We start from the raw sequence: 144,179 nt of genomic DNA, 5'->3' as shown, positions 1-144,179 counted from the left end.
AATTATGACAGCATGCACAAGAGCTATTCAAGCTCAAGTTTGAGAACATTCCAGCATGGAAATGTGAGGGGTACACATTTCAAAACTAACTAAGGAGATATTTGCATTTGAGAGCTTCTGGAAGAAAGAGAGGTTCAGACCCTACTCCTGATAATAATTGACAAATATAGTTAACCTGGCTCAGACAAGAAAAAAAAAAGAAGAAAAATGCACACAATTAGGCAAGTAGGGAAGTGAGGGTGGAGGTAATAGATATGGGAGAAATTGGGTTGTATGAATATGATCAAAATGCTTTTTAATGAAATTACCAAAGTATTCATGAAATATTATTAGAAATATTGACTTTTAGGCCAAAATATAGGGTTAGGCTCACAAATCCCTGCTTTCCTTATACCCTGACTTTTAATCAATACATAGGATTCTTGAAAGTTTCTATGTCCTAGTCATCAAAGATTTACTATCAGATGGCTTCCATCAGGGCTCAGGGCCCTAGAATTCATCATAATGTGAGAAATAAAATAATAGAAATGAAAATATCAATATGATATGTGAGATACTTTGTATTTAGTTAAACCAGACAAACTGCTTTGTCATCAAAAAGCCTATTTTGATCATTTTAAAAACAGATAGCATTGTTCTGGTTTTCCATCCATATGTACTTTTTCTTAGCTCTTTTTACTAATAAGTTAGCATCAAGAGCACATTCAATACATGAAAGTTAAATTGCTACTCAAAGAGTCTTTATTGTCATCTTAGTGAATTCTGAGAAAAATCATTAGCTAGCTTATCTTTGAGAAGAAGGGCTTCAAAATGTAACTCAGGGAACCCTGTTAATTGTCAAAGTAAATTCATTTTATCACAATAATAAGTTACCTGAGTCTTGAAGAGAAAGCCGTGAAATGCATGGAAGTACTGAGAAGAGAAGGGGCCTTTGTTTTTGCTTCATGCATTTCTTTGTCATTGACCCCTTCCCCAATAATTACTGTCATGGATAGAAAATTCCAACCCATGGCCACAACCCTTCTGTGGGGTCCTTGCAATTTTCACAGCTGGCAGAAAAACAGTGCAGGTGACATAAAAAAGGAAACTTGGTTAGACCTGAGGTAGTCAGCAGGTGCTGGCTTAAACTTCTAGAATATGATACCAAGGGATTTTTTTTTTTGCATATTTAAAAACAGTAAAGCTTTGGAACAAAAGTTTTCTCATGAAAATTGTCACCAAAAAAAAAAAAAAAAAAAAAGCTCTAGGTGGGGCTACATCAAAACTGCTTTACAAAGTACATCTCTTTAAGAAAACAACCTGTGGCCTTTTCCAAAAGATTAGGTTGTACTGACAGAAAAAAAGAGCTCAAGATAAAGGTCTAGGAAAGGCTTGTAATTAGTATAATAATGGGTCCTATTTCGTAGAAACAGTGCTCAGGATTAGGGCTTGGGGAGAAATGGTTTGTAATCAGAATGGGTTCTACTGACTGAAAAATAATGCTCAATATTTTGCATGATTCTGGTGAAACCTAGCTCTTTGGACTAGTGAAAGATTACCAGGTTATCAAACAACATCCACTCTAGCATTCCAGCTGAACAGATGTTAATTTCTTCCTTTGAAGAAAAAAAATCCTGCATGTTTAACAATTCTGCATTCTCTAGTCCTTAACCTGTGATCACATGGGTCTCTCATACCCTTCTTCACAGCATAGTTCTAAAACAATTTTCCTCTTGTTTCAAAGGACATTGCCCTTTGAAAATTGTAAATCTCAAGACCAATGTGTTAGTTATTTGGCTGCGTTGTGTTCTTACCCTGCAAGAAAATGTCATGAAACAAGACAGAATCCTCTAATAAGAGTTTTATTAGAGATAAAGAAACAGAGAGTGTGCAGGCCTGTGGGAGAGACACGTGTGTGGAGAAGAAGGAACCGGGAACATGGGGCTCATTTTTTAAAGGCTGGGCGTGGCCAGGTCACATCACTACTCCACGCATGTGGGGTAGATCACATGGCCACGTTGCATGTTTATGTCACCATGAAACATCACGGATCCTGGTCACAGGAGACGCCTTGACCCGGAAATGGCTATCTTGACCTGGAACTGGCTAGGCAGAAGTGTCCAGGTCCACAGGGCATCCTGGTTACGGGGCATCCTGGTTACGAGAGATGCCCTGACCCGGAAATGGCTATCCCGACCTGGAACTGGCTAGGTGGAAGTGTCTGTCTGGCATATGCGGCCATGGGGGCATGTTGTGAACCCTTCACAATGCACATCTTATTGCTTGAACTCTACCTCACCATTTCTCTAAACAGACTCCAAAGATTGAACTGGTTTCTTTTCCATCCACAAAACAGGTATTGCAGACACCAGTAGCCTAATGGTAAACTACCTGATGACGTTGTCTTTCAAACTGCTAACCAGGTTCTCTAATCATTTTGGACCAAATTGTGGACTTAGCTATGTTTTTGAACTGTTGACTCTTTAAAACAGTAAAAATTGACTCACTTTTATTATTTCATGAACAACTTACTTTTCAGAGAATTATTGAGTGTTGATCATACTCCAGTCACTATAATCATTCCATAATCATTTCATTTATTAAGCAATCTCATCCTTATGATTCATCAAACATCAAAAACATCTTTACCAGAAATGTGAGTTTAGGTCACTTAAAATTTATGAACCTAAATTAGTTCCAAAATGTTACTTTTATGACCCATAGAACACTTTTAATAACCAGAAAAATTCATTGTCCCTCACTGAAATTTGTTCCCATGTGAATGTTTGTGTGTGTGTGTATGTGTGTATGTGTGTGTATGTGTGCGCGCACGCGCACTTACTTCCATGTGCATGTAGAGGGCAAGGATTCATCACAATCTGCAACTTGTGTATTTAATTTGGAGTATATGTCACAGTGTGCAAATAAGAAAGGAAAGTATGATGTTCAGGCTGAACCAGACCTTAGTGCTCTTTTAATTCAACACTCTCTTTATGAAGGTAATGGTGCATACAGCAACAAATTATCTTGTCTCAAGCCACATGGGTTTACATGGGCAGAGCCAGGATTACAATTCAGTCATCGTGTCTCCAAGCCAAGAGTAATAGCTACAATTCATCCAGCTGCACATCAGACTCTATACTAGTAATTTTTCTTTGTTAATTAGTGTCAATAACATTTCAAAACAGTAACAATTTCCAAACTGAAGATGCAAAACATTTAATCCCATTTGCTTTTCAAACATATCTTTCCCATCATTACTCTTGAGAAATAGGGGAAAATAAAAACTCCCAAGCCCTGTGTTTGTTTATTTTTCTGACTCAGCACACTCATCTGCATTATTATAGGAGGTGAGAGCTTGCCTTACACTCTAACCTGTGTGTGTGGCTGGTATAGTCAGTCTTCTATTGAGTATGTCCTTCCAAATATGACTAACCTGAGGGAAATGTGAGTCTGGATAAAATCATCTGCTGTCTTCTAACAAAATTGACTTTAATCACTTCCAGTCTAGATGGTAGTGCTATGTGTCATTTAAACTAGAAGAACTTCAGGAGGTCAAGTTATTTCTTGAAGATTAGTTAGTAGGTAGTGTTGAGAGAAGTATCAAACCTGACACAGAACTCAACTGCCATCCTGTTTTACGATGCCTCTTAATACCTAAGCACAAGGTGGGGGATATGTTTTGGTCTCTGATGTGCTCACCTTACAAACATTAGAACCTCAGTACCATGCCCAGAGCTAATATGAACATGATTTTTAAGTGTGCTTCCTTAGCCACCATTATATTGGGAAAAGCCTGCCTCACATAACCTTGCACGGCACAGGCATGCCCAGAGACACCTTTCCTAAGAGATTCTAGGTCCTATAAAGTTGTCAATTACTATAAACCACTATATTAATTGAGGAATAACACCTGGGTTTGACCTCTGGCTTCCACATATATGTGAGAACACTAGTATTTATACCCCTCCACCCACATACACATGCATCAGCACATGTATAAAAAAACACAAACACAAAAATTCACGTTACTCTGGATCCTCTGGTAGGTTCTGATAAGGGTTTCTCCAAGCCATTGTTTGTTGTTTGCAGTAATAGAGACTGGAATAATCAAAATCAATTCATATATTTTCTATATTTTTTAAAAAGACCCACTGGAACCCTGGTCCACTCAATATGAGAATCTAATTTCATTCATTTACACATCTTAATTATTTCCACTAATCAAAGAATTAGAAAGATAACACATAATTAAGGGGTATACTGTTCAGCTCTGGAATACACAGTGTGATTTGACTTGTAAGTTCTTTATGCTGTTTATTCTGTAGGTCAGGAATATGATAAATTAATTCACTTTGATCAAGTTCCACCCCCACAGATTTGGTTGTCATGTGCCAGGCATTAAGCTTAATGCAAAGACCAGGAAAACTACATACAAGGAAACATAACTTCTACCCTGGTTAGGCAGTGTGCTAAGGGAAAAGATAACCAGGACCAATTTGGTGTACTTTTCAAATGTGAGTGACAGAATTTGTTCGGCATTCTGTATGCAGAGAAGAGTTTTAAGTATTGACATAGTAGACATTGTGATGCACTGTGGATAGGAGGCAGAAGTGTAAAAAGCAACTGTTCCCTGCCATTTCCACTGAACACCTACTTTTCTGTTAATATCTCTGTAAGGACTAAGGTAGAAAAGACAGTTCAGTAAGGAAAGCTTTGCTGCACAAACATGAGGCCCTGAATGCAGAACATCAGCACCCATGTGATAGCCAGGTTTGGTGACACTCACTTGTAACTAGATTGGTAGGTCAAACTAGAGAGGTGGGGATTCTTAGAACTCTGGCCACTTAGTCTACCAAAAATGGCAAGTTTTAGGTACAATGAGAGACATTCTCAAAAAACAAGATGAAGACAGATAGGGGAAGTCACATGACACTATTCTGTCCTGTACACATAGCAACATATTTGAATAACTGGATTCCTCCCAAGTATATAAACTCATATAACACACACTGAGTTTGTGTGTGTGCGTGCATGTGCTTGTCTTCATAATCTCTAACCATACTAAAGGTATAAAATTGGGAATTAGATGGAACAAATTGTAATGCTCTTTCTAAGCTTTCTGACTATGGACACACCTACTATAATATCTCTCCTGTTTATATTTTCAGATTTATACAACAAAGCTGATAATACTACCTCAGGGATTTTGCGGTGTTCAAATATGTAGACTAAAGGTGTCACTTTTTTTTTAAGATAGAGTAACTAAGATTGGAATTTACATTCTTGTCTAAAACACAAAAAATATGAATGTGTGTTTGTGTGTGTACATTTGTGTGTGTACATTCATGTGCGTGAAATGGTATTCATATATGTCTGTGTGTGTGTGTGTGTGTGTGTGTGTGTGTGTGTGTGAGAGAGAGAGAGAGAGAGAGAGAGAGAGAGAGAGAGATTTAAGACAATAGATATATTAAGAAAGAGGACTGGTTTTGGAGAAATGAAGCTTCTCTCATTGGAGCAATTTAGTACTGACTGATGAGAATTTCTAGCCCATTCAGAGCTGAGATGGAGTTCAGAGTCTAGGGGCCAAGGCATGTGGGGTTTCAAGGGTAGGATAGCATAGAATAAAGAGTGAATGTTAAAAGTTAGACACCGGCCTTCAGCATCCTCTGTAAGCAGATAGTCAGGGGAGAGCCATTGGTACAGACCAATCTGAGAAGCAGAGTGGAGCTTACTGATTCAAGGTGAAAAGGTGCCCACGAGGTTTACATCCTCATAACTTACAAGAAGCCCAAAACAACTCCTAATCTCTCTAGGAATCCATCCCTGTGATTCATACTAGTGGATACAATAAAAGGAGAAGTCTTGACTAAGAAGGAAGGAATAATTAACCTGATCAAATGCCCCTTTGACACTAACACCTAAATGTGACTCAAGAAGTGAAATGTTAAAATTGAGACCTGAAATGATCAAGCCATTTCTTAGTAACTTAGGCACAAAATAGGAAAAAAAAAAACCCTATAATATTTAAAGGAATGTAAAAATGAATATGAGCAAAGGTAAAATTTAGAATATTTTACTTCCATGTAAAAGGCTTATAGATCCTGGGAAATATAGCTTGTAATATGAACAAAATGAGTCCATGGAATTTGACCAAAGTTATGTTTATCAAAAAATGGTTGGAAAGTTATAATTCCTTCCCAAAGTTTCAAATGCATAAACACTTCCAGAATGGCAAGTAAACAGATCACACCATAAGGCTGAGAGGAAGAGAAATTTAAATGTTGTCATGGAGACTCCATAGTGCAAAAGAAAACAGTGATTTTGAAGATAAGCCAGTGGGAACTACTCAACAGAAAGCAACAACAAAGTTCCAGAGCCAAGTAGAGCATCCACAAGGAGGTGCAAGCTAACCCTTTCAAGGTGTGAGGAGAACATAACACAAACAAACAGATGCCACGAGAAAAGTTACTTGCAAAGCTGACACATATCCACAAAATTCAATGATAACTGGCTAGAATATCACTAGCAAAACATCATCCTCTCTATAAAATAATTACCTCACTCAGATACAAGCAGTCAGAGGGAGGTTTGCAGAAAGGATTACAAACTAGAATCCCAGCAGCTCTTACACCTGGAATAATAATAGTATAACTAACAATACCACAGAGTATTAGTAATGGGAAAGTTGGAGTTAACAGAGACTGGCATTTTCCCTGTTTCCTGAAACAAAAAAATAGCTGAGCCCATGCTGCCAAGCCTGAGGATCCCCAGGACCCATATGGTAGCATGAGAGAAGTGATTTCTGCAAGTTATCTGCTTAGCTTCACATATGCATGTGCACACACACACACACACACACACACACACACACACACACACACGATATTTTAATAAGTAAAAATAATGTAATGGCTATTTTTGAAAGGACAAGCAAGCAGCTCCCCATTACAGCGATGGAGTCATACCTCCTTGACAGTAAGATTTTCAGTTTTCTGATGCCCAGGGTGAGTTGTTATGCTGCTATGGAGGACACAATCTCTTAAAAGAATTAGAATATTAAAATTTTGAGGGAGAAAATACACCAGATCCTTGGTGCATCAAAACATAGATGGGAAAACTGCTTGGAAGCTGAGGGTAAAAATATTCACAGAATAACCAGGGAAGGCAATGCAAATGGAATGTCGAAAGGCAAGCTACTCATAGGACCTTCCACTCATATTTTCTTCACATTTATTTATTTCATTATTTTGTACATGGAGTTCATGCTGTAGAGAGGGAGAATGGTAGGGATGGAACATGGGTGCCACACGGTAGTGGTCAGAGGACAATTTGCAGGATTGATTCTCTCTTTCCATAATTTACATCCCAGCAATTGAACTAAGGTCATGAGGTTTGGTGGTAAGCACCTTTACTGATAAATCATCTCACTGGCCTTGGTGCACTTTTAAAACTGTAGTTCCATCATATTGGCAAAGATTGTGGCTGGGTCTGGTTTTGTGGTTTAATCAAAGGATCTTTCATGATCTTGTTAGCCAGTAATCAGCAAGCTAGATGTGGAGAAATGACATCCAGTTACAATCAGATGAGACCTTAGAGAAGGACACGGACAAATTCCAGGCTTTGGATAATGCTTTAGGAGAAAGGAGTCTTAAGAGTTAACATAAAGGGCTGGAGAGATGGCTCAGAGGTTAAGAGCACTGACTGCTCTTCCAGAGGTCCTGAGTTCAATTCCCAGCACCCACATGGTGGCTCACAACCATCTGTAATGGGATCTAGCACCCTCTTCTGGCCTGAAGTCATACATGCTGTATACATAATAAATAAATAAATCTTTAAAAAAAAAAGTTAACATAAAACTTCCTTATGTTAGAATTGTTTATGTTTCTTATTTAAGTATTTATTGAGGGACACGAGAGAGGGCTCTTCCATTAAGAGGTCTTTCTGCTCCCACAGATGACATGAGTTCAATTCCCAGCAGCTGTAATTCTCAGTGTCCATGCCTGCAAGTTTAAATTGACTGTAGCTCCAGTTCCAGGGGATCAGACACCCTCTTTTGGCTTCCACAGGTATCTGAACTCACATGCACATATCTTGCCCCCCCCCCAAGCACATATTGAGAACTGCTGGTAGCAAAAAGCCATGGGGGTATACAGCAGGTGACAACTAGTGTTCAAATGGCCAACCAAACAGAACCAAGGGTTCTGGTAGAGGATTATACCATCACATGAGGTGTATTGGAGTTATTACCTTTTGACTGAATTAGCTGTTTCTTCTTGTAAACTTCTTGAGCATTTACAGCTATGATATCTCCCCATTTCCATGCATTTTCATAAAATGCATATATAATCTCATGGTTACATCTCAGTCTTAGGAGAACATATATCTGTGGTCAGGAAGATGACTTTTCATTTAGCTGTATAATTTTGATATATAGAAAATACACTAGGATATTCTTCATAGCCAGGTCCATTGTCCCATGAGACTGGGGACACTTAAAGCCTGCTTTGTTCCTTTTGCTCAGACTAACACCGAAAATAATAATCTCTCATCCATCTAACAGAAATTGCACACATTTAGCTCGTTTTATCTCAGAACAAGTTCAAACTAGACTAAAGGTTTTTGTAAATAGATCATAAATTTAAAACTTCATGGTTATACACATGATCAGAATTGCAAGTGTCTACCAACAATTTGGTAGACAATAGGTTACTAACACAAAACACCACAAGAAAAGCCTGCCAATTCTTCACTTACCAAATCTGCTGATAAAAAAATAACCCATGTCTCAGAATTTGTCACAATTGGCACAGGGCCCACCACCTCTGGTCCTGAGACCTTGGAAACTTGCATTATCATGGTAATGGCTCTGCTCCTTATCTTCTATTCTAGAAATGTATTACGACCTTGAGGCTTTTGAAACTTTTCTTAGGATTGCAAAGAGTCTACTGTTAGAAATGCATGGATATAGTCAGGCAAGAGGGGAGCTAAGAATGAGGGCTGAAGAGAAGCTGTAGATTTAGAGAAGCAGTAGGACAAAGAGAGAACAGCAGAGAGATCAAAGGGAGAGTTGAGCTTACTTAGAACAATAAACTGGATGGACTGAAAGGGCATGGTGTGTGTAGATTTATTTGCAGATAAGTAGTTTCCCCAGCCAATTGTAGTGCCTTCCCTGGAATCTGGGAGAAAGTTCTTTGGGGCAGATATACAAAAAGCCTTCATTTGTGCACGTGCGTGCACGCACACACACACTAAAAAATAAAATATATATTGTTATTGAGTTATGTGGCTCTGCTTCTTCCTTGGGATAGTTGGTGTACTGGTCCATGAGGATGGAGAGAGCCAAAGCAGGGACAGCTGTGGAGATGACTTCGGTGAATCAGCTCAACTTTATTCTAGAGTATAAGGAATACTTAGGATTGGTAAACTTGGGGAAAAACTCTAATATTCATTAAGAGGCACTTTCCTATGGTAAGACTTCATATGTGGCAGCAGGGTGGTATAGCAAAGCTCCTAGTGCAAGTCTTTATTACCATAAGTGCAACGGGGGAGGCTTCCATCAGGAAACTATGCCAAAGATCACACTAGAGATAAGTCAGGCATCCAGGCCTAGGGATATGCTCCAAATAAGGGCAGGTAGAGAGCAGGAAGCCCTTGTTGGGAAAGGGGCAGGAAGGAGGGAGTCCTCCACGTTGTCAGGCTTAGAGAAAGCTGCCAGGCTCTCAAAGACTGCAACCACTGACCAGCGGGGCTTTACAACAGAGTTATATATAAAGATGTATTAATTCACAGTAATTAACATTTCCATTAAAGACAGTATTTCCCCAAAATGTAATCTCACCATCATCATTACAGTCTATAAATCCTACAAATAAAGTAATAAGTGTAGATGTAATTCTAAACAGTTTTATTAAATAAGAAACACAGAGCCAAATGCAGAGTTAAAAGCCCAGAGATCAGAGAGCTGTAGCCAAAAGCTGAGACCACCTTCTTATCACCCCATGCCACTGCCGTCCTTCCCCTGAGAAAGAGACCTACTTCCTGTGTGCCTGTCTTTTTATTGACTTTCTGTTCTGCCTTCTCATTGGTTGTAAATGCAACCACGTGACCTCCTCGTCACTGCCTGTCTATAGAGACCTCCAGGTCTCTATGGTTGGCATTGAGATTAAAGGTGTGTGTCTCCATGCTGGCTATATCCTTGAATACATAGAGATCTGCCTGGCATGTGATTGGGATTAAGGGTGTGTGCTACCACTGCCAGACTTCCGCTAAATGGCTTGCTATTAGCTCTGATCCCCAGGTAACTTTATTTATTAACATACAAATAAAATCATATTTCAGCACAAATAAAACATCACATTTCTGCTTTCTAATCTAATAAAAAGAAAAAAGTTAACTAATATAAGAAAAACTATATACAAAAAGTACAATAATTATATACAATATATACAAGCAATAAAAGCCTAAACAATGTCTAGTCCCTTTACATTTGACAAACTCAGAGAAAATAATTCCAATCTATCCCATTTCGGTAAGTCCAAAATGTACCTGATTCACTTTCTATCCTAACTTATATTACTTACAGAACTATCTTATAATGTCTTTCAAATTTATACACTTACACCTCTTTAAATAAGTTTTATTTTTAATTCTACTCATAAACACTCCTTCGTGGGTGGATGCAACCAATTCATGACAATCTTGTGACATATGTTCTTAGATCTGAAAGAGCACCATTGCTCTGTGCTGTAAAATTATACTTCCTTCCTTCATTTACAAGCCTCCCTGCTCCTTCAAGTTTAACGTGAGTATAATATGGTTATAGTTCCTATTTCGATCATGAAATATGACTCATAAAACACACAAGAAAAAAGCAGTCAACCATACACTCTCATTTTTTTCACTGTTCTGCTTTCCTTCTTTTTTTATTTTATTTTACAATACAATTCAGTTCTACATATCAGCCACAGATTGCCCCCATTCCCACCTCCTCCAGGGCAAAGCCTCACCTGAGGACTGAGATCAACCTGGTAGACTCAGTCCAGGCAGGTCCAGTCCCCTCCTCCCAGGCCGAGCCTTGCGACCCTGCATAAGCCCCAGGTTACAAACAGTCAACTCATGCAATTAGCACAGGACCGGTCCCACTGCCTGGATGCCCCCCAAACAGATCAAGCCAATCAACTGTCTCACCCATTCAGAGGGCCTGATCCAGTTGGGGGCCCCTCAGCCACTGGTTCATAGTTTATGTGTTTCTATTCGTTTGGCTATTTGTCCCTGTGCTTTATCCAACATTGGCTTCAACAATTCTCACTTATATAAACCCTCCTCTCAGAAAGACAAACATGGTATGTACTCACTCATAGGAGGATACTAGATGTGGAACAAGGATGACTGGACTGCTGCTCACATCACCAGGGAGGCTACCTGTAAAACAGGACCCCAAGAAAGACACGAGATCACCCAATGACAGAGAAATGGATGAGAGCTACATGAACAGCCTGGACATGAGTGGGGGTAATGAAGGGCAAGTGAGGGTTGAGGGAAAGAGAGCTTAGGGGAGTGGGAGATCCCAGCTGCCTTCTTTCTGGATGATCCAGGATTCTTTGCTTTTCATTCCCTTTGAGAGTAAGAAAACTTCATTAAAGGCTGGTGAGATAGTTCATCATTGTGAAGACACTTGGTGCCAAGATGGACTGAATACTTTCCATCAATTGTTAGGGCTTATGTGGTGAAAAGAGAGAAGAGAATTCCAAAAATTTTCTTCTGACCATGATTCATTTGCTTCGGTACACACACACACACACACACACACACACACACACACACACACACAAAATACAAACATAAAACTATAATTTTTGTAAGATCACTTATATGACATTATAGGACAAGACTCATATGAACAATAGCAACAACAAAATGAGTACTGTTTCATTAAAAAATGTTCCAATTATTTAAATTATTTGTATCTATTTTTATTTATTTTATTATTATTTGAGAATTTTGTACATGAGTATAGTATTTACATCTGCTCTCTACTTCTATGGAAGCATATTAATTTGTTAACAAGGAAAACTATAACTGTAACTATCTAATCTTCAACTCCCTCAGAGACCCAAGAAGGAAATAATATTAACTGAATAAGGAGGAAGTGCAAAGGAATTCTAGATTGTAGAGAGCCCATTGGCTGAACTACCTTGTTAATTGCTCTTATATTTGTTACCATTCTCTACTTACCAGATTTCTTTTTAATAATAAATATAGGAGAATTCCAAGGCTGGTTGAGTCTTCAATATGCTGAGCATTTAACTGCTCTTGTACCAGTTGTTCTAAGGCTTGTAGTTTCTCTGTAGTTAAAGGGCACTGTTGAATCTGTTATAGGTATAGCTAGAGTTTTCCTGCCTGGCCTACAGTCAGAACAAATCTCTCTCACCCACCAGTCCCACAGCTGCTCAGACCCAACCAAGTAAACACACAGAGACTTATATTGCTTACAAACTGTATGGCCGTGGCAGGCTTCTTATTATCTAGTGCTTATATCTTAAATCAACATATTTCTATTAGTCAATAAGTTGCCAAGTGGCTCGTGGCTTACTGGTACCTTACATCTTGCTTGTCATGGTGGCAGCTGGCAGTGTCTCTCTGTCTCAGCCTTCCACTTCCCAGAATTCTCTTCTCTCCTTGTCCCGCCTATACTTCCTGCCTGGCTACTGGCCAATCAGTGTTTTATTTACTAACCAATCAGAGCAACACATTTAACATACAGAACATCCCACAGCATATAGACTTGCCTGTTTACCATTTTAAAGGTAGAGCTGTTGATGTCTTTGAAAGTTCAGCAGCTGTTATGCCCTGTTCTTGTACAATCAAAATGGTCAGTGACTGCTCTTTATAATACCTTCTAACATTTGTATCAGAAATATATATTAGTTTGTTTCTGAAATCAGAGAAATGTTAACCTGAGTATTCCATAGTTGTAATAAATCATGGTCCCATAAATTCATAGCTGTATTAGCCATATATAGCTGTAATTTTCCTTTCTGTCCTTCTGGCCCTATACATTCAACCCATTTTGTACTCTATTTCACCAGAGATAATGTTCCAATCCTTAACAGCTGAATATTTACCTCTTGAAAAGGCTAATTTGTAGGCCAAGATTCTGGTGCAATTATTGTTACCCACCTGTGTCTACAAGACCTTCAATGAGAATATCATTTATTTGTACTTTTAATTTTGGTCTTTGTTTATATATAGAAGTTTGCCAAAAAATTGCTTTATGGTATCTCCTGAAGTTTTTGTTCTCTCTTCTATATCAGTTCTAACACACTGAACAGTGTGGTTTTTCACATTAGGTATTAGGTTATTGAATTGCTCTGTGAAGTGGTTTCATCTATAATGGCAGGATAGGACTGAAGTGAATTTGCCATTGGGACCTGTGAGAGGCCCCCTCAGGGTGTTTCCTAATGGCAAAGACAAAGGATTACCTTGTTTGTTGCTTGTATATCCGCATTCATTAATCCAATGTTTGCCTTTACCACACCTTTTGCATAATCCAGAAGGGAAGGGCATTCTGTTGGGTTTATTCCTTGAAAGAACATTTTTTTCTAGAAATGCCCTATTTACAGTCCCTTTTATAACCTTGTTTACCACAAATGAAATACCTGACATTATTATTTTTCTTTAAACCTCTGGAAATCACCTCTCCTATCAAAGTATCATCATAGTCATATGATTCAATATTCATTGTATCTTAGATTCATTCCTCCAAGGGTGCTGATCTTGCCTTTTAGAGCCTGATTGTATTTTTGCATTGTGCATTAGTATTTTCCAAAGCCAGAGATTTAATTATTATCTGTGTACCTTTTGAATTTGGTATCATTCTGTTTATTGCTGAAGACAGCCTTTGTAAGAAATCAATGAAGGTTTCTTTTGGGCCCTGTATAGCTTTTGTAAATGACTCAATTTTCTTTCCTATTTCTTCAATTCTGTCCCAAGTATTCAAGGTTGCCATTCAGCATAAAATTAGGGTGTCATAATCATATTAAGATTATCTTTGTTTGTCAGCATAATCATGTTCTCCAGTTCTCCAAGATGTTGATCTTGGAAAATTTCCATACCTCTAGCCCTACATCCTTGTTTAATAGTCTAAGCTTCATCTTTCCACTAGGTCCTCCATTGTAACTGTGGACTATCTTTGAGGACATCTTTAACCACATCTTTCCTGTCTTGAGGATATTTCTATTATTAGTTGACCATAAGTTTAAAATCTGCTTTACAAATGGAGAATTCATAACATATGAGACTATAGCTGCCTTTAATCTCTTCAAAGCTAACATTTGCCAGGAGTCAATCAGATTATACACAGCCTTGAACATTTGGCAGTTCCTGTAAGGTTACTGGATAAATTAAGTTTGGCTGTATGAAAGTCTTAGGCTGTTTGTCTGTAACTGCATAATGCAATACTGAGATTAGTTCAACCTTTATATTTTTCTGTCTGGGTTTGAATTTCTCTATGATTTGTTTTAACATGTTTTTCTAAAATTGTTATCTTGGCAATCATATTAACCAACATTTTAAATGATGAAACAGAAACAATCAAACAAATAAAATTTATAATTGATGTTATATCTCATCAACATTAATTATCCTCTCATTTAATTGTCCCATTCAGCCAAATGTGCTATCAAACGGAGACCAAATACTCTACATTGTAAAAATGTTTCCTTTTTTAATGTTGTATAAATTCTCTTTTCACTAATTTGTCCCTTTAAGATATCTTAATTTAAGATCTTAATATCACCAAATTTTTAGACAGTGATGGTTCAGATGTGAGGCTGACTGCTTCTCTGTAGAACAATAGGAGCCCAAGCAAGTTTTAAGGCAGCTACCTAGTGTGGTAGCAGTCCAAGATAGAGATTCAGGGAAAGCCCACAACCCACCAGGAGAGGAGAAACCAAAGAGACTCTGATCTACATGGGGTAGGGACTCCAGCTGCATGCAGCTCTTGTGTGAGCTGAGGGCTACAGGGCAACAGGAAAACTTCTTTTTCATGAGTTCATGACACAAATGTTGGGTCACCAGATATAACAAGAATCTTAAAAGGTCTTATAAAAAATTAAGCCAGATATTGGGGTAAAAGCTGAAAGATCAGAGAAACAGAAGAAGCCAGGCATGTAATTACCTCATGAATCCTCAGCCTCAAGAGAGAGACTTCCTGTTTACTCACACCTTATATACTATTTTTGTACCTTGTCATCTTCCTTCCTTCTTAGTGCTGGGATTAAAGATGTGTGCCACCATGCCTGCCTCTGTTCCCAGTGTGGCCTTGAACTCACAGAGATCCAGATGGATCTCTGCCTCCTGAATGCTAGCATTAAAGGCGTGTGCTACCACTGCCGTACTCATATTTAATATAATGGCTGGCTTTGTCCCCTGATCCCTCAGCAAGCTTTTTTCACCACAATATATCACCACAAGTTCCATGACTTAAACTCACATAATCAAGCTTGTCCTATAGTGACCATTTCAACCTAAGCCATCTAGCCAGCCATTTGAACAGGTTTTTAATATTTATTAAACATTTTTATTTCATCATTTTCACTTGCTTTGTAGTTTCTTTTCATTAATTTGATCTGTTTCAAGATAATTTTCCATTATTTCTTTGAGCATTATATAATGACTCCTTTAAAATCCGACAAAAAATTATGATATAAACTTTTGTCATTTTTAAAGTTAATGTATTTTTGTTATTTGAGAGTTCCATGTATAGAGTGTGTTTTCATCAAAACTATCTCCATTCTACTCCTTTCCAGTTTCCCCTTTATCCTCAAATACTCTTCCTTTCCAACTACAGATGATATCTTTTAAACCCACTAAGCATACTTTGTATGCATGGGCAAGGAAAAATCTACTGGGACATGAATAGCCTCTCTGGACCCACATCCCTGAAGAAAACTCTTCTCCTCCCCAAGCATTCATCAACTGTCAATAGTTTCTAAGATAGTGCGTAATTTCATCAGGCCTTTTCCCAATCCATACTGAGGTATGGCTGGCTTAATCTTGTGCATGTCTTGTGGAAGCAGACATAGTTGTGGTAAGTTTGAGAGCTGGCACATACTTCTCTGCTATAGAAATCTACTACTACCTCTTCCTCTTATACTCATTCTTCCAAGATGATTCCTGTGACTTGATGTTAGAGGTTGTGACATAGCTGTCCCATTTAGATCTAAGCACTTCAATATGTATTCCTAATGGTATATAATATGAGCATCAGCGTTGTGGGGGTAACTAAATAGATTTTTATTGGATTAAAAGTCCACTTTCAGAAAAACAAACTCATGCCTGTTACTAAAAACCAAAACCTAAGGTTGGATAGGTCATTGTTTCTAGGTATGAATCTAATATTATGCTGCAAAATATACACAGCACTAAACTGTCCCCTGCTACCCCATACAGTAGTGCATCTTTCTATTCTCATGAGAAAAGCTTCTTTTTATAGTAAAGGGTGATTAATACAGAGATCCATAACTAGTCAACATGCAGAAATTAATGAATTTATTTGTTTGACTTCTAGTTGTTTTGGTTCTTAGCATAATGAAATATTTTAATTATAAAATTTTATTTAACCATCTGTTACCTAATTATTTTTATGCATGTATATATATGTTTATGTGTGGATGTGTATGCCTGTATGTGCTTGAGTTGTGGAGGTCAGAGTTTAACATCAATTGATGTCTTTAGTCATTCTTTATCTTATTCTTTGAATAAGCATTTCTTGTAACACATGAAATGGTGCAACTCATTGGAGTTTTTTCCCATCTTTCTCAACTTCTAGGAAATCTCTCATGGACATATTCTGAGGCTAGATGATTCTAGATCCTATCACACTGCCAATCTATTCCAGATATTGAATATTATCAAACAATAGGAAAAGCCCAACACTAAACTCTGGTGACAGATAAAATTGCATTGTCCTGTTTCACTGTACCTGTGATTTGTTTTCCTTTCCATCATGTCTGTTCTATTAGAGAACCGAAATCATCAAAAGGTGAACATATGCATAACAATGGGATGATGACAGATGGTTCAACAGTTAAGAGCAGTTGCTGCTCTTGCAGAATACCCAAATTCAATTACTTGCCAACCACATGGCAGTTCACAACTATCTAATTCCAGTTTTATAAGGTCCAGTGCCCTCTTCTATCCTCCACAAGTGTTCCACATATGAGATGCACATATACATGAAGGTTAATACTCATACATGTAAAACAAATAAATATTTAAAAGAAAAATTGCCTAACAAACCCCAGAAAATCTCTCTATATGCATATCTGTTCTATCTGTGTGGGTATAGCACCCTTTTCCCCACCTTGCTCTGGTCTTGGATATATTCTTTATGTAAACAGCAATACAATCTAGTGCAAATTAGTTATTTTCATTCACATTTGTAAAATGAAGGGTCTATTATTTGATGGATTGTTCTATAAATTGAATTATTAAAATTGCCTACACAGTATTTAAAAATCATTTATTGGCTCAGTGACATCTGATTATTAAAAAATTCTAAAAGGTTGTAATCTTGCATTAAAATGTCCCTGTACAATTTTGACAATCACCCAGATATGTGAAAGTACTAAAGATCCTTCTGATTCTGTAAGTTGGTAATTTTTATGAAACATTTATTATTAATTCACTTTAGAAGAAAGAGGCACTTAATTCTCAAGGATATATATATATATGAAATGAAAGCCAAATGTGAGCACCCCTGAAACTCAGTGGAAAAGTAACACCCAGGAGGCTGTATCAGCTGTGTTTCTTATCATATGCCATGCAAGGGAGGGTGCTGCCCGCATCCCAAACAGCATCTATGTCCCACTTTTAATTCTGCTTTCCACTCTCCCACAATATGATTAATCTCTGTAGAGAATTCTCTGTGAATTTACAAAGTGTTTTCAACAAAGAATATATGGAAACTGTCATTGAATATCATATTCCAAAATCATACTACAAATGCTAAGGTAAGTATAAATGTGAGTACCTAATGGCCTAAAAAAGATTAATGTTGAAGAAAAAAAACTAGCTATATGTCAGACTTCTGGGCAGAATTTTGTTGCTACAATAAAATATCAACAGATTCTTGCTACTAAAATGGTGATGGATGTGGATATTGCAAAACTAGAGTATCTTTTTATCCCGTGGTATATGAATACAGTAAAATGACAATGGACAAATTTCCAGAAGGAATTTACAATCTGAATAGACAGTAAGTGATTATTTCAAACATACAAATTAACTAAAAATTTACAATGTAAAAGCAGATGAGTCTGGGAAAAAGAGAAATTTCATAGCAAATAAAATATGGAAGATAGGCTTGGTGTATAGATCTCTCACAGGCTATTTACACACATTCGTAGTTTTAGAAGTGGAAGTTAATACACTGGTGATACGATGGTCCATTCAGTTATATTTAAGTCATTTAGTGTTAGTTTATGACACTTGGTGTCTTGTTCACCTAAAGTCTAGCAGAGGCACTCCTGGATGCTTGCACAAGTGACTCTGGGTGTGCATGGCTGTGGCATATGTTTGGAGACCAGAGGACAACCCTTGTGCTTGTGTACATCAGGGTGGATGGTCTACTCTTTTGGGAATTGTGTCTCGGCTCCCCATCTTGTCCACACAGGACCCCAGAGATCAGAGATGTGTACTGCCACATCTGACATTCTGTGGGTTCTAAAATCTGAACCCAGATTCTCGTGCTTGCACAGCAGGCTCTTTGCCGATTAGAGGCTGTTCCCGGAGACTAAGGGCAGAGCCTCAGTTGGTCTCCTTCTGCTTGGACTTTTTGATTTTCTGAATCCGTTCCTTGCATGTCTTAAGCAGCTGTCAAGGGGCATCTCTTCTCTTGAGGCAGTAGCTCATTAAATCTGGGCTCACTCTCCATTTTGTCTCATGTTTGTTCATTGCTTTAGGGCCCTCTGGTCACTCAGTTTTACACAATGGGTGTTTTCTGAAGAAAGTGCCTTGTCCATACCTGCTAAGACATGAGGAGTAATGAAATGAGACTCCAGTTCAATATTGACTAGTCCCTGGGAAAACAAACAAAAACCCAACTAAACAAGCAAATAAACTAACAACTACCTCATTAAACCCTACGAGTGGTTTTAAAGACTGGGATGTCTCTAGGCTTCTCACTAGAGTAGGAATCCCAGTTGTTTCACCAGGCCTACCATGCTTACCTTTTGAAAGCTGCTCTCATACCACCATACCTGAGCGATGTGCCTGGAGCTGAGCTGGTTTGGTTTAACTACTTCTCCTGAGTCACTTCATCTGTAGCCAGAGGCTTTTCTCTGTCCTTCCCTGTCCTGCGCTGCTTGTGAACAATCACCCAGAGACTTAATATTAATTATAAACTGGCCTATTGCTCAGGTTTGTACTAACTGGTTCTTACAATTTAAATTAACCCATTCTGTTGATCTATGTGTTTCCACATGGCTGTGGCTGTTATCAGTCTGCTGGCATCTTGCTCCTTGCATGGCTGGATGGCACCTGCTCAGCTACACCCTTCTTCCTCCAGGTATTCAGCTTATAATCTGCCATTTTACTCAGAAATTAGTAACTGGTTTCTAATGAAAGTCTTAAGACTTTATATTTGTCAAAATTGTGGAGTTGCAAAGTTAAGGATACTAGGTTCTTAGTTAATTATCAATTAACTATTTTTATAAGGTCACCCCCCAATACATCTCCCTATGTGTGTATTACATGAATGCAATCTTAATCTTTTCAAGTCATGAATACCACATTACTTATACTTTTTTACTTAATTTACTCTTATAAATTTAGTTTTATGATTCCTTCTTTTATGTTATTTTAAAATTTTGTTAATTTTTTAATTTTATTTATGTATTTATTTTGTGTGTACATGGATGTATGTGCATGTATATGTGGGGGAATGAGTGTGTTCCACCATACACATGTGGATGTCCGAGCATTAGTTTTCCTTTTACCAGGCATGTCCAGGGGATCAAATTTTGGTCATCAGATGTTCAGGCAAGCATCTTTACTTGCTCGCCCACCTTGAACATTTTGCTAAGTATTTACCCATGTTTGTATGTGTTTGATAGTATGTGTATATGTTTCTGTATGTCTTTTTGTGTATAGGGATTTTGTGTGCACACAGATCTTGGAAGAGGGCATTGGAGGTCCTCCTCTATCACTCTCTGCCTATTCTTCTTTGTGAAGAAGATAGCTTCCTGAATACAGAACTCATTTGTGTAGATGTAACCAACCGTCTTATTAAATAAGAAACACAGAACCAATGCAAAGAAGAAAGCCAAGAGATCAGAGCTAAGAGCCTTACCCGTCTGCTGCAGCTAGCCTCTTCAGCCAAGAAAGACCTACTTCCTGAGTGTTTGTCTTTATATAGACTTTGTGTTCTGCCTTCTCATTGGTTGTAAACCCAACCACATGACTGCCAAGTGACTCAGGGAGAAGTAATTAAACCAAACCAGCTCAACTCCAGACATGACAAGGTTTGTACAGACCTCCAGATCTTCCATGGTTGGTATTGAGATTAAAGGCATGTGTATCCAATGCTGGCTGTATACTTGACCACACAGAGATCTACCTAGCTCTGCCTACCAAGTGCTGAGATTAAAGGCATGCACCATGAACACCCAGCTCTGCTATGGCTTGCTATTAGCTCTGACCCCCAGGCAACTTTATTTACTAACACACAAATAAAATCATATTTCAGTACAAATAAAAATATCACCATACTTCCCCTTTTCTATTTTAATAAAAAGAAAAAAGGAAAAAGGTTATAACTAACATAAGAAAAACTATATACAAAAGTACAATAACTATATACAATATATACAAGTAATAAATACCTAAACAATGTCTAGTCCATTTGTATTTGACAAATTCAGAGAAAATAATTCCATTATCTACCCTATTTTGGTAAGTCCAAAATGTACCTAATTCACTTTCTATCCTAACTAGTCTTCAACTATAACTAACTAATCTTCAACTATAACTAACTAATCTTCAACTATAACTAACTAATCTTCAACTCCCTCAGAGACCCAAGAAGGAAATAATATTACCTAACAAAAACAAAAACAGGAAGTGCATGCAAGCAACTTTCAAAAAATTTGTGAGTTGACAAGAAACAGCCAGCTGCCTGGACAGTCACCTGCGGTTTCTCCGCAGTGTTGGGGCATCATTTTCAGCTTATAGGCTTAGCGTATCTGACAGACTCATTTGTGAAGTAGGATGTACACAAGGCCAACAGTTCAACCTCACATTGGGTGAGAGCAGTCCATGTACCAGAAACACCTGAATTCCACTAGTGTCATGTCATGATTCAGAATTTTAAATTCTGGAAATTGTTGATGGTTTTTTAATTCAGCTGTCCTTTCTTCTTGGCTGTGCATATATGGCTTCATCTCAGCATCTCATTCTTCTCCACATCTCTCTATCAAATGCCAGTCTACTGTTGAGAGACGTGAGCTTAGTTACTCTTTAAGAATAACTGTTTCAGCTGCTGTTCCATTGCACATCAGAAGCCATCAGCCCACTGCCTGCTCAGCTGTCTTCAAAGAAAAGGGCACTGTACCTTTTCTGGATTGTGAAGGCCACTTCAGGGATGGTGCCATATTGTCCTGGCCTCAGAAGATACCTTTTGATAAAGCCATAACCATACTTGTTTGGCAAGAATCAGTAGTCCTTTGTTTTGTGTCCTGTCTGTCCTGTTTATCAACAGTTGATTAGAGGATACGTTGTTGTGCGGTGGCTAACTTTTACCACAATGAACGTTAACTCCATATGCAGTTTCTTCAATGCCCATATTTTCTCTGAAGTAGACTGGTACTGCCAGGAGCTGACATGTCTCATAGTCATAACAAAAAAAATTTCTAAATTATTAAAACATTTTAAATGCCATATTCTTTAGATCTCTGAAGGGTTTGAAAATGACCTGTCTAAAATATATCTGCTTAATTTTTAAAACATATTTAATATGACTACAAGTTCTATTGTAATGTCTAACTACTAATTTTCATTTCTTTATATTCTAATAGTTGGTAATAATAACATTCAAGGATCAGAAAATTGCATTACATTGTTAAATGAATGGTATAAATACAATTAGAAATATACATATAGCATTTTCTAACAATATCAATTTCAATATATATAATTTGTATACAATATAAAACAATCCAATCCAATGTAAAGTATTTAAAACTAGTAATTGTCTCTTTCTTTTCTCTTCTTTTTTTTAAACAAGAACCTTAAATCTAATCTCCTTTGCTTAGCCTTTTTCCTAACCCTTGACAACAACTTGTAACCAACCCCCCTAAACAATGAAAACTATCCCAGACCCAAAACCCATTAAAAAGACCAAAAAAACCACCGACCCTACACCACCTCTTTTTGAATGTGGGCATCGTATTCTTAAAATTGCTTCCTGCTGGGTATGGGCGAAGTTATCTTTATCCTAAAATAAAAATTTTAGGTTAATTGTCAAATTCTAGGAAAGGTAACTATATCCTTCATTATCCAGTCTGTGTATAATGCCAAAGTTCAGGGTTTATCTCAAGTCCTTATTCAAGTAGTCTTTGAGACTGGATCATCTCAGCAAGCCCTCTCAAAATTGCTCTGAGCACTTTGTAGTTCAAAGCTGATCTATAGATGATGTTTGTCAGCTTAGTGATATTATTATTGTCCACGTGGAATTGTTGCTTTTGTGGGCCCCCTCTTCTTCCTGGAGACTTCAGTTGATGTTAGGCCTGGCTTTGATTTCCTGCAGAAAACTGATAAGTGACTCGAGCACAAAGATATATATATGCAGCTAATTTAAGCCTTTTTTCTAGAATTAGTTAGTACTCTATATGACCATTCATATCTTAACAAAGTTTAAAATGTATCTCTCTCTCTCTCTCTCTCTCTCTCTCTCTATATATATATATATATATATATATATATATATATATATATATATCTTGTAAATTTTGATATGAAATTTATACTTTAAGAAAAGTTTAAAGAATCAGAATAGAATCAAAGAGTTAAGATTAGTAATAGAATATTCCCTTAATTAATTTGGCTTTTGTCTTGTCCCATAGCAGAAGATGGCTCTTTTCTTCTGGCATGATACAGGGAGTTTGCATTTTCCTTTTAACAACATGCTTGAGTTTAAAGAAGGAGAGAGCCATTCTCCAACTCCAAAGTGAGCTTTAAATTTTAATTGAACTGGGACTATTAGAAGACCAATAGTGTTAGATCTTTAGAGAAGAGCAGAAACAAACATTTAGGAAGACATAAATTTTTTTAGATGATATACCCCTACGCCATTTCACTCTGTTTCCTGGGATAGATGATTTGTCCCTTTTCTTCAGTTGTCTCATTTGTCTAGTGTTCTTCAGATTCCTTAACCTTCATTCTCCTAAAAGACAAAAACAAAACTCCTCTAGGCTGTAATTCAGCAATACCAATTGACCCTCTTTCACTTTCACCCCGGGAGCTTGGACTACAGGCTTGTGTGGGACACCTGGCTGGTTAAGGCATTCATTATTGCACAGTAAATGCTCTTAGCTCCTAAGATATCTCCTTAGTCTTTAATATCCATCTCAATTTCTCCTTTTCACAAGAACTGCTATAAATATTAAAGAATATTTTTGTGCTTGACAAAACTGGAAAGCTCAGCATGAGGGAGAGGATGTGTGTATGTTTAAATTTAATTTAGTTTTAAAGCATTTCATATATGGATATTATAGTTACATGATTTTCTCTTTTTTATCATTTCTCTACCACCACCCCCATTGTCATTGAAAGTACCAGGCTCATTCTCAAATTAAAAGATGTCTTTTTTTCTTTAATCATTATATATATATATATATATATATATATATGAGTAATTATATAAATAAATTGACAATTGTGCTTATCTAAATAAGCTGACAAGGGAGGAAGGGAGTATGAGAAGGAAGAGGTAGGGGTCAGAGCCCCAGTGTGGATTTCTAGCTAAACTCTCCCAGACCAAAATATAAGGCACTTGGTCTGGGTGCCCATGTGGTCCTTGGTCAAAGATCTGAGCCTTCACCTGTAAAATAATGTCAGCATTAAAAGTACCATCCCCTGGCCAGCCAACCCCAAAGGCCATTTCGAGGAACAGAAGGTGATCCATTTCTTTTTCTTGATATCCAGAGAGGCATTGTAGGTTCGGGCGAGGAAATCCTTCCAGTTATCTAAAGTCAAACTGGGGGGTGGGGGTAGTTAGTTGTTGCGCATATGGAAAAAGAAAGGTAGAGGTAAAAGACAGATTCCAAAAAAAACAAACACAAAGAGGACGAGAACAGACACGGTCCGAGCGGTAGTAGATTCAGCTACAAAACCAAAAGTACAAATTACAAATTCAAATTCAAATGGGAGTGGCTGCTGTGAACAGCCTCGCACCCCCAGGGAAGGAGAGACTCATCTCCTTCTTCAGATCACTCTGGAGAAGACAGAGTGGGGACCCAGGGACCCTTGAGCATGTCTGCCCTCCCACATAAGTCCTAGACACAAGTCCTGCACACTTCTGCAGGCACTGAATACAAATGCCAAATCAACCAGACAAAGGTCAAGGACATAACAACATAAAACATAGATCGAGCTTGTTTTTGCCTCCAACTGGCAGTGTGGGAGTCCGGGGGGCACCCCAATCTCGCTGGGGCCTCCAATGTTGGACCCCAAAGTTTAGGGTTTCAAGTGGGTGCCCCAAGAACCCAGACTCCAGTCCAGTTGATGCAATAGCAAGAGGTTTTATTAAGCTTCTATATAGAAGGGCTCCTCTGCTCCCAAGAGCAAGAGTCACATTTTACTGCAGCCACATGGGGGTTTTTAAAGGAAAAACCCACAAAAGCCATAAGATTACAATTCCCATACAATTTTGTTTCACAAGATCATGGTCTGGGTACAGAGTGATCACAGGGGGGTACAGTTACGTCAACAGGTACATTTTTCCTGAAACCTCAAGGGGGGATATCAAGGCGGGAGTGGAGTTTACACACAGATCACAGTGGTCCTTCCTGGAACACCTGCAACTATCCCAGTCAGAGTTGAGCACATCTCTTAACAGAAATCTTTTTACTTTATTATATGATTGCAGGGGAGATTGAACAATGGCTAAGTCAGGTTGCTCTTGGAACTAGATTTTTAGTTTCTTATTTCCTGGTGCTTGAAGTTTCTCTTTTCCTGAGGCTTGGGAGTGTAAGCCTGAAGGGCTAGGGTCTTTCAAAACAAAATGTAAATACGATAGAATAGGAAATAGTAGAGTTGAAAATATCACAGGAGAAAAAGGATTAAATCAACTCCAAAGTATGTGAGTGTGTGGTTGCACTATTCATAAGAGGAAAAAAAATGCCTGTGCTTTTGAGGTAGTTACTTTCTAGCATAACTGAAGGCACATCTCACACACAGATCTGTAACTTGTCTGGCCTCAACCTCCTTCCTGAATACCAATCCCCTTGCTTAAAACAGTATCAATATTACAGGCTTTTGGCCAGTGTTTTCTAGTTTTCTCAGCCTACCAAAAGATGCTTCTCTGTTCCCTCACCTGTTTTAGATAATGTTCTTCATAGCAAAACCCAGATGTCTCCAAAGTGAAGGAGAATTTGAAACATTTTATCTTAGCCCCTCAGATGTATGTGACTTTCCCTAATGTGTTAAATATGGATCGTCTTTTTCAACTGTGTTACATAATTTAAGTGAAGAATAGGCTGTAATAGGCAAGAAGGAAGTGTGATCCTAAATAGTCTTAACAACAAAAACAGTCAGATATCAAGGGTGAAAGCAGAAAGATCAGAGAAGCAGAGCAGCAGCCACTAGAATCTTCTTACCTCTACGAATCCTCAGACTGAATGGGGGTGAGATCCTATCTCCACCTGCCATATATTCCTGTCTCCACTCTCTAGTGCTGGGCTTAAAGGCATGATCCTCCCAAGTGCTGCTGGCTATGCTTCTCTTTTAGACTGGTTCTATCTTGTGTAGCCCAGGTTGGCCTTGAACTCCTGATCATCTTGTTTTCTGCACCTAAGTGCTGAGATTAAAGGCATGTGCCACCACTGCCTGACCTCTGTGGTTTACTAGTGGCTAGCTCTGTCCTCTGATCTCCAGGCAAGCTTTATTTTTCAGAACACAATGAAAATATCACACAACACAAAGAGCTCTTATTAAATACTGAACAGTGTGTAAGAAACCAGCTAAGTTGGTGTACAGGATGCCTAGATGAACAGCAGATTCACCACAGTATAGCACCTTTCCACAAACATGACTGGGTAGGTGACTGAAGATTTCTTGGAAATGGAGACACCTGAGTTTCAAGTGGGCATGTTAATACGGGACTTATCATAATAAATGGGTTTAGTAGTTGGATCAGTGTTTAAGAGCACTCACTGCTCTTGAATCTGAGGTCTGTCCACGGCACCTGTGTCAGGCAAATCACAAACAACTGTAACTCCAGTTCCAGGGGATTTGATGCCATGTTTTTCTTCATTCAGGCCCCAGATGCACTTGCATATACAAACAAGAACACACACACAAGAAGACACACACACACACACACACACACACAAGAAGACACACACACACACACACACACACACACATGTACTCAGGCACATACACATACTGAAAAATAAAATGAGTAATAAATAAAATATATGAGCCTGAGATATTATATAATAAAGAATAAATTCAAGATTTATAACTTTAAAATAGGTGACATCTTAAGAAAGAAATTCCATTGAGTTCAATTTGTGTCTCTTGGGTGTGGGTCTATTCACTGGAGCACAGCTGACTTACCAGAAATCACATCTGTAAAGGAAACTGACTTCCACTCCCAGCACAAGATTAGCTAGGCTGGGGAATGGGGCTGATCTGGGAGAAGTTGAGGGGAGGAAAGAGTGAATATAATAAAAAAAATATATTAGACAAAATTCTTCAATAATATATATTTAAATACCTCATATATTTTGTTTAAATACATTCATCTTTATATAGATAGACATTCAGGTTGACTACCTATATGGATATGTAACTGTGTGGTATACAAACAGGACATTATACTATTCTATATAACAAAGCAAGACTGTGTAATTTGTACCAACATAACTTATAGTTGGAACTTTGTGGAGGCCTTTGTACTCTAAGGAATATTTCAAGCAGAGAATGATGTTACATGATCTTACATGTGGATTAGGAACACTGAGCTCACAGAAGTTAGGGCAGCATTGTTGGTCACTAGGGGATGAGAGGCAGAAGGAAATGGGAAAGTGATCCAGAGAGAATAAGGTTCAATGCGAAACCAAACAGGCATGTGAATATGTACTCATTGACCCATAGCTACCTTCAGCTCTAAGATCAGCCATGCAAATAGCTACAAAAACAGTTTTTCCCTGTTCTCACTACAAAGAAATTATAGAGTGTTAAAAGTCTTGAATATACTTATTGGCCTGACACGATCATTTGAAACATTATATGTGAACTGAAACATTGTTTCCTATCCCATAAACTCTGTGGCAAATGACATAAAAACAAAACAAAACATATCAGTTTCAAGGGGCTCTTATTTTTATTATGTTGTGATTATTGTGCTTTGCTGTTGGTGTGGGTTTTTTGTTTTGTTTCCTTTCTGTTTTTCAGATTTTACCAGAAGAGGCAGTCAGAGCCCCATGAGGTGGAGTTACAGGTGGTAACTAGCCTTCTGCTATAGATATTGAACTCAGGTCCTCTGCAGAGCAGTTAGTGCTCTTAACTGCTGAGCCATCTCTCCAGCCCCAGATCCTATTTTTATTCTCATGACATTATATATATATATATATACATGTATGTTTGTGTGTGTGTGTATTTAAAATGAATTGTTTATCCTTGAATATTTGCAAGCATTAGAGATGTTACTCAGCTTCCCATATTGATGAACATTAAAAAAGCTAAGCAATGCTTCCTCCTGGATGAAGAGATGAAATTAATTTAAGAGGACATGGAAATACTTGCAGAAACTAAGGCAAAGTTCCGGTGGTCACTTGACCAAGCACACAGTGAAAGTGAAGCTGGGAAGTTAGACAATACAACATACTGACAATTAAGATGGTAAGAGGACCAACATGCCCATCACTGGCCTGTGATAAGACACTGTCAGAGCATTCATTAGCAATTCTTGGGAAAGGTCTATCTCATTTTCATGTTGAACACTAATATGACTCACGAGAGCTCTAGATGTCAGCCATGTGACATCAAACTGAATACAAACAGCTGAGGCCGTCCTGGGGGCTCAGTACTGAGCTTCATTAAAGAAGCCTGATTCAGTCACATTTGAGTCTGCTACTTGCTGAGTATATTGATTACAGCACAGAGGAAACCCACACAGTCTCCATGTCTTTATCGTCGCTGTCCAAGTCCCTGAGGCCCTGCACGTCAGCCTGTCTTTGTTCATCATGCTTCTCTCAGGGCCAAATGAGTGCACTTGTTCCACAAAAGGCAATAGGTTTCCATTGAAACAGAAAGTCCTCCTTCACAACCAAACATCTGGAAAACTAGCTACAGTCAATATGGCAAGAAGTGTTTCACCAGACTCTTCTTTATTTGTGTTAATCAAACTATTGAGTGGGCTCATGCTGCCCAGTGAATACTGTCTGTCTGGAGTGTATTTCTATGGGCATCTTCAAAACACTGGCAGAAAAGAAAACTAAGTGGGTTATTTCACATTCAGAATTTTCCATGCATAATCATAATAACTATTAAGAACTTAGAGGATTTTACTTTTATAAGAGCAGCAAGCTTGTTAAAAAAAATGGTCTATTAAAGCAACTCTCAAATCTGTAAACATCTCTGACTTTTTTGGAAAGGGTGACTCTCCCTCTAAAGGGGCGGCTTGGAGTGTGTGTTTCAAGGTGCAAGGTTTCAGAAAGGCAGGCCTTTAGCCACTTGTTGCAGCCATGCCAGGACAAGCACATGGAACTTCTACATGGAAGGAATCTTTGAGGACAAGAAACGTCTCAAAAAGCCTGAAATTCATCAGTTTCACAGAACTGAGAAAATGCAAACACTGGTCAAAGGGCTGGAGAATGAAAGTGATTCTTGGTCGGATGTCAACAACGAGGATTTCCAAAGTTCTACAGTAGTATATGTAGCTCCTGCTTTTCTATGTTTTCTCTATTTTAAGGTGTGAGATGATAAATTTACATTGTTTGTGTCTTCTTTTTCTTCTTACTCCTCTTCCCTTCTTCTTCTTCTCCCCCTCCTCATCCACAGAGCTCAAGGATCTTGACAGATTCACACAAAGAAGGAAGGGTGCATCCTAAGTTTATGATTTACAAATGTAATAATATGAAATGTAACAACATAGAACTGAGTTAAAAAAAAAAAAACAGAAAACCTTAGTGTCACATTGACAGCAAGAAGAAACTGAAGCAGAAAATAAGAACATGATGGAATTTTAATAACATCTTTTAGATTAAGAGAAGACCTTTGTAAGTACAGATGAGCCAAATAAGCTGGAAAAACATATGCTCTGTTTTCATTACACAGGACTGGAAGACAAAGTATGAAAGGACAGGTGTGTGTGTGTGTGTGTGTGTGTGTGTGTGTGTGTGTGTGTGTGTGTGTGTGTAAGAGGCCTGACTCCTGTGTTTCTCTTCAATTGCTCTCTTCTTTGTTCTATGAGAAAAACCCTCTCATTGGACCAGGAGCTTACATTTGGCTAGGCTGTTTGGCAGGAAGTTCCAGGGATCTGTCTATTTCTGCCTTCCCAGTACTGAGAGTAGAAGCACTCTCTATCACACCAGGCTTTTATAGTACATTTTAATGACCACACTTGGGTCTTCATGCTCAGGCATGAAGCACTTTATCAGCTGAGCCTACTCTGCACCCTCAGTTTCTTAACTAAGAAAGACTTTGCCTTAAGCTTTTGTTTTGTTTTGCTTGATTTGGTTGTTTTGGAGACAGGGTTTCTATATATAGACCTGACTATCTTGGAGCTTGCTTTGTAGAGCAGAATAACCTGGAACTCATAGAAATCCACCTGAATTTGCCTCCTGAGTTCTGGGACTAAAGGCATGTGTCACCACATCCAGCTAAGCATTTTTTATTAATAATTTATTTATTTTTATTTTTGTTTACGTTGGGTTTTTTTGCCTGAAGGTATGTCTGTGTGAGTATATCGGATTCTGTGGAACTGGGGTTACACATAGTTCTGATTTGCCATGTAGGTGCTGGGAATTGACCCTGGGTCCTCTGGCAGAGCAGTCAGTGCCCATAACTGATGAGCCATCTCTCCAGACCCTTGAACTTGTTCTTATTACAATGTGTGAATATTGAGTTCCTCACATGTCTCTAGTGTCTCTCAGTGTGGCTTTAAATTTGGAGCATAGAAGGAAACCATTGTATTACATTCTGCCAGATGTGTCCACCTCTGCACAGCATGGTTTGTTGCATTACACATGGTCATCGAAGCTTTGGGTGCATGCCCCGACTACATAGCTCCTTGAAGCTTCCATAAAAACACCCCACAGTGAATTGTACAGGCTCTGGATGGCTCAAATTTTACATTATATACATTTCCAAGTGCCCTCCAAATATGGAGAAAAATAAACTGTGATATTTAAAATATGTGGTATATCACAACAGTGATAAGCCAGATTTGACAATTTGTCTTTAAGTTAATTAAAAAGCATTTGTGAAATGCAGACAAAAACATGTTACTTAATGTAGCCACACTGGGAAAAGGCATAAAAGTATCAGTGGCCCTCTGGTCTATCTTTGGTGTCCTGGATTAAGATGTAAACTTGAATTGAATGTAAAGTTATATATGGCTAAGCAATTCTAGTCAAGGTATGGCCCTGTCTGTCCTTGTCTTGGCTCCACTCTCTCCTGCAAGGTAGCCTGAAGAGTGGTAAATCTCTTTGGACGAGATAAACACCCTACCTGTGGCTGGCCCAGGTTTCTGCCATTTTCTTCTTTAGCATGAGGCTTGGGGGAAATTCCAGTTTCTTGGGTCAGTTGTTTAAATAGGCTGATAGCTAAAGGAGGCATACACATTTCCCTCTAGAATATCTTCATTCCTCCCAGGTAAGACGGCTACAATGTCTGCTTAATATATGTTTTTGGAAATTCTGTCCATGGCATATTAATAGCCACACTAAAGAAGCTGTCAAGGAAGGCCATGCCAGTAAGAATGGGTAGGAGCCCCACCTGCCATGATCCCTCCCACTTCCTCAGTCCAAACTCAAGCCAGTGATACTACCCCTACTCCCCATCCCTACCCCCATCCTTATCCCCTGTCCCTCATCTCCAATCCCTTGATAGATACCACTTACCAAAGTTCAATCAAAATCAGATAAACAATTTAAATAGATTTAAATAGATCTATATATAATCCTTAAGGAAACAAAAACAGTCATTAGAAGTTTCCCAAACAAAAAAATTCCAGTGCCAAATGATTTAATGGAGAATTCTACCAGAATTTCAAAGAGCCAATATCAATATTTTTCAATTTTTTTCATAAAATAGAAACAGAAGGAACATTGCCAAATTTATTTTATAATGCCATAGTCATCTTGCTAGCCAAACACACAAAATGATGCAAAAATATACTTACAGACCAATTTCCCTTAATAACATTGGTATAAAAATGTTCAATAAAATACTATCAAACCAAATTTAAGAACAGATCAAAAAAGATCATCTACCATGACCAAATAGAATTCATCCCAGAGATGCAGAGTTGGTTCAACATATAAAATAATGTCAGTGCAATCCATTATAAAAAATAAACTGGAAAAAAACCCACCACATTGTCATTTCATTAGATGCTGAAAATCCATTGACAAAATTTAACACCCCTTTGTGACAAAGGTCTTGAACAGATCAGGGGTACAGGGTGATACCTAAACATAATGAAGACAATTTACAGCAAACCTATGGCAAACATCAAATTAAATGCAGAGAAACTCAGGCAATATTACTAAAATCAGGAAAAACAAAGCTCTTCACTCTATATTTATTCAATAAAGTACTTGAAGCTTAGGTAGAGCAATAAGACAAGTAAAGCAGATCAAGAGAATACAAATTGAAAAAGGAAGAAGTCAACGGAAAGTCAAAGTATCATTATTCACAGATTATATCATAGTATTCATAAGCAACCCCCCAAAACCTACCAGGGAACTTCTACAGATGATAATCACCTTTAGCAAAGTTCCTGGATACAAGATTAACTTTAAAAACAATCATTATCACTCCTATATACAAATGAGAAATGGGCTGAGAAAGAAATCAAGGAAAAAAATCTTTCACAATAGGTGCATTATAAAATTACTTGGTGTAATTATAACCAAGGAAGTTACTTGTTTGACAAACACTTTATGCTTTTGAAGAATGAAATTAAAGAAGTTATCAGAAGATAGAAAGATCTCCTATGCTCATGGATCAGTAAGATTAATATAGTAAAATGGCCACCTTAGCAAAATCAATCTATAGATTCAATGCAATTTCCATCAGAATTCTACCACAACTTATTACAGATCTTAAAAAAAAAGATCAACCTCATATGGAAAAACAAAATATTCACAATAAATTTAATAATCTTGTCTAATAAAAGAACCTTCAGAGGTATTAACATCTCTGATTTCAAGCTGTACTACAGAACATTGGTAATACAAATACATGGTATTGATATAAAAATAGATATGTTGATCAATGGAATTTAATTACTCAGATATATATCAACACACATATGGACAACTGATTTTTATGAAGAAGCCAGAATTATGCAATGGAAAAAAGAAAGCATCTTCAACAAATCATCCTGGACTAACTGAATATCCGTATGAAAAAGAATGAAAACAGATAAATTTCTACCACCTTGCATAAAACTCAAGTCCAAGGGGATCAAAGACTTCACCATAAAACCATATACACTGAACCTAATAGAAGAGAAAGTGGAGGATAGCTTGAACACAGTAGCACAGGAGTTAACTTCCTGAATAGAACACTAATACCACAGACACTTAGGTTGGCAATTAACACATGGGACCTTATAAGACTAAAGAGCTTTTGTAAGGCAAAGGATGCTGTCAATAAGACAAAATGGCAGCCAACAGAAGGGGGAAAGATTTTCACCAACTCCACATTGGAGAGGTAACTCTTTTCCAAAATACAGAAAGAACTCAAGAAACTATATATCAGGAAACCAAATAATCCATTTAAAAAATAGAGTACATATCTAAATATAGAATTCTCAACAGAAGAATCTCAAACGACTAAGAAGCATATAAAGAAATGTGGAACACCCTTAGCCATTAGGGAAATGCAAATGAAAACAACTCTGCAATCCATCTTACACTTGTCAGAATGGCTAATATCAAAAACAAAAGTGATAGCTCATGCTGGAGAGTATATGGAGAAAGGGGAACACTCCTCCACTGTTGGTGGAAGTGAAACTTGTTCAGTCACTTTGGAAATAAATGTGGCACTTTCTCAGAAAATTGGGAATTGTCCTACCTCAAGATAAAATGATACCACTCTTAGTCACATACCAAGAGGATACTCCATCATACCACAAAGTCACTTGTTCATATGTTCCTATTGGCTTTATTTGTAATTGCTTAAGCTAGAATCTCTGCTACAACCTCACTCTCCCCTATTCCAAACTCCACCCCCTCAAATAAAGTCTTCCCAACAGTGGCTCCTACCCTGGAGCTGCTCAAGACTGATCCTACAGGGTATTTAAGCTCTGGTCCATAGACCTGACATATGATTTCTCCTTCCCCCAAGATCACTCAGGAATGCTTTGCTCATTAATCCTTTTTAGTTTGACTTTATTTTGGTTTACTGAGTTGGTGGAGAAACACAACACTGGAGATCCAAAAATACTTACGATCTTGTGCCTAGCCCAGGTAGAGGTGAATCATTACCATGACCATATGGCCATGGGGAAATGTTCTCCTTCTTACCCCCTACTTCTGCCACACTGGACTGACTTTGGCTCCATAAGTCATGCATTTCCAAACTAAAAGCCTATAAGGGATCCAGGATCTCTTCTGAGTCTTTTACCCCTTTTGAGCCAAAGACTTCTGGATTACCTGCCAGGTCACTGCAGTTCCAGGTAACTCTGGGTCATTCCTGGAGCAAGAACACTCCCTGCCCTTTGTGGTTTCTTGATTTGTTAAATGTTCTGCACAGAGACTGCTGGTGGTCAAAGGTTTATAGAATCCGACATGGTTCTGAGCCTTTCATCTCCAGCTAAAGGCTTGTGCATGGGTACTTGTGGGCCAAGTTTGATCCTGAGATACCCTTGGAGTATCTTCTACAAAATTGATGTAAATTGGGGCTGTCTCACAGCATACATTGATTTGATCTCCCACATCCAGGATTAAAAGCTTTGCATTCCTTCCCCTTCCCTGTTTGTTTGCATCTCCACCCCCTTACCCTTACCCTGTTCATCTACAAGCTTCTCACATCTTTGCTTCAAGATGACCTTTTGCTAAGTCACTCTCCCAGTTTGTCCCTGCACTGACTCTGCCATCCCTGCTGTTTTCGCTTAGTGACATACTTTAGCAGGGCCTGTGGAAGAGTGCCCACTTTTCCTTTGCTCACCTGCCATTTGGTCTGGCCCTGTGAGCAGACATTCTTCTCATAGCAGGTCCATTCTCTTTGTCTGTCTCTGTTTGCTCCCCTCCCCCAAGAGCCTGGGAGACCCACAGCTTAAGCTCCAGCTGGCTGCATTCTCCATGTGGCTCTGATACTTGTAGTCTGAGGACTTCATTTTTGCTCTCATTTTCCTTGCTCCAAAAATGTATTTTATTTATATGGTTTCTTACACTGTAAATTTCTATTTCAGGATTTTTAAGCTGGTCATCTGACATGGTTTCCCATGGAAAGTTTTGTCTATCTTTCTTTTAAAAATGCACCACATATTCTGTGTGTATGGATGGATCTTTGCCTATATTTTGCTTCAGGCTCAGTTGGATGTGTAAATGTTTGGCCATTGCATGCTTATTTCTGACTGGTCTTGGTTGCCTGACTGTACATGTTCCATGTGGTCCATGTGTCAGCCATTACTACTAACAAAAATGTTAACTTAAAACTTGTAATTTCAAATTGGAACTTCTCTGGAAAACAACACATCATCTGTCACTATGTTAATTAGGTACAGGCAGCCATGTGGGCAGCCACAATTTTGACTAACATTGAAAAAGTCGGAAACAGCCGGGCGTTGGTGGCGCACGCCTTTAGTCCCAGCACTCGGGAGGCAGAGCCAGGCGGATCTCTGTGAGTTCGAGGCCAGCCTGGGCTACTAAGTGAGCTCCAGGAAAGGCGCAAAGCTACACAGAGAAACCCTGTCTCGAAAAACCAAAAAAAAAAAAAAAAAAAAAAAAAAAAAAGAAAAAGTCGGAAACAAACTAGATGCCCTTCAGCCAAGGAGTAGATAAAGAAAATGTGGCACATATACCCAATGGAGTATTACTCAGTTGTAATAAGCACTGACATCATGAAATTTGCAGGCAAATGGATAGAACTAGAAAATATCATTCTGAGGGATGTTACCTTGACTTAGAAAAACAAACATAGTATGTACTCACTCATAAGTGGATATTAGATGTAAAGCAAAGGTTAACCCAGCTACAACCCGGAGCTCCAGAGAAGCTTGGAAACAAGGAGGACCCTAAGAGGGATGCATGGATAGCCTTGGGAATGGGGAAATAGATGAGATCTACATGAGTAAACTGGGGATGAGAGGGGTCAATAGAGTGGAGGAGATGAGGGATGAGAACATGAAGGAATAGGATGGTTGATTGTGGGGAGGGACAGAGTGGGAGAATAATAAAAAGATATCTTGATAGAGGGAGACATTATGGGGTAATGGAGAAACCTAGTGCTAAGGGAATTCCTAGGAATCCATAAGGATATCCCCACATTAGACTTCTAGCAATAGTGGAGATGGTGCCTAAACTGGCTTGCAGCAGTAATCATATTGGTGAATACTCTGTTATAATACATCCTTCATCCAGTAACTGATGGAAGCAGATGCAGAGATCCACAGCCAAGCACCAGGCCTAGCTCTGAGAGTACAGTTTAAAAGAGAGAAGAGGGATAATATGAGAAAGATGGGTTAAGATCATTGATGGGGAAATTTACACAAACAACTGAACCAAGCTTGTAGGAACTCATGAACTTTTGACCAACAGCTGTGGAACCTGCATGGGACTGTACTAGGCCCTGTGCATACAGGAGACAGTTGTATAGCTTGGTCTGTTTTAGTAGCCCATGGCAGTGGAATCAAGATCTATCCCTGATGCATGACTTGGCTTTCTGCAGGCCATTACCTATGGTGGAATGCCTTGCTCAGCCTTGAAGCAGCAGGGAGGGTCTTGGTCCTGCCACAAATGAATGTACTAGGCTTTGCTGACTTCCCATGGCAGCTCTTACTCTTTTGCAGGAGGGGTTGGAGGTTGGGTCTGGGGGGAAGGCTGGAGGGGAGCAGGAGGAAGAATGAGAGAAGGATCTGTGGTTGGTGTGTAAAATGAATAAATAAATAAAAACAAAAATAAAACAAAGAAAAAAGAAAAAGAAGACTTTACCTCCATTTTAAATAAAGGTGATCACATGGAGTGGCCCCACCAAGGAGACATTAGATTTCCAATATATTTTAGATTAGGATGTATGTCTATATGATAACACCTGTCCTGTCCTAAAAACAAAGTTAATAAAAGATAAGATTTAAAACAATGCTGGTTTACTGAGATATTAAAACTGCACCACCATGCATTCATGTACATGGATTTATCTTTCTGACAGCCATATTTTGTAGCCTATGAGTAAATACCTTGATATTGATTTTAGAAACACTAAATTATTTATAATGTTAAAATTTGGTTTTTTCTTCCACAGATTATGATCATGTTCTATGTCTTAGGACCACAGCTAAACATAAGACTGAGATATTCCTATTTTATGGCAAGATGATGACCTAAACATTCTGATAAATGGTCTCTCTTTATCTAAGGTCGATTCAGGCTAACAAAGACCTATTTAAAAATATATGTCTAACCTTGCTTAAACTGACATTGGTAAGCTGTATCTAATTTGGTAAGATAAGTTAAAGAGAATGCTGTTATGTTCTATAATGTTATACTACCTTACAAAGGATCAACTTCTTTGATATGTTCAGATTTAGCATATATATATATATATATATATATATATATATATTCTCAAATTTAAGCCAAACATTTGTCTAGTTTAGATATACCTAACAGATAATGATCCCCTCATCCTCAAATGCTTCAGAGATATGAGAATAAAACATTTTAATAAAAAGGCTTCTCATGATAGAGACATGATAGCTCCTTGCTGCATCCCGTATCTCCTCCAAGGAAGATGGATGGCTATAGGAGAACTTCCACCTGGAGCTTGCTTTAAATGTAGCAAAGCCAGGCACAGAGCAGAAAACTGCTGCCAAGACCCCCTCCAGACTGGACAAGCAGGACACTGGTAATTGATTGTCTTGCTGTGCCAAGACAAGGTAGGCTGGTTAATTCCTACTCCACATGACAGTATATAAGATATTCTGGGATTGGCAGCTGAAGTCTGATAACTGCCTTTGGGACCTCTGTCCCCTACGACCATGGAGAAACCTGGGGTAGCTGTCTAGGTAGCCAGAAAGCTGTCTCACTTCCACTTACTTGAGTAAAATTTACCATTATCAGATCTGATGACGTTTGATGACTAGGGTACTGATAGTTTTACCAGTTTAACAGCTTCCCCCCAACCCCCAAGGCTACAACCACCTTGGTAGCTCATTAGTTCATTAGTTAAGGTGCACAGGCCTCATAGTACAGGATAAACAGGTTTCAGATGTAACTTCAGAGGTTTAGAGTTTTAGCACTGATAAATGCAGTATTGATAAACTGAATAGAGCACTGACTACAAACAGTTTTCAGGAGACCTTAAATTTCTGTGGATTTTACTGGCCCCATCTTTAATAATTTTAGAGATTTTTCAGCATTACTGTACTGTCTCCAGCCACATATGGTAAAATGCTTCTAAAATGCCAACACATCCCCCTCTGAAACAGATTAGCATTAAAGAGGGTATGGAAGCCAGCAGGTGTGTTCAACTCTGTTCACCCTCCTTTGCTCACTCAACCCCTTTTGTTTAGTAAATTTCCTCTGGTTGTCTTCTAAGTGTAGGTTCAAATGTATGTTTCATCCAGCTAAACCCGGGCCTGAGGAAAAAATGTTCATGCTTTCTAATCCAAAGACAAAGCCTTTGCTATGACACCAAGATATAAATCTATTCCAACTGTTTTACAGGCACCTGCAGGTTCCTGGGGAAAGACTTCTGTTACTGTATCAAGAAATCTGGCCTGGTGGGAACTGATAACAGTCTCTAGAGACTCTCTTCAATCCCACCTATCTTCAAGTCCATATTTTACAGGTCTACTCCTGACAGATGTGTGCCAAGGCCAACCCACAGGGGGACCTCCAGATCTGCCAGCCCCTGAACCAGTTCTCAGGATACCAACCAGGCAAGGACTGGCAGGCTGACTTCATTCACATGCCTACTCATAAAAAGCTCTGTTATTTCTTTACTCTTATTGATACCTTTAAGGATAGATGGAGAAGCTCCCCACCTCCAGGGAAACAGCAGATGTAATGGCTCAGGTACTCCTTGAACACATCATTCCCCAATTTGACAGGCTATCCCCCAAACTCCTGGAACATCAGTGCTGGTACCACTCCTCCAAGCTCAAGTGGGCGCCTATCCAGGATTGATGATTTGTCCAGCAATGGGACCCTCCACCCACTGGTTTTCCAAATTGTCCCAGTGAAGGGCCTAGCTGTTCTTCTAACTTGCTCATTTATCTTTGTCTGTATAACCAGGACACATTCCATTCCATTTTTAATGGCAGTCTCAACTTTTGCCATGACTAGTTCCAGTTATATTGTCAGTGTTCATAGTCTATTTTTTCTCCTAGCAACTCATGTTCTCTGTTTTCTCAAGAAACATATCCCCGAGTTCTCCAGGATGGCAGTTAACTGAATACTTTTTCACCCTTACCTCCTGCTGAGCAAGAGTCCACCTACTTCCAACTTCCCCTCCCCATGTCATCCCATGCCAGCAGGCAATAGACATACTTCCACCTGGGCCAACATATCCAACAAGGTTGGGATGCTTAAGTTGGAAGCTCAGCTCCAGTGTGAGGAGAAATCTCCCTCATTCCAAAACTCCACCTCCACTCAGAAAGCCTGCCGACTGGTGGCTTTTTCCACAGAGTTGATCAAGACCATTCCTATAGAGTATTCAAGCTCCAGCCCATAGACCTGCCACATGATATTTCTTTCCCCCAAGATCTTCCAGGAATGCTTTGCTCATTGAACCTGTACTTTTACTTCAGCTTGATTTGGCTTAATGAGTCAACAGAGAAACCTAATACTGGGGATCTAAAAATATTTATCATCAACATCCAGAACCTAGGAGCAACCTTGGTGTCCCTTGATCAAAGAATGGATAAAGAAAATGTTGTTCATTTACATAACAGAGTATTTCTCAACTGTTAAAAAAACACTGTGAAATTTGCAGGTAAATTGGTGAAACTAGAAAAAAAAAATCATCCTGAGTGAGGTAACCCAGTCTCAGAATTTAAAACATGGTATGTTTATCACTCTTAAGTGGATATTACTTGTAAAGTAAAGGATAACCATAATACAATCCACAGACCCAGAGAGGCTAAATAACAAGGAAGGTTCAAGGGGTGAAGGACACATCAATCTCCCTGAGAAAGGGAAATAAAACAGATATAGTGGGTGGATTGTGAGTGGGTGGGCATGGGGGCAGGAGAGATCAGGTGGGGAAAAGAAGAAAAGAGAGGGTACTGAGAGACAATTAGAGTTGGGGGCATTTGGAGGCAAGGTAGAAACCTAGCACAAGGGTAGCTGCCAGGAACAAAGTGGGTGACCCTAAGATGACTAGTAAAATGGGATACAAAGTCTGAATTAACCACCCCCTGTAACCATGTAAGGCTTCCAGTGGAAGGACTAGGACACCAACCCAGCCACAAAGCCTTAGACCTACAATCTGTTCTACATACAAGATGTGCTGTGATAAATGTGGCACATACATTGGGAGAATGGCCAACCTATGTCCTGTCCAGTTTGAGACCCATGCTACAAGAGGGATCCCAACACTGTCATTGTCTGTATGGCTAGGAAGCAGAGCCTAGGTAGCCAAGTCTCCAAGACAGAACCAAATACAACTTGAAAAAAAAAAGAAAGAAAAGTCAATAAAATTATTCCAAATGATATTCTGTTATACTGAGACTTATAAACAGGAGGCTAATATAATTGTCACCAAGGAGGCATCCAGCAACTGATGGAATCAGATGCAGAGATCCACAGCACAACGCTAGGCAGAGCTCAGGGCATCCTGTGGAAGAGCGATAGGAAGGACCCAGCGGTGACAAGGACACAAAAGGAAAACCAGCACAATCCACTAACCTAGGCCCATAGGGACTCACAGAAATGGAACAGACCAACAGGGAGCTAACATGGGTCTGACCTAGGCCCTTTGCATATATTTTATGGTTGTGTAGTTTGGTGAACTCCTAACAGTGAAAGCAGGGGCTGTCACTGACTCTTTTGCCTGCTTTTGGGAACCTTTTCCTCATACGAGGAAATACGAGGGATGGTGCCTAGACTTATTGTAATATGATATGCCATGTTTGGTTGATATCTCTTGGAGACCAGTCCTTTTCTGAAGAGAAATGGAGTGCTAGTATATGCCAAGGGATTGGGGGGATAGCTAGGAGGAGAGGGGCAAGGGAAACTGATGGTGATGTATTATATGAAGGAAAAATAAAAGAAATAAGTAAATGAATACTATAAACAAGTAACCTGTCTACACCTTAATATCTGTCTATGACTCCAAATTATTTGATTCAAAGTAATATTTGGAGACAAATTTTGGACTTGAGAGCAGGTAGCTAAATTAGAGCATTAGTCACCACACTTCAATCTTCTCAGTCTTACTGCATATTCCACTTTACACACATAAAATTAAAAATGGAAACCTTGTATCCCAGGAGATGATAAAGTGGGTAAAGCTCTAGGTGTTGCAAACCAAATGACCCGTGTTCCATCCCTGAATCCCATGATAGAAGGTAAGAACTTGCTTCTGAAATTTGTCTTCTGAGCACTACATGTGTCCTACTTCAGCTCACTCTACTCTTAGCCAACATAAGATTAACTTATATTCTGATTCTATGTTCATCTTTCTGCGACTCATAGAGAAAGACTTCGAGTCATCTGTGATATTTAAAATATCCTAATAGCCACATGTTTTAACAGGAAAAACAATTAAGACAAGTAAAATTAATCCCAATAATATTTAATTCAATTATCTAAATTATTTCCATATGTTATTGGAAATATTCCCATATTTTCAATATAAAATAATTAGTGCTAAATTTGCTATTTTTTTCCTTTTAAACCATCTTTAGAATTTAATTTGCACATACAGTGTACCTCAGTTTGGATCAGTTGTGTCCTCATGACTCATATACAAGAAGTGGTAAAGATATTGTACAGCCATTGGTTGTCCTGGTGCATGTCTTTGATCCTATTACTGGGGAGGCAAAGACAGGCAAATATCTGAGTTCAAGGCAAGCCTGTTTTACACAGACAGTTCCAGGCAAGCCAGAACTACATGGTGAAACCCTGTCTCAAAACAACAACAACAAAAGATACTGGACAGTAGTGCTCATAAGATGGCTCACCAGGTAAAGGCAATTGGCATGTAAACCTAAAGACCTGAATTCAATCACTAGAACCCATGTAAAAGGTGGAAGGAAAGAACTGACTGAAAAATGTTGTCCTCTAACCTTCACTCACATGCTGTGACATGTACACACACACACACACACACACACAAGAATAATAAAATTAAGAATTAAAAAAAGATATTGCACAATGTGTGGAGCCTGTACTTCCTATAATCCTCCAGCTTGAGAAGATATTGCTTCTGCCAATTACTAATTTAAGGATTTAATCCCATTTTCATATAACCTTGTTATTTAATTCATGTAGATATCTTTGGAATCCATAAAAGCAAAACTTTTTGGAAGAAACAAAATATTTTCCCATTTTTAAAAGCTATTCATATATTGGCATTTTATAGCATAGATCCATTGTTCAAAATAAAGGAATTAATTATGAAACTTTTTTCCATGTATATAGTATCTATATTTAAATTTCTATTACTCTGCATGCTAACCTCAAATACATGACCAGTGTGCCTCAGCCTCTTCAGCATATCACAACTGAGTGCTTCATTGCTTTCCATGTGTCAACTGGACACAAGCTAGAGTCATTTTGGAAGAGAATATTGATTGAGAAAATGCCCTCACCAGACTGTCTGGTGGACAATACTGTGGTGCATTTTCTAGAGTGAGATTTGATATGGGAGGGTCCAGTCTCAGTAGACAATGCTAACACTGGGCTGGTGGTCCTGGGTACAATAGGAAATCAAGTTGAGCAAGCCATGTGAAACAAGCCATAAGTAGCCCTTCCATGGCCTCTTCATCAATTTCTTTCTCAAAACTCCTGCCTTTCTTGAGTCCCTGCTGAATTCCCTAGATGAGGGAACAAAGTCTTTACTCACCACATTGGTTTTGGTCATGATGCTTTATTACAGCAATGGGAACCTTAACTAAGATAAAAATTATTATCAGAATATAGGGTACAGACTTGATCATACATTTTTGGGATGATCATGGTAGGACTTTGGAACTTCGGGCTAGAAAAGCCATTAATTGTTGAGAGCTTAGTGAGATGTTCTGTAGGAACTTGGGAGATAAGAATGTTGTTGAGAACAGGGTGTTGAAGGATTTTGTTTTAAGGTGTGCTGCATTTGTTTATGTTGTGGAACATTTGTTTTAATGCTATAAAGATGTGTTGCATTTGTTTATGTTGCATTCGTTTAACTCTGTGAAGCTTTGTTACTTCCCTGTCTAAAACACCTGATGGTCTAATAAAGAGCTGAACAGCCAATAGCAAGGCAGCAGAAAGGATAGGTGGGGTTGGAAGACAGTGACAATTAATACAAGAAGAAATCTCAGAGGAGAGAAAAAAGAAAAAGAGCAAGGAGAGGAGAATGCTAGGGTCCAGCCAGCCAGCTACACAGCCAGTCATGAAGTAAGAGTGAAAGTAAGGTATACAGAAATAAGAAAAAGAAAAAAACCTAGAGTCAAAAGGTAGATGGGATAATTTAAAGTTAAGGAAAGCTGATAAGAAATAAGCCAAGCTAAGGCCAGCATTTATAATTAAGAATGGATCTCTATGTGTGATTTATTTCAGAGCAAGGTGGTGGGCCTGAAAAAAAGAAAAAGAAAATGGTACTTCAATATGGGCCTGCAGAAAGCTGAAAAACATTTTGGTGTATCAATGTGGGCCTAAATTTCCAAGTAGGGCCTAAGAAAACTGGAAGGGGAAATGAAAGAAAGAAAGAAAGAAAGAAAGAAAGAAAGAAAGAAAGAAAGAAAGGAGGGAGGGAGGGAGGGAGGGAGGGAGGGAGGGAGGGAGGGAGGGAGGGAGGGAGGGAGGAAAGAAAGAAAAGAAAGAAAGAAAGAAAGAAAGAAAGAAAGAAAGAAAGAAAGAAAGAAAGAAAGAAAGAAAGAAAGAAAGAAAGAAAGAAAAAGAACATGGTTCCTTTAAGAGGTAATGATGTTCAGCTGGCATACCACTTGTGGCAATGCAGATACCAGCTTCTGTAGCTACGAAGGTTGAACCGACTTCATACAGTTAGCAAGGCTGAATGCAGTCATAAAACTCTGACAAGGCTATGATTTTTAAGCTTGGCTTTCCAGACCCAAGAAGCAGGCAAGCCTGCATGGAGGTCCTAGCTTCAGGGATTAGCAGTTTTTTGCTTATGCAGAAAAAAAAATGACTAAAAGATAGGTAGTAAAAGAGATCCAGATGGAAAAACCTGGCAGGTTCAAATATGTTTTACAATGTGTGCAGGCTTAAGAAAGAAAAGAAAATGGGTATAGGCAGTCACAGAAAAAAATCATTTAAAAAAATAAAGTCATTACAGACAGTAAAATTAATAAAATAGAATAAGTCACATTGAGATAGGAAATACACAGGGAGTCTGGATCCTGTATAGTATTCTGTGTATTTTGATTTTTTTTTTCTTTGATGGCTTATGGGCAAGAGACAGCTGCTGGGAGACATGGGATTTTGAGCAGGACAGCACAATTGAACCAACTTAGATACTTTAGAGCTATCCTAACTTTAAAAAATAATTCAAAAAATATATTTTTCAAATGAAAATTAAAAAATGCTTTGGGGTTTTGTTACCATAGGAGACTAGAGGTTATGAATTCCTTTCAAGAATAATATGGATCAAGTTTGTTCAGGAAAGACTTCTTGAATCTTGACATATCTATCAAGAAAGGTTACTACTTTTCTTCCTAGGACTTGGCCATTATCTCAAATTTTCTCTCTGGGACCCAAAAGACACTTCATTCACAGACAGCAGGATTCAGTTTCGGGAAAATGATGCTCACATCCCCAGTAGTTGGTGGCTGTGGGTGGTTTTGATTATTTGGTGAGATAAAGATGTTTGTTACAATTTAGGGGAATATAGGAAATTGAATAAAAAGACAACTATTAATCTCAGATATTTTGCATTGGCATGGATTTTGGTATATTATTACAATTTGAAAGTTGATTTTATTACACGGTAAGTATATTTCTACTCTTGTTTGAGGTATTGTGCTTATGTAGTTCATTTAAAAATGCAATGTATAAATAAGAAATGAAAGTTAGTAGTAAATATAATAATCAAACTTGTAGTCACATTAGATACATTTTTAAGATTAAATAGGTATATTTTAGATTAAATGGTCTTCAAATACTTCGAAGACCTATAGGATATGGCTGTTAAAATATTTTGTTAACTTAAGATTTTTCATGACATTGAGACCTATCTGCTTCTGGAAGCACCAATTTACTTCAGAGATGATGGGCATTGAAGAAACTTCTTATGGTGTTTGCTTTCATTGTGGTAAGGTTAGGCAATGGGCACAGAAAACTGCTCTTGCCTTTGACTGATGACAATGTGCTGGGCAGACTGGACATGAAGGACACACAAGAAAAAGAGTTCGTTGAACTTTGCCGAAACAAGGAAGGACAGTGCTTCAAAATTCCTACCCCACAGAATAGTGCCAGATGTTCTGCAGGACACAGAGGAAAGTGACTCACAAACTTTGCCTATGTAAGGTGGGACAGTCCTTCAAATTTCCTGCATCACTGAAAAGTCTGCCAGATACTCTAGGCCTGTAGGCTGAAGATAGATGCCCAAGATTGCAGGAACTTTGGGTTACTGTCTAGGCAGCCAAATGTCTCTGTTACATCCTTCAGGGTCTTTGATGGAATTGAAAACTAGATAGTTATAGTTGCAGTTTTCCTTAGTTATGATAGAAAGCAAATTAGGTATAAAACTTTGGATTCACTAAAGGATTGATAATGCATTATTTTCTCTTAATATGCTAACTACAAATGGACATAATATTATAAATGTAATTCTTACTTGATAACTATTTGTGACTTTTCAAGACTTTGGAGGAGTTCAGAACATAGTGAGTAAAACTCAGAAATAGGACACTGAGATTTATACAGTTGGGCTTTTCCATTTCTTTGATTTATGACTGGACCCTATTTCTTCTCTTGGAATAAGAAATTATTTAAGACTTTAGAGACTTTTTAATTTGACAGTCTTTAGATATTTTAAAGAAACTGAATTTTTTAAGTGTTTGAATGTATAAAAACTTTTCAACTTTTAAAAGTTGAAATGTACTGTGGTATTAATATTAATATGAGATCTTGGTGATGAACAAGGAAGAAAAGTTTATAGTATAACAGTTATATGCTTGTGTGCCAAGCTGACAAGGGGTCAACTGTGCTGGCTAGTTGTATGTAAAACTTGACAAGAACTACAGTCATTTTGGAATAGGGAACTTCAATTGAGAAAATTCCCACACCAACTTGGCCTGTGGGTAGGACTGTAGTACATTTACTTGATTGATAATTGATGTGGGAGGGCCACCCTCTGAGGACAGTGTCACTGCTGGGCTCCTGTTCCTGGGTTTGATAAGAAAGTAGGCTAAGCAAGTCACAGGAAGCAACCCAAGAAACAGCGTTCCTCTATGGTCTCTGCATCAATTCCTATCTCCAGGTTCCTTCCTTGAATTACTTCCCTGACTTCCTTGGATGAGAGACAAAAAGATATTCAGGAGAAATAATCCATTTTTTATCAAACTGCATTTGGTCATGATGCTTTATGACATCGATGGAAAATCTAATTAAGACAACTTCCATTGCCTTAAATTATGCTGCTCATCAGTGACTCCAAGCAATACATCTGACACATCCAGCCTTCCTTCCCTTCTTCTGTACTCCACATGCCTTAGTGTCCCTTAAGTGTAGCTAAAAAACACATTCCTCCTTATAGTTTCTTCTGAGCATAGTAGTTGTCACAGCAAATCAGTAAAACTACAGCATGATCCCCCTGTTTCAGCCTCCTGAATAATGGAAGTGCAGCCACACACCATCATATCCAATGAGTAATTTTTTTTGCTGTTTAACTTTATTTTGATATCATGATATGTATAAGATTGTGATTTTTATATTAACATTCTTGTACTACCATAATGATGTTAATTATTATTAGCTGCTTGAATTTATTCATAATTGGTTGTAGATTTTCTTGAATTCCTGCTGTATGCTGAACTCTCTAGTGAATACACTTTCAGTTCAAGTTCAAGTAACTGATTCCTATTTTCATGGACATTCAGTTCTAGAGGGAAATACTTTTTTTAAGTAATAATAGCTAAAGTGTCAGTAGCTTGTGCTATGTAGTGGATAGGGACAGGTGACTGAAATGTAGGTATTTGGTCAGGGATAGTTCAATTTTTCTGGAAATTTTCTGACAAAAATGAAGGAGGAGATGTGATGCTATTTTGGATGAAATAAATGAAGTACAGACAAAGAGAAAAGCAAAGAAAAACTCATGATACAAAAGAGTGAGGAATTGAGTGTGTAAGAATGGAAGGAAGGGGAGAAAAGAAGCCAGTGGATGCTCTCCAACACAATAGGAAGTGATGTAGAGTGCATCTATTTGGAATGTAGTACCTAAATTATGTTGTGAACTTTTATTCAAAGTGGGATAAAAATGAACAAAATGATTTGAATGATAAAAAACAGTAACACATCTGGTCTGTGTTTTATCAGAATGTGTCTTGATGATATATTAAAAATGAGCAAGTGGTTGGCATAATTGCAATTGAGAAACCAGAAAATACTGTTCATTAAAAGTCAGACACAGACAATGATCACTTGAATGAGAGAATGGGGGACATTAAGGGTATTTGACATGCCTGTCATCTCCAAATCTCAGCAGTTGGCAGGCTGAGTCAGGAGTAGAAAGGCTTTGAATGCAGATTGGCTCATATAGCAAGATCCTCTTTTGAAAACAATTTACTCCATATCTGTTAACCTTGTCCTAAGCATAAATTCAATTATAAGCTAATTTTCATGTTGGAGTTATATGAAGGGCAGGTATGGAGGAGGTACAGTAGAACATCTGTTTGGTCTTCTAAGGGAACACATTGAATAGGAATATGGGTATGATATATGGAAGTGAGGAGAAAACTAATATGTAGCTATGAATCTGAATTTGTGAGCAGGTGTATTGTTTTTAGAATCACAATATCAGTAATAAAGGACTGTGGGTAGAAGACTGCAGGGTTAACAGCTGGTTGAAACTGATAATTCATTTTCTTTTCTGTTTGCGAGGATATCACCTTCTATCATGATTAAATCTATCCAATAGCAATAAAGTTTCAAAAAGAGTACCAACTTGGTTCCTCCACATTGTCTGACTCAAGAATATTGTATCTGCACCAATAGGATCTTATTATCATATTCTGTAGGAAAACCAATAGTCTTGTCAATGCACTGTAATTGTGGGTCTATAACAACTCATGAAAATGTAACCCTTTCAAAAACTAGGTAATTTATTTGCTAACACATGATACCTAGTTGGGTTTATTTCTACCATTCTAGTGTGGCTTGATTAAAACCTTTAAAAAATATATGTATATATATATATAAATTTTATATATATATATATATAAATTTTAAGAATCTTCTGGTAGTAAGTTTTCCACATGACTTTTTTTTACTAATTAGTTAATTGCTTCATTGCATTATTATAGTTTTTTAAATTTTATAATTAATTTAATTTTACATATCAACTTTTTAAAAAGGTGTTTAGTGTTAATTATGTCTTCTTACATTCCCTTTTCTAGCCTGCCTTCCCAACTCCAACCATAATTTTTCTATTCCTGTATTATTCTTCCCTTTAGGCCTATATAATTTGTGTATTCTCTTTCCTCCCTTGAAAGCCCTGCTCCTCATAGAACTTTACTAATGTCTTGATCTCTTTCGGTATACAAAATAAAACATACATATTCAAGAATAAAGGGTATCATCTTAAAATAAGAGAAAATATGAAACATTTGTCTTTCTGGGCCTTGATTATCTCATGTGGAATGAGTGTTTCTACTCCATCTATTTACCTGAAAATTTCATTATTTATTTTTCTTATAAGCTAAATAATATGCCATGGTGTAAATGTACCATAGTTTCATCATCCATTCATCAGCTGATGTACATCTAGGCTGTTTTCATTTCCTGGCTGTGGTAAATAGGATAGCAATGAGCAGGGGAGAGCAAATATCTCTGCAGTTAGATACAATGACTTTTAAGTGAATTTAAGTGAATGCTCAGCTCGAGTGATATGGCTGAATTATATAAGAGATCTATTTCTAGCTCGTGGAGAAAACTTCATACTGAATTTGATTGTGATTGTTCCAGTTCATACTCCTACCAGCAGTGAATATGTCTTCCCCTTCCCCTACTTCAATGCTAGCATCATTTGGTTTGTTTGTTTGTTTGTTTAATATTGGCCATTTTGATGAAAATAAAAGAAATATCAAAGTATATTTAATTTGAATTTGCTTGATGACTAAATGCAAGTCCAAAATTATTTTCCTTTTTAAATTTAATCTTTTTATATTTTGTCTTTGGAGAACTGTCTGTTTAATTCCATGTCTGTTTTTTAATTGAGTTTCTTATTTTCTTGATGTTTAGTTTTCTGAACTCTTTGTATAGTCTAGATACTGACCCTTTCTCACATGGAAGGCTAGTGAAGACCTTATCTATTCTGTAGTCTGTATCTTAACTCAAAAGATAGTTGTACTTTGTACAAAAGTTTTGGTTTTATGTGATCCCATTTTTCAATTTTTAGTCTTATTTTAAAAGAGACTATTAACTGACTTTGCATTTTAACTTATATAAAATTTGAAATATGAGTGCTGTATTATCATTACTCCCCACACACACCTCCATTATGTCCATACTACCCGTGTTTGTTGAGAAAGTCTGTTCCTTTGTCTACAAATTTATGCATATTTACTTTCCTATTTCTTTCTCTCCCAGATTCAAGGTATTTGGTTCTCCTTTGTTAAAATTTAATTCATTTATCTGTTCTGCACCCCACACCCTTTCTTCCCTCCCTCCTTTATCTGCACACTGTCTCCATCTCTGCCCCCTCAATCCACTGCCCCCCATTCCTGCTTAGAAAGGGGTGCATCAATTTGCAGTAAGACTAAGCACATACCCATGTATTAAGGCTGGGCAAGGTAACACAGCATGAGGAATATGTTCCCAAGAACCAGTTAAAGCACCAGGCGCAGCTCCAGATCCCATTGTCAGGAGTCCCACAAGAACACCAAGTCACACAACTGTCACACATGTGTAGAGGGCCTAATGCAGGCTCCCTGGTTCTGGGTTTATACTCATGAGTTCCCATGAGCCAGGTTAGTGGTCTCTGTGGGTTTTCCTCTGATGTTCCCGACTTCTCTGGATCCTAAAGTCCTTACTTCCTCTCTTCAGCAGGATTCCCTAGCTAGGCACAATGTTCAGCTGCTGATCTCTGCATCTGTTTCACCAGTTGCTGGATGAAGGCTGTCTGATGACAATTGTGCTTCTCACCAATCTAATCACAGGGAACAGCCAGTTCAGGTATGTGTCAACCATTGCTAGGAATCTTAGAGAGTGTCATCCCTATAGATTCCTGGAAGTTTCCCTTGCATCAGCTTTCTATATGACCCCAAAATATACCTCCACTTTCCAATCACCTCTATTCTACCACTCTCTTGACCCCAACCCAATCCTTCAAGTTCCTATCCCCACCCACCCCCAATCCACCCAGGATATCTCTTCTGTTTCTGCTAATAAAGGAGATCCTTGTGTCTCTCTTTGAGCCCTTCTTGTTACTTAGCCTCTCTGCATCTGTGGATTGTAGCAAGGTTATCCTTTACTTAACAGCTAATATCCACTTATGAGTCAATACATACCATGTTTGTTTTTCTGAGTCTGGGTTATCTCACTCAGGATGATTATTTTCTAGTTCCATCCATTTGTCTGTAAATTTACTGGTGTCCTTGTTTTTTGCAGTGAGTAATATTTCATTGTGTAAATATACCACATTTTGTTTTATCAATTCCTTACTTAAGGGACATCAAGGTTCTTTTCAGGTTATGATTATTATAAATAAAACTGATGTGAACATAGTTGAACAAGTGTACTTGTGGTATGATTGAACATTATTTAGATATGTGCCCAAGAGTGGTATAGATGGATTTTGAGGTAGACTGATTCCTAGTTTCCTAATAAACTGCCATATTGATTTCCAAAGTGGTTGTATAAGGTTATATTCCCATCAACAATGGTGGAGTGCTCCCCTTGCTCCACATCCTTTCCAGCATGAGCTGGCACTTGTGTTTTTGATGTTAACCATTCTGATAGGTGTAAGATGGAATCTCAGAGTCCTTTTGATTTTCATTTTCCTGATGGCTAAGGATTTTGAACATTTCTTTAAGTGTTTCACTGCCATTTGAGATGCTTCTGTTTAGAATTTGTGGTTCATATCTGTTCCTGTTTTTTAAGTTGGATTATTTGGGGGTTTTTTTTGTTGTTGTCTAGTTTCTTAAGTTTTTCATGTATTTTGAAGATAAGCCCTCTGTTGGATGTTGGGCTGGTGAAGTTCTTTCCCCTTTCTGTAGGCTTTTGTTTTGTCCTACTGACAGTATCCTTTACCTTACAGAAGCTTTTCAGTTTCATAAGGATTCACTTATTAATTGTCAATCTTAGTGTATTCCCCTTTCTATTTCACTTGTCTTAATGTTTTAATCAAGAGTTCAAGCAGTGCACTAAACAGTAAAAGACAGAGAGGCTATCCTTATCTTGATCTTCATTTTAGTAGAATTTTTTAAAGATTGTATCTACTTAGTGTGTACTTGGTGTAATATTTGCTACAGGCTTGTTGTATAATGTCTTTTTTGTGCTGAAATAAGTCCCCTATGTGGTGTTTATTATGAAAAAATTGCTGTGTTTTGCTGAAAACTTTTTTTTATATGTAATGATAGGATTGTGGGGTTTTTGTCCTTGATTCTGTTTATGAGGTTGATTAGCTATTTTGATTTTCACATGTGAAAACATTCCTAAATTACTGGGATGAAATTGACTTATCATGATGGATAATCTTTATGATATGTTCTTGAATTTATTTTACAAATGTTTTAGTGAGAATTTTTACATTTACATTAATTAGAGAGATTAGCTCATAAATTTTTTCTTTTATTGTTGAGTTTCTGTCTTGTTTTGTGTCACAGTAATAGTAGATTCATAGAAATAATTTAAGTCTTCCTTTCACTTTTACAAAATAATTTTAGGAGTTTTACTTTAAATCTCCTTCAAAGTCTGGTAGAATTCTGTTTTGTAATCATCTAGATCTGGGGTTTTTTAGTCTAGGGATATTAAATTATTACTTCTATCTCATTGGTTAATATGGTTAAATTTAATAGTTTACTTCATCTTGATTTAACTTTGATTGTTCATATATATCTAGAAATTAATCCCTTCTTTTTTATCTTCCAGTCAACTGGAGTATATCTTTTAAAAATATGTTCTTATAATACTCTAAATTTCGTCAGTGCATACTTTAATAGTTCATTTATTACCTCTACTCTCGATAATTTGCCTATCTCTTTCTTTTGGTTAATTTGGCTAATCTTTTTGGATCTTTTAATCATTACAAAGAACTAATTCTTTGTTTCATTGATTTTGTAATGTTTTTTCATTTTTATTTCATTGATCTCAGGCCTGACTTATTATTTCTCTCCATATACTCTTTCCTGGCATTGTTTATTCTTGTTTACCCAAGGCTTTCAAGTGAAATATTAAGTTATTGATATACAATATCTCACGTTTTTTATATGGACACAATAATTTTTCTCTTAGGACTGACTGCCTTCATTATGTCTCTTAGATTTTAATATGTTGCAATTGCTTTGTTTTTATTTGAGCATGTGAATTTTAAATTTTCCTTCTTGGTTTCCCATTCACATAAAATATCATTCAGTACTAAATTGATTAGGATCCTTGAGTTTTTTAATTTTATTAACTGCTGGGGACCAGCCTCAGCAGTTTCAGGGGTCCAAAGGATGGGATACCTGGAAGGTACAATAAGGACTCAGAGACAGCGTTCATGCAAGCTGACAGGTCACTTCGGGCTTCTGCAGTTGCTAAGTAGCTTCTCTGCTACAGTTTCTTCAGCTTCCCTAGTTTCTCTTAGCTTCTGCTTTTGCCTTCATAACAACAGTCTTTTATTATCATAAGTAAAGGGGGAACAGAAAGAAAAGGGGAAATCACCAAATACAAATTTTCTCATGATTCCAAAGGTTATTCTTAGAAAACCACCAATATATTCTTCATTATCTTTTACTAAACACGGGAACTGTCTCAAACTTAACACCAAAGCAAGTATAATCTATTTTTATTATTAAAGATTATACAATCTTCAGATCACTTGACCCAGAGGCTAACAACATGCAATTTCACAAAAAAGGTAAAAATAAGAACCATGGTCAATGTACTAGACAGTCATTTCCTTCTCACATAGCCTGCTCCAGCCTCAAGACCCCTGTAGCCACCTAAGTTCCTCCTCAGCCCTCTGCAAATACCAAGCCCCATGACTGGTGGGCCACAATGACCTCAGACAAGAAATTTGTCCCTGCAAGTCAGCAACTTCTGTCCTTCTATATCCAGCAATTCCAAGGAAGACCTAATCTAACTTTTAGAGTTTCCATGAAAGAAAGCTCACCTTTCTGTCAGCTCCTTTTAATCTAGGAACCCAATAAAGCTTGTAGCAATCATCACATCAATTGTCATATTATCTCCACACTCCTTCAGGAGGAATAAAATATACCTGAATTAAAGTTGCCATCTCCCTTTCTTGGTGGAGGCCACTATTTTCCTCCTATTCTGGGTTCCCACACTTTTAGTGTGTCATCCCATCTATACGTTACTCCATCCACAGTCTTCAGCCAATACCCCTTAGGGTCTCAAGTTTTACACAATGCCCTTGAAATATCCTCAGAAACTGAATTATTCATCATGGTCAATTTGAGTCTAGTATGTTAATACACAGCATACCATGTGCTATAGTTGACCACACATTTGGTACAATTTATCCAAGCCTGAAAAGCTTCCCCAGGCTACAGGTTCTTTTCCATGAACTGTATAACTGCCTTCACCCCAGCCTGGGTGATCATCTCTGTATAATTTCCTGTGAAATTTACTTCACTCCTTTCCTGTGTCACAGAAATCACCATTGATCTAGGAACACAGAACGTGAAGATCAGATAGAAGAAGACTAGTATTACAAGAAGTATTTACATGGAGGAGGAAATGACATGTGCACCCCATAAAGCATGACCTTGGGACATATAGGCATTTCTGCCTTGGCCCTGGAGAGACATGCTAAGCAGAAGATCTAGAGGGGAACACAAGGAAGGTTGATGGTCCACGATCTCGGGTCCCCTTTTCTCCAATCTCTACTGGCAGCACGTCAGCAATTAACTTTTACATTTTTTATTTTTAATTGTTTTATTAGTTGTATTAATTTTATTATTATTATGTCCCTTTTTCTGTGTTGACATTAAGCTTTATAGTTTTATGGTCAGGATGTTGTTTGTATTTATATCAGGATATTATTTCAATTTTTCTAAGTTTCTTTATATTTGCTTTGTGTCCTATTGCGTGGTTTAGTTTGGAGAAGATACCACGGTATCCTGAGAAGAAAGTTTATTGTTTATTGTTTGAATAGAATTTTCTGTTGATATCTATTAGATGCATTTTGTTTATGTCTTTTAGTTTTCGTCTTTCTCTATTTGATTTCTTTGTAGATGACCTCTCTATTGGTGGAAGGGGATTACAGAAATTACCCAATCTCACTATATTGGAATTGATCTGTGATTTTAGTTACAATAGGGTTTGTTTTTATATGAAAATGTGTACCCGTGTTTGATTTAGTGTATATATATATATATATATGCTTAGGAGAGTAATATCCTCTTTATGGATTTTTCCTAATGAGTGTAAAATACACTTCCCTATATCTTTCAGTTAATTTTTGTTTGATTTTTTTTTTCAGGATAGAGATACCTTCTTGTTTATTAGTTCCATGTTGGGGATTTTTTCTGTCCTATATATAAGTTGGGATATATCATGGGTAATGAGGAGTGTTCCTTAAAGGCAGAAAAAAAAAAGAGATCATGTTTCCTAATCCTATCTTTTAGTCTATGTCTTTTTAATGGGACGTTAGGACCATTATTAATCTAGGTTTTCTATGAGTTGTAGTAGTGATTTCTTAGATTTTTTTTTTTTTTTTTTTTTTGGTAATTCTTCTGAAACTCCATATTACTCTGGGGTATGTTTATTTATTTATTTTTATTTTTATTTTTTTGGTTTTTTGAGACAGGGATTCTCTGTGTAGCTTTGCGCCTTTTCCTGGAACTCACATGGTAGTCCAGGCTGGCCTTGAACTCACAGAGATCCACCTGGCTCTGCCTCCCGAGTGCTGGGATTAAAGGCGTGTGCCACCACTGCCTGGTGGTATGTTTATTTTTCTCTTCAAACCATATATACTTTCTCATATCCCTGTAGCAGTGGTTTTGGGGACTTAAGTTCCTTAAACCTGTTTACATACTGGAAAAGATTGTGTTTTGTTTTGTTGTGTTTGTTTGTTTAGTTTTACAATTACAACTGATAGTTTCTCTGGGTGTAGTACTTTGGACTGTCATCTGTGGTCTAGTAGAACTTAAAGAACAACTATCTAGGCCATTCTGGTTTCAAGGCTCCCCTTGAGATGTCAGGTGCTATTCTGATGGTTTTACCTTTATTTGTGACTTGGTCTTTCTCTCTTGTCACCTTCATTATCCTCCCTTTGTTCTGTACATTTAGTTTTTTCATTATGATGTGGAATGCAAAGTGACTTTTCTACTCCTCTGTATTTGGTGTTCTCTATGCTTCTTGGGCCTTAATGGGTATCAGCATCCCACGTGTTGGAAAATTTTATAGTACAGTCTTGCTGAAAATGTTTTCTCTGCCTTTGATCTGGTTTTCTTCTTCTTCTGTACCTATTATTTATGTTTGGTCTCTTTGTTGTTTCCCCAAATTATATAGCCCATCCTTGGTATTTTTTAGACATACATTTATCTTTTTTGTGGTCAATTTCTTCTTCATTGTCTTCAAGAACTACTATTCTTTCTTCTTAATGATCTTTGTTGGTGAGACTGAGCTTTTGGTTTGACTTATTGATTTTTTAATTTTCAGTTTTATTTCATGTTAGCTTTCCTCAAGAAATTATCTTTGCTAAATTTTATTTTCAAATATTGAATTAATTTAATTATTTCATTCAATTTTTTTGTGTTTTCATAGTCTTCATTCAGGAATTTGTTCATGCCATTTTTTAGTTTCTAGAACATATTTATACATGCTGTTTGGAAATCATTGACCTGTGCAGTAGCTAAGTTGCCTTTTGCATAGCACAATAAAATAGGGTGATGATTTCTGAAGGAAATATAGTTCCTTGGTTATTCACATTGTTCACGTTTTTGTAATTTGACTTTGGCATCTTGGTAGTATTTCTGTGTGGGATATCTCTTCTTGCCATTTAAGAGTGGTTGTTTGGATCACTGTTTGGACAACTTCTCAGGTGGTGAACCAGCTAAATGTTGCTTGTTGTTCAGTCTTGAGTTTACTGTGTGTCAGTGTAACCATAGGATGTCAGAAGTTGTTTTATCTTGGATAAGGATCAGTGCGACTTCTGAATCTAGTCAGTAACATTTTGTAGGATTAGAAGATATTCTCTGCCAATATTCATAAGTCTGTAGAGGGACCATTTTGTTCTGATAGTGGTTTTGGATAGCACGGGCTTGAGTTCCTGGTCATACCCTAAAATGCTAGTCTTAGAGTGCTAGTCAGACACCAAGCAGGAAGGGTACCAGTTAGAGTGTTGTATGGATGTCTAACAGGCAAGAAGGCAGGGTAATAGGTCACAGTGACCTGCATAGAGTCCTGAGGAAGTCTCCACAGGGGCCTGTGTCACATGCCAGACTTAGTAGTGGATATGGTTAACATGAGACAGACAGGCAAGGGAATGGCAGATAACCTACCTAAAGTTCCAAGGAAGACTGCATGCAGTCCATGCACTGTTGCTATTCTTAGCAGAAGAGATAAATATAAAATATATCTTTTAAAAGTTCCACCTTGTTTCACCTGTTGGATGTAAACTCTCTATTAAGACCCTTGATTTCTGTTGCCTGGGTTAATAAAACCCTTTTCCCGAAAAATAAATGAACAATGCTTCTTTCTTAAATTCTATCTCCTCTCCATGCCCCCAAAACTAACAGAAGTCTTATGGAGAAAGTGTTTTAATATGCAAGAGAATGAAGGGTCATGGGAAAAAGTAGGTCATAGCAAATATTGCACATAGTATACAGAAAATTCCAAGTCTCATCAAAGGAAATTTATTTGAGATTCTGGATATAATGGAGTAGAGTGGATTTAATAGTGGATATGCAAGCTAAGTAAGAGAGTTTTTAAACATTCCTTTGAAGCAACAGCTAATAGATACACACACAGAATTTAAAGGCAGGAGCAATAAAAGCATGTTTGCATGCTTATCAACATTGCTATTATTTTAATATAAGTAATTAAATTAGCCCTGATTTGTTACTGGCTTAGCCATCCCCATGATTAATCCTGACAGTGATAAATGATGCCTGACCCTCATTCTGCTTCTGCATTGGAGCAGATCTTTTACATTTCATTGAGCTCTTGAATTTCTTGAGCTTCCCCAGATATATACTACTGAAATTTTAATTAACAATTAAAATTTTGCATAAAAAAGTTTTTTTTTTTTACGATGAACAGGCCTTGAACATTCATATGAATCAGCAAGTTGTATAGAAAGACCAAGTCTGTGCTTTCTCAAGTGTTATAATCAAATATTCTTCTCAAATAATCTAGCGAGGATATTTTTAAAGAGTGGAGCACATATATTCACATAAAATGTGACTGGGCATAATGGAAGAAATTAATGAAAGGAAATTTAATATGGACATCAGCAGGAAAATGATTTTAATGAGAACTAGTGAATGGTGTGATGATTCTCAGGAGAAAGTTAAGAGATTCCATATTTTATGCTCATTTGCCACTCTATAGGGAGAAGCCATAGGCAGATAAACCTTGTTGATGGCCTAGGAAGCAAGACTTGTCTATTTCTCATGTGATTGGATACACGCTGCTTGTTAAATCTTGTTGTACAGTTCACAACAAGCTGTCAAAGCTTCTGCATTATTTGCTTGAACTATAATAAGAGTGTATTTTCAAGCTATTTTTTTTTACTTTTACAATTTAGAGTATTTTACATTTTATTTTTTGTGTGCTTGTAGAATGTATGTGTGTGTAGTGTTTGATGTGTGTGTGCATGTACACTTGCTTATATAGAGCAGAAGTCAGTGTGTGTGTGTGTGTGTGTGTGTGTGTGTGTGTGTGTGTGTGTGTGTGTTTGTGCACCCTTGCATATACAGAGCAGTGGTCAATACTGTATCCACATCTTCCTCAGTCACTCTTTGCCTTCCTTTTGGTGGAAGGGTCTCTCAGGAACCTGAAGGTCACTGATTCAGCTGCAGTCGACAACAGGCTCAAAGATTCTCCTGTCTGCTTCCTTAGTGCTGAGATTACATGTGTGTATCCCAAAGCTTGTCTTTTATGTGGGTGCTGGAGATCAAAAGTGGATGCTCCTGCAGCATGTACTTTACTGTCTGAGCCATATCCTAACCCACGTGACCGGTGCTATTCTATTTGTTTGTTTGTAAGTCATTTATTTACTCGCTTGTAAGTGGAAATGTGAGTGGAAGGGGTGGCATTCACACGTCATGGTACACATATAGAGGCTGGAGGGCAGTTTATGTTTTCATTTACCGAGTATGGTCTGGGAATCAATCTGAGGTTATTAGGCTTGTTGGGAGCCACCATGACCTGTTGAGCTATCTTGCCAGCACCTGATCTATTTGATAAGATAAGTTGAACAACAAGAAATCTCCACTGTTGAAGGTTAAATATACTTGTATTTGTCCAGCAGTTTATTGCACCTCTGACATGGACTGATCGCTTTAAGAACATCCTCACTCTCATCCTGAAGCCACCAATAAACCTCCCAGATGGTTCAGGAAAGCACAAGAGGAACATATGGACTAGCAGACAGAAGAAGCCTCTGAGTTGTCTTATCATGCTGTAGATGTCCTTCAAGCTTCCCTCGTGGCTTTTCCTGGGGACATATGCTCTGAACCTTGCTTGGTAACTCACTAAGTCCTTTTCTCTTCATGATAATGGGGGGCAGTGGTACTGGCTTTTTTTAATGGAAGTTCAGAAGCCCTGTTCACTAAACAGAGGCTCACAATGACATGCTTTATATTGAATAATGCATCATCAGATACAAACACAGAGAGACATCGCCTCAGAGACCTTTCTGCACCATAATACTTAGTGTAGCACTCACCTATTAATTTATATCATCCTCCTTAAATGAATGTTTATTTAAATAGCATATATTAGTGAGAACAGGTTCCAGATATCATTATACACTAAGTCCCTTGGTACCTTAATTCCCTCTTTATTTTTCATTATGAATCAACATATTCCAAATTATATGCTGTTTTTCTTTTACAGATTTCTTTTATTATTATTATTAAGAAATGGTCTATTCATTTCACATACCAACCACAAATCCTCCTCCCTCCTCCCCCATCTTTCACCCCCTAACCCCCCCATTCCTACCTCCTCCAAGGCAAGTTCTCCCTTGGGGAGTCAGTAAAGTCTGATACAATCAATTAAGGCAGGTCCAAGCAAGGATGACTCCACCTAAGACTATTGACAATAGTCGAGAGGGTACTTGAACTGGACTATTCTGGTGATCAGATGAGTGAATACCCTGTCATCATAGAGACTTCATCCAGTGACTGATGGAAGCAGAGGCAGAGATCTATAGTAAGGCATCAGGCCAAGCTCCAGGAGTCTAATCAATCAGAGAGAGGAGGGATTTTATGAGCAAGGGACATCAAGATCATGATGGGAAAACATACAGAGATGGTCAGCCAAATTAGTGGAAACGCATGAACCGTGGACCAATAGCTTTGGATCCCACATGGTACTGGACTAGGCCCTCTGGATAGGTGAGACAGTTGTTTAGCTTAAACTGTTTAGGGGCCCCCTAGGCAGTGGGATGAGGATCTGTCCCTGGTGCATCAGCTTTTGGAGCCCAGTGCCTATGGTAGGACACCTTTTACAGCTTCTTGATGACAATCTTTGCCCTATGTTATCTCTAATCTACCTTTCTGTCTCCATCTCTCTGAAAATGCTGGCCTCTTCCTGGACATACACATACATACATACATACATATACAATATATACAATATGCTTATAATTCCAGAAAGATAAGAGTTCATCATTGTGGGAAGACATGGAAGTAAGGGGCAGACAGTGGCAGGGACAGGAAGCTGATGTCTCACATGTTTAACTGCAAACACACAGTACAGAGTGATAACTGAAAGTGGGGAAAGGCTATGAACTCCCAAAGCTGGTCCCCACTGATTTACTTCCTCCAGCAAGGACATTCCTCCCCATGACCTCTTCAAACAACACACCCACTTGGAATCAAGCATTCAAATATGTGAGCCTATAGGAGATATTTCTCATTTACATGTATGACAATTTATTTGTTTCCCCTTTGGACATACTTTTAGTATATATTTGAGTGTTTTATTTTTATTATTGTTTCTGTAGAGTTTAACTTTAAATTTCTTTTTTTAATAAGATTTTATTTATTATGCACACAATGTTCTGTGTGTATGCTTGCACACCAGAAGAGGGAACCAGATCTCATTATAGATGGCTATGAGCCACCATGTGGTTGCTGGGAATTGAACTCAGGACCTCTGGAAGAACAGCCAGTGCTCTTAAACTCTGAGCTATCTCTCCAACCCAACCTTAAATTTCTAATTGTGTTTGTCGAAAAGACAAATTAATAGTAAAACTTGTACATTTGGAGTAGAGAATCTATGACCATACCACCCTGAATGTTCCCAATCCTGTCTAGAATAGAGAATTCTTTGACCTTTTTTTTTTATTTAAATCATTGACTAAATATCTTCTATTCAGTAGGCAGGTCTGAGCCATTTGTTAAGAGTTGAAATAAAGAGAAAAGCCAATTCCTAGCCTGAATACAGATTACTGAGGAAACCTTGGCAGTTACTTCCATCAATGAATCAGAATATGTAGAATTCCTAATAAAATACAATGATATCTCTGTTAGGCTTCAGGAACTATATTAGTTACCTTTCTGTTGCTATGATAACAAACCATGACCAAAGTCAAATGAAGGTAGAGAGTTTATTTTGACTTTCGGTTCTAGAAAGATAGGTATCTGTCATGGACCAAAGATACGGCAGTAGGTGACAGCCATGATGGTGGGAGCAGGAAGCTGAGAGCTCACATGTTTAACTACAAACACACAGCTGAGAGTGATAACTGCCAGTGGAAGAAGGCTGTGAACTCCCAAATCTAGTCCCCAGCAATGGACTTCCTCTAGCAAGGCGGTGCCTCCCTATAACTGTCCCAAACACCATCAACAACTGAACCAGTCCCTAGCACTGTCCTTCCTCTAAAAGGCTGTACCTCTCTGCAACTGTCCCAAACACCATGAACAACTGGGAAACAAGTGTTCAAATATGTGAGCCTGTGGAGAACACTTCTCATTCAAATCACCAAAAGAACCTTGTGAGTGTTTGATGTGAATAAATAGTCAGTAAATATAAAGATTGATTCTAGGTAGTTGGATATTTTTATTAATAAATATGACATTTTTGTACATTCATATAAGTTTAATTCTGTGAAGTATTTAAGGAGGTCAGTTAACTTCCCCTAAATATCTTGCCTTTCCTCATCTTTACTCTAAGAGGGGCAAGATGAAACATGATCTGTCTCAGGATTCTAAGACTGCTTCTCCTGCTTTGTTCTTCTTTAGCCTCTGTTCCTTTGTGGAAGAGCAATCGTTATTTTTGAATGACTAGACTTCTTCACATTCTCCCCTGATCCATGTAAATTTGTGATCTAGAATGAGTCATTTTATTTCTTGAGAATCAAGTACATTGTCTATCATTTGAAAATACTGATAAACATTTCTATTCACCAGTCAAGGGATTATATTGAATAGTATTTACTGTTAAAGCATTTTATAAAGTGTCTGGCCAAGTGATGAGTGCAAAATGGGAGTCAATCTATTTTGCTGTTGTCCAAGTATAAAAAGAAAAAGCTCTGTAATTCATCACACTTCATGATTTACTAAAAAGAATATATATATTTGAAAATATTAATTGCTTTAAAAATCATTAAAAAAAGTTCAGTTACCCTTTGTTCAACTTCCTTTAGGGACAAACTATGTATAATTTCATGTAAGAAACTTGAAAAGGGTGCTTAATAATTAGATTAAGAACCCAAATTAATTTTTGCTGCTCAAAAACTACTTGTGTTCTTGTGTATGTGTGGGGTGTGTGTGTGTGTGTGTGTGTGTGTGTGTGTGTGTGTGTGTTACATGCACATGTGCTTTGTATAAGAGTATATTTAAGTGTGGGCACTCTTGTGCTCCTGTGGAAGTCAGCTTACAAACTGAGATGTTGGTTCTCTCCTTCCATCTGTTTGAGACATGATCTCTTGTTATTTGCCTCTGTGTATATAAGGATAGCTAGCCTGCAATCTTCTTCTATCTCTCCCTCTTACATCACTGTAGATTATTGGCATTATAGACACAATCTACCATTCTCACCATTATGTGTGGACTTCCATAGAGTTTCTATTATGGTGATAAAACACTATGACCAAAAATAGCCTGGGGAGAAAAGAGTTTATTTCATTTTACACTTCTAGGTCTGTGACTAAGGGAAGTCAGGCCAGGAGTCAAGAAGTTTAGGAACCTAGAGCCAGGAACTGATGTAGAAGCCAAGTATGGGTGCTACTTACTGAATCTCTCCTTATGACTTGTTCAGTCTTCTTTCTTGTACTATCCAGGGCCACCCACCAGGGATGTGGATTGACTGCACCTATATCAGTCATCAATCATCAGAAATAATAACACAGGCTTGCATACAGGCCAACCTGATGGGAACATTTTCTCAATTGAGATTTCTCCTTCCCTAGCATGTGTCATGTTAAGATAAAAAGTAGCTATAACTTTTGGGTTCTGCATATCTGAACTTAGGCTCTCATGTTTACTTAGCATGTGCTTTACCCATGGAGCCATCTCTCCAGCTCCGATTTTCACCACTCTTATAGGAACTTATTTGTGTCGGGGGAGGTATGGCATTGAGAGAAGTATGGCTGTGTGGTACTTTATGATTATTCTATTCATTTCCCTCAATGTATCATTTTTTGTTCCTTATCAAATCATTTGGGAGGCATTCTTTTGCTACTCTGCTCAGATGGAAATCATAGGCTGGCAACGGCAAGTTGCTTCAGTGCTGAGCACTGGTAGATTTTGTTTCCCTTGGTAATTGTAAGCAATGAGTGGTAGCAGCAAGCAGGCTGATGTACTAGGTGTCACTCTTTAGTGCTGCAGTTCTTATGTGGGTCCATGGCCTCAGATGTCATGGCGTTCTTGTTTGTATAATAAGTTGGGATTTTTCAGTCATTAACTGTTGCTACTGTATAACTTCTAAGATGGCCCAGCTAGTGGTATTTCTTACCCCTTTGCATAGTCAATGCCAGTGAGCTTGTATAGTCATAGGGAGTTTAGACGCTTTGGGCTTTAACCCAACTAGTGTTATAGATAGCTCTTGGCCTGTGGCATTTAAAACCTGGGGCACTACAGATATGACAGTAATCTGAGATTCTTGGGAATCAGGACCTGCGGTTTGTCTTTGCCACTTTTTGATCCCAGACCAGATGTTGCTCCGGTTACATTCATCTTTTACTCTGTACCTCTCTACCTTCATAACCTACTCTATAATTCGTACTTTTGTGAGGAAGTGAAAGGTACCTTGTGAAGGGTGTAAATCTTGTAATCCTCACTGCTTCAAAGGCTCCCCACATAACCAAGCTCAGGGAAATTGAAAAGCACCCTAAGGTGGTTCTTTTTTTTAATTTTTTTCATTTATTTTGTATACCAACCACAGTTTCCCCTCCCTCCTCTCTTCCTGTTCCCTCCCTCACCTCCCATCTACCCCCCATCCACTTTTCCTCAGTTCAGAAAGAGGCAGGCTTCCCATGAGAGTCAACAAAACATTGCATATTGAGTTGAGGCAGGACTGAGATCCTCCCCTTCTGTGGCTCTTAATTCTTATTGTATAATGGATATATTGACTACTTTTCCCCTTCTCCCCCACTTTACACATACTCTCTAAGTAACACATTAAAAAGATTCTTTCCTGGCTGTGTAATGCCTCCCGCCTATTCCCAGTCCCCTCAGGTCCCCACCCCCAATGCCCTCACCACCACCACCACCAGCAGCATCACCACCACCACCACCAGCACCACCACCCTACCCTCCTAACCCCACCCCCCTCACCCACCCCACCCCCCACCCCGCCAACACACACACCACAAAGCCTTAAAACTGACATCCTTGTCCATTCTGGTGGTCTCAAACTCTTTTCCCTTCTCTTGAGAGCTCACCATTTTTTTTTCCTTTTTGAAGTTAAATAAATCTGTATTCTCAAGGAACAATCTGCCCTAGTGTTCTCTACTGACACCAGTATCTTCTATCATTTTCTTATCGTCTTTTCCCTTCCTTTCTTCCGCCTCAGTTCTCCACTCTCCCTTGCCCCCTGCCTCCTGCTTCGTTCTCCCTCTCCTGCTCCTGTTCTGTTCAGCTCCTGCTGCTCCAGCTGTCCAGCAGCTGGCTGCCTTGCTGCTTTCAGAGCTCAGGCCTGGAGCTTCTCAGCCACCGAGCTGTTGCAGGACAGCTGCGTCTTTCTTCCCATTACCGGTTTAGCCTACACTGCTACTAATTTGTTTCAAAGGACAGACCTTCAAAAGAAGCCTTTGATTGGACCTGATGTTGTAAGGCCAGTGGGGCAGCACAGGCGAATGACTCCCAGAATGAGCATCAGAAGGAGTGTTTATAGTACATCTGGAAAGTCCTAAGCATTAGAATAAAGAGTGATTTTAAATGATTTTAACCGTGCTTGAGACTTGCCCACTGTCTCAGTAGAATCTCTTAAAAGCTGTCTTATATTCATCACATTATTATTTCTCCTCCTCCTCCTCCTCCTCCTTGGCCCCTTCTTCATCTTCTCTCTTTCTTCTTCCTTTTCTCTACCTTCTTCTTCTTTTTCCCCCACCTCCAGTTCCCCCTTGATACCCACTTTGTCCTTCTTTACCCTTTCAGCTATTTACCTTTACAATACAGGATACAGTTGTGCAGCTTCAAGTGGCCTTGAAATTACAGTCCTACTTCACTTTCCATAGATGTGCCCAGCCAGAGCTACCTGAGCTAATCTCATCTTCCCATTACTGCAGCAGATTTCAAGCGCTACCAGGGGCAAGGATAATAAGTATTTACCTATCAGTCCTCAAATTTGGGATGATCTTGTGTGTGTGTGTGTTTGCTTGGTTTATGTGTGTTTGTTTCATGTGTTTGTGCTTTCAATAGTGTTTAGGTATTTGTATGTTTGCATATCTATTGCGATGTTTGCTTGGTTTTGGGGGGGAGATGGGGCATGTGTGGTTAGGTATGTGTAGACTAAAGCCATAATTTTTGCTTCAGTTAGTTGTACATTTTAAACCATAGGCCCCTGGTTCTAATTTTCTGAGTCAAATTAAAGAACAACAGTCTTAAACTGTTGGTTTGTTCCCTGGTGGTGTGGTGTGCCATTGCTCTATCCATTTGTTGTGATGTGTTTTACAATTGCTTTGCCCATTTGTTATTATCAGTTTCTTTTCTTAACACCCCTTGGCTAATTATTACTCTGCAGGAGATAGATGCCAGAGAGAAATTCTTTCACTAACAGTTCTAAGTGCATTTCCTCCTATTCTACCCTTTTAAATACTGTTAATCTTACTCTTTAATGTCTTGTTGGTATTAACCAAAACATGCACAAAATTAAATTGGTGTTATAGTAAATACTTGCAGTTATGTAAGTTAGAATTTTGTTTCAGAGAAATTGAATACTGAGCTAGCCTGTGTCCTCCCTCCCATATGTTTGTGAGCACAGAACTTTTGCCTGTAAGATGTCTCCAGGATACAAAAAGAATGGTTACATGTTTAATGCACAAGAAAGTTTCCTTTGAAATGGCCTTTCTGCTTCTTAATGCTTGAGAACATGTGGAATAAATAGGTTGCTAGCAGATATTATCAACACCCATTATGTACAAGTCGGTAGTTTCACCAAGCAAGGCCTTAGAGCAGCATGATGTCTGTTCCCAAAGGCCGCATTTTTCCACTAACTGTTCACAAGGAAATATAATTCACACAGGCAATCTCTGCAATCATGAACAGCCCTGTCTATGGCAGGAAGCCAAAATTACATTTTCTAGATAATGTAGAAGCATTCTTCTCTCTGATCAAATTTTAATGAAACAATTCAGTGAAAAACTATCATTTTATTTCAAAAATTGCTTTTTACTAAAAATATAATAAATCTAAGCCTCCAGGCACAGTTGTGTTTTCTCTGGCTTTTCTCTGATGACTGGGGTGAACCAATGGAGTCTTCACTGTGGCATAGGCAGGAGTCCAAGTTTAGTTTAGTGTTCACTACATGCTGAGGAACATGCTGTTTGTGTGTTCTATTTTACTCAGTATGATAACAAAAACATTTAGAATGTGATCAGAACTTTCTTTTGAGATCTTACAATATCTGTTTCCATAATTACTGGTGCACCTTTTCCTTTCTTAAAAATTGTCCTACACAGTTTTATTAAAACTTATGAAATTAAGGTAACACCTATTTATATTATGCTACACTCTCTTCTAATCATTTGAGTGTATACTTCTGTTTCTGTAAAATTACCAACAATGCATATGTAGTATGGTGTATATGCATTTCTTTGAGTTAACATTATTTTCTGAACATTTTTTCACACATAATTTTTAAGCATTAATTGATACATAAATTAATTATCCAATACATTGTGAATTTAGTTAAACCTGGAGAATTTGGAGCAACATATCTCAGAACTAGCAAGGGTGTTGGATCACTGCACACTTAAGGGATCTGAAGTCCACAGGGAATCCCTAGTGAGGTTTTAGTGGCCACCAAGACATAGCACTTGTTTAGCAACATCTCTATGCCTTTCTGATTTGTCCTTCTTAAAGCAACTGTTCACTCATTTTTAATTGATTAATTTTTTTAATTTATTTTACATCCTGACTACAGCTTTCCCTCCCCCCAACTCCTGTCGATTCCCCCTCCCCAAGTCATTCTTCCTCTATCTTTGTTCAGAAAGGGGCAGGCTTCCCATGGGTGTCCACAAAGCATGGCTTATGAAGTTGAGGTAGGTTATTTAATTTGTTTTGGTGTTGGCAGTGGTGGGGGTGAGGATGCAGTGAAGATGGTGGTGGTGTGTGTGCTTGGGTGTAGTATATGTGCACATAGTTGACTATGGAGGACACATGCAAATGTCTGGTATCCTGCTCTACAAATCCACTTTATTCTCTTGTGAAAGTGTCTGGGCCAGACTGGAAGCCTTCAAGCTCCAGGCATCCTCCTGCACCTTCCTCCCAAAATGCAGAAGTTCCAGGCATGCATTGCCTCATTTGGCCTTTTATACTCGTCCTAAGGATCTGAATTCAGATCTTCACAGTTATGTGGCAGGCACTATTACCCATTGCACCATCTCACCAGGTCTGATATTCCTTATGAAAAGAGAAAAGCAAAACCTCCAAGAGCACAGAAAAGTAAATAAAATAAAATAAACCCATAAACTACTACTTCTGAAATAATTTTCTTACCATTGATGCTGTGGATATCACTCTATATAAATAAAACACTGATGGCCAGTGACCAGGCAGGAAGTAAAGGTGGGACAAAGAGAGGGAATTGGGGAAACAGGAAGAAGGAGGGAGAGTCACTGCAGCCACCGCCAGGACAAGCAGCATGTAAAGACGCCAGTAAGCCACCAGCCATGTGGCAAGGTATAGATTTATAGAAATGGGTTAATTTAAGATATAAGAACAGTTAGCAAGAAGCCTGCCACGGCCATACAGTTTATAAGTATTATAAGCGTCTGAGTGATTATTTTATACGTGGATTGTGGGACTGAGGGGTTTGGTGGAACCTGGAGAGAAGCCCTCCAGCAACACATTGATATGCTCCATGTCAGATATATCTCTTTGCAGATTAATTATTTTTATTATCTTGATTAAAAGTACTTTTTGTGAGTACCTTAAAACTTTATATCCTAATTATTATCACCTTGAGGGAAATTATTTACCATTTCTACGTGTGTGTGTGTGTGTGTGTGTGTGTGTGTATGTGTGTATCCTGGAACCTGAATTTCATTATTACCGGATTGCTCTGGTCTTTGTAAATATGCTCCTTCAACTTGGAGGATAAACCACACATGACATGACCATGTGACATTTCAGTCAGTGTCTTCTGAGGACTCCTAACAAATCCAGCATAGGTTTTTTTTTTGTCTCTTCACTTTTGAACCTATTCACATCTTTTCTCTCAATTAAATCATGTCTGCTTTCTTTTGGAATACTAAAATGTATTTGTAAAATTATTTTCAGGGTGGGAATGCAGAAAATGTTTTATTTAGCATTTTTCTTTAATTTCTTTTTTGAACTTCTTTATTGACTCTCTAGAGGTTTCACGTCATGCACCCCAATTCTGTTCACCTCCCAGTCCCACAAATTCTCCCCACATCCTTGCCATTTCCCCCACATAGGAAATAAATCAAAGTGTACAAGCAAGGGAACAAAGGAAAAAGAAAAATTAAAACAAAACAAAACCCACCTCAACAGCAACAACAACAAAAAACACTTTGCTTCTTCTTTCCTGTTTCTCCATACCTCATCATTCATCTGGTTTAATTTTTTTGTTTGTTTGTTTTGTTGGGTATGTGAATATACAAAGTAAAAATACATATACTTCAAATTTACCATTCATGTATGGAAATCACAAATTTAATTCTTTTTTAAAAAAATCTATTTGATTTAAGCTTCAAATAACATGTGTTTATTAATTCATTTGTTGAGGGGTTCCATAGACAACTTATAGGATGCAGTCTCTCAACCATGTGAGTCAAGGTAATTGCACTTAGATATTCAGACTTGGCAGCGAGGATCTTTACCTGATAAACCATCTTCTTAGTTCCACAATTTTCTTTCTTGATTTTAATATTCCTACCATGTACATAAACAATTCAGAAATTGTGGTATTATCCTTTCATACCAAGTAGCTTTTAGTTCTGCTTTTATCAACAAGAATATTCAAATTTCACTGATTTTCAAAAGGTGTCATGAAGCAATGACATGATACCACTGGACTGTCTTCCTTTCTGCCAACTTCTGCCTATTAGTAGAATGTAGTTCTTTAATTCATATGTCCAAGACTAATACTAGCTGGTTAGAAAGTTAAACCCATCCTGACAAGTGTAGACCACTTGGAATTTATAACAAAATCTGTAACTTTCCATTATCTCGAGTGAGCATTCATCTTCTACATGTAAATTTTATTCATGCTCTCCAAGGGAAGAAGTTTGACCTTGTATTCAGGCCTTTCATGTCCTAACCACCTGTTCCCAAATACCCAGCAGCCACTTCCTAAATTAACAGACAGAGGCTTATATTAATTATATATGCTCAGCTGACAGTTCAGGCTTATTACTAACTAGCTCATACACTTAACCCATAATTCTTATCCATGATTAACCACGTGGCTTGGTACCTTTATTAGCATGGCATGTTCATCTCCTGCTCCCTCTAAATCTGGCCGGCAACTCCTGACTCTACCCTTCTCCTTCCCATCATTCTCAGTTTGATTGTCCTGCCTATACTTCCTGCTTGGCTACTGACTAATAAGTGTTTTATTAAACCAATTCAAGTGACACATCTTTACAGTGTACAAGAGGATTATTCCACAGCATAATGTCATCCAATTTCAGGGCCGTACTTAAGGTCTAAAATCTTGTGACCTTGTTTCTAGCATGTCCTGGTGACTTGTTTCTACTGAGAATCCTTGAATGTTTCACATGGGTTCACATAATGAAATCTACCCTCAGGCTGGTATGATAAACTTCAACCTCACATTGATGAGCTTCATTCTTCTAGTTTGGGCACATACAATTCATCAGCCAGTGTTCTGAGTGGCTTTGGTGGCTGCTGGCTGTACTGGACTCTAGCCCACACCTCTGAGTTATTGCTTATTTTCAGGAGAGAAGGTTTTGTCGTAGTGAAAGACAACTGCTTTCTCCATTTCAGATCCACAAAATCCTCCTGTTGTGCCCTCAATAGTATGAACTTTTACAGCTAGGTGGTCATTTCTCCACTCTAGTGGGTAGAAAGTGAGTTAGGTGTGAAGAATCTGTCTCTTCCTGATGAGCTCCATAGGGATCAGGAGTGGTCCACCTCTCCCCTGGGATGTGTTGTGGTTGCACTGGCTCCATTCTTAAATCTGACATATTATAGATGTTCAGCAGAATGAGTGACTAGATGAAAGTCTCTGTCCATTTACTGAAAATACATTACTGAACCCATTCCTCTATCATTAAGAACCTAATCTGTTGCTGGTATATACTCATTGCACATTTTGATGGGTTCGATGAAAACATTTTTCTTTAAATATTATTTTGTCTGTGTTTAGCCTCCTGAGTCTTCTCCTTCTCGCCATTGCTGCTAGCACCAAAATTCTTCCCAAATTTTCTTTCTTTCACTTTCATATACAAATGGATGTACAACTTTGTGAAATCTATGGCCAACATATGGGGGAATTCATTAAATGTTTGTCTTTTGAGTCTGAGATATTTCCTTCAAGGTGATCTCCAATTGTACTCATTTTCCTGAAAATGGCATACTTCTATTTTCCTTTGTGGAGGAAGAAACCTTTATTGTGCACATGCACCAATAATTCTTTGCCTGAGCCAGGCAGTCGTGGCGCATGCCTTAAGTCCCAGCACTAGGGAGGCAGAGGCAGGCAGATCTCTGTGAGTTCGAGGCCAGCCTGGTCTCCAAAGCAAGTTCCAGGAAAGGAGCAAAACTACACAGACAAACCCTGTCTCAAAAAACAAAAACAACAAATTCTTTGCCTGTGCATCACATCTGTCAATGGATGCTTAGACAGACACTTATACAGACCTTTGTAGAAGGACACTGATTCCATAAACTGGATACCTCAGATACTTTTCTTAGTTTTATCTTAATTTTAAAGGGCCTGTTTGCTTATTTTGCTTGCAAGAGTGAATGTGTACTTGCAAGCAGGTCCTATTGCATTGGTTTTGAATTCAGAGGACAACTTATGAGAGTTGAGTATGTGTGAGTTTTGTGTGTGGGCACATACATGTACCCTCATGCACCCCATAATATGTATGGAGATGCCAGAGAATAAATTCCTGGAGTTGGTTTTCTTTCCTCTGCAGTGCTGAGGATGGAACTCTGGTCACCAGGAAGAAATGTCAAGTCCTTTCACCTTGAGCTTTCTTGACAGCATAGGTACTTTTACTGTATTATTCTATTTAAAAACAAAAGTATTGCTAAGAAAGCATATGTATACCTGTATTTCAGGTGATAAATTTAGAGTCAAATTAAAACCTACCTGGTAGAGCATGCACTTAGCTTTGCCACCCTAAAAGCCACTCTTGACCTAGAATATTACAATAATTGGTAAACAGTAACTTCCCATGGACTCCTTCATTTTTTGATGAAATTTTATTTATATCAGGTTTATTGATATAATCTATTTCCTGGGAAAATGAATGTAACTTTTTTTTTTTTTTTTTTTTTTGGTTTTTTTGAGACTGGATTTCTTTGTGTAGCTTTGCGCCTTTCCTGGAACTCACTTGGTAGACCAGGCTGGCCTCGAACTCACAGAGATCCGCCTGCCTCTGCCTCCCGAGTGCTGGGATTAAAGGCGTGCCCCACCACCGCCCGGCGTAACATTTTTACTTTAAAGGTTTTGAAGAAGATTGTAAATTCTCTGCTCATAAACTAGTAACAAAAGATTAATTTGCATAATACAGTTAAATCACACCACCTAGTTCTTTCCCCAGAAAAGCTTTCACAAATGGCATATTTGTATGACATACTTCCTACAATATTTCTTGTAATTACCAAGGAGGTCTACTGGAAATTCCATATTTTCTATATGTCATGGCGCATTTCTGTTAGATACTTGTTAGTATTAAATCATATTAAAATGACTATGTGTGTTAAGTGTTATACTTTGATGCATATCTTCTGTTTCATTCCTGGATTCTCTTCCTCCCATTAAAGACACATGTCACATAATTTATCAATCAGAACAACCATATGTCTTCAAATGTGTTCTTACTTAGTTCCTTGGAATATATTCAATAATGCAGCACCAAAGATGTACAAATCTTAACCCCCCAGCAAAGTGACTTGGCAGATGTTAACAATGTTGCTATGAGGAGCTCATTTGGGAATGATCTAATATAGTGATGTGTCTAGTAAAAGAGGCAGAAAGACCAGAATGGAACAGATAATGTGGGATTAAGCACAGGTTAGAGACATATTTTGAAAAGATAGGATGAGTGGATGAGGCCAGAGTACACATACTTTCTAAAAAAGAAAATATAAAGAAATCAATCTCTCCTAGAGTAAACAGAAAGTAAGAAGCCCTATATGAACTTTGATTTTGTCATGAAAGAAACACTTAATATTTCTGACCTTCAAACTGTTTAATATGTATTTACATTGTTTGAAAACATAGAAATTGTAAAAATTTACAATGCACTAATATACCTGTTCCTGCCCCCCCCCCATAGATCATCAACATCATGTCCTTTTTTTATTGGCAAAGTATTCATTGTTCTTGGTGTATATCTCAATCAATGGCTGATAGTGAGATGCTGTTATTAAGTTTCATTTTTTAAATTAGATTGACTCTCTTTTGACTAAGGTAGTATAATTGGTATAGTGGATAGCAGGGAGTTTTGTTTGAGTTTTGTTTATGTTTGACACAGTCCCATGTAGCTTAAGCTAACCTGGAACCTCAGTCTCACCTGGAACTCACTAGACTGACATGATGACCTTGTAATTATGATCTTCCTTCCTTTACCTCCTAAATGCTGGGATTAAAAGTATTTTTGTAGAATATTATTTTAAGTGTTACTTTTGTTTACACTGCATTTGTTTAACTCTGTGTAGCTGTGTTACTTTGCCTATTTAAAATACCTGATGGTCTAATAAAAAACTGAATGGCCAATACCAAGGCAAGAGAAAAGATAGGTGGGCCTGGCATGCAGAGAAAATATATAGAAGCGGAAAAAGAGAGAAAGAAGAAATACCAAGGAATGAGAATAGAAAGAGCAAGAGAACAAGGAGAGGAGGACACTAGGGACCAGCCACATAGCCACACAGCCAGCCATGGAGTAAGAGTGAAAGTAAGATATACAGAAGTAAGAAATGAAAGAGCCCAAAGGCAAAAGGTAGATGGGATAATTTAAGTTAAAAAAAAAAAAAGCTGACTAGAAATAAGCCAAGCTAAAGCCAGGTGTACTTAAGTAATAATAAGACTGTGTATTTATTTGGGAACTGGAGGATGGGACCCTAAAAGAGCAAAGAGAAAATATAATAAAATAACAACAACAGAATAGAGTAAGAAAAATGATGTTTCTTAATACACCATAGTTCTAACATCTATAAAATGGGTAAGTCATATTGAAAACCAATTTAGTATGATGGTAACCCCCATGCTGCCCTTGAAAAGGGGTAATTTTCTTTTCTACTCAGGGAAATGTTTTAAAAGTTAATGAAAATTGCTTCCTAACACACCCTTTTTATTTCCCTACTGAGTTAGAAAGCTATGAAGGGAGAAAATTAAAAGCAAAAAAGAAACAAAAACAAATACTAATTGGGCTCCCAGTGCCAAAGATCATCAGTAGGTTTATTCATGAGCAGATTAAGAACTTATACATGCTGCTTGTATTGTCTACTTTTATAACCAACAAACTAACACATTCACATGGAGACGTCTTCATTGAAGTTTTTAATCTAAACAGAAATTTCAATTTTGCATATTCTATTATAATTGCTTTGTATTATATCTATTTATTTTAGATGTGCATCCATGTATGTTATGCATTTGTGTGTGGACATATTTACATGGATGCACATGCATGTAGAGTGATGCTGTTATCTTCAAGTATCTTTCTTTCTTAATACTTCTCTTTACCTCACTCATGAGGCAGGGTTTCTCACTTGAACCCAGACCTTGAAGATTCATCTTGGAGAGTCTTATCTCTATCTTCCCTGGAGGCCACAGTGCACATACTCCATTTACCAGGGTGCTGGGACCCAAGCTGAATTCCTCCGTCTAGCACATGTCTCATCAAATGAGTATCTCCTAGCTCCATTTTAATTACTTTTCATGACCTTTTGGATAAATGTTAATGATATTCTTTTATTTCTCTTTAAATTTGGTGTAGTATACAACCATTTATTATCACTCTTCTATCAAATAAGCCACGTGCTTATTTGAAATCCAGGTTTATTAGAAAGTTCAGAATTTAAATAGATATTTCAAGTTTATCTGACAATACTATGTTCCCCAGCAATTTCCTCTGACTCAAAACATTCCCTCCTGGTAGTGCTGAGGCAAGCACATGAGGCTTAGGAAGTATGCAAGCCTCATGTATTATTCAGGACTCTGATAGCTAACAGTACTTATAGAATATGTATAACACACACACACACACACACACACACACACACACACACACACACACACACACACACACACACCACCTGGGGTTTATTAGAGTGACTTAAAGGCTGCAGCTCAGATAATCCAACAATTGTTGACTGTGAATGGAAAAACCCAAGAATCCAGTAGTTGCTCAGTTTACAAGCTGGATGTCTCAGGTAGTCTTCAGTATATGCTGGATTTCTTCTGCATAAGTAGGCTTTAATGCCAGTGGAGAAATGGATGTGTTTGCAAGGTAAGGGCAAGCAGGTAAAGATGAAAAGCTTCCTTCTTCCATATCTTTATATACATTTCCCGAAGCTGTGGCCCAGATAAATGTGTGTCTTCCTGCCTCAAGAGTCTCAACTACAAGTGAATTTACCTACTTCAAACCAAGCAAAAACATCTCTCACTGGTGTACCCTCAATTTCTTGATTATAGTTCATTCTAGATGTAGTCAAGTTAACAATCAAAAATAGTCATCATACCTCACAAGTCTGAGAACACTGAAACTAACAAGATTTTAAGGACTATGGAAGATCTTATGGAGAAATACTGCAGGGAAGATGAGATGCTTATAGCCAAGCCTGGTGGAGATAAGCTCTCACCCATCCAGCTACCTGCAAATCATTCACAAAGATCTAGATATATAGTTTTCATGAGATACCGACCATCCAGGCTAGGTGTGTTCGTCATTGATGCAGCTGCCTTAGGGTCTCACATATAGTTAAATAACCCTAATAACCTTGCTGGTTTGGGAAGTTGTATTTGATGGAATAATGACTCTAGTCTGTCTTTGATTCTCTGTCTGGGTGGAGTGACATAGTTTGTATATCCCCAAGAGAAGTCATACTGCAATATGGAATTTTTTCTGGTTACTAAGCCTCTTATGTTATGTCATAAGCTAAAATTGATGTGGTGATTCCGTATTCAGCATGCCCCAGGTGCCCACTATGGTAATTTTCTCATTTTTCTCCATCTTGTATGTCAACAGGAGCAAACCATGATTTTATTGTTTAATAATACATGTGGGGTTTCTGACTGTGGATATGTCAGTGTGCTAATTGCTGTATATTTTGTGTAGTTTTCTAATACTGTAAAACATGTGAACACAGAGTTGACTATAAGCCAAAAGACTGATGATGGATCTGAAGAGAATTCATGCTAAGGCATTAAGCAAGCATTAACATTGATGTTAATTATCAAATTGACAGAATCTAGATTCACCTGGGAGTCACCTCCTAGCATGCCTGTGGAGTATTAAATGTGTTACATTAATTGTGGTGGGAAGACCCACTCATTGTGTTTGCACCATTACCTTCAATGGGATGCTGGACTATAAAAGTAGAGAAAGACATCTGATTAACACTCATCTCATCCTGTTTTTTATTGCTGAAGTGGTGTGACCAGATGTTTCAGCCTTCTATTGCCTTGACTCTCTTACTTTGAACTGTGAGATAAAATAAACTTTTCTTCCTTAAATTTTTTTGTCAGAGTATTTTATCACAGCAACAGAAAAGAAAACTAAACAACAAGTTTAGGATTATTCTTGTTCTATAAAAAGTTAGGCTAGTAATTAATAAAAAAAAAAAGATGGTCCTAGTTTTACGGCTCTTGCTCTGACAAATCCATGGTAAAAGCAATGTAAGGAAGAAAGGGTTTATTTGGTTTAAAATTCCAGCTTATGTCAAGGCAGACTTTTAAACATCATATCCACAGCCAAGAAAAGAAAGAGGACAAAGGTATGAATCCTTACTTGCTTGGTGACTTCTGCTCAGCTGGGTAATATTCAGGTTCCCCTCTCTAGGGAATGGTGCCACCCACAATGGGATGGGTCATCTTATATCAATTAGTAATGAAGACAATCCTACACAGGCATGTCTACAGGCCAATATAGACAAATTTCTAAATTGTCTTATTAAAATAAAAAAAAAACACAGAGCCAGAAAATTGGGTTAAAGCATTAGAAAGATCAAAGAAAGCCACCAGCCAACCTTACCTCACCAACTCTGCAGCTTCCAAATGTGCCGACTTTCTGTCTATCCAGGCTTTATATGCCTTGCTTTTCTGCACTCTCATTGGCTCTCTTAACCTAGCTACCTCACTTCCTTTTCCTATACAGGTCTGTCACTTTCTGTCTGTCCATACAGAACTCCAGGCCTCTATGGTTGATACTGGGATTAAAGGCATGTGTCACCACACTTGTCTCTCTTCCCTAGTGTAGCCTTGAACACACAAAGATCTTGTCTGCTAGAGGGATTAAGGGTGTGTGCTGCCTGACTTCTTGTTTACTTAAAATGGCTGACCTTTATTTATTAACATACAAATAAATTATCACCACATTTCAGCACAAATAAAATATCACCACTGGCCAACCTGATCCAGACAATTATTAAGGCTCTTTTCCAAAGCTGGGTGTGGTGGTACATGCCTTGATCCCAGGACTCAGGAGAGAGTAGCAGGTGAATGTCTATGAGTTTGAGGCTACCCTGGTTTATGTATTGAGATGCAGGATGGCTAGAGCTACACAAAACAATCTTGTATTTTAAAAAAATAATCCCAGATGATCATAGGCTATGTAAAGTTGATAATTAAAATTAACTAGCATGGATAATATTCATAAAACACACACACACACACACACACACACACACACACACACACACACACACACCAACATACACATGGGGCAGGGGACTTACGTAGTTTTTGGTCAGTGCCAGAGGTGAAACACCCCCCACTTGAAGCTAATTTTCAATACCATTAAAATATTCTTTAAATCAACTCTGTGATTTTTAATGCATGATTCATTAATATTCAGTCTCACTCTGTGTCATGATGTGAGGCACACTTTTGTCTGTTTGTATTGTAGAATCCTACATTCCCCTAATGTCACTGAATTAGTAAGTGGTAATTTTGAGATTCATATCTGGCCTTTTTCAAAGTTTTCTCTTCATCTGTCCATGTTTCAAGACACTGGAGAAAGCAGTAATCACAAAGTCTTGGGTTTCTTGATAGCTGCCTTTCAGATTTCTACTATAGTTGGGTCAGTTCCTGAAGCCATGTCAGTAGGATAATATGCTGCCATTTAATACTGAATGCAGCAATCAGTTATCCTAGCCCCAAGAAAAATAAAAATATGAACACTCAAGATTAGCAATATCTAACATTTATTAAATATGCAATCTGCCAGAAAAATAAAATTGCAACATAGATTTTTTTGTCCTATATGTTAGCAATCTGGCAAAGTTAATCAATGTGAAGTTATAATTTAAGACTTATCTTCATGTACAGATTCACAGTGTTAAACACAAATAAAAGCACTACAATTTTTTCCTTTTTTTTTTAAAGAAACATTTATTTTATTTTAATGTTTATGTATGTGTGTCATTGTGTGGTGATGTGCATGTGAGTCTCCTGGCTCTGGAGTTACAGACAGTAAAGAGCAGCCTGGTATAAGTGCTAAGAATCAAACTCCAATCTTTTGCTATATAATCAAGTCTCTTAACTGCTGAACTCTCTCTCCAGCTACTGCAGACTTCCTAGCTGCCCACCATGAGTGCATTCCCTCAGCTGCCCTCCATGTGCGCATTCCCTCAGCTGCCCTCCATGTGCGCATTCCCTCAGCTGCCCACCATGTGTGCATTTCCTTAGCTACCAATAGCATGTTCATTTCCTTAGTTTTCCACCATGTGTGTATTTTCTTAGTTGCCCACCATGTACATCTTTATGATCTTAAGGCAGCTCTGTCTTAAATACTTATGAAAAACAGACACATTTGTCTGCTTATAAAATACCCATTACTTTTTTGAAATATGTATTTCTGCCAGAGGGTCATTTTGGAAAACATTTAAGGAGCTTTCATTTTCTTTGAATTTTTATTTTACTTGATTAACAAATCGCTCTACAGACATAACATTGCTTTTCTACTTAATTATTTTAAAATAATTTATTTGTGAATACATATTGCATGCATGAGATTGTTTCTACATGTGCATGTATAAAGGGAGAATAGAGACAACAGGTTGACATCCAATGTTTTCCTTTGTTACGCTTTACATTTTCTAGAGATAGAATTTCTCACAAAAAGTGAAGCTTACCAATCAGGCTAGAATTCACGGCCATCTAATCCCAGTAACCCTCCATCTGCACCTCTCCAGTGCTGGGATTACAGGTGCACAATGCCATGACTTTGTTTATTTATTTTTAACAGGGACTCTGGAAATCAAGTCCAAGTCTTCCTGCTTGAGCAGAAAGCATTTTTCCAACTGACCCATCTCCTCAACTCCAAATACAAAATGGCTTGTAATGGACAAAATCAGGATGACTTAACCTGGCATATGTTGAGATTCAGTGGACTCTTATTCAAACTGATCCGAGGAAAGCAGCAGAAATGGCCAAGTCAGTGTTTCCATAGCACAATCCCTCACATGTTCACCTCAGGAAAACCCGAGTTCTGAAGAAGTATAAACATAATGAACTTTGAGCCTTGAAGAAAGTCCCTGTGAGTAAGAGGAGTGCAGTGAGGAGACACCAGGCAGGCTTGAGAGTGGGGAAGTGTGAGATTAAGTCACAGTTTGGGGCTGTTGAAGGTTAATGCTTGCACGAGTCTTTAGTCTTCCTCATTGCTCAATGTCTTGAAATAGTGGTTCTCAGCATGGCAACCCACATGAGTCTTTTCTAGCCCAGCCGAATTTGCCCCAGTGAGCTGTATTTGTAACTAAAGGAATGCATTCTGCCTATTTCTGTCTAAGTCAGGGCTCACCCTTTAGTCAGGAAATGGATTTTGAATTGTACTTGCAGATCTGTTTGTTTGATTCTGATCTCACTACTTAAAAGACAACTAAATCAATCAATATGCTTCCATTTGGTTCAAGGCTTCTTGGTTAGACTTCAATTCAACCAGACACACATGTACTCTATATTTGTCCGTGTGTCGAGATGACTCAGTTGGCTATCCTTAAAGCTCCTTGTTGATTTCATTTTTCTCTCTAGCTGACTCCAGATGTTAATATAAAACTTCCCCGTGTCCTAAGGTTCCATTTGTTTTAGTGCAGCTGTAATAAATGTAAGCCCCATAGTTTTTCACATTGAGTGTAACTACCCTGGCAGGAATAAACCTGTTGTAAGGAGACATGCTTGTGTCTCCATTTGTTCATCAGATTATTGAGGCCATGGACCTCAAGAAACAGTAACTTCCCCGGAAATATCCCGCTGTGTGAAGGAAAAGGCTTGGGTTCTGGTGCCAGTCAATGGGAACTTGTAGATGGAAAAGAGATTTCCCACCATTTCCAGCATGTTTTCCTAATCTTGGAAAAGAGAATGGAGCTATGCCTTGACTAGAGGTGTGTAATTTTGAATCCTTCTTGTATTCTATGTAAACCTTAACCTCATGCTAAGACCTGAAAGATGGAGTTTAGGGTCACTGAACTCTTTTTTTTTTTTTCTCTGGATTTCACTGTTACTTTGTCTATTTAATTGGCCTATTGAGAGTGAGTGCCTGACTCTCAGTTTTTATTGTTCAAGAGCCCATATTTCACCCTGACAACTCCAGTAACAACAAAGCTTGTAATTTTTTCCCCCATCAATCCAAAAATAGAGCTAGAATCCAGCAGGCTGTTGATTGGCATTAAAGGTGAGGCTGCTGAACTTAGTTTTTCATTTTTAAGAAAATGTTGCATCATTATTGGCAAATCACTTCCCTTCAAAAGTGGTTGTGTACTCTCCCTGGTAGATATTTGTAAAGATGCAGCATTGGTCAGGTTTCTCCACCCAACGATAACAAGGAGAATGTGTGAAGCCACATGAGCCTTTTCTATCCAGAGAGCTTCCTGATTTCTCAGTATTTCACAGAGTATTTTGTGTGGATGGAAAAGGAAAAATAATAAATATAAAACCATCATATACAGGGTCAGAATCCACTATGTTACCAAACACAGTACCTACCATTATTTTTATAGACAGGGTTACAAATGAAATAACTGTAATTTCCTATACCTATTTGTGATCCATGGGTTATTTAAGAATTAAATGTCCCAAAGAGAGTCTTGATTTCTTAGTTTATGCATTTTCTTTTCTTTCTTTTTTTCCTCTTGGATATGTGTGTGCATGTGCACATGGGTGATATGTGTGTATGTGTGTGTATGTGTGTGTGTGTGTGTGTGTGTGTGTGTGTGTGTGTGTGTGTGTGGTGTATGTATATGCACTATACAGATGTGTACAACTGTGAGCTAATGCAGAGGTCAAAAGAAACACTAGGTATCCTGCTCTCTTACTCTCTACTTTGTTGCTTTGAAATGGGTTCTTTCACGGAACCTAAAGGTAAGTCTGGCAACCAGGAAGCCTGAGCAATCCTCCTGTCTCTACCCCTGTAATGCTAAGGTGATAGGCTTGTGTACCGCTGCACTGGCTTTTTGTATGGCTTGGGTGTTGAATCCAAACCTGGGTCCTCATGCTTAAACAGCAAACTCTCCTTCCCACTAAGTCATCTTCTCAGCTGCATTTCTGTGCTTTCTTAGATGTTTAACTATCCATTCCTGATTGCCAGAGTCTGTAGGGGTAGAACAGATAGGGAGACAGAGGAAAGCACTTCCATAGCACGACTTACACATGTGAATGAAATATTGCCCTTATATCTGCTTTACAAACTAAAAACTATTTTTATTTTTATCTATTAATTTTTAAAATTATGTGTGTCCATATATATATATATATATATATATATATATATATATATATATATAAACATGCACATGTATATGAACATTTGAGTGCAGGTTCTATGTAAGGTCAAAGTTATCAGATCTCCCAGCAGTTAGAGTTGAAAGTGGACATAAGCCACCTGAGATTGGTGGAGACAACTGAACTCACATCCTCTGGAAGAGCAGTCAGTATACTTAATGCCTGAGCCATCTCTCCTGCCCCTATAAAAGTTTGTAAAGTGACAGGAAAGTTATATATATATATATATATATATATATATATATATATATATATATATATATATATATGAGGAACATTCAGTGTCTCTCTTTTCTCTACATCCTATGATTCATCTTCAGTTTGGCTAGGGCTAGAGGCAGAGGCAGAACACTGCTTCCTGAAAACATAAGACTCAGAGTCCTGAAGAGCAATTCTATCATGGTTTTTGAAGGCACAGTTCATAGGAATTTGCTGTTGCCCAAGCCAGATTAACTGAAAATATAAAGCTTCAGATGATGTCTCATTCACCTCTTTCGCCTGTCATATTTAACAATCAGGATGATACTACTGTTTCTCACAGCCTTCTTTAAATTAATCCCAAGACATTAGAATCTGAGCAATTTCAGGCAGGAGACATGGCTCAGTCGGTACACTGCTTACTAAAGACGAATGGGAAACTGGTTTGATCTCGAGCACCAACCTAAAAGTGCTGAGTATCAGCTTTTATTAACAAGACTGAGGAGTTAGAGACAGACAGATCCTTGGGATTTATTTGCTTGTGAACATATTGGACTTGGCAAATTCTAGACCAAGAGACCCTGTTTCAAAATTCAAGGTGGATGACATCTTGTAGAACAACATTTAAGGTTAATCTGGGGGGGGGGGGGACGGAAGGACACGACAAAAGAACAAGGGAATGCACCTAATTAGGAATGCACCTAAATTGCATATGCCTACAGGGTTGAAGGCTAGCAAACATTAATAATGCCTCAATCCAATTACTAAAGCCTGCGGGAAGGAGTGCAGGGAGGATACATTTACAGAAGACACTTTCCGGAGAAAATTTTCTGGTGGGTAAACAGAAGATTTACTGACTTTTTATTTTTATTTTATTTATTTTTTTTAATTTTTTTTATTAATTTTTTTTGAGACAGGGTTTCTCTGTGTAGCTTTGCACCTTTCCTGGAACTCACTTGGTAGTCCAGGCTGGCCTCGAACTCACAGAGATCCACCTGCCTCTGCCTCCCAAGTGCTGGGATCAAAGGCGTGCGCCACCACCACCCGGCAAGATTTACTGACTTTAACATGAACTGCCCCTTTTGTTTCTATGGAGTTGAATGGGCTTAGGCCTGATTTAGGTAGCAAGCAGTCCTTCCATGCTATGTTCTAAGAACCATACAGGATATGATCAACACTCTTCTATACCTCATCTGGCCCGGGAGCCTACATGGATTTAGTGCTTTACATTAAAAATAAACAAATGCAACAGATGTTGAGTGCACAATTTAAAGGTACTAATGACATAAATTTAAAGTCATGGAAAGAAGACTTTCCTGAGATTTCTGCTGGGTGTTAAGATAGTTCTCTATGGCAAGAGGTCACCTTTGCTCTCCCAGTTAAAGATTGAATAATAAAAATATACTAATGCCTTTATTGCTAAAGAAGAATTTCCATAGGCCCATGGTTTCTAATCTGGAACAAATTTCTTTGTTAGGAAATATATGAGAGATATATGATAGATAGATAGATAGATAGATAGATAGATAGATAGATAGATAGATAGATAGATACATAGATAGATACATAGATAGATACATAGATAGATACATAGATACATAGATAGATACATAGATACATAGATAGATACATAGATACATAGATAGATGACAGATAAATAGATATATAGAGTGATGAGAGATTATATAAGGTACACAGGTAGATAGTAGATAAATAAAATATAATTTTATACATCTGTTCTTGCTTAAATTTGCTCTTTTGCAGATTTGCCACCCAGCTCCCAAATAAATCACACATGGATGCTTATTCTTATATAGGTGCTCAAGCGTATCCTGGCTTGTTTCTAGACAGATTTCCTTAACTTTAATTATCCCATTGACGTTTTTCCTCTGGGATTTTCCTGATCTCTAACTTCTGTAAATCTTACTGTTACTCTGTGGCTTGCTGTGCAGCTGAGTGGCTGGCTCTTGGAGTCTTCCTCCTTCTCTGGTTATTTCCTTTTTCTTCCCAGATTTCTCCTTCTATTTAAACTCTCTGTATGCCAACCATCTCTATTCATTTTTCTTGCCTTGTTATTGGCTGTTCAGTTCTTTATTAGACCATCAGGTGCAAAGTACCACAGCTTCACAAAGTTAAACAAATGCAATATAGACAAAAGTAGCCCTACTTAATATTCTAAAACATACATCCTAATTTTACTTTGGACAACATACGTAAAATTATAGAACTCTTTTTGTTGATGGTGTTTGTTAGTATAGTAATTTAAAGATTTCGAAATACTCCATTTATAACAATTAAAACCTTAAACTCTGGAATATTGCCTGGGCATTGAAATATTTTCATATTGCTTTTCATCAATATAAACACTTACAGAAGCAAAGGGTGAGACAAATGTGGAGTAACATTTAATTATAGATCTTTTTATATACATAACCCGGCATATATACTAAATAGACTATAATAAAATATGGGTAGATAAAACGTGCTGAAAGGTAAATTGATGTTATGATTTTTAATTTGGAATGTTTTTCCTGTGTATTTTCACTTTCTCTCTCTCTCTTTCTGTTTCTCCATCTGTGTGTATGAGTGTACATGTACTGCTTAACCTCCTTCCACAAGGAAGAACTGCAATGTGTCCAACACATCCATATCAGCAAATTGATTTTGGAAGGTTATATACCCATATTTAGTAGGAAATCAGTAATGTCACATGCTTTGTTGACATTATCATATGAATAAAAATGTTGACATATCAGTGGATAAAAATACTCCATTTGTACAGGCTTTGTCAAATTAGAGGTTACAACTTGCAGATGATAAGTGAAGTAACAGTTTTCCCCCAGCTTCATTTGATTAGTTTTTGACAAAATCTTTTCTTTTTACTTAAAATTCAAAATTAAATGGAAAACACCATTCTCTCTCTGTCTCTCTCTGTCTCTGTCTCTCTGTCTCTGTCTCTGTCTCTGTCTCTGTCTCTCTCTCTCTCTCGTGTGTTTGTGTGTGTGTGTGTGTGTGTGTGTGTGTGTGTGTGTGATGTTTGTGCTGGAGTTGCTGTTTGGCTAGCCAGGGGTCCACAGGGATCCACCTGTCTCCTTCTAACAGCTGGTATTACAAGTACATGCCACTATATGTGGCTACATTTTAGTGTTGTTTCTGGGGAGCAAACTCAGGCTCTCATGTACTTTGCTAACTGGGCTATGTCCCCCGCCTCTGAAGACAACATTTTTAATGACAATCATTCAAATGGATGCTCAAGCAGATAATCTGCATATAATATACAATTTAATCCCAGCATTTTTCCTCCACCTGCAGTCTATAGCCTTCTTCTCAGGATGCCTCAATGTTAGAGATTCATCTGCTAATCGGGAGGAATATGGAAAATATTTTATAGTACATTCTTTCTTCAGCAAGTCCATGAGCTCATGATCCCATTTCTAAAGACCTTATAGTTTTAACATATATCTTATACAAATCTTTCCATATTAAGCTGAAATTAGCACAATGGGTTCTGTAAAACAAATCTTTGGGATTAGGATAATTGATTAGTAACTGCTAGCAGTTTAATTTAGTTTTTTGCAAATATAGTTGTATTTAGATTCAGTTTAATATAATGAAATCACCCACTGTGATGTAATTTTTTTAGTCATGACAAATGGGAACTTATTTTTTTTGTAGATTTTCCCTTACTGTGTAAACTTTAAAATAATTATTTTGATAGGTATAAACCAAGAGAAAACAGTGCCCTTGACTGTTGTCCAATTCCTCTAACTTTCTGCTCTCCAAAGGTTACCAGATGCAACCCCTGCTCTCTGCTATGGGGCATGATGTCCTATGCATGCACGCGTGTGTACATGTGTGAGCGCGTGCACGCGCATGCACACACATACACACACACACACACACACACACACACACACACACCGTGACATATATGCTCATATACCACATCCAGGTAAAACTGGCTTCATGTTTTCAAACATGTTTTGACAAAAGAAGGACAGACTTCAGAAGACTTGCTTAGACGTGCACGTTATTATTACAGCATATATGTGGTTCTAATCCTTTTTGTCCCAAACCTGCCTCAAGTGGAGATGAACCGCAGACATCTTATAAACAAGGAATGAGATTACTTTGTTGATAAAGAACTTGCCACCAAGCTTGGCTCCCTAAGTTTACATCCTAGAATCCACCTGTGGGCAGAGCCCACACTTCTTCTATAGGTGCAATGATTAGTGACCAGAGTATTAGGTTGGCAGCTGTGAACTCTGTTTACAATCAATTGGCAAAATAACCACACAAACATACAAGCCAATTGTGGTGGCCAGTATTTGTAAGACCAGCAATGGGGAGTTGGAAACAAATGGAACTTTAGTGACAACAAGGCAGTCAGTTACCCTACATGGAGAGAATTCTAGGTTCAGTGAGAGATCCCCTCTTACACTCCAAATTAAAAGTTTTGATAAAGTCATCTCTGAGTGATACACAAGGAGACGATATAGCGCAGAAGTCTCACAGCTGCACTTCTCATTGATAACACTTGCGTAGACAGTGAAATGGCAGTTCTGTTGTTAGTGCACAACAATTCTTATAGCCTTTTATGTACTTTACTTTGGAAGGATGAATGTGTTTGTGAGTGTGTGTGCATGCACGTGCTTGTGTGTCTATGTGAGTGCATAAGCAGATGCATGTGCACATGTACAAACTTGTGTGGAGGACAGTGAGCAAGCCTTAGTTGTTGCTCCTTACAAGCTTTCCTCCTTGCATTTTGTGACAGTCCCTCACTATCTGGAAACTTACTGCTTTGACTAGGCTGGACAACAGAGCCTCAGAAATCCTCTTGCCTCTACCTGTTAGTTAGGCTTCTTATATGAGTGCAGAGGCTCAAACACAGGTCCTCAATCACTTTATCAACTAAGCTCTCTCCCATCTGTGTAGTCCTGGTTTAGTCTAATTTAAATGAAGGTTAATGGCTAATGCTATGGAAACAGTCACAGTTAAACTGAAGCACAGCCTTGTTGACCACATAATTGCTTTTCGGAGCAGGGAGCACACAGTTAAGAAGACATCACAGCTCAGGGTGGAGTGCTCCAAAGCACCCTGAGGTCACTGGACTCAGGTACTTCCCACTGGTTAGGTTTGCTTATTTAAAACAAAGCAAAACATAAAACAACCTTGTTATTTCTCCTTGGATTAGTGAGATTCATTCAGGATGGGGTGCTGGTGAATTATTTATTAATAAATGTGTGTGTGTGTGTGTGTGTGTGTGTGTGTGTGTGTGTGTGTGTGTGTGTGTGTAGTGTATGTGTGTGTCCATAGGCTCACAAACATAAACAATGGGTGCATGCATGTGCATATGCCACACCATGTAGCATGTGGACATCAAGAATAGGTTCTCTCCTTCCATCTTTATGTAGATTTTGAGGATTGCACTCAGGTCCTCAGGCTCAAGGAGCAAATAGATTTATAGGCTGAGCCATCTTGCTGGACAGAATTACTCTTTAAGATTCTGTGAACTTGCATTCCCTTAAAGATTCTGAATATTTTCTGCTAAATATTATTATTCTGGAGATTCCACCAGCCAATAGCAAAGTGAAGATGAACTTTTAAGCATCACTGTTATTTATTTAAAGTGGATAGGCAAGCTGCTCTTGGATCATAGATCTGCAGTTAACCTTATGCTGTGCATTTTCTTGTAAGAAGATGAAACAATTCCAGAGAATGGCTAAGAGGGAACTTGCAGCAATTTTGACATCTGCTTGTTTCTGTAGAAAAGGCAGTGGAGACTATTGTACATCGATTAAGTCAAGATGTTTTGTGAAATTGAAAGAAAGCAAAGAATTCTCACCACTTAGCATGTGGAGAACTTCTCTACCAATTCCCTTTCTTGATTCATTCCTTCTGATTTGTATGCATGCTTAAGTGTGTGTGCATGTGTGAGTGTTTTAGACCCATTTTTTTCTTGAATTGCTTCTGTTCTGAAGAACAAAACATTCCCGATAAATTTTCTCTCAGAAGTACTATATAGTGTAGTGTTCAACAAACTTAAGTGTGTATTAAAACAAACAAACAAACAAAAAACCTCTAGGGCTATTGGGAGACAGATCAGTTGAAAAAGTGCTTGCTCTACGAGCATGATTGGCTGTGTTCAACCCTTGCATCTTACATTTAAAAGTTAAACATGGTGGTGTGCATGTGCATCCTTGTCATTCCACTTCCCTGGTCCAGTGACAGGTGCATCTCTGGGACTTGCAGGTCAGTCAGGCTTTCCTAATCAGTTAGGTCCAGGCTGGGGAGAGAACCAGTCTCAGAAAATAAAATGGACAATCTATGAGAAATGATACTTTCATTTGACCTTCGGTCTCCAGATGTGTATGAAATTGTGCATGTGGACTCCCTCATATAGGAACAACGACAACAAAACCTATCTCTTTGGAATTTGTGATTATATGGCTATAATTTACTTCATTCTCATAGACGCTGAATGGGACAGCTAGGAGAAGGGAAAGCATAAGACATTCCCAGCTATGCAAAAGTTGAGAAAGTTCATTACTATTAATCAACCTCTATAGTTGACTGGAGCTCATAAGTATATGAAAATACCAGGACCTCGAGTCCATTTATTTCATGGATATCATGAGAGCAGCATTATTAAAATTAGGCTTTATAACTTCACTGTCTATTTTCTTGTTTAAATTAAAAGTAAATATATAATATAGTTATAATATTAAGCATAAACATATCAATAATGGTACAATTTGTAACACCATGACAAAAAGGGAAGTGAAAATCTTTGTGTACATTGTTTTTATTAGATTGTATTTAAGGAAGCATCAACACAATTAAAACATTTATATGTCTAGAGTATAGTCTAAAGTGCCCATGATGACCATACATAATTATCAGAAGAATGGAGTATGATGACAGAGAATCCCAGAAACTCCAGAAATATTTCAGACTGTGGAGATATGGGCCTGCAACTCACCACTGAATCAAATAAAAAAAATTAAAAAATAAACCACTTATTGACAAATGGCCTTGTGGTCCCAATGGAACCAGACAAGTAGCTCCATTAGCAAACAAATGTCTATGCAAGAAAAGGCACACACAAAATATCACAAAATTTATACTGGTTCTGCATAACCTTAGCTTCATTACCAACAGAATGAAGCATGGCCAGGAACAGACAAGTCTTAGTTCCTTCTCAGAGTGGAAAGAACCCATTGAAAAAAAGGGGCTAGAAAGACTATAGGAGCCAGAGGTCAGGAAGGACTGCTGTGTGGGGCATTTACCCACCAACCCCACAGTTCCCCAGAGTTTTCTTGAGTGTGAGCAGCAGGGAATATTAGGTAGAAGAATTTAGATTGTGGAGATAAACAGATAGAAAATAAAGGATAGCCTCAAAAGGGCATGGAACCTATTTCAAGGAGCCCTGGCTGTCTCTACTCTAAGGCATTTATAGAAATGCCAAGGAGTAGAGCAAAAGACCCCACCCCCCCAGCAGAGCCAAGTGCTGTACATCTCAGACACCTGTACTCAGGCCTGGGGTCCAATCATCCTCTCTATGCAGACCTGCTGGGTAAAGCCACGAGTGAAGCTGAAAATGGGCTCCCAAACTGCTATGAGGCAGGGTCTTCTCAGTTCAACAAGGCTACTGAACTCATGAACTTACTGTAGCTCTGTTTGCCTACATGTGATTTGCACAAGATCAGTAGACAACTGTCCACTGTTGGTGTGGTGGTCAAGGAAACTTACACTTAGCAAAGGAGCTTTCTAATTTGAAGACAGGAGAGGTAAAGTCAGTATTGGATGTGGGCCCAGTCACTTTGCCTATGCTTCTCCCAATAGGTCTAGACTAGTGGTTCTCAACTTGTGGGTCATAACTAATTTGAAGGCTTGAAAGATCCTTTTACAGGGGTCACCTAAGACCAATGGAAAACACAGATATTTACAATTCAAAACAGTAGCAAAATTACAGTTATAAATTAGCAACGACAACAATTTTATGATTGGGGAACGTCACAACATAAAGAACAGTATTAAAAAGTCACAGTATTTGGAAAGGTGAGAACCACTGCTCCAGGCCCATGCATACATGGGAAGCCCTTATACATTCAGTCGGCCAAGAAAAGAGGATGTAATGATGAGAGGGGAACTGGAGGAGTGGGAAGTGGATGTTATAAAAATACATTGTATTTTTCATGTCTGAAATTTTCAACGAATGAGTGCAATAATAGATGCAAACAGAAAAAGAGAGGGGGAGGACCTGCTGTAGTGTGCTTGGTTGTACTTTCTTGTTCAGCCATGGCAGAAAAAAACATTCCTCTGTCTTTCTTGTTTATAGCGCTGATGGGATTGGCTGGAGGACATCAGACTGTGAATGGCCCTGAAGCGTGAGTGAGCTGCAAAGCTCTGCCGAGTGGGTAAGCTAAGGACAAGGAAATCCTCTCAGAATGGAAGCAACCACGGCAGCAGGGAAGTTTCCCAGAAGACGTGAGGGGAAGGTGGTTAAGAACTACCAGAGATATCACATCTCACCCCAACTTTGTGACTTAAGCCATGGTACTGCCTCCCTGATTTTTCATCTGTCCATGGCATTAAAAAATTCTTCTAAAAAACTTCTAACCTAAAGAAATAATCCATGTCAGTATCTCCCTTGAGCAGCAAAAGTGAGACCATCCAAGAAGGAATTTTACTTTGGGGGCTAGAATCCAGCCCCAAATGAAAACTAAGAATTTAATGCTTATGTCCGTGAGTGAAATTCCCAGCACCAGAAGAAAGCGGCAAGGTCATTTTTATTTTGATTTAAGGATAAGCATGAGTTAAAAATGAAAAAATTGAAAAAGTATATGTCCTATGAGTGATCATTGCTATATTAATATTTAACTGCATATATCAGGTAAAAAGGATGTTAGCAGTTGGATATGGTGATGCATAGCTGTAATCACAGTATGTGGGGCTACAAAGTCTGGATTTACTTAGAGAATGCAACACAAACCCAAGGTATAGAGTGAGAGCTGCTCTCAAATCAATGCTAATAACAATATAAAACATATAAATAAAGCAAAACAAAAGCACAATATGATCAGTGACAGAGAAAGGCAGAGCTTAGTGAGATGTCCAAGTTGCTGTGTGCACAACACTCTTTCCTATGTGAGGCAAAAGCACTGAGGGAGATTTGAAGGCTCAGTGGATGCAGAGATTTAGGTAAGAATGCAACCAAGGGTAAATGGGAAACAGAGCCTAGACAGCAGTGCTGTTAGACCTACTCCACAACAGCAGACTTACCTGACCTAAGAAATGGCACATTTTGAAACTCACCTGGGACATTCTCTGTCAAATTCTACAGATGGAGTAGAAATGATTCCTAACAAATTTGAAGACATTGAAATTATATGGTGCATATTCCCAACCGAAATGCAAAGAGAACAGAAATTCCTCACTTCATAGTAAGTAGTTCTACCCTGTAATTTTTCACAAACATATCTTTCCCTCCTTTGAACTGTACAAAAATCCCCACCAGTTCAACAACAAAAAGTGTGAAAAGAAAGACAAGGAAACGGAGATAAAGAAATGTGCGCAAAACAGTTGAGACGGCTCTGCAGAATAGTTGAGAGGCTCAGCAGGTGAGGGTGCTAGCTGCCAAGACTGAGGGCCTGAGTTCAATCCCACAGACCAACATATTGGACAGAAAGGACTGACTCTCGCCAGCTGTCCTCTGACCTCCACACTTGTGGTAAATCCATGCCATACCCACCAGAAAATACACACATGTGGTGGTGCATTGTGTCCCCCAATATGCTGTGTCTCCCAATAAAACTTGCCCGGAGATCAGAAGAAAAAGCCAGCTGCTATATAAAAGTCAAGCAATGGTAGCACACGCCTTTAATTCTATCACTTGACAGGCAGGGATCTCTCTGGATCTATGTGAGTTCAAGGCCACTCTGGGAACAGAGCCAGGCATGGTGGCACACACCTCAAATTCCAATACCAGTCCGGATCCATCGCTGGTACATGGACAGGCTTTTTGGAGCTCAGTGCCTACAGTGTGACACCTTGCATAGCCTTGGTGCAGTGGGGCGGGGCTTGGACCTGCCTCAGTTGAGTATGCCAGGCTCTGCTGACTCCCCATGGAAGATCTTGATTTGGAAAATGTGTGGATTGGGGGTGGCTTGGGAGGAAAGGCTGCGGGTGGGAAGAGGGAAGAGGTGAGATCTGTGGTTGGTATGTAAAGTGAATAAAAAAATTCTTAATAAAAGAAAAAAAATCCAACACTAGTTAACCATGGAGGTCTGGAAGACTGTACAGAAAGACAAGAAGTCACAGAGCTGGGCAGGAAGAGGAAGTGATGTAGCTAGGCAGAGAGCAAATCAAATGGTAGAACAGCAAGGCATATAGGTGTGGGTAGACAGGAAGTAACTCACCTTTTAGAAGCTATGGAGTTGGTGAGGTGAGGTTAGCTGTGGATTTCCCTATTTTCCTGATCTCTCAGATTTTCACCACGATATCTGGCACACACACACACACACACACACACACACACACACACAATTGTACAAACATTTTTTTAAATATGGAAATTAAGCAATACAATTTAACTGATTGCCAAAAGAAGAAATCACAAAAGATTTAGATTATCTAAGAAATTAAGAATAAAAGCAAAATAAAAATTTGGAGATTAAACAACAGCAGTACTCATAGGAAATGTTTAATTTTACATACTTTTAATTAAGAATGATTGTTAATGTAATCTCAAAATTTAATATTGTACTTTAAAGTACCAGAAAGAAAAACAAATTGAACCTCAAATTAATATTAGGAAAGGAATAAGAAAGTAGAGAGTAGAGACAACAAAACAGATAACAGAAATAATAGAAAAATCAAACCTAACATCTAGTTCCTTAGAAAGAAAAAATAAGAAAACAGAGCAGCTAAAAACAAAACAAAACAAATTAAAAAAAGCAACATAATTAACCATAAATTTAAAGGAGACACAACAATGTTTTTGTAGGAATAAATATACACTATTGTGAAAAATATTTTAAAGTAAATAAAATAAATCTATCCCTGTTAAATGGGCTATGCCACAGCTGAATCCTGAGGAATTATAAACAACATACTTCAACAATGACAGACTCATAGCTGGTGGCTTTGACTAGTGATTCCTTACATTAAAAATAAAGAATATTAGTAATAACTTTTTCAAAATTCTTCCAAAACCTTGAGGGAGAGGGAATACTTCAGAATGCATGCTAGGGACAGGAAAAATAGCTTAGCACTTAAGAGTATGAACTGCTCTTGCAGAGAGCCTGAGTTTGGTTGCTAGCATTCATTAGATGGCTCAAAACCACCTGTAATCCCAGCTCCAAGATCACAGATATTCTTTTGGCCTTCACTGGGGGAGAGAGAGAGAGAGAGAGAGAGAGAGAGAGAGAGAGAGAGAGAGAGAGAGAGAGAGAGAGAGAGAGAGAGAGAGATGCATGCATGCAGGCAGACAGACAAACACACAGAGAGAAAAACATACAAACAAATTTTGCAAGTATTCACTAAGGGATGACACTAAACTCAGACTATAAAATAAAAAAAGCATAGAACTTTATCCCTGATGAATATTGACATAAAATCTTGCTCCTAATCCTACAAAAGAAAAATTCACTATTGTTATAAGGGTTATGCACCATTCCTAAGTAGAATTCCTAAGTAGAATTTATTCCTGCAGTGCCAGAATTGTTTGGCATTTGCAAATCTATCAACATCAGATACCATGATAACCAAAAGGAAAGAGCAGTCCATGATTATCTTAACTGCTCTTGTTACAGCACTTGACAAAATCTGACAGTCAGTGACACAGGAATAAGAGGAACCTACTGTATCAAAAAAAGTCCATTTATAGGCAGCCTTCTGCTAATAGATTTTTTTTTTAAAGTGAAGAAAAGATAAATGCTTGCCAGGGTCACTCAGAATAAGCCACATATAACTTTTACCATTCTGTAATCACACTATAGAAAGTTGCTTCTATAATGCACAACACAGAGAAATTCATTATAATATGTTTTCTCTTTTCAAAACAAGTTTGTGGGTTGATAAGATGGCTCAGTAGGTAGAGGGACTTACGGCAAGCCTAACAACCTGAGTTCAATTCTTATGACACACATTATAGAGAGAGAAAACCAACTCCCAGAAGTTGTTTTCTGACTTTCACCTGTGTGTGTCCATGTGTGCATACATATTTCTTATACAAAATGACTAAATAGAAAAAAATAATTCAAAAGAAAGATAACATGTGTAGGAAAGAGTCAATTTCCAATGCTAAATGTGAAAATAGCTAAAGCAATGAAGGTAAGTGTGAAAAACAACAGGTGCACACAAAAGTAGTCCTTTTTCCTACATATTAACAATGAACCATCAAACATGGCTGCAAAAAATATTTTCCAAATGATTTGAAAGATTAAACTATTTAGAAAGAAACAAGAGATAATGAGCTAGAGAGATGGTTCAGTGGTCCAGAATGTATACTTCTTTTTCATAATAAGCCTGAATTCTGTTCCAGTACCCACATTAGGCAGCTCATAACCCCTTATAATTTCAGTTTTAGAGGGCCCAAGGCCGTCTTCTAGATTCTGCAAGCACTTGCATTCATGTAAGCATACATATGTACATATACACATATCCATATAAATAAAATCTTTCAAAAATTAAGAAGAGAAAATTTGTTAATTTATCTAAAACAAATTAAAAGTTGTTGAAAGTAATTAAAGATGTAAGTATTTAAAGATGTGTTTGATGTACACAAATTGAAAAACTCATCATCATGACATGGCCAGTAGTACTCAAGACAGATTATATGGACATCAAATTCATCTGAACATATTTGCAGAATATGGCCATCTTACAATAACCTAATCAGTGTTTAAAAGGACAACTAGGGGCTTCGAAAATTATCCATTGGGTAATTTGAATGTTGTTCAAGCATGAGGTTCTGAGTTCAGATCCCCAATACCTAGTATCCCTGTAAAAGCCAGGCATGTTGGCACGGGCCTGCATATAATTGCATAAACACACACACACACACACACACACACACACACACACACACACACGTAATTTGGAGGCTTTATATGTCTCCATATAAATTTATATGAATTTATATTCAAAAATTGTTACTGTCTTAATTAGGTTTTCTAATGCTGTGAAGAGACACCAAGGTAACTCTTATAAAGGAAAGCATTTAATTGAGGTTTAGTCCATTATTATCATGGTGGGATTTGGCAGTGTGTAGGCACACATGATGCTGGAGAAGGAGCAGAGAGGTCTGCACATGGATCTGCAGGCAATAGTAAGAGAGAGACACTGGGCTTGGCTTGAGTGTTTTAAACACCAAAGCTCTCTCTCTCTCAGTGACAAACTTCCTCCAACAATGCCACACCTACTCCAAGGGAGCTACACTTCCTAATGTCATTCCTTTAGCATTCAAATTGAGTCTATGTGGGCCATTCATATTCAAAACACCACACTTAACAAGCTATAGTAACAAAACCTGTCAGTATCATAAAGATAAATATAGAAGAGCAGAGGACAGAGGAGAGACCAGAAATAAAGCCCATGTGCACCAGGGTTGTGAGAAACGACCCAAGGCTATTCTATTAGTAAAAGACAGGGTTCTATCTTTTTGCAAATTTCTTTTATCAAAAACAATTTTTCACTAGATATATTCTGACTATGATTTCCCATGCCCCAACTCCTCTGATATCCTCACTACCTCCCTTTGGATCTATAACCTTTCTGTCTCTCATTAGAAAAAAAAATCTAAGAAAATAATAAAATGAATTAAAACAAAAATAAAAAATCAGAATTGGAAAAAACATACAAAAGAACCAAAAAAAAAACCCAAGAACAACAAAAAGCACAAGAGACACACATACACAAAGACAAGTACACACATATAGGAATCCCATAAAAATACAAAATTCGAAGCTATAATATATACACAAAGGACCTGTAAGGTAAAGAAGAAAGGAGTAAGAAAAAGGAAAAAAGAAAGAAATGTAGGTCATGACACAACATCATGAGAAAAAGAAACTCCATAGACGCCTTGAGTCATTCTGTGTATATTATATTCTTCTGGGTATATACATGGGGGCTCTCCTTAAGAGTGGTTTGCATCTCTAGTGAGAACCTGTTGGAGAAAACTAACTATTCATTTGTGAGTGATTAAAAAGACAGGATTTATTTTCAATAAACAGTGCTAGAGAAAGTGAAAATCAATGCACAAAAGAATGAAGTTGGATCTTAGTTTATCCTGTGTATCAAAGTTTACTCAAAATCAATCAGATGCCTAAAGAGATCCCAAATTCTACAACTTCAAATATCTCCATGACATTTAATTTTGCCAAAGAGTATACCATAAACACACAAGAAAGGAAGACAAAATGAATAAATAATACTACACCAAAGTACAGAACTTTGTTTAATGATAATATAATAATAATAATAATAATGATAGTAACATATGGAAACAGTGGTATAGAGACAGGGTAGAGCCTGTGCAGGTTACTCTCTTATACTCTGCCAGTCTCTTTTGTTTCTTCTCCAAGAATGAACAAACAGAGGGTTATTCCTAGTCCCATGATTAAAAAAAAAAGTAAACAAACAAAACTTTGTTTTTGTTACTCAGCATTCATTGGTAGCCATATACTTATGATATTTTCAAGTAAATTCATTGAATCTGATTTATTTTGATATCTAGAATATGTGGGGCATTGCTATACTCCATTAACAAAACTAAAGCCCAAAATCTTTCTAAACAAGGGCAAAGTTGAAATGACTCACATAAAAAATAAATAAGCATGTGAAACGATGCTCTTAATCACTATTTTATGAAAGAAGAGAAAGTTAAAATTGAAACGACATGTGCACCCATTAGAATGCCCATTAAAACAGAGAGATACTGACAAGTGGTAGGAATACATGATGAAAAATTGAAAATGTTTTCAATTTTTAAAAATTTCTTCTATTTTTGAAATTGTCATATAATTGCATAATTTCTCCCCTCCTTTGCCTCCCTCCAAATTCTTCTATATATCCTTTCTTTCATCCTTTGAATTTCATTAATTTTTATACAAATATGTATTTATATAGTCACACACACGTATGTCTTAGTAATTGTTCTATTGCTATGATGACAGAGAGAGACTGGGCCTTACATGGTATTTTCAACCTCAAAGCCCAGTCCCAATAACACACCTCCAACAAAGCCATACTTGCTCCAATATGGCCACATCCCTTAATATTTGTAATCATTTCAAACAGTTTTATGCCCTGGTGACCAATCATTCAAATATATGGAGGGCATTCTTATTCAAACCGCAAGTATATACATACATACATATACACATACATACATGCATCCATACATATATGGATACATACATTTATACATATAGGTTGCTAAATACAACCTGCTCTGTCTGTATAATGTTACTTGTGTGTATGTTTTTGTGATTTACTATTTGGTATTGGATGACCAAGTGGTGTATTCTTCCCATGGAACTTTCTCCCACTCTCGGCATTCCTTAGTTGCTGGTAGTTGTTTGCAACTTTTTGACAGTTTCATCTATGCATGTGATGTATCCTATCTCCCCCATTACTCCCTCCTATCTCCCCCACTCTGGTGGATACCAATCCTCTTCCTAGCTATTCCCCTCTTTAATGTCTTTGTATACATGTACATTTTATATGTTCATGTGTACAAAGACTATATCATGCCTAAAACATAGCATTTCATCATGGTCTTCCCCAACCTCTGGCTCTATTTTTTTTTTTTTTTTTTTTTTTTGGTTTTTTGAGACAGGGTTTCTCTGTGTAGCTTTGCGCCTTTCCTGGGACTCACTTGGTAGCCCAGGCTGGCCTCGAACTCACAGAGATCCGCCTGGCTCTGCCTCCCAAGTGCTGGGATTAAAGGCGTGTGCCACCACCGCCCGGCTATCTCTGGCTCTTTTTTTAAAAATTTATTTAATATTTTTATTTTATTATTAACTTAATTTCACATATCAGCCATGGATTCCCCTGTCCACCCTCCTCCTACCCCTCAGCCCTCCCCTCCAACTCACCCCTCATTCCCACCTCCTCCAAAGCAAGGTCTCCCCTGGGGAGTCAGCCCAGCCTGGTAGACTCACCTGGGGCAGGTCCAGTCTCTTCTTCCCTACACCAAGGCTGAGCAAAGAGTCCCAGCATAGGCCCCAGACTCCAAAATGCTAGCCCATGCACCAAGGACAGATCATGGCTCCACTGCCTGGGGGTCTCCAAAACAGTTCAAGCTAATCAACTGTCTCACTTATCCAGAGGGCCTGGTCCAATTCAATGGGGGCTCCTCAGCCACTGGTTCACTGTTCATTTGTTTCTACTAGTTTGGCTATTTGTCCCTGTGCTTTTTCCAATTATGGTCTCAGTATCTCTTGCTCATACAATCTCTCTTCTCTCTTGCCAATTGGACTCCTGGAGCTCCACCCGGGGCTTGGCCATGGATCTCTGCATCAGCTTCCATCAGACACTGGATGAGAGCTCTGTCATGACAGCCAGGGTATTCAATCATCTGATCACCAGAGCAGGTAAGCTCAGGCACTCTCTCGATCATTGCCAGTAGTCTACAGTGGAAGTATCTTTGTGGATTTCTGGGGACCTCTCTAGCACTCTGCTTCCTCCTATTCCCATGGGATCTCCATTCATCATGGTATCTCCCTCCCCATTCTCCCACTCTGTTTCTGATCCAGCTGGGACCTCCTGCTCCCCTAAGCTCTCTTTTCCCCAATGCTTGCCCTCCATTACCCCATCCCCAGTTTGCTCATGTAGATCTCATACATTTCTCTGTCATTGGGTGATCCGTGTCTTTCTTAGGGTCCTCTTTACTAGGAAGCCTCCCTGGAATTGTGAGTTGCAGTCTGATTACCCTTTGCTTTACCTCTAGTATCCACTTATGAGTAAGGACATACCATGTTTGTATTTCTGAGTCTGGATTACCTCACTCAGGATGATTTTTTCTAATTCCATTCATTTGCCTGCAAACCTCATGATGTCATTGTTTTTCTCTGCTGAGTAGTACTCCATTGTGTATATGTATCACATTTTATTCATCCATTCTTCAGTTGAAGGGCATCTAGGTTGTTTCCAGGTTCTGACTATTACAAATAATGCTGCTATGAACATAGTTGAGCATGTGTCCTTGTGGTATGATTGAGTATTCCTCGGGTATATGCCCAAGAGTGGTATAGGTGGGTCTTGAGGGAGGTTGATTCCCAATTTTCTAAGAAAGGGCCATATTGATTTCCAAAATGCCTTTACAAGTTTGCATTCCCACCAACAGTGGAAGAGTGTTCCCCCTTGTTCCACATCCTCTCCAATGTAAGCTGTCTTCAGTGTTTTTGATCTTATCCATTCTGATAGGTGTAAGATAGTATTTCAGAGTCGTTTTGATTTGCATTTCCCTGATGACTAAGGATGTTGAGCAATTCCTTAAATGTCTTTCAGCCATTTGAGATTCTTCTGTTGAGAATTCTCTGTTTATCTCTATAGTCCATTTTTTAATTGGACTGTTGGGTATTTTGATGTCTAATTCCTTGAGTTCTTTATATGTTCTGGATATCAGCCATCTATCAGATGTGGGGTTTATGAAGATCTTTTTCCATTCTGTAGGCTGTCGTTTTGTCTTGTTGACTGTGTCCTTTGCCCTACAAAAGCTTCTCAGTTTCAAGAGGTTCCATTGATTGATTGTTTCTCTCAGTGTCTGCGCTACTGGTGTTATATTTAGGAAGTGATCTCCAATGACATTGCATTCAAGACTACTTCCTACTTTCTCTTCCATCAGGTTCAGAGTAACTGGATTTATGTTGAGGTCTTTGATCCACTTGGACTTAAACTTAATTTCATGTGGAAAAACAAAAAACCCAAGATAGCCAAGAGAATACTGTACAATAAAACAACCTCTGGAGGCATCACGGATCCCTGACTTCAAGGTCTACTATAGAGCTATAGTAATAAAAACAGCTTGGTACTGGCATTAAAAACTAACATGTGGACCAATGGAACCAAACTGAAGACCCTGGCACACACCTATGAACATGTAATTTTTGACAAAGAAGCCAAAACTATACAATGGAAAAAAAGGAAGCATCTTCAACAAATGGTGCTGGCATAATTGGATGTCAACATGTAGAAGACTGCAAATAGATCTTTATCTATCACCATGAACAAAAGTTAAATCCTCTGGCTCTTACATCCTTTCCACATCCTATTCTCTTATGTTTCTTTGGCTTTGGAGGGGAATATAGATGTCCTCTTTAGAGTTAATCACTTAACAGTAACATTCTCATCACTTTGAACACTTACAAGCCTCCGCACCAACCATCACACACTGTATGAAAAGGAAATCACACACAGGGTCCATGAAAGTGCAAATATTGAAGCTCATGTGAAACACTATGGCATTTTCTTAAACCATTTGAAATTAAATCTTGTAATTCAGCAGTCATATTTCAGGGTATATCTTCGATAGTCTGGGAACCAGGATCTTGAGGGGATTCTTGTACCTTCATGCATATAGTTGCACTGTTTACAATAATTAGGAAAAAATTGAGTTAACTAATAAATTTGTAGGTAAATGAATGGTTCTGTGCACACACATGCAATGAAATATTCAGTCTAAAATATTGAATTCCAAATAAATGTTACAGGATATATTAGGTGAATATTATAAGTTAAATAATCCTGCCTTAAAAATAAAATAGTATGCTATTCCATTTAAAAAGCATGCTTCAGGTGCATAGAATGCATATAGACAGAAAGTAGAAGGATGTCAGGAAAGGAATGGGAGATTATTCAATGACTGGATTGTATCTTGATATGATGTGGATATTTGCAATGATGTAGGTGCATTGAATAATTTGTATCTATAAATTAATAGTTCTGGTAGCTATGGAACAGTGAGAGTGTACTTCAGGACACCAAATTCTACACTTTAAACACAATAAAAAATATATAAATAGAGTAGAGATGAAATAAAGAAAGAGGGAATGATAGAGGAAAGAATGAAACAGAGCTGGAGACCTGGCTGGATCCATAGTAAGTTATGGTTACTCTCCTGTGCATGTGACATATGAGTGAGTGTTATAAGCATGTGGGTATGCTATATGCATGTGTGTTTGCACACACTGATGTGTCTGCTTGTACATATTCATGTGAAGGCCATCTTATGTTTTTGGACATCTCACTGAAACTATGTGTAAGTCATGACTCAGTTAGGCTGGCTCTGAGAGGCTGGCTAGACAGTACAAGGGAAATATTTGGCTGTTGCTGCCTATCCTTTCCTTCACATCAGTGCTGCAGTTACAGGTAGAGGCAGGTGTCCACCTTTTTACATGACTTTCGTGGTTCCAGCTCAGGTATTTATATGTGAACAACAGTTGCTTTAATACATTTAAGTTTTTAAGAGAAAAAATTGAACATTTTGTTTTGCAAAGTATCATGTTTTAGTTTCTTATGAATACTTCTAGAAACATTATATGTTTTTGTTATATAATTCACACTGAACAAAGCTTGAGCAAAAGAAACCTCAAAGCCTGTGACTCTTACAATAATACACTTCTTCCAACAAGGCCATACCCATTCCAACAAAGCCCTGCCTCCTAATAGTGCCACTCCCTTTAGGGACTACTTTCTTTAAAACCACAACATTCCACTCCCTGACCTCCAAAGGCTTTATAACCATATCATAATGCAAAGAATGCATTCAGTCCAACTTCAAAAGTCCCCTTTGTCTATAACAGTCTCAAACTTGTTTCGAAGTCCAAAGTCCAAAGTCTCTTCTGAGAAACATGGCAATCTCTTAAATCTAATCTCCCTGTAAAAATCAATATCAAAAAGCAGATCACCTACCTCCAACATATAATGGCACAGGACATACATTGCCAATCCAAAACACAGGGAGGAGAACATATTAAGCAAATACTGGACCAATGCAAGACCAAAAACATGCTGGGCAAACTCCAAATTTTGCATTGCCATGTCTAATGACAAAATGCTCTTCAGATCTCCATTTCTGTTCAACTTACTTGGCTGCAACACATTTCTTCCTCTTGGGTTGGTTCCATTCCCTGTTAGTAGATTTCTTCAGCAGATATCTCACAACTCTGGCATCAATTAGAATGTAGATTCACACTTGTTATTAATGTAATATATGGTATATTAATACTTTGTTGCAATTAAATTTTACCATCTATCTAGAATGTATAAAAATTTATCCTAATTTTTTTTTCAAATTCTTGATATCTTGGAACTTGTGCCTGGTCCACAGTAGCTACTTAGAGAACATTAAAGTGGAATGGGCAGCATATATCCTTATGAGCCATGCTATGGGGGTCCAGGTGTGTTCCAAGTTTGGGGGGCCATCCTAGGGTGTATCTGTGGGAGCAGACAGCACTGCTCAGTAAATGCTGGCTTAGGCTTAACTTTATATCTTGCATTATGTTTTCTTTATTATCAGCCATTCACATGCCTGGATTCAGGAAATGACCACAGTAAAATCATTTATAGCTGGTGTTATCACTTTTCACTATGTGGAGATTGCATACTACTTGGCCAAAGAGCTACAACTAGGGAATGGCTACACTGGTATTTCCAACCAAAGTTTAATGGATGGAACCCTTATTTTTTGCATAATACAACCCTATACGGCCTCATTACAATTGAAACACTGATGTGGGTGGATTTTCATTGGAGAATAAATTTTCTGTTGTGCTTTGAGAAAGAAAAGAATAGAGAAATACTGCCAAGAGTCAGTTGACCACAGTTTCTATTAGTAATATGCTTTACTCTGAGATTCCAGTGGAAAGTCCATGTGGGTGATTAGAAGAGTTCACCATTCTGTATTTTTTCATTATTACAGGGCCCATGACCCACACTCCTAAGCTGACATCACCTTTAATTGGCCATTTGTCCTCCCCATTTACAGCCCAGCACATATGTCTGTGTTAGGCAGGATGGTCAAGCTACTTAAATGTGATTCAAGTGCTACTTGTATTTGTTCCTATTACCAGAAGATGTATTAACCACACTTGAGGCTACATCATTTATCCAGTAAGAATTTACTGCTAGCCTAATGTGGCCAGGACCTGTGGGAAGGTGCAAAATGAAATGTGTCTTAGACAGTGTTCTACTGCTGTGAAGAGACTCCATGAACATGACAACTGTTATAAAGGAAAATATTTAATTTGGAGCTGGATTACAGTTAAGAGGTTTATTCCATCATCATCATGATGGGAAGCGTAGTGGCTTGTAGGCAGAGATGGTGCTGGAGAGGTAGCTGAGAGTTCTAAGTCTGGATTGGAATACAGCCAGAAGAAAAAGACACAAGGCCTATCTTGAGCACTCAAAACAAAGCCCACCCTCAGTGACATAATTCCTCTAACAAGATCACACATATTCTAATAAGGCCAAACTTCTTAATTCTGGTCAAATAGCTTGACTCCTTAATGACCAATCATTCAAATACATGAGCCTATTGGGGGTATTCCTATTCAAAACACCACATTTAACTCTTAGGCCACATAGGCTTGGAACCATATCACAATGCAGAAATGTAATTCAATCCAAATTGAAAAATCACCATAGTCTGTATGGTGATTTTGAAAATCTCAACACTTTCAAAAATGAAAAGTAAAGAGTCTCTTCTGAGACTCAAGGCAATCTCTTAACTGTAATCTCCTATGAATCAGAAAAAAAAAAGTAGACCACATATTTCCAATATAAAATGGCACAGAATATGCATTACTATTTCAAATGGGAGTAAAGGGAGCATACAGAGGAAATGCTGGATTAAAGTAGGACTGAAAACCATGTGGGCAAACAATAATCTCTTTATCTCCACATCTAGTGTCTAAACGTTCTTCAGATTTCCACCTCTTTTTAGCCTTGTTACCTATAAACCTTTCTCATTCTTGGGCTGATTCTACTCTCCCTTAGCAGTTCTCCTTATCAGGTACCCCACAACTTTGTCATGTCTAACATTTTGGGGACTGCAAGGCAATCCAGGTTTTACCTTCACTGATTCACAAAATGGCCTTTCTAGGCCTCCATGCAGGGACACCCCCACACATGCCAGGCCTCATCAGCTTTCCTTAGTCACTTAAGGAGAGCTCACAACCCCTTCTTATATTCTTGACTCTAAAGCTGGAACAAAGTGCACAGAGCTGACAAGTTCTTCTGCTTATTAGGACTGGAACATGGACTCTCATTCAAATATATTTTCACCAGATTTATGTTTTTGACTGTTTCCTTCACTGCCTAAACTTTGCTGTCCTGGAATTTGCACTAGAGTCCAATCTGTCCCCAAACCCAGAGATCCACCTGCCTCTGGATCTCCCTCCTGAATTCTAGAATTAAATATTTATGCCAACAAGCTTTTCTTTAATTCCATTTCATAAATTGGAAACTTAACTGGGTGAGTTCTTACCCCGAGGTCACCACTTCCTTTATTCCATTAAAGAATCAGGATATTCTGTAAACTGTTTTACGATGATCCTTTTCTCTTTAAGATACTCATTTTGTATTTTTCTTTGCTCACCTTGCTCTTTTTTATTGTAGATATGCATAAGACTGGTCACTAATAATAGACACAGAGCATATTCAATACTGGGCTGTTTTGAAATCTCTTCTGCCAATGTTATTAAACTAAAACCATTCAATTTAACTTCAGGCAGATTTTTTTGACAAGGGCAGAAAACAGTCATGTTTTCTAAAATATAACAGGAATGATCCCTAGGCTACTTACTCACATTGTTCTCCTCTGACACCTCTTGATTGGGGCTGTCATAATCTGAATTGCTCTCTAAACCACTATCTTCTCTGCTCCTACTATTATGGCCCATTAAGTGTTCAACTGCTTTCTTAATCCAAAGCATCAGAGTTAACATTACTTCAAGAAACAGAGTCTGGACTATCATAGCAATACCTCACAAACAATAGCAATTGATGTCTTTGGATTTCTATTGCTGTGAAGAGACATCATGACCACAGCAACGCTTATTAAGGAAAACATTCAATTGGGGCTGGATAACAGTTCAGAGAAGCCCATTTTAATCTCTTTTAAGCCTAATGGAAATCGATGGAAAAGTTAACAGTGACAGGGAATGATTCCGAATACCAAACTTGGCCCTCTGCATCCATGTCACACACACTTTTTGTGTATACACACATGCAAACATGCATAACAACAGAGGTGAACACACACACAAACATACATGTCTGTGCATGTTCATGCACATACAGGGGACTTCACAGAAGATAGAGGCAGAAAGAAATTGAGAGCAAAGGTTTATGAATGATTTCTGCAAAGCAATGTCTTCTGGACCTAACAGTCCATTGCACTTACATACTCTGCAATCCTCTCATGAAGCTTCATCATTTGGGTTTCAGGGTCCTCTGACTTGGAAAGTTTGAACTTTTACATAAAACTTTTATGGTTAGTTAGGGAAATGGCTCAGTGTGTAAGAACATTTGCGAGGTAAGGATGAAGGGTTGAGTACAAATTCTTGTAAGCCATATAAATAACCAGGTAAGCTCATGTACCATGTCCCTACATGTAATCATAACAGGATGGGCCAGAAACAGGGGAAATTCTGGGGCTTGCTGGCCACCAGTCTAATACTGGACTCACTAAAAGCCATGTCTCATAAGAATAAGGTGAATATTGATAGGGCAGAACATCCATACGGCAACTTTATGGCTTCTGCTTAAACACAGGTTAGAGCATGAATGTGTACACACACACACACACACACACACACACACACACACACACACACACACACACACAATTTCAATGAGTAACTGTTTCATTAGGAAACTAAGCTGATAATTGGACTGGAAGCAGCAGCAGTTCATGAAGAGAGGCAGGATTGCTTAGAGCCTAAGCTCCACATGACTGTATTCCCCTATATATAGCTTCTGGGCCAATCAAACACATAATGTAACTTCCTAAGTGATTTAGAACTTCTGGTGAAGAAAACCATCCCCTTAATTTTCATCTTCTTATCGTTTTTCCTAATTTATAGCAAGATATCTCAGTAATGGAGAAAATATCGTATCTATTCAAGAATCTCACATATTAATCTTGGGCCTTCCAACCCCTCCATTTCTGTCATCCTGGTTCATCAAGGTCTGTGTCTTTCCAACTGGACAAACAGAATGCAAACAGCTCACAGGGCTGGAGAGATTCTTCTCTTACCCTGAAGTTCCATCTGTGCGACTTATTCACCTGCAAGCTCTCTGAATCTTTCCACTTTTGAAATAGTGTCCCAGATGTGACCTGTGTAAGAATCACACCTCCAAATAGGATCCTTATTCCATTTTTGCCAAAATACCTGGGAGTCATCAAAGCTAACAATACCGCAAGGCCAACAGGGCGGTAGAGGAATCTGTAAATTTACCCTTATTCCAACAATATACCACACATCCCACCTGAATTGTTTGTGGATCTGGGAGTCGATATTGTGATTGGGAACATTTTGCATCAGCAGAATGGCTGCCTCTGCTGTCAGCACACAGCAGGTAGCTGGAGGTTGGAAACTATCAAAGCCATTCCCATTACAGCGCATTTATTTCATGTAAACTGTAGAAATAAAGTCTAAACTCTTCCAGGAATAAGATGCAAGTATCAGAACTTTTTTTCAATATGAATTTATGCAGTTGCCTTTGAATTAAAATAAAGAATAGCTTTAAGGCATCTCAATGTTTTCTATACATTTTTCCATGTTGCTGAGTTCTGCTGAAAAATCTATTCTCCCAACTAAACTGTACAGATTCCTAATAAACTTTCTATATTTTTGGTTTTGAAGACTAATCTACATATTAACAAAATTTGAAAGGAAATGCTTAATAATAATGGATAATTAGAAAAAATAACATTTTCAAAATAGAATGAGCTTAATTTTTAAGTAATTACACTCTATCATCTTTCTACTTATTTTTTTCTTTTTTCATTTTCTTCCTTTATTCAGTTTTCATGTGCATGTGGTTGTGCAGACACCCATAGCTAGTGTGAGTATGTAAGTGCAATGGACTGTTAGGTCCAGAAGACACTGCTTTGCAGAAGTCCTTCCTAAACCTTTGCTCTCAATTTCTTTCAGCCTGTATCTTCTATGAAGTCCCTTGTATGTGTATGAACACACAGAGACATGTATTTGTGTGTGTGTGTGTTCACCTCTGTTGTTATGCATGTTTGCATGTGTGTATACACAAAAAGTGTGTGTGACATGGATGTAGAGGGCCAAGTTTGCTGTTGGGAATCATCCCCTGTCACTATTAACTTTTCCATCTTATCAAATCAATGTCTCTTGGCGTACCAACACAGGGCTCTCCAATTTCCATAAGGCCTAAAAGAGATTAAAACGGGCTTCTAAACACACAATAATTGAGCCAAAAACAGCTTTCTACTTCATGTCTCATGTGGATCTAGATATAGAGATGCCAAGGTACAGAGGCACCATGGTGTGTAGACTTGAGCTACAGTATGGTGGGCACACAGTGCATGGGCCTGAGTACAGCATAGTGGATTCCTGTCACTGTACATAGTGGCATCTGCAAGCCACACGGTATGGTGCGTGGTGGATATAGCTTTTGCTAGTACAGACAAGAAAGAAAGAGAGAGAGGGGGAGGGAGGGAGGGAGGGAGGGAGGGAGGGAGGGAGGAAGGAAGGAAGGAAGGAAGGAAGGAAAAGAAAAAGGAAAAGGAAAAGAAAAGAAAAGAAAAAAGTTTCTGGGCTACATCCTGCTGGATGGAGGCATAGACCCACTGCTTCTCAGGGTCAGCAGAAAGCATGGTTCTTAGAGCTACAGGTGAATTACCTCTGCCATGTTGAAAAGCTGAAATGGGCAGAGTCAGGAGCCAAGGCTGCCGCTTCAGTCCTAAACATGCAGTTTGTCAGTTTAAAATCTCTCCTGGTCAGAGAAGGATTATAGATTCACAATGAGACAGATTCAGATGAAATAAACCTCTAAATGGTTTACATTGTGTGTAAAAATGTACATAGGCTTGGAAGAGAGAGGAAAAGTAGGATACACAATTATATAAAGAAATAGTTTTAAAAAATAAAATATTTAAAGAGACAGTAAAAGTAATAAAAAAATAAGCCACATAAAGATGGAAATCACACAGATTGGTTATGATAAAAGATAAATTAGATATGAAACTCTAGACTCATAAGTATAGGACAGATAGACTATTTTAATTTTGCCAAATACAAATGAACTAGATATTGTAATTGTAATTCCTGCTTGATAACTGTCCTATTATATGTAATTTTACTGTTAAAGTTAAAACCTTCCTTTTTGATCAGACAGAAAAGGGAAAATGTTTGTGATAATGCTTTTATACACTGGTTTAATAAAATGCTGATTGGCCAGTAGCCAGGTACGAAGTATAGGTGGAGTAAGCAGATGAGAAATCTGATAAAAGGAACAGTTGAGTCAGGAGTTGCCAGCCAGACACAGAGGAAGCAAAATGACAAGGCAGAACTGAGAAAAGCTACCAAGCCACACAGCTAGACAATTATTTAGAATTATGGGTTAATTTAAATGTAAGAGCTAGTCAGTAATAAGCCTGAACTAATGGCTGAGCAGTTATAATTAATATACGTAAGCTTCTGAGTGATTACAAGTGGGCTGTGGGAGCTTGGGGGACCAGAGAAACTTTCCAACTACAGTCCCTCTGTCTGAGTGCTCATAATGACTAATCTTACAAGCCAGCTTTCCCTGTGGATACCCTAGGCTCTGCTTTCAGAAGCTGGAATTTCATGTGGGCTTTGTCCTGATCATTTATGTGGGTTCTGTGGATGCACACTCCAGTTCTCATGTATGCACAGCAAGTACTTTAAACACCGAGCCTTGACCCTGTATATCTAATACACTTTCTTACATGAAATTATGAGCTGTAATTTGTCTTAACATCAGAAAGTTTTCCATGGCAAAAAAGGGTATAGATACAATTTCCATCTCACAAAAAGCAAACAAAAATAAAAAAAAGAAGTTTGTGTTTTTAAAAATGAATTATAAAATGGCTAAGAACTTTTTTCTTTTGCATGGAATAGTATACGCCATAGGCCTTAATTGTCTTTAGATGGTCAAAGGATCCCTTAGAGGAACAAAGAGGTAAGTTAGTAAAGAGGAAGGACTTGAGTTTTTTTTTTTCCAGAATTCACATGAAAATGCTGGGCATGGAGTGTGACATGTGATGCTAGTACTGGGCAAGCATTTGACGTCATCTCTCAGTAATAACATGATGGGTAAAGTCATTTTCTCTTTAGTTATTCTCCATCGTTCTAAGACCTTCTGTGTTTATATCCCATTGCTTGTGCTTTCTTACTCCCTAGAGCCTTCTCCTGTTCTTTCACCTCAGACAAATGTTATTTTTATTCATAACTGAACTTCACGAAGGTCTTGATCAGTCCCTTCTTTGTCCGTTAAGTTTCAACTAGGTCTAGACAGTAGAACTGTAACAGAGATACTCTTACACACCCAACTGACAACATACTGACATACCCAACATACAGCACCTAATTATCTAAATGAAAACAGAAAAGTTCTAACATATATTTGAAATATGTGTTACATACTATTTATTTTTAAATATATTTTTATTTATTCTTTGAGAAATCATACATATATATTTTGTTCATACTCATCACCTCAACACTCAAACTCTCCCCAGAGATCCTCACTGTATCCTGCCTCTAATGTCATGTGCATACTCCATAACTCTCTAAGTATAATTAGTGTTGTTTGAATATGTGTTTAGATCCATGCACTCTCACCCACTAAATAGCTCATCCAGAGGCAGGGCTCATGACTACTACCCTCCTTGATGCTACAATGTTGACTGGATTGAAATTGTGCAGGTCTTGTTTGAGCAACTGTAGTTGCTATCAGTTTGTAATTGCAACAGTCCTGTCTTGTCTAGAAGACAGTGCTTTACAGTAGTCTATCATATCCTCTGGCTCTTAAAGTCCTTCCATTTATCTTCCATGTTTTTCCCTTCAACTTGAGGGAAGGGTGTCATACAGACTTTAATTTAGGGCTGAGCATTTCAGCATTATATTATCTATCTACAAGCTCTCACTTCAGAGGTGGGATGGAATCCCACATATAATGGTAACACTAATAAAATGAGATTTAAGGAAGGAAACCAGTCTTCAGAAAAAGTATAGAAGCAGGCTCAAGATTAAGATGTCTGCTGATCACACCACATAGTACAACCCAGAACCCACCATTTGAATGCACCCTGACCTGGACTACTCATTGTTCGCAGCTCAGAAGACACAATAAACTGTAAGCTCCTAGACAGAAACAAAACAAAACAAAAAACAAAAAACAAAACAAAACAAAACAAAAAACAGCAACAACTCTTCCTGGGTGATGCAGGTGTTTTAGTATTGAATCTAGAAATATTTCACAAGCTATAAAACTAACAACTTGCAATGTACACTTCAATTTCTCTTAACATACTCACAGAGTTGTGGATTTATCACAGTGATTGCATATTTTCATTACATTGAAGAAAATTACTCAGTCTTTGGCCATTATCCCTCAATTTAAGATTTAGCTGTATGTTTTTTAGAAAGAGTTTTATGGTTTTATCCCATATGTTTACTATATGACCTGCAAACACATCTCAGAGACATTATAAGCTCAGTTTCAAACCACTGCAATAAAGAAAATATAGCAATAAAGTGAGCCACAAACAGTTTTATGATTTCCCAGTGCATGAAAAACTTTTGTTTATAATATGGCCTAAGTTCTCTCAATATGTTTTAAATTTGGGTGACTTTTGTGATGCTTAGGCAAATTTTGGTACATTTTCAGGCTTAATTTCTTTACCCATGCACATGCATGTGTGAGTACACACACACACACACACACACACACACACACACACACACACATACACACCCATAGTGTGGGAAGAACCATTCACATAAGCAATACACTGGTAGATTAAGCTAATCTGTAGGCTATTGGTATAATAGGAAGAAGAGACTTCTAGATTGAGATGAGCAGAGAAATCTTTCTAATGTACACACAGGTCTTAAAGCATAAAAGAATTATTAATAAGTAAATAAAGAGGTATCATTTATAGGTATGAGAAATTCTATGAAAAAACATGTAGGGTTGGATTTGATTATGACTAAGAGATATGTAAAATTTGCAGGGTAATGCATACTACATAAGTAGCTGCAACAAATTATTAAGTTATATTTATAATTTTTGTACATGTTTTTGATGTAATGACTAGTGCAATGTCTAATGAACTGAGAGAGTTCAACTTCCTGTACTACAAATTAAATGAACATCACTTGAGTATAGACAAAGAGGGAAAAATAATTTAAAAAGTATTTATTTTTATTTTAATATCTGCCAAAGTGTGAAAACATGGCTATCCATTATCATGGAAAAACTTACTTAATACAGTTTTTTGCATAAAAATGGATTTTCTTGTTTGTACAAATAAGGAATTAATGGTGAAAGAGGGATCATGTGAAAATAATAAAATTTTAAATTCCAGAAAAATGTTCAGAAGATAGATAGCTGGATATGGTGGAAGATCTTTTTTCAGACTTTAAAGAATCTACACAATGATTTCATAGTGGCTGTAGAAGTGTGCATTCCACCATTGATAAAGAATTATTCCCCTTTCTTCGCATCTTCACTAGCATATACTCTCTTGTTTTTGCCATTGAAAAAACTTTATTGTACTGCAGAGTTACTTGATCATCCATGTTCATTGGTGTTTTATACATAATACTGAAGATTTAAAAACTGCCTAAATATCCATCAAGTGATGAATGGATACAGAAAATGTGCATTTTTAAATGGAATATTACTCAGCTATTAAAAATGAAATTGAAAATTTCCAGGTAAATATATGGAACTTGAAATAATTATCCTGAGTGACATATCCCAGTACAAGGGTAACTTGTTTAATTTTGATACTTTGTTTTGTCATCAGAAAATATATTTTATTGTTTAAATAATATACTACTATCTACATTGAAGTACTAGTAGGAGATAGGATGAAATATGCACCTGGTGCATACATAAATAGATAATGCATACTGGCATATATATATATATATATATATATATATGTATATGAAATAAATCAAACTTAGAAGTATCAGATTATAGAATTGTTTCTGATGCATCCCCAACCACACTGACATGCTTTACTTCTTGTTTAGATCCTGAACAATGGGCTAAGAATACAAAAAATTAATATTGTTCAACTCAATATGTAAAATGATTTGGGTTCCTTTTCTTCCAGAAGAATTTAAAGTTGGTCTTTTCATTCCCAGGATGGGTCATGTGGCCATTGTAGATATCAGTTTCATTTCATCCAACAAGTTTCAGATCTTCTTCAAAATCTGAATGACCAGCTTATTTCTTTGATGAAATCTGAAAAATAAATTGAAAACATTATTAGATAAAGGCTTTGTACATAAATCAATATAAAAGGAAGATATATTAAATACTTGTTTTCATGCTGAAGAATTGCATCAGTATAAATCAAGTGCTTGTTTAGCAAGCATGAGGATCAGAGAACAGATTTCCAGACTCTATGTAAAACCTGAGCAGGTGTGGCAGCCACCTGTTACCTGAGAAAGCAGAGATGGGGGCTCACTGGTGGCAAGCTTGACAGCTAGACTAGATAAACTTGCAAGATCTGGGTTCGAAACAAACCTTAATAAGTAAAATGAAGAAAAATATAGGAAGATAATCTAATGTCAAAATTGCATCTTTACAGGCACTGTTTTTTATTTGCACAGGCACTTGCTCATGCCTATACCTACATACATGTGGTTTTTGTGATATTCATACACATACACATATGGCTCCCCCTACACAATCAATTCTGTGAAGTTCTGTATCCATTATTTGCCTTAGTGGTATCCATTCCAATTTGTACCTTCTTGTTTAGGTGTAATTTCTGGCTCATCCTTCTGCCCCTCTTCATATATTGTTTTTATGATGCTACAGGCTCAATCATTTTGTTCAAAGATAATGAAAATTCCAGTCAACAGCACAAGGATAGACCGCTTTTCTAAAGACTTAATTTGGTAAATCCCCTAGTTATTTTCAGCATATTTTATTGCACAGTTACCTGCAACTCATTAGCCAGTTAACTAGCTGATGGATTAATAAAAGTGATGCCTACTGCTAGCACACAGTAACTTTTGAAAAGAACATTATAAGAATATGAGCAAGAAATATTATTCTTGAATACCAAGGAGAAAAGAAAAAGTCCATCTGGGTTTCACCTGTGCTGGACTGCTCAGCTCTTTTGTAGTTGGTTTTCATACTTTATTGGTTTAGGAAACTAATAAATACTGGAAATAATATTTGTTATAATGACCACCAAGAAATATATAAACATTTTCTATGTTTTTGAAATTATGCTATTTAATCTCATGACAAATTCAACATTCAAATAGTCTTAATTTTAAGTGTTAATCGTGAGGGTATAGTTTGCTGAAAATAATAATGAGAAAAAATAAAGGTAATTCATCAATGTATTACTCAAAGTTCTCTAAAGAAACAGAACTGGTGTAATGAAATAATATATGTATAGCTATGGATATATATGTACATATACATGTGTGTGTGTGTGTGTGTGTGTGTGTGTCTGTGTCTATGGGTTTGAAGTTTATTAGTTGGTTTATAAGATGTAGTCCCGTTAGTCCAACAATGTCTTCTCATAGTGAAGAAGTCAATAGTTTGCTAATTGTTCACTCTACAAGTCTAGGTGTCGCAGCAGTTCAAATCTGGAGCTGAGGACCTGGAGAATTCCTGGAGATCTTCTAGTCTTTTGTCTACATGGGAAGCCAGACAAATTTTGTTCTAATGCTGGTAAATAAAAGCTGCAGGAACAGCATAGATAAATTTTCCAGAAAGAGTGAGGGCAAGCAGGTAAAAGCCAAAGTTTCCTTCTTCCTTGTCCTCTTATGTGGATGGTCACCAAAAGGTGCCACTCATATGTAGGGTGGATCTTGCTGCTTCAAATTATCTGATGAAGAAAATCCCTCATGGGGGAGTGTGGGAGCCCATTCTCGGCTTCCTCATGGCTTTACCCAGCAGGTCCGAATAGAGGATGATCAGGACCATGGGCCTGAGTGCAGGTGTCTGAGATGGTCTGAACTTGGCTGTGCTGGGGAAGGAGGTCTTTTGCTCCACCCCTTGGCGTCTCTATAAAAACCCTGGGCCAGAGACACTCCGGGCCCGTTGGAATAGGTTCCAAGCCCTCTCAAGGCTATCCTTTATTTTCTATCTGTTTATCTCCGCAACATTCTCCGCTATAAATCCTTTTATCTAACATTTCCTGCTGCTCGCACTCAAGAAAACTCTGGGAAGCTGTGGGGGTGGTGGGTAAACACCCCACAGGGGAGTCCAGTGGATTGTATTTTAAATAATTCCAGAGTCAGCAAATTTTACAATATTAGCTTTCAGTATCACATTGTATCCTGACATTTTAGAGCCTCTATTGTTTATCACTTTGCACTTAGCGTTTCTTATAGAATAAACATCACTTTTCTAATTAAAAATAAAACTAGTCATCTCTACTTCAAATAGTTCCATTAAGATTAATTAAAATGAAAAGCCTATCAGAGAATCTGACTTGTTTCAGATGATGGGCACATTAACCTCTCTTTCCCTTATATTGTTTTAGGCACAAAGTGCACAGAGTACTAGGGGACTAGGAGTGTTAATCATGCAATGGTCCTCAATGGGGGAGATAAAACCAAATACCATAATTCCTTCCAGAAAGGTGAAAGTGCATTTTGGTAAGAACCTGGTGACCTCTTGGCTATCTGTGGAGGCAAAGCTCATCCACACTTTGGCTACAGAGGCAGAACTCACACAAATCACCCAGAATGTTAATCACAGACCCTTCCTGTATAGATAGACCTCATCCTTAGGGGAATGTCACATATAATTTATCACCCTCTAATTTCTATGCTATCACACAGTCAGAGACCACACTGAATTCTAGGCTTTTTAGCTATAGACCCCACCCTCTTGTTCCCATGTACTTTGTAAAGGTGTTTCTGAATAGTCACATGTTAAGCTTGATTGTGTAGCTATGACTATTAATAATATTAGCATCATTAAAGAGAAACTATTTTGCACAGAGAAAATAAGAAAAGTTCCCTAAATTCAAGGAGCCACCCATGGAAAAAGAAAGATTATTTGAAAAGAAATACTGAGAGCTAAACATGCCAAGGGTTTTTCCTGCTCCTGAAAAACAAATGCCTAACGAAGTTCTTCTGATCCCCAGTACACATAGGTCACAGTAACTGTGATCCATGTCATGCTGGCAGCAGAATTTGGCAGTATCATTCACACAGTACAGGTTTTGGAGAGATGACACATGAAAAACAGGAAGTCTTAGAGTTTAGCTTCATTATTCTGGAGAGTTACTGTGTCTAAGCAATTTATAATATTTTGAAATCCCTACTAGGAGGCCCTGAGATAAAGCTGCATGGAGTTATTAAGGTGAAGTTTTGGCTTCAATGGAGACCACAAATTATTGAAGATGCCAGAGCCATGGGAGGTGTGCCAAGGAGAGTTGAATACAAGTGGTGGATTCAACCCAAGACAGATGTTGTGTGTTGCATACAACAACATGATAGGGGACATGCCTTCTCCTATTGGAGATGAGCTGTTTTCATCATGTGTCCCAATGCTAGACTCAGAGTTCCTGGATTTAGTGTTTTACCTGTTGAATTTGGTTTTGTTTTGCTTTAGTCATTTCTCTTCTGTGCTCTGATTATTTTCTTTTGGAACAGAAATGTTTATATTATAAATACTAATATGTTAGAAGTATATATCTTAGTTTTGATTTTGTAGGCACTCATACTTAATGTCTTAAAACTGTTAATGACTGTAGAGATTTTGATGACCAACTTATTGCATTTTATATTATAAGGTCTATGAGCTTATGGGGACATGGGGTGTAAGGCCATGACTTAAATGTGATATTTTTGAGTATCAGATTGACAAGGAGTGGAGTTGTGATTGTTAGTGATGATTGTGAACTTGACAAAATCAACAATCACCTTGGAAATGGTCACTGGGCAAAGTCAGGTCACAGTTGTGAAGAATTATCTAGATTTAGGTTTTTGTCTGATACGCTCTGTAAGGAATTGTTTTGATTACATTAGCTGAAGCATGAAAACGTATATTAATTGTTATAGGGACCATTCCCTAGGCAAGAGATTTCAACTTACAAAACAGGAAATGTAAGCTGAGCAGTAGTGTTCATACTTTCATTGTTCTTTGTATTGTGGCACTGGATTCGATATGACCAGATGCTTTAAGCTCCTATTGTCTTGACTTCTCTCCATGATGTAATATATCCTTGAACTGTGTTATGATGAATGTTTTCTTCTCCAAGTTTTTAATGAAAGAGTGTTTTTCATATCGGTGAGAAAGTAACTAAGACTCTTGGGTCATTATGCTGCTCTGTAATTAGCCAATGCATGTTTAGCATTCTTCTAAAATTCAATTAGCAAAACCTGTTTACATTCACTCAGAAAAGAAAGAAATGACATTCTGTTTCAAGGTCATCTAAGCAGCCCCTGGCAGGTTACCTGTCACAGCCTTATGGTTCAGAATTTCATTCTGTTCACATTCTCTGCTGATGTTATCTGGTTTTATCATATCAATTACAATGTAGTTATTGGTGAATATGATACCCTGTCATAGTGAAATGAGTGAAGTCATCTCACAGGAGAGAAACCAAATTAAGGTCCTCTGTCTACGCATCAAGTCTTCTTAGCCACTGAGCATCTCTGCTAAGTTAGCATATTTAACTCAGCTTTAGTGAGTGAGCTAGTGGGTAGGTTGGACACTGAGTGAGGCTATACTGAACAAATAATGAGTAATATTTTGGTCAAAATGACTTGGATAATTCAAAATTTTATTGTTCTATTCTGCAAAGCACATGATTAGAAACTTATATACTGTGTACTTTTTTTTTTTTTGGTTTTTTCGAGACAGGATTTCTTTGTGTAGCTTTGCGCCTTTCCTGGAACTCACTCTGTAGACCAGGCTGGCCTCAAACTCACAGAGATCCACCTGCCTCTGCCTCCCGAGTACTGGGATTAAAGGCGTGTGCCACCACCGCCCGGCCTGTGTACTTTTATAATTATTTACTTAACTGTTTCACACCATGAATGACCATGAGTAACTAAAACCAAAGATTTTTAGGTAAGTGATGGAAGATTTTTGCTGACTGGTTGCAGTTTCCACATGCCCTGGCAGCTTATCTCAATAGCTCAGCAACATGGGACTCCCTCCCTCACCAGTAGAACTTCATGCCTCTACCTTCCCTTATGCAGAGAATGTTCCTGGGCCTGGAGGACTGACTTCATCTGAAAGCTGTCTAGAATGAGATACCTGTCTATAAAACAGATTCCTGTCTCTAAGCCAGATGCCTGATTCATCTTTAGCTTGACCCTTGGTGCTGATCCCTGCTAAGAACATCTGTGCTAAGAATAATGCTATAGGAACCCACTGCCAGATACAGAGCATTGTAATAGGAGCATGCCACTTAATACAAATTAGGGTTTGTCACCAGGCTTCCGTATTCTATATATTCTTTATATTCTGGAACAAAGTTGAATGGATTGACTGGTTTGTCTTCTGAAGGACTGTCTCCATTCATACCCACAGCTGTCTTGAACCTTGTTCCTTCTGGTATGTCTACCTTCATGAGCCATAGTAGTCAATGATCTAGAGGAACCTTAGGTAAGGAATGATGCATCAATTATTGAATATAACATTTAACTGGTAACGTATATATTCTGTGTGTTTAGAAAAATAATGCATGTAAAAAGTGAGAATTACAAAAAAAGTCACAGGCCATGACATAAATACAATGATGGCAATTGATAATTTAGGTGTATACCCACCAGATGAATAACTTTCTAAGGGAGGAGCCTCATCAAGAAAGGTTTACAGGACCACACTCTGAAAACTGGTTGCTTCTGTCTGTTATTTTTCTCATGTTCCACTACATTTCTTCCCTAAAAAATGGTTATGGGTATTTTCCCCACTGCCTCTTTGTTTTTCTTGTGTATATATTCCATCTATTGGGCACATGTATATTTGTGGATGGTCATGAAGATGATTTCTTCCTAAACTGTATAATTTTGATAAATAGAAATAATACTAGGATATTTTTCATAGCTCAGGTTGACATAGGCAAATCACAGTATTCTCAGCTACAAAGACAGCTGTTTTTATATTTAGCTGACTTAAGACCTCAGAGAAAATTCAAAGTAGACTAGTTGGCCCTTCAAATGAATTGCACAAAGACAGATTCCCAGGTATCTGGTTGTTGAACCAAGATCAGGCATAAAACAACTTTAGTGTCAGTTCTTTGCTTGCCAAAGTCTGGCTGATAACATAAAAGTCTAACTCCCTGCACAGATTGTCTCAGCAACTCACTGTCTGTATGTACCCCTAACATCAGTTTTATGATGAAGGACTCAAGGTATAGCCAACTAACTGTTTATTGTTTAGGTCCTGAATTTCAATGTCATTCTCCATTGGGAAATCCTGAATACTCAGCCTATGGCCTCCTGACTCTGTTTTACAGACTACACATCAGGGAACTTGGCTGACAGCCAATGACTACCATCACTGGCTGATCAGCAAAACATATCTAGCTTGAGAGAAATTGTGTAATTTTTCCATGTGTTATCAGAATGCTCTGATCCTCAAAATGTAATTCATATGTGTCCAGTGTTTTTGCCATTGGAGAAAACTGTGTAAAAAAGAGATGTGTAGCCATATAGAAGAGTGATATGTAGCTAGATAGATATGTAGCTGTGTAAGGAGATATGTAGCTGTGGGGGGGCAGAGAGATTTTTCGGAGCAGAGTTTTTGAAGAGGAAGTAAAAAAAAGAGAAAATTACCATCAGAACACCTGTGTTATCTTTTCTATTATTCCTCTTTGTTCTTTCTGACATTGTGGATTTTTTTGTATACCCTGTGCTACTGGAGGCTGGTGCTCTAGACAGCAATAAAATAATGTAAAGAATGCTGAAAAAGAAACTAAATGAAATATTTGAAGCTAAAATATTCAATAATAGAATTCAAAATTGAGGGAGTTCAACATCTGAATATAAGTAAATAAAGCAGGAGAAAGATTTAGTAAAATAAAAATCACATCATTTAAAAACACATTCCCCAAAAACAGGAAAAGAGAAAGCAGGAAGTGAGGAGGAAAGGGAGAAAGGAAAAATGGCAGAGAGAGAGGGAGGGAGAAAACTAGGGATAGAATAAGGAAGAATGAGAAGAATGGAGAGAGGAAAGGAAGAAGGAAAGAAATAGAGACTACGGAGATGGATAAAAAGTTAATTGCCCATAGTGTTCTTAAAGAAGACTCAGGCTGAAAATGCAGAATGCACATTAGGTGGCTCACATCTCCTGTAACTTCTCCAAGGGACCCCTCTGGGCACCTACATTCACATACACATAGCCACACAGACTTTCACATAATTAAAAATAAAATAAAAAATAAAGCTTTTAAAATTTAAAAAAAATAAGAGAAATGAAAAAATAAAGAAAGAAAAAGCAAGTAAGGAAGGAAGGAAAATGGGAAGGAGGCGAAGAAGAAAAGGAAAAAAGGAAGAGAAAGGGAATATAGACTGGGAAGATAGCTTACTGTGTAAACCACTTACTGCCCATACATGTACACACAAAGTTAAAATAAAAGAATGAAAAAGAGGGGGTTGAGGAGGAACAGAGGAAAGGAAAGTGAAGAAAAGAAAATTAATTAAAGTGTGATCTTACAGAAATCAAAAGACTATAGAGGAAAAGAAAAAAGAAAGGCAATGAAATACAGAAACAAACATCGTTGTCATAGCCTTCCTTATATCAGTAATCAGGAAGTCATGGACAATGACAGTGTCATCCAGCCTCACCAATCCCTAGCATATAGAAGGTGCCTGGGAATGAGCCCTTTAGACTGTGGTAGCTGAGTTTTCCTACCTCAGCTGTGCTAAAGACAAGAGATGAGTCTCACCATTCTTATATGTGCAGGTGTGTGACAACCAGTTCTTAAAATATCCTGGATATCAAAGAACAGAGACCTGTGAATTATTAATAGATACTCTTAAAATGGTCAAGATATAAAAGGACAAGGAACTGTTTTACCAAACTTAGTTACTGTTCTAAATGCATGCTAGATGCTTCATAAATATTAATTTGTTTAGTTTTAACAACAGACATATATGGAACATATCAAAAGCTTTCTAGTGTGTGTGGGTATATGTACATGCACACATGCATATGGAGGGGAGAGCACCTTGGGTGTTGTTCCTCACTCATCAACTATAATTTTTTGAGCAAAGGTCTCTCACTGGACTTGAACTTGAAAGGAAGACCAAGGTGACTGCCTGTTTACTTCTCTAGTTGGCAGCGTGATCATTAATAAATAAATAAATAAATAAATAAATAAATAAATAAATAAATAAATAAATAATAAATTCCATAGATGGTTGATTTTATAATGTCAGTGCTAAGCATGATCATGGGAAAGTTAGGCCTAAAATTGAGGGCAAATGAAATATCATGCAGTAGCCATCTTCATTCAGATCACCAGGCATTTTACACTCTCAGTTTTAGAAGAATAACATGAGTAATATGTTCAATCACAAGGATAGCACATGTGGAAAAATTGTTTGTTTGTTTTTTTTCCATAGAGGTATATGAATCCAAGAACAGCTGAAGTAAGTTCATTCCTATCCAGTTCACCTGAGAGGAGCAGGAAAACACATTCCAAGAACAGTTAGGTATTCTGAAGAAGCTGAGGTCACAAGACTCTTGTCCTGTTTTCTTGGGGCTTTCTCATAAGCATTCAGAATTCTCCTTTTATGGTTCCATTCTTGGCCGATGCTCCAGCAGCTGGGCAGTGAGCCCCAGATCCACTGTGTCCACCTGCCCAGCACTGAGATTACAAAATCTACCATCACTGGCTTTTATTTGTCTATTTATTTTTTTTAATGTGGCTCAAGGGATCAGATTTAGGCCTCCATTCTTGCAAGGAAAGCACTTTGTAAACTGAGCTGGCTTCTCAATCTCCAAAATATTTTTCTTATGAAATTCAGAACATTTATAAGTATTTCTGAATTTTGCCTAGCTTTGTAGATTATATGTATAAAACATTGTCTTAGGTTTTTAAAATTTATAATTTTACTATCTTATCAAAACCAATTCCATTTATTGGAATATCATCTGAGACAGGCCTCTGCCTATGCATGTTCCTTTTGATATTGGTTCCTTCTGTGTTCTCCCTCCCTCTCAGTTCAGTCTCCATGAGAAGTTTTCTCTAAATGACTCACAAATGTATCCTCTTCTCTTCCATTTTACAGTTCCTAAGCGACTCTGTTTTATCGTCTTCTTCTTATTTCATAGATAACATCAATACCTACCCTTCTATCATAAAACCTCTCCTGTCTGGTTTATTTTCCATGATTCTATAAAATGCCTTTTGTCTGAAGCATGTAGAAAATAAGTCAATAGGTCTTCAAAAACAGATCAATGGGTCTTCAACAGATAAATGGTCTTAACTTTAGAATAAAAAAAGTATTCATTTTTCATGTATTTATGTATTTGGTGGTAGGATGTGATAAGCATGTTATAGCACATGTGGTGTTCAGAGGACAGCTTCCAAGACTTGGTTCTTTTCTTCAACCATGTGTGTTCTGCAGATTCAACTCAGGTCATCAGGATTTGCTGCAAGCACCTCAATCCATATCTTAAGAAATCACTTCCTCACAATTTGAAATTTGCTGTGCATTCTGCGATAAAAAGGACTTTTTACAAATTTAAGTTGGCAAGATGTAAATGAAGGTTATATGTTCAATATGAAAGCAAATAAATTAAATTTATGCCTGACTTCCTCTACAGAACCTGTCAATGACTGGGTGATCTTGAAAGTGTTGCTTATCTTCTAGGATCTTCAATTTCCTGAGACAGTCACAGTAACAGCATTTCCTAATAATGCTTTACAATAAGATGATTCAGCTAGAGCGTCTGTCTCAAACAAGAAATGCCATGAGTTGTTATATAATAATACCAGAACTAGAATAATGAGCTATGATAGCTATTTAAAAAATGGGACTGCATCATGTGCGAGTATGTAATAGAGTTTAAAATGGATGAACAAAGGGTAAATAGCAATGTGAGAGAGGTAAACCTGGTGCTGCATGCCAGTGTGGGTGTCACTAATGAAGCAGGAGGATAGAGTTGGAAGTTAGTCTGGGCTATGTAATGAGAACATGCCACAAAAAGATACATAATTAAAATAAGAAGCATTAGAAATTAAAATCTGTGTAAAATGTAATATGCCAACAAATTCAAAATACTGTGATACTGTAATGATAATAGCATTCAGTATCAATTCTGGCAGTTAAAAAGCATATAAAATAACTATATAAATTAAGATAATATTTAGTATGGTCTACTTCAGGCTGTCAGAGTATGTAGTCCTGTGTTGTGTGACAGTATTCACAAGGAGTCAGGAAGAAATGTCTACTCACCCCAGATTAGGAATTGGCACTAGACCAAGGTAAGGATGCCAACAAAGTCCAACTATGGGATGCATTAGCTTTATTGTGGTTCTTGTTTGCTTACAGTAGCAGAATACACTCAAAGGAAGCTGAAAGCTCACCCTTGCTGGGGTGATGACTCATGAAGCTGGAAACCTGGGGCTCTGCATGATTTCAGGCAGCTACACAGCTCCTGGTGTGTCTTCCAGGAAGCTAGCCTGGTCTCGTGCTTTTTCCACGGCTCTCTTCCTGGCAGCCATATTAGGTTCTGTCTCCTCAGAAGTCCTTACTGTTTATATAGCCTCAAGAGGAAGGGACTGACCTTGTTCATTTGGTCAGCAATAGGAACTTCTAAAGACTCTTGAAATGTTGACTTCCTGGGGCTTCCTACAGAGCATCCTAAATCTTAAGGAGCTTTGTCAGGAACTGCTACACAACATAATGAAGCTGTTTTCTCATCTTAGAAAACTTAACCTCATTGGCTGACTCCCATTTCTCTCCATGCGCTTTTCCTTAGTGGAAATATAGGCAAATGTCACGAGGTCAGACAGGTTCTTGACTGAGTTACAAGTGACTTGTGTGCCTTCCTCACAGAGTGTAGGATTTGCTATTTTTTTCCTCAACTGATGAAATAATTTTATTTACTTATTGAGCTTAAGATCAACACAGTCTTGATTTTATTCACAAGAAGGAAATACTAAAAAACAAAAAGTAAGAATTCAACATTTGAAAACTGAATCCTGGCATGGGTGGTAGACACATTCTTGTAAGAAAGAGCTGCATAGATAACACTAAACAGTGACTGGCTCCTACAGAATCTTAAAAATACAATAATTACTAATGCCTAGGCACTTAGAAAAAATTACACCGCTCTCATCTCCTGATTGTTTTTAGTTCCATTCCATCTCTCTGCTCTTTGACAAGTAAACCCAGCCTTTGAGGTTTGACTGTGTGATGGCAGTCCCTGAGAACAGTTTTGTGTTTGTCCTAAAAATGGTAACTTTGAAGAGCCTCCCACCTGCTTGCAGACAAAGTGTTATTGGCTCTCTAACCTTTGAAAATGTAGGTGTAATAGCCACACAGAAGGACAGAAATCAAACAGGAACTGGATGACATAACTCCTTTTGTAAGTGTTGATCTTTTCCTGTGACTGCAAATTCCCAGAAAAAAAAAAATCTCTTAACTGTCAAGGTCATTAAGCACTGGGACAGAGGTAAAGTTGAACCCTCTCTGCCAATCCTGGTGAGAAGAGAGCTTAGAGCTTTCAAGTTTCTCTTGGCTTCTCTAAAGATCAGGCATGTGACTCTTGGAGCCTCTCTTTCCTTCCTGGGACATGGCAACAATGTATTTTCTTTCTTTAAAAACAAACATGTATCTTTAAAATGTTTTAATTTAAGAAACTACACTTATTTATTTTGCTGTGATGCATTCATGGATGCATGAATGTATCTGTGTATTCATTTTTCCACATGCACGTATACATTGTGTGTGTGTGTGTGTGTGTGTGTGTGTGCCTCAGCACTCATGTGGAGATTACAGGACCCCTTGAGGAAGTCAGTTCCCTCCTTCAACCATGTGGATCCTGGAGAAGGACCCTGGTTCATCAGTTTTGCTGCAATGGCAGAAACTTTACCAGCCCAGTCATCTCCTCTGCCCTATTTTTATTTCTTAAATTCACTTACAAAATAACAGGTTTCCTTCCCTGTGAGATTTTCATGCACATGTCATTTTTTCTTTTATATCCACACTCCACTTCCCAACCCTCTTTTTCTCTTCTATTCTTTGGGCCCAGTACTTGACATTCTGCTTTGTTCTATTTTCTTTCTGACCATTTTCTTTCTTTAACACACTTCTCTCTGTGTCTCTGTTTGTCTGTCTTGCTGTCTGTCTGTCTCTCTCTCCAGTCACACTGATCTCTTTCTTGTTCCCTGTTCTTTACCCACAGTTTCTAAGCTGCACACACATGTTTAACAGGTCCCAGCTGGGATCTCTATTGCACAAGTACAAAAGAATGCGCAGTTGCCTCCCTTAATATATTTTCCAGATTCATCCATTTCCAGGCAAATTCCATCATTGTGTTTATATTCGAATAAAATTCTACTCTAGTATTACATTTTATGAGGTGGTTTATGAAGGCACTGGGAGAACTTCATCTGACTGAGAAAGAAGGCTGTGTCCCTTTAAGAGGGGCCACTTGTTTTATATTTAAACCTACATACTCAAGTTAATCTCGGGTCCTGCACAAACAAAAAAGGCATTTCTGCAGAGAGATATATGAAGGAACCTACATATAATCCTATATAAAGTTTTTAAATCTCCAGTCATTAAATAATAACCACACAGCTTTGTCATGTCCTTGTCTACTTGTCTATCAACACTGCACGTAAATTTATTTGCAGGGTACTTCTAGTCTCAGTGGTGTTTTCATGGTGGAATGGGGACATTAAAACTGCTTCTAAATACAGGTTGTAGTACTTATTTCTGGAGTTCTTAAGGTCACTATGTTGTTGAACAGACTTTTCAAATTTAGTTCCACATCATAGTTCATTATCAAAGAAAGTCAGGGCAGGAACCAGGAAGAAGGTACTCACAGTGATAAAAAGTCAATCTGCGTGTGTTTTCCTTGTGTAATGGGTCTTTGTATTTTTGGGGAAGGATGAAAAGAGTTCTGAGTAGCAGTCTACTTTGCACACATTCTGCTTCCCTGCAGGCTGCCTACTGCTATTCAGTAGCAAAGGTTCCCTTTCATGATTTTATAAAATTTGAGTTGATTATTAAGTTGCTGAAATAAAGTGATGAAAAACAAAATCCAACTTTTGCTTTTAACCTGCACTCTGAATGGGGGAGAGGAAGAAATAAATTAGAAATCAGACAATTCACATGCATCCTGAGCTTGAGAAATCAGAGCAACCTCTTTTAATGTTTGTAAGGGAAATATCCCACAGAGGCTCCAGTGTTTGAACATTTTGTTCCCGGGGCTTTTTCTTACCCCACAAGGTCTTAGCAACAGATGCAAGTCCTAATGCCTGGAAGAAAAAGCCAGCTGGTGAGAAGCGACCACCCAGGGAAGGATATCTGTGCAGAACCAACAAGACACAAGGAGAGGGACTCAGGAAAGCGGGTGCCCCAGTGTCCTATAAAACCTCCATCCCTAAGGCCCTTTGTGGGAGTCAAAGCTTCCTCTTTCTAAGAGCCTGCTGCTGCCACTTCCTTCACACCTATGACTTTCTTGGTTCCTCTGGCCTTTCTGTTCCTCACATCTTTCACTTTTACTTTCTTCGCATCTCCGTGTTTTCCTTCCAGATAATACAATTCTTTGTCTCGTGGACTGACTTCTAGTCAACCACTCCTCACCCTCCAGATCCTTTCAACACTTATGGACAGGGGCCCAGGAGTGAATCAGTTCCTTTTGGATATCACATCATTGTGAAAAGAAGACATTGGGTAAGCAGAAGGAGGCTGATAAATAGGTATGCAGAAATCAGGTTGCCTTCCAATCTTTTCTCCTCTGTATGATCAAAAATGTGTAAAGGATGTTCTTTGGTGCTACTTTTATAAAGAAGGAGGCAACCAATGACTCCCTATTGTATCTACCTCTTCTCTCTGGGGTCCATTTTTATCCTGGGGAAATCTCTGGCAGCCTGGTGATTCAGGGTACTTGGATTAGGTTATGAAGATCAAGGTCGCAGATGTATGTTATGTAAAGTGTGAAAAAGATAAGCATACCAAAGTGCTAAGCTATATGAGTGTTGCTAGAGCATGCAGAGAATTTGATATAGATTTTATAAGCTGAGGTATAGATCCAGGTTGTTGCTTCAGACACAAAAAGTAAATTCAAAATATTCCTATGACAAGGTGTGAGATGGAGAATCCCTAGAAGTTACCAGTGTAGTTACCATGATCTATGCAAAGAATGACAAAGCATTACATGTCAAACAAAATAAAAATCGAGGACTAAACCTTGAGGTTGTTTTTTACTGTCCATATGAATATGGTAGTGTATGTGTACCACAGTTGCTCAGAGGAGCCTAGATATACAAGGAAGTTTAAAAAAAAAAAAAAGCAGAAGAAGAAATGAGATGGTTAAAAGGGCCAGAAGGGAATGAAAATATTACCAGCTGAGGTTCTTGATCAAGTACATGTTCTCTGCCAATTAAAAAATTACAAGGCAGGAAAAAAAAATCTCCGAGCATGAAGCAGCAGGTAACAATATCATTACAAGTTAAGACACAAACACAGAGAGAGATGGAGGGGAGGGCAGAGAGTTCCTACAAAGCAGAGAGAGATTGTTGATGGTTGCTGGTATTACATGTTTGGAGTGGCTTGGGATGAGTGCCCTGCCTGTAATTTTGGGTTAGTCATCCTAAACAAAGAAAGGTGTGCTGAGAGGCCCATTCTTTCTAGTAAACATGTTTGTGGTGAAAAGGAGCAGATTCCATTTCTTCAGGATTGGGTTGGGCAACATAGATAGGGGAGTTGATATGCCCACAGCTGCAGGCAAACATGTCCAGGACTGGCCTTGAACATCCTGCCCATCTTGGACTGATAACTAGAAAGGTGACACCGCTGGAGGAAGTCAAAGTCCACTCTTCCTTTTTCTCAGGTCAGGTGATATCTCAGGCAAGAAACAACCTTGATGTTGTCATCTTTCCTGTCTGTGGAGCTTTTCCCTGTCTGGGATCTGTTTTCCTGTCTGGGATCTGTCTAGCACCTCAACCCTCAATAGCATATCTGTTCCTAGAGAATACATGGCAGCATATAAAGGCATGCATGTTCTTCTGTATATTTCTGTCACTTTGATCTTGAACTACACTATCTGTCTCACACTTTTGTGTCTGAGCCTAGGGAATTTTGAGGTACCGTCTCTTCATTAACACAGACTCCTGTCTTCAGCATTTTGTTCCAGATGATATAATAATCTGACATGAAAACATTTACAATGTAATTCCCATTTCTGAACTTACCTTTTGGAGATCAGTTGTGAATTAAGTTACATATTACCTTGGAGACATGGTGATAAATTAGATATGAATAAAGTGCAGGTGTTAAAGAGAAAACAGTAAGTGTTGATTATATAACAATTTGAATCTCTGGTTAAATCTTCTATATATCCTCCAAACATTAATTAATAAGAGCTAAAGATATACTTATCCCAAGGATAAAAATGTTCAATTTAAATTCAGTTACAGATATATTGAAAAGTCTAAGACTGGAAGTTTTGGTTTTTTGGCATAATGCCATCTTAATATTAGGGAGAAAAGAAATAAAGTACAACTAGTTATTCTCACAATAAGTTTATTTGTAATAAAATTCTAAACTACTTTTCTTTACCTGTGCTATTGATTAACAGTGAACAAGTATATTTTTAAGCTATATTACTGGCATCACTCACTTTCAAATATATCATAGATTTTAATGTTTCTGAACTAAGAATATTCACAGAAATTTGATCATGAGGATGATCCTTCAATACTCACAAAAAGTTTTCCACTGGTCATGACAGGATGCCATTTTGGACTTTGCCCTGTAGTAACTGTAGGGCAGGCAAAACAGCAAAGTGGTTTCTGGGTCTATGGCAATGTAGCTATGACATGTACTGGGGGTTGAGGAGACACTGTCCTTGGAATACAACTATTGCTCTCTTGACCAACAGCAAGTGATCTCCAGAGATACTACAGAGCACAAAAAGTGGGAGGTAAATTAAAAGCCAGACTCCATGAGGCAGTTTTCATCACATTCTTATCAATGATTAGTTTGGACCTTGTGACAATGCAAATGTGTTTTTATCATCTACACTCCTATAAGTAATTCCTCATTCTAACTTTTTTGAGATGCCAAATTGACTCTTGGTCAAAGCAGGTGGAGTTTGGAGTGTCATTAAATGGACATAATGTTGTAACTCCCCTGTAAAAGTTGAGACAACAACTTTGAATATGAAATATGAATACAATGTTGTCATATGGAGAACATACCAGTGAGGGAAGGAAAGAAAATTTCCACAAATGTGGAGAGAGAATGAGAACACATAAGACATGGCAGTAATGCTGATTAAGACTTGCTAAGAAAAGATTATTAACAAACTCTTTATAGACACTTTTCCAAACGCTTGTCAAAACCAATGTAGACAACAGTCTTTTATTATAAGATTTGGAACTACACCATCACATGATATCATTATGAAACTACTTTCAAGTTATCAAACTTGAACAATTAACAAAATGTGTTAGATCCAATACATAACATTGCAAAGGCAATTTTTATCATCACAGGTTATTGAAAAATCTTCAGGAAGACTTCAAATTGCAGGTTTTGTCAAATTTGGTAAGTATAGTAGAAGTATGTCATTCCTTTTGGGTGAGGGTGAAAAGAGGAAAGAGGGGAAAGGAAGGAAAGGAAGAGGAAGAAAAAGAGGGGGAAAAAGATATCAAGAGATTATGCAAGCTTGATACAATGAAGTCTTTTGTTGTTGTTATTGTTTTGGAAATATTTTTAAATGAAATATTGATTTTTTTTTTTTTTTTTTTTTTTTGGTTTTTCAAGACAGGGTTTCTCCATATAGCTTTGCGCCTTTCCTGGAACTCACTTGGTAGCCCAGGTTAGCCTCAAACTCACAGAGATCCACCTGGCTCTGCCTCCTGAGTGCTGGAATTAAAGGAGTGTGCCACCACTGCCCGGCTGAAATATGGATTTTTTTATAACTAATGATGACAAAAATTTTTGATTAATTCATCCTTAATCATCTGTCAAGTGCACTGAACGATTCTCAGAAGCCAGAGATGGATTCCTAGTAGAAGGTCAGATACCAAAATGACTGACAAAACTCAGAAGACACAATAAGTACTTTCTCATAGACCTCTAGTTACATTATTTATAAACTAATACTTACTAAACTTTTGGGTACATTTGCAATCAGCAACTGCATTTATGAGGTTTTTATTGGCAAGTGAATACTGAGGAGTTTTATATAAATGAAACAGAATGCCTATATATTCAAGTACATAAAAGTGTAATTATTAGTGTTAATTGCCATGTTGACAGAACCTAGAATACCCATGAGACAATCCTCAAGGAACACATTTGGAGGATTATCTAAATAAATTCTAATCTCTGAAAATGTCTGTGAGGTGTCATCTCTAATTAAATTATTTACTGTGGGAGGATTCATATAATTATAAGCAAGACCATTCCCCAAACAGAAGCTTCCGGGCTGTATGCATGAAAGAAGCAAGTTGAGTCCAAGAAGGCATTCATTAGTCTCTGCACCCTGACAAGTGTTGCCACTTCAAGCTCCTCCTTCCTTGACTTGCTGACAATGATGGACTTTACCATGAACTGTGATGCAGAAGAAATTCTATTTCCCTTACATTGATTTTGTTAGGGTATTTTAACATAGTATCAGGAAAAGGAACTGGAAAGTAAAGAATCCTCAAAGGAACACCCTCAATCAAAAATGATGATCCAGACAAAAAAAGTAGCTTGGTCTGTAAAATGTTAGCCTTTTGAGTATGTGAATTTGAGTTTAACTGATCCCAGAATCCATGTAAAAATGCCTGCTATGATGATAATCCCAGCATCATGGAAGTAGACACAGGAGAATCCCTGGAGTTCATTGGCTATCTAGTCTAGTTTATTGTTTGTTGAGTTCCAGATCAATGAAAGACCAAGTTTCAAATGAAGTAGACAGCCTTTCTGAGGAAGACACACAAGATTTTCCTTAAGCTTCCACAGAAAATGTAAAAAAAACATAGAGTCTGCTCAAAGTCTAAAGGGATTTATTACGGGAGAAAAACTCACTGTACAGAATGGAATTAATGCAGGTTCTAGAGTGCTCTTCAGACTTTCTGAGTCAGTCCTGCATCCAAGTCTCATGAGGGAATGTAAAGAGAATGTGCCTACATGTCTCTCAGCTCTTACGAGGAAGCCGAGAGGCCATACCCCAAGGGCACGTGTTTCAATGTCACAGGCAGATGGAGCAGTTACCTGCTGCATCTCTTAATTAAAGCGGTGCTCTAAGGTCAGAGACAGAACAGCTATCCACTACACACAGAGCCATGCATAACCAACATGTGTACATCTCCCATAAATATGTGGGCGTGAACATAGCACACACACATTTATAAAAATGACAAGTCACTGTCAAAATATTTACCTGTAAATGTGCATATTGCCAACTAAACCAAAATGCTTTCAGAATATATTTCATAAAACTTATGGGAAAAGAGTCTTTATTATGTAAATTAACTATTTTGGAGTCTTGAAAATGGAATAAATTATATTTTAAAGTAATTTATGGAGTAGTATAATTTTATGAAAGAAGTACAGGATGCTCAAAAATTAAACTGGTAGATTTTCTCCATTTTCAAAACTGTAAAAAGTTTTAAAGAATAACCTGGGTAAATTCAGGAAGTAGTTTACAAATTTTTTTTTTTTTTTTTTTTGCTTACAAACTGTATGGCCGTGGCAGGCTTCTTGCTAACTGTGCTTATAGCTTAAATTAACCCATTTCCATAAATCTATACCTTGCCACGTGGCTGGTGGCTTACCGGCATCTTCACATGCTGCTGGTCATGGCGGCGGCTGCAGTGTCTCTCCGCCTCAGCCTTCCGCTTCCCAGAATTCTCCTCTCTCCTTGTCCCACCTACTTCCTGCCTGGCCACTGGCCAACCAGTGTTTTATTTATTGACCAATCAGAGCAATTTGACATACAGACCGTCCCACAGCACTTCCCCTTTCTTTTTTTTAAAAGGAAGGTTTTAACTTTTACACATCTCCAAAGTCAGCTTGGTATATTTGGGAATTTGGGCGTAGCTTCTCTTACTACTTCCTGCTGGAGGCGGGCGCTGTATCTTATGGGGACACAAAGAAAATTTTAGGATCATGGAGTAGTCCGTGAGACCGTATTGTCTGAGCCAGTTGCCTTGAAACGATTCTGGATGTTGAATCATCTGGGTCATGGTGTCATCAGAGATCTTTCAGGTGGTCTTGGCTGGTCAAACCTGATGTATCTTAATCTGGAACAAATCCATAGCCTCTGGCTTTCTGTGGAAACAAAACCAGAGCCTCTTTTCCAAAGCAACATATCCTTATAGCCAAATTTTGAAGTCAAGGTACCTTTAAAATACACATTTTGGCATAACTCAACAGCTTTTGCAATCAAATGTTTTTCTTCAGTTACAAATATCAAAGAGAACATAATCCAGATTCTCTGTGTGGTAGCCATCTTTACATGGCTTATTTTTTATATTACCTTGAGCCTATTGCTTAAACTGCAGCCTTTTAAGCCTGAAACGGCGCTGCGGCTGCTGGCTCCGCCCACTTCAGCTTCCCAACATGGCGATGGTACCTTTTCCGCCAGCTCTGGGAGCCATCCTGGGTCTATGCTTTTATCCAAGCAGTGTGTAGCCCAGAAACCTCTTTTTGTTTTGTACTAGCAAAAGTTAAATCCACCATGCAGCTTAATGTGCCACTTGCAGAGGCCTCATTCCCGCCATACTGCAGATCAAGCTCGCACGCTAGGAACCCGCCAGTAGCTCAAACCGGCAGGCTGCCGCTCCTTTGAGAGAGACAATTAGGAAGCTGTTTTTAGCTCCATTTTAGAATCTTTTCTCAGGTTTTAGGTAGAAACTCTTGCCAACACGTTGGGCGCCATTTGTAGCTAGAGTTTTCAGCCTTGCCCACAGTCAGGACAAATCTTTGTCACCCGCCAGTCCCACAGCCGCTCAGACCCAACCAAGTAAACACAGAGGCTTATATTGCTTACAAACTGTATGGCCGTGGCAGGCTTCTTGCTAACTGTGCTTATAGCTTAAATTAACCCATTTCCATAAATCTATACCTTGCCACGTGGCTGGTGGCTTACCGGCATCTTCACATGCTGCTGGTCATGGCGGCGGCTGCAGTGTCTCTCCCGTAGTTTACAAATTTAAAGGTTTTGGTGACTAAACTTTCTGGTGACAACAGCGGCACATAATGAACCCAAGGAGTACCTGTCAGTGTTCTCCCCAGCCACACCACAGACTTCATTGCAGCCTTTGTTCTGAGTAACATGTGCGCTTTGCACTGTGCATTCATTCCATCTTGACACACAACACATACTGATGCCTGAAATAATTTGACTCAGAATCAAGACTGTTGTATATTATCAACTGAAGTGTTTTTACCAACATGTAAATTTTCTTCTCTCATAGGAAGATAGAAGTTTATAAAGAACATGTTCTTAAGATATCCTAGTGCCATTTCTTTTCAGGTAAGTATCAGATTAGTACATCTTTGGATGACATCTTCTTCAACTGTTTGAATTGTTGATATCAGTTTCTTAAAAAAAAAACATATATATATATATATATATATATATATATATATATATATATATATATATATATGTTTTGGCCTAGGATTAGTGCTGAGTTTCCAGTAATGTTTTAAAGTGCCATTTTTTTTTTACAAAGTTTGTTTTTGAAACAGTATTCCAGCATTGACGATGATAAAGTTAAACTGTCTTTCATCTCTGAGACATATTGAAGACATTCTTGGTTCTGTGGCATCAGACATTTAATCGAGAATTCCCTCTGTAAAGATAAACAAGGAAATCTGTCTCATTGGTATATAAACTTGCTTTTGTCTTTAATAAACCCTCAAACTATACATACACCACATAATTATTTTAAATCATTTTTATGATGTCTTCTCAGTAAATGTCAGATTTGTATACCTATTATATGTAACTATATATCTGTGTGGTTATTAACATGTATTGCTAAATTTACAGGATCTAGATCACTGAGTTATGTCTTTGGGATGGAATGAAGTCACATTAACATACAGAGACTTTGAAGAAATATTTATTTTACACCTTTTTTGGGAATATATGATTTTATGGATTTTGAAATTATTACAAAAATATGTCAACACAATATTTAAAAATTTTACAATTGTGTATTTTGTTATTACTTTAATTTTATAACACTGTATTTGTCCTTTTATAATGCATTCTACATGAAATTCATTCCTTTGTCAATTTACTCTAGATGCTTTCTTCTGTTTAATTATAGATTATTAATATCAGGAATTAAAATTATGTTGTAATGAATTGTTCTCAGAGTTTTTATTTTGCTTAATTTATTCTTTAATTCTACAGTCTTGACTTTTAGTTTCAATTTATATTAGTGATTCTAGACTATTAATTCTATTATTACAGTTGTTGAATTTCTATGTTGGAAAATGCTCCAGTACCATAACCCCCCCATTTATGTGCATTAACCACATCACTCTTGGAATAAAAATTTGCAGTGTTCTACTTTGAAAATAAGGTCATATTGTAGGGAACTACTGACTTTCAAAATGAGAATTTATAGGCAAAATTGTGGGAGAGGTGGTAGAAAGGGTGTATGAGTTAGAGTAACGTGTGGACTGCAGGGGCAGCTGCCACAGCAGCCTCAGAGTAGACACATCCACTGATGAGAAATGAAGGCAGGCACACAGCACTGCTTTATCATTAAACATGTTGATGGTGCCTGTCACTCTGAGGACAAATGATCTCTCAGTTAACCTTGGAAAGACCCACCAGTGTGTGTGTGTGTGTGTGTGTGTGTGTGTGTGTGTGTGTGTATTAGTTCACTCCAGATCCAGTCCAGCTGCCAATCAAAATTAACCACCACATCATATCAAAAACATACATGAAATTCAAAAAATATATATACTTGGAACTCATGAGTACAAAAATATAAATAACACAACCAACTCAAAAAGAGACAAAGATATCAGTAAAGACTTCCCCAAAGCTGACAAAGGCCAAGGCAGGGGACAGGTGCTAACCATTGCCAACCTTCAGGCAAGACCATGCCAAAGAACTTTCAAATACCCTCTCACATTTTTCAGGAAGGAGATAAGGATTTCTTCTCAAGACAGAAGAAACAAAAATCATTCACATAGTTTGGGAGAACATAAACGCACTGTACATGCACTTATTAAAATAGATGCATACATATCATATGACTCAGCAACCTTACTTGTGACAGTTAACCCCAAGGAAATGGAATTGAAGCAAGGAATTGAGATACTTTACATGAGTGCTCCTAGTAGCAGTATCTCTAATAGTCAATGATAGGGTCAGCTTAGATGCTGTACATTAATAAATGAACAGGCAAAAATAGCATATATAACGTGAGTGCATCGTATTCAGGTCAAAAGAAGTCAGTGTAATTTTGATATGCAGTGCAATGGAGGGAAACCTAGAAGCCATCATGCAGATTCCACTTACAGACAGGGCAGCACCTATCACAGACAAACTCACAGATAGTAAATAGGGCTTGGGCCAGCCTGGATGAAATGGAAAATAGTCATTGTTTACTAGAATGTTTTTTACTGGGACAATGATAATACCTTGAGCCCAATTGTGAAGGCTTCATAAAATGACACAGGGATCTACAACTACAGGTAGTTGAAGGTATGAATGTTGTGCTAAATATACATGATACCTTAATCAAAGAACTGTATCTTATTGGATTTTTATGAAGACACATCTTATATGAAGGTAGCAAGTACTATAAAGTTCATAAGGAATTCCCATACTTTTTCAGAAATAAAAAAATTAGCTCAAGATAAAATGTGCACCAGCTATATAGATCATGAGGAAGGGGTATTTGCAGTCAATTCTGATGACCTCAATTAAATCTCAGCCACCTATATTATGAAGGAGAGAACAGATTCTCACAAATTGTACCTAGTTCTCCATAGTGGATTGGGAATATGTTTGCCTCTATACACACACACACACACACACACACACACACACACACACACACACAGTAAATAAATGTTTAGAAAATCTAAACATATAGTAATACATGTAGCCAATTTAAAGAAGATATATCAATAGCCAACAGGTATATGAGTACTTGCCCAATATCCTTAGTAATTGAGGTAATGAGGAAAATAATATCATATTAAAGAAGAAATTGAAGGGCAAAAATCCTCTTTACATGGAGAAGAAGCAATGTATTTATGAAGGATGCACAAAAGTACACTTTGAACTAGTACTCATGAAAGTAGGCAAGTGTGTTCCAAAAAATAAACAGAAAAATATACATAGAAACAATCAGATGACTGGAGTCAACACCAGGTATCTAATATACAAAATGTGTTCTTTGAAGAAAACTTAATAAATCCATTACAGAATTTGCAACAAAGAACAAGACACTGAATAAGACCTGAAATTACATTGGAACAAAAATTGAAATACTTTAATATTTTCTTCTTTTTTCCCCGAGAGTTGAAGATTGAAGCCAGGGCCTCATGCTTGTTCAACAATTTCACTCAATTTATGTATCTTTAAATTTATCTTTATATGTTTCTGATATTCAACCATTTTTGTACAAGTGATGAATATGCATTTCAAATCATTTGAATCAGTCAAAATTTCTTTTTACGCTCATTAATTTATAAACTAAATAATGTTCCAGGATTTTTTATTCTTTTTGATATGAATCTATTGCCTTTAAAATGCTTTCCTTCAACAATAAGATAATGGAAATATTAAGGATTTGTTGTTGTTGTTGTTTCTGTAGACAATGTTTCTCTATGGAGTTCTAGCTATCTTGATGCTCACTATGTAGATGAGGCTGGCATCAAACTGACAGAGATCCTCTTGCCTCTGTGTCCCAAGTGTTGGGGTTAAGGGTATGTGCCACCACACCTGGAGGAAATATTAAAATTAATTGTTATTAACACATACTGATGAATATTTAGGAGGTAACTAAAATTTTTAATCCCCAAAATACAAGTCGAAAGACCACCAACCCAAATCATCATCTCCAAATTAATTAAAACAAGGAATTAATAAAAGCAAATTTTTTATTAGTGTACATAGGCTGCCTGCCCCAACAGTGATGTTTAAGAGGTCAGCAAGGGACATAGGGAAAATAAGGGCCATTATAGCTCAAGGGCAGGTGATTTCCAAACTGGGGGATGGTAGAATGTGGCAGGGTCCTTGCTGTTATTCCCTTGGGGGACAGGGATAAGTAGGCACAGAATCAATGACACAGACTCTGGGAGAATGTTGAAACAACAAGCTCAGTTTATTCGGGAAGAGCAAGCCTTATATACCCTCCACCCCACCCTGGGGGAAGGTCTGATGAATATGTATCTGCTAGTGTGACATGGCTGCCTCTCATTGGTCCAAGTCATCTTCAGATCATGTCTCAGCTGCTATTGCTAAGGCCCTTAGGCAGAACTAGGTTGGCTCTCAGAAAGTATCATTTTACTGATGTGAGCCAGCTGGCCCGCAAGCCTGTTAGGGATGAGTCATCCCACAACAGAAAAAGAGGCAGGGTTATAGATTCAGAACATCATAAAACATTGATTATAACAAGGTAGTCATAACAAAGGATGCTTATATTAACCTTATGAAACAAAGATAGGGTTCCAAGGTGGTCATAATACATTTTTGAGAGAAAAATATGGGTGTCATTTCCTGGATAGATAGTGCAAAACTATTTGCAGTTAAGGTTATAAGTGGGGCAGAGCCCAAACCTTGTAATCATAAACAAGAATGAACCTAGTTTGTCTTTACTATAAGATGGCTTTCAAGCCTAAGATGGAGGCTGGCAGTTTCATCAAAATGCATGAATATTGTCTTATGGATGTGATACATGTCTTAGAAACCTTTATAGGTAGAAAATATGCAAATACAAATGTGTTAGAAGAATACACATTTGTTTTGAAAACTCCTAACCAAAGTTATTTTTTAATTTCTCATACAAACTGTTGAACTTAGAGAAATTTAATGAGTCTTCATTATGTTAATTATGAAATCAGATTATCAGATATAAACTGGCTTTGCAAAGTCACTCATTTCCTAAGTTTTGTTTGTTCTAATGAGAATTTATTTTCAGGTACTCTCCATGTCCTCCTTCCCTCCTTCTTTCCTTTCTTTCCCTCTTCCTTCCTTCCTTCCTTCCTTCCTTCCTTCCTTCCTTCCTTCCTTCCTTCCTTCCTTCCTTTTTTCCTTCCTTCCTTCCTTCCTTCCTTCCTTCCTTCCTTCCTTCCTTCCTTCCTTCCTTCCTTCCTTTTTTCCTTCCTTCCTTCCTTCCTTCCTTCCTTCCTTCCTTCCTTCCTTCCTTCTTTGCTTCCTTCCTCCCTTTCTTCCTTCTTTCCTTCCTTCCTTCTTCCTTTCTTTCCTTCCTCTCTTCCTCCTACCATTCATTTTTTTATTTTTTCTTGCTTTACCTCTCCCTGCTTCTTCCTCCTCTTCCTATCTCTCTCTCTCTCTCTCTCTCTCTCTCTCTCTCTCTCTCTCTCTCTCATTTTTGGAAGGAGTTTTTTACTCTGTAGCCCAGATTACTCTAAAACTCACTATGCACACCAGGCTAACCTCAAACTTGTAGCTATTTCTCTGCTTCATTTCTCAGGTCCTAGGATTACAGCATGAGCCACCACCATGCTCAGATTCAGTGTTTCCTTTGACAATAGAAAACACTTATTTATCCCTTCAACCTTCCTCTTGTGCTCATGGATTTAGCACTATTTATAAGTTAGGACAATGTTCTACCAGAGAGCTATATGCTCAGTTCTTGGTGTTTAGAAAGAGTCTCACTATTTAGCCTAGGCTGGCCTGAAATTTACAACCCTTCTGCTTATATTCCTAAAAGCCAGCATCATCAACTTGAGCAACCATGTTAGCCTCCTCTTATATCTTAAAAAAGAAATTTACATGGCTGAGTTGTTTAAAAGTGTCATTTGAAAATACAAGATTGATTGAATTGGTAGGTCAAATATTAAAAAATCAGATTAGATCAAATGAGTTATAGTACAAATGAAAGATGAACTATTTGCATGACTTTTAAAAATGCATCTTGGGAAATACTTGGTTACAGGGGAAGGTGCTGATTATCTGTTAGAAAATGAGAAATGTGTATGTGAAGCTGGAGAAGTGCTCAGTGGTTAAGAACGCTGGATGCTCTTTGCAGAGAACTGGATTTCATTTCCTAGTACTCATGTAGAGCTCCACACTCCCACGTCAAAAAACTCACAACTATTTGCAACGATGACACCAAGGGATCCATTGCTCTTTTTTGGCCTCATGTGCACATACTGACATATAGACACTCAGACATACTCATAGTCAAAAATAAATTAAATAATTTCAAAATATAATTTTTAACAGTATGGAATATTGTGCTTGCAAATGAGCATGGCTATTGTGGGAGGAATCATTGCTAGCTAGATAGGAAAATCATACTTTGGTGTGAATTATCCTTTCACGTTTATCCCTTTTGTCATTGGTGGTCATTTAATGATTTTTCAGTCAGAAAATAAACAAAAGAATAAATGCACTAAAACCCAATGTTTTATTGGTATTGACATTGTTAAATATTACCATCTAATTTAGCATCCAGAAGTTTGCATTGCCCAAACCATTTATATCCTTTAATTCATCAACCTCCATGACCTAGTCAAATAACTGAAAGTGGAGGGGGCCATGAAAGGTAATATGAATTGCCACCTCAATGGATTCTAGAGTCACCTAGATAACAAGACACTGGGCATGTCTGTTGGGGGGTTCCCTAGATTGGGTTAGTTGAAGCAGGAAGATGCAGAGCAATTTTATGTGGGCAGCACACTTTTATGGGCTGGGATCCTGGAATTGGGATCCTGGAATTGAGAGAGAGAGAGAGAGAGAGAGAGAGAGAGAGAGAGAGAGAGAGAGAGAGAGAGAGAGAGAGAGAGAGAAGCAAGGAAATTTAGCAGCAGCATTTATCTGCCTCTGCTTCCTGGTTGGTAGATATAATAGACTTTTTTACATTTCTGCCACCAAGCCTTCTTTGCTAGGATACTCTGCACCTTTGATGTATGAGCCAAATAAACTCTTCTGGCCTTAAGTGGCTTTAGTCAGGGTATTTTCACAGCCATGAAATAAGAATAATAAGTAAGAATTATAAGAATAAGAGAAGAATAAGTAAGACAGTGAGTAATATAGAAGTTAGAATGTTCCTCACATTCTCTGGGCTAGGAACAATGATTTTTCATGTCTCAGAAGGGATCTGAGTATATCTTCAGGTATTTTTATTCTTCTTGCAAAGGAAACTGAAACATCTGTAGTGAGGTAGGATAGCAGAGCCTGTTGAGTTTGCATTCCCTATGGACAATTTTTCAGGAATATTTTTCTCGCTTGAAGCATCTTCCTAATTTCATAGGGATACAGGCAACCAAGTTTGAAAACCCTCAACAATTCTCCCAAGCTGCTAATGAACATCTGAGCAGTTTTGTTCATAGTAAGCTTACTGCCTTCAGAAACTGGTTCATTATTTGAAAGTTGATAAAGAAGAAATGGAATTCATCTCCTGGTAGATTTCTCATCTGTGGGAAAAGATAAAATCAACTTTCAATAATTAAAAACAAATGTTCTGGAAACTATTATTCAAATGTTACCCCAGGTGTCCTTCCCTGTTCAAGATGAATAGAACACAGATAATTCCATATTTTCCACAACTGTCTTCATCTTTGTCTTCAGAGACAGACTTCATGAGGAGAACATCCTCAACACCCAAGCACTACTCTTGTTCAATAAAACAAACCACAACTGATTCTCAGAGCATCCTTTTGGTATCTTTGCCATGGAAATTTCCATATTCTTTTATAATTATCTAAAAAGTGAATTCCAAAAAGAGCAATGTATGCCCACTCTCATATGAGGATGAATGTATTTTGTATGAATTTTAAATTCTGGTACTAGATTGAACATAACTTTGAAATGCAAGTAAATCTTACAAAGGAAAGCTTGGATAAAATACAATTCTTAATAAAACTAATGTTCAGGCTAGAGACATGGGTCATTAGAAAATGTGCATCTTATGCAAATATAAAGACCTGGGTTCTTTATCCTCAGGACTCAAATAAAAGTCAGTGTGACATGAGTCTGTGACCTCAGCTCTGGGGGAAGAAAATATAATCATCTGTTGGGCTTTTCTAGTCAGTCATTTTAACCAAAATGCCAAGCTCCAGATTTAACAGCAGGCCATGTTTGATAAAACCACAGAGATAAATACAGAAGAAGCCATTGGCAGTATATACTGGCTTCTATATATTCACATGAGCACTCTGGGGCATATAGATCTACACACATGGGCATATATTACATACAGAGACATGAAATTAAAGTAAAACAATATGCCCTTTTTTCCAATAAATGTTTACTTCCAAAGATTATGTCTTTTCTCTTCAAACTATGATATTCTGTAATGGGTTTCATTGACCTTGAGTATTAAAGGTTGTAAGAAAATTATCACAGCTTTTCTGCTTTCTACTACTGAAGAGTGAAGTAATGAGGTGAATCCTGTGACCACTGACTTGACCTTAATTAACTTAGCCACCCGAACCCAGTTCCTTGGATAAACCCTCTAAATTTCATGTCTACTAGCTCTTTTAATAAACACCAACCACTGGAGAGAATGTGGATTTTGTTGGCAGGATGGCTCAGGGGTAAAAGTGCTTGTCCTGTAAGTCTGAGGACCAGAAATCTATCCCTAGAACACATATAAGAAGTATGCTGTGGTTTGCAACAGCAACCCAGGAGTCCTATGTCAATATGTGAAGTGGAGAGAGGAGCTTGTCAGCTGCTTAGGCCTAACTATATAGTGCTGCAGAACACAAGGGAGGACCCTCCTTAACCAGGAAGGAGGAGAGAACTAATTCTTTTTTTTTTTTTTTTTTTTTTTTTTTTTTTTTTTTTTTTTTGGTTTTTCAAGACAGGGTTTCTCTGTGTAGCTTTGCGCCTTTCCTGGAGCTCACTTGGTAGCCCAGGCTGGCCTCGAACTCATAGAGATCCGCCTGCCTCCGCCTCCCGAGTGCTGGGATTAAAGGCGTGCGCCACCAACGCCCGGCAAGAGAACTAATTCTTAAATGTCATTCTATAGTTGTACACCTAAATGTACACAAGCATATAATAACACACACACACACACACACACACACACACACACACACACACACACACACACACACGAGTGGTGTGGGGGAGCAGAGAGTGGGGAAGGGAAGGAAGGGAAGGGGGAAGGAGAGAGAGGTGGGAGAGAGGGAAAGAACAGAAATGTGGATTTATTTATTCCATCACTTCTCTGCTGTACATTTTCAGCTCCTGCCTTTTCAGTGACATGCTTCAAAGAAAATACTGAAAATTGCTTTTCAGGTGACAGACTGTCTGCACAGGCTTAGGAAAAAAGAAATCTCGTATTTGGAACTTTAAAAGTACAGGAGTGATGCCAGTTACAGATGTTGGTTTATATTCTAGGCTTAGAACTGGTAGATGTTCATATCCTGGGGTTTTTCAGAGACTTTTAACAGTGGCTGTTTCACAGCCATCATCAGTTGGAAGGATTCCAGAGGAAGAGGCCAGTGTGAGTCCTTAGCTCTGGGAGGATACAGTAGATATGGGGTTGTTTAATCTGTACATGTGATTTATCCATATTGTCTAACCAAATGCTTTATTAATTCTGATGGTGTTGTGACTTAAATTTATTTTATATCTTTTACACCTCAGGCCAAATACTTTTCTAATCAACACATGTGTTTCAATGATTGAGGTGTACATTAAAATATCTGAAGGCTCCCCATTAATCTACATGCTGCAGCCCACTGTGCATTCTGTTGATGGAATCTCACATTTTATGGTCCTGTTTTTGAATTCTGATGATTTGGTTCAATATTGTTAGCAGGGCACTTGACTTCTTGAAGAATATATCGCCCATTAAGAGTGACATGCTATGGTGATCGGGATGTGTTGTGATTTAACAATGGAGTTTATAATTGCATGCCCTCCACTAGTTCCAAGGCTTTCTCTACTGAGAGATTTCAGTGTCTGGGTGTTGATCTGCAAAGAGTTTCTTCCCTTCTATTTAGAGCCAAACAGATGCAAGAGCATTTCAATCACCATGTGAGCAATATTCCTGGGACAGAATTTTCTTCACTATAAGCCAAGATAGAATGTCCTTGGAGACAAAAAAATCAGAAAAAAGAAGAGAACAGAAGAAAATTTGAAGAAAAGGCAGAAGAAGCTCAAGATATATTACCTCACTTCCCTCCTCCCTTTACAAGCTTCTTTCCTTCCTTTCCCTATCCTTCCTCTAATCCTCTTTCCCTTTCTCACTCCCTTCCTGCTCCCCTCCTTCCCTTCCTGCTCCCCTCCTTCCCTTCCTGCTTCCCTCCCTTCCTTCCTTCCTCCCTCCATCCTTCTCTCTTTTCCTCATCCCTTCCTCCATCCCTTCTTTCCTTCCTGCCTCCCTTCCTTTCTCAATCTCTCTCAACTTTCCCATTTCTTTTCTCTCTCACTTCCCTTCTTCACGTCTTCCTACCTCACTCCCTTTCCTCCTTGCTTCCTTCATCCTTTCCTCACACTCTCTCACTGTTTCTCTGCTAACACAGAGCTTACTATGTAGACCTTTGATACCCTTAAATTCATTATATAGCTCAGGCTGGCTTTGAACTTGTGTTGTAATCAACCTGCCTCATTCTTGTTTAAATTGTAGGTTTGTACACATATCGGATCTAGGTACTAGATTTAATATACTCCTACTGTCTCAATTACATTTCTAGATAAACTAGAATTACATAGAGCAAAGAAAACCAAAGTCTTCTTTGATTTTTTTATTTGTCATAATAACTACTTGATGTGAAATATTTTCTTTCAGTTATCTTAGTATGAGATCCTCACAACCTTGAACCTCAACTATACTGTTCAGAAAGAGCCTTTTGTATAATGCTTAACAATTGATTTGATGGGTGTTTCTGGAGCTATCTTCCCTGAAGTATCACAGACAAGACCCTCAAAGCCATGATTGGATGGCACAAATGAGAAGCTAAAAAATAGTAACTCTTCAGAAGTCAGTGTATAAATTTTCCAGCAAACTTACCCCAAGGAACAGGAAATCATGCCTGAGAGGATTTGATATCAGCAGAGGGTCACTGAAAAGGTCTTATTCAGTTTTGCTACAGATTAACTATCACAGCTTGTAGAGGTGGATCTGGAATCAGGCTTGGGTTCCAATAGGAAATTGTAAGCATCATCATACCATCTGCTCTTCTATGCTGAAAACATTGCCATCCCTTTACTCCTTGCTTTCCAATACATCTTCCAACTCAAAATTCTTCAAACAACATTTCTATGATTTAATTCTGACTTCCATTTCTGAATATTTTGTGGGAGATTTCACTTCTTTCCTCCTAGATCATGATTTATTCTGTAGATGTGCTGAAACACTAACCAAAAGCAACTTAGGGAGGATGGAGTTTTTTTTTATTTAATGTAGTCATCATTTCTCATTATTGTGATAAAACACCATTACTATGAAGAATGTTTATTTGAGTTTAAAGTTCCAAGAGAAGATCCCATAATTGTGGAGGATGCAGGCAACGGGGTCAAAGCACAAAGTTGAGGCATCACATCTCCATCCACCAATAGGAAACAGTAAAGTAAAAGTAGGGTAAGTCCATTAACGCTTAAAGTCTACCACCAGTGATGTACTTCTTCCAGCAAGGCAGCACCCCATAAACATTCCAAACTTTCACACACGGAACCACCAACTAGGACAAAGGGGTCAAATACCTGGACTTTTCTCATGTAAGCCAGTGCCCACTTCCAGGCCACAGCAGAGGGAAGGCATGGCAGCATGTCAAGCAGAAACTATGAAGGAAATCAAAGCTGTCTCACTTACAGGTGTATCTGCTTTAGCTAGATTTCTTATGCAGTTCAGACTACATGATCAGGGAATGGCATGACCCAAGTGGACTCAGCCCACTTACATCAATCAGCAGTCAGCCTTATCTCCCAAAGGCCAGTCTAAACTATAATTCTGTGAAATGTAGTGTCCTTTCTCAGGTGACTCTTGGCTGTGTCAAGTTTACCATTAAAGATAAATAGGACAGTGGATTTACAGACAGATGTCCTAGAGAACTTCATAAAGAAATATGCTGTATCTATGAGAATGATGTTCTTTAAATATTCTCTATTCATTATTATAAAATAAAAATAAGCTATTTCATTACCTAGACCGTAATCTCCTATTACTGTTTGAATGTCATTTCACCTTAAAGGACATTTAAAGTTCACAATCAGACGCCAAACAATAATCTATAATAATATCTAAAACTAGATTGAAATTATTAGAAAAATAATAGCATATTGTGA

The sequence above is a fragment of the Peromyscus maniculatus genome, chromosome 11 (genome assembly GCF_049852395.1).
Source record: "Peromyscus maniculatus bairdii isolate BWxNUB_F1_BW_parent chromosome 11, HU_Pman_BW_mat_3.1, whole genome shotgun sequence".
NCBI lineage: Eukaryota > Metazoa > Chordata > Mammalia > Rodentia > Cricetidae > Peromyscus > Peromyscus maniculatus.
The sequence above is the reverse complement of the archived record's forward strand: the minus strand, read 5'-3'. Positions refer to the sequence as shown.